The sequence below is a fragment of the Neopsephotus bourkii genome, unplaced genomic scaffold, assembly GCF_033783945.1.
Source record: "Neopsephotus bourkii isolate Nb327-2 ecotype Australia unplaced genomic scaffold, CSIRO-AGI_Nbou_v1 NB_780, whole genome shotgun sequence".
In the NCBI taxonomy this organism is placed as follows: domain Eukaryota; kingdom Metazoa; phylum Chordata; class Aves; order Psittaciformes; family Psittacidae; genus Neopsephotus; species Neopsephotus bourkii.
In genome coordinates, this window is record NW_026901276.1 from 57,556 (window position 1) to 201,734 (window position 144,179).

General features: G+C 39.2%; 2 protein-coding genes across 11 annotated transcripts; one reads left to right on the forward strand and one right to left on the reverse strand.

Moving 5' to 3' along the window:
* The first annotated feature begins 2,532 nt into the window (after positions 1-2,532).
* TAB3 (TGF-beta activated kinase 1 (MAP3K7) binding protein 3) lies at positions 2,533-53,140 on the forward strand. Of its 6 annotated transcripts, none has more exons than XM_061355107.1 (8): positions 2,555-2,592; positions 4,625-4,762; positions 33,183-33,371; positions 38,651-40,103; positions 43,174-43,334; positions 46,460-46,553; positions 47,734-47,817; positions 50,446-53,140. In XM_061355107.1, exons 3-8 carry the CDS (start codon positions 33,270-33,272, stop codon positions 50,592-50,594), a joined length of 2,043 nt encoding a protein of 680 aa, XP_061211091.1. In that variant the 5' UTR covers positions 2,555-2,592; positions 4,625-4,762; positions 33,183-33,269; the 3' UTR covers positions 50,595-53,140. The 6 variants fall into 6 exon arrangements, 5 of the variants coding, with proteins under 5 accessions (XP_061211090.1, XP_061211091.1, XP_061211092.1 ...); XM_061355108.1 differs by lacking the exon at positions 2,555-2,592 and having other exon boundaries at positions 4,046-4,762; positions 38,651-39,785; positions 39,930-40,103; XM_061355109.1 differs by lacking the exon at positions 2,555-2,592 and having other exon boundaries at positions 4,046-4,762; positions 38,651-39,785; positions 39,966-40,103.
* A 23,713-nt stretch (positions 53,141-76,853) lies between these two features.
* On the reverse strand, positions 76,854-118,408 carry GK (glycerol kinase). 5 transcript variants are annotated; one of them, XM_061355114.1, is made up of 21 exons: positions 118,214-118,408; positions 110,595-110,668; positions 109,876-109,982; positions 109,115-109,192; positions 108,060-108,139; positions 106,955-107,092; positions 105,212-105,321; positions 104,179-104,245; positions 103,079-103,096; positions 102,054-102,089; positions 100,513-100,580; positions 99,125-99,167; positions 98,365-98,445; positions 96,404-96,482; positions 94,864-94,960; positions 93,155-93,239; positions 89,735-89,855; positions 88,643-88,786; positions 87,604-87,684; positions 84,231-84,301; positions 81,819-83,077 (listed from the first exon to the last, which is right to left on the reverse strand). In XM_061355114.1, exons 1-20 carry the CDS (start codon positions 118,289-118,291, stop codon positions 84,258-84,260), a joined length of 1,629 nt encoding a protein of 542 aa, XP_061211098.1. In that variant the 5' UTR covers positions 118,292-118,408; the 3' UTR covers positions 81,819-83,077; positions 84,231-84,257. The 5 variants fall into 5 exon arrangements, with proteins under 5 accessions (XP_061211099.1, XP_061211098.1, XP_061211096.1 ...); XM_061355112.1 differs by lacking the exon at positions 84,231-84,301 and adding an exon at positions 86,260-86,346; XM_061355115.1 differs by lacking the exons at positions 81,819-83,077; positions 84,231-84,301 and adding an exon at positions 76,854-77,823.
* Positions 118,409-144,179: the final 25,771 nt, after the last annotated feature.

Below are 144,179 nucleotides of genomic sequence, written 5' to 3' on the forward strand. Positions count from 1 at the left end.
ATACATTGCATTTTTTAAAATACAGAAAAAAAAGGTATTTTAGAGCACTGTCTGATACGCTGGCTCCCACACAGCTGTCCAAGAACTGCCCTGATTACTCAGTGCCAGCTCTCCTTGTTTCCAGCCGCTAAGTCCCATTAGAATCAGCTAAAAATACATCAAATACTTTCCTAATACTATTTTTCCATAAAATCAATTGTTGTAGCTGTCATATGGATGAGACAGAAGAACTGGATCAGCAATAAAATGAACTCCTTTCAGAGATGTGTTCAGCAAACTTAAAACACATGCAGTCTTTGATTTCTGGGGTTATCAGGCACCTAATACCCGTAGGATTTTCTTCCTAAATTCTTTTGCAGAGCACTGTCTCTGCTGTGATTAACTGTGAAGTTTCAAGACTGCTTAATTTGTCAGAAGCACAGTCCTGCTCTCAAATCTGTGACTAGGTAATGGCAGACAAAAAATACAAAGTCCCTGCAATTTCTGTTGCAATGCTCTGCTTTGAAAGTGCAATGAGTGCAGATGAATGAAGCAATTGGTAGATGATAGTCTTCCATTACAGTCTATTGCAGAGGATTACAGAGGAAAAGCATCCTTTTCAAACAAAAGAAACAAAAAAACAAAAAACAAAACAAACAAAAAAAAAAGGTCTGGCTGCTGACGAACTGAAATGGACCCATGGAGCTCACTGACATGATTCTGAACTGGTTAGCCAATACAATCTGGAGCTGCTGTACAGAGGGTTTACAGGGAGGCAGTGAAAAACAGTAGAGGAAAACCTTGACTCAGATGTTGATTTGAAAGATTTGGAACCAACAAATGCTAGGATAAATTAAGACAGTAACTGGGTAACATGAAACACGCTGAACAAGCCAGGGTCAGTATGTGTAATCCAGGGCAAAGAATGTCTTATGTGCATAAGGCTCAAGAGCCATACAAAGGGCTGTTTCTCATATTTTAAGAGAGACTAGAGCTATTGGAACTATTCATTGGGTCTAAAAGCATGCATTTATATTTGGAAATTATGGGGCTTTGCTGGGGAATGTGCACTTCGGCATCTTGATATTAATTGCAATCACAGGATAAGAATCAGTCTCTGTTGGATAACAGTATTGTCAAGCTGATATCCTGTTTACTTCTGGTTTTGCCATCTTGCCTCTCCAGAAATGCTGGTCAGGCTTGGCTTGTTTCTGATATAAGGATTAGGGTACAGGAATTCCTCAGTTAATTTCACGCAATCTCTGACACAGGAGCCAAGGCCTCTGCATACAGAGGATGACATGGAGAGTCTGTAATGGCAATACAAGATTCACTTCCCTGTTCTCTACCAGAGAGGCAGAAGGTGGTTACAGGGTCTCTGCAACTGCTGATTAATTTCAGTGCAATGGAGTTCCTATGGTTCTGAAGAAAAGCAGTTAAGTAAGAAAATAATCCATGTAAGGCAGATGCCAGCTAAATATTTGAACGCAAAAAAAGTAGGTAACCTGTGACAGTATTTTGCCACCTTCATTATAACAATTTCTCCCTCATGTCCAGCCTGAATCTCCCCTCCTTTAGTTTAAAACCATCACCCCTCGTCCTATCGCAACAGGCCATAATAAAGTCTGCTCCCATCTTCCACATGGCCGTTTTTTCAGTATTGGAAGGCGGCAAATAAAGTGTGTCCGCACAACATACTGCAGATGATACTACTCGGAAGTTTCCATAACCGCCCAACCATGCTCAGGAGATGGCTTCTGCCAAGCGGGCAGCCCTCACAGGGGTGCTCACTCCCGTTCGCTGCCTCTCGCTCCCGGATGCCGGGTGCTCCCTCGGCCTCCGAACCTTACTTCCCCACTCACCAGCACCTCTGTGTAGCACCAGGGCGGCCACCCCCCACCTCTCTGAAACCAACTACGGGGAGCCTTTATTAAGCGCGCTGAGAAAAAGCTCCCGGTGTAGCATCAGACAGAAGAAGGAATACCACGGAATCCTACGGCTCAGCACCGCCTCCTCCCCATACACACCCCCTCATCACAACGCTGCCTCCCCTCAAAGCCCCACACCCCTCCCGCCCCCAAGTCTCGCGAGGACGTAACAAGGCGTCGCGCGCGGGCCGCGCCATGTCTGAGCCTGGTCGGCGCAGGCCGGGCTCCTCCCCCCGGCGCGCGCCTGGCGGCCTCAGCGCCCCGCACTGAGCGTGCGGCGCAGCCGGGCGATCCCGGAAGCGCTTTCCGGCCGCGCGGCGCGCTCCAGGACCCCTTTCCCCCTGTTCCCTCCCCCCATCCCCTCTCAGAGATCAGGTGCCACACGGAGATCCCCATCCCCACTTCCCTTTCCCCTTCCCCCAGCCCCGCTCCAGGCGCCCTCACCGGGGGGCCCCTGTTCCCCTCTCCCGTTCCTCTCTCCCGTTCCTTCTCTCCCCCCCCTCCCCGCCGGCTTATCGCTCAGGAGGAGCGGGGGGGGGCCCGCGCAGGGCACCTCCTCGCGTGCCGTCCACCACCCCCCACCCGGCCCCCGCAGCCTTCGCCTACGTTCGCCGTCCCGGCGAGAGGCCGGGCGGGCCGAGCGGGCATGCAGCCGCCGCCGGAGCCGAGCCCCCAGCGCAGCACGGTGAGGGGGCAGGCCCCAGGACCGGGGGTGGGAAAGCAGCGGGAGAGGTGCGGTGGGGGTGAACCTGGGGAGGGGGCTGGGCTGCCCCCCTGCCGGGGGTGTCCCGTCAGGGACAGAGTGTGTGTTGGTGGGGGTGATATCTCCGCGCTGTCTCCCCGGCTCCAACCGGCTGTGGGGTGAGCCGCACCCCCCTCGGACAGATGGGCTAGGGGGGAGACGGGCTGCCGCGGGGAGAGTGAGCTGGCGTGGGCCGGGGGTGCCCGCGGAGTCGGCGGGGCAGGGGTGTGGTGATGGGAGGGTGCTGGTGTTGATCCTGGCGCTTGTTTTGCTGCCTCGCTCCCACGCAGCGAGCAGGGAAAACTTTGTGTTTTGAAGCCCTTCGGAAAGGGTGTCTGCCCGGGGTTCCTGTGCGGGTGTCTGCTTAGCACGGGCTGTGGTGTGTACTGGGCCGCAGATGCTGCTCTTGCTGTGTAGCAAAGACATAAAAACCAAGTAAACTCACAGGTGAAAGAGCTGCCACTGCCTCTTCGGCGTGTTGACTGCGGTATGATGATGCTGCTGATGTGGCTTGGCTTCTGCCTTGGAGTTGGAAGGCCCTCAAAGGTAGCAAGGCCTTAGTTATGCTCTGTCCAGAGTCTTGTCTTTAGGTCAGATTTGAGATCTAATCCGTTGTTTGTGTTGACTGTTGGGAAGAATAGCTTGGCTCTTATTTTGGTTTGTTTTTTAAATATAGGTGGATATGGTGAAAGGAGGCTACTTTTATGGCTTGATATTGTTCCAGTACTAGTATTTGACTGTGTGGTTGGTGTGTTTTTCCCTTGTTCAAACACGACTTGTAATGTGATATTGGCTGTTCATTCCCATGCTTTAGCAAGGAGAAAACAAGAGGAAAGGCAATTACTTAGGTGGCTTGAGAATAACTGTACTTGGGAGTTTGGTAGAGAATCCCTATCACCAAAAATAGGGAATGGCCTGAGGATGTCACACTGGAAGGTAATGGAAAAACTTGAAAGGAAGGCACTATGTGCAGGAAAATACATGTAAAACTGTCTTTGAAGATTTCAGTGATAACTAATTTAAAGATGCTGTTAGTAGTCTATTGATGTCTTTATAGCTGATGAATACAGTAAACATTAGATAAATAAATTAGCTTAAAAGATAGCTATTTATAGTGCTTTTATGATAGCTTTTATAAGTACATTTTAGGATTCTTTTCAGCTTGATATTGTGCAGTAGGCTTCCTTTCCCCTCTTCCATGCCAACCCATCCTGCTGATGTATTGATAGGCGCCTGTTATTTTTAGTGCTGGTGTTGATGTTACAAAATTGAGTAGTAATTGTATATAGGCTCATGTTCTGTAACAGGTCCACAGCAGACAAGCTCTGTTTTCAGAGCTTTGCATAAAAGAACTCTTAAAATTTACAGGTAGAGCCCTCATGGTCAAAGGTCAGTGTCTGTTCTATTAGCTTTTCTTTTCCAGATCTGGGAGAAGAGCAATACTTTCTTTTGCCCTTTTTCCAGTATATCTTCAGTTAACATATTTCATGTAAAAAGAAGAAATGTTACATTCATTTCCTCTTAGTAGTGAGAGACAAACAGGATTCTTAAAAATAAAGTATTTCACAACATTTGTTAACGCCTGCCCTTTGTCCTGTCTTGTGAATGGTGTTGGTTGATAGCAGAAATCTGAAGAATGCTGTAACAGCCTGTATTAATGTATGTATCGAGTGTCTCAGTTCATCCATGAAGTTACTGATGTGTCAGATTTTACACACAGTAGTAAAGAATAACAAAATCAGCACTTAAGCCTCTCTTTAATCATAAAACTGTTGGTTTAGGTACAGTGAGTTGGATAAGTGTGATGGATGCTTAGTATGAAACTATACTTTTATACTGCATTTTTGTCTGGCTTGGGTCATAACCTTTACTATAAATGATTTCAGATAAATGTAAACAGGGTATGGTGAGATCTGTGTCTATTCTTTCTTCTTGTTTCCTGGATCTTATCGAAGCTTCTTTTTCCTTTCATTAGCTGTCATCTCAAGGAAGGCAGGACAAGTTGAATAGGTTTGAAAATGTGTCTTCTCTTCCACCCAGCTCTGGTGGTATGCCTGTGCTGGTGTCTGTCTGCTGAGTTGCAAAGGAGTAATGGTAAACAGTAATCCTAATGGTAAAGGATTTCTTTGAAGTCATCCAAGACAATACATTAATGTGATTCTTAAGGTTAGTCAGTAATAGCTTGTCTCTTTCTGTACCCTGTCAGAAATTATGTAGTGCTTAAATGAAGTTAAGTTTTGGTTGCACTGGACTGTATATGCTTCCTCCTGATTTCTGTTATGATTCATTTTGTATGTATTTTTAAGTGGCATAACTAGCCTCAAAGTAAGACCTGCAAAAGTATTCTTGGTTAGGGTCAGATTTACCTGTTTCTTTATGTACTGAACTACATAATAAATATGAAAATTAAGAAGATGTTTTTTTATTTTTCAAATGGCAGATTTTTTAGTGGGATGATAGTTCAGATCTTTACTTGTAGAGCTGCAGTGTCTCAGTAAAATCACCAGTACTACAAGTAGAAGCCTTCAGTATTTTAGTGCTGATACAAATGTTGAGTAAATGACCAAATCCAGTAATTTTTGGGTAATATCAACTCTATCGTGTCCGCTTAGTCATCCAACTCAACTCTGGTATGACACATTTTGCTCTAGGAGTGTCTGTATGATGCTGGTCTTTCTACTGCTGTAAGCTGAAGCAGGTTTAGCACCTGGTAAGTATGTACCTGTGTACACACAGAAATACATGTGCAGTGAGTTATTTTTGTTCCATGGTACCTTTATAAAGCAAGTGACAAATGGAGAGTGAAACTAACAGTTTATACAAAGCCTCACACTTTTTCATAGGCACATTTTGGACTAAGTGTTTTAATTTACAAGGTAGAAGAAATAACTGTGACTTGTGGTTTTGCAATATTTTTTCCTGTTCCTGTTACTGTCTTTTCTCAAACAGAAAAGTAAAGCTAAGATGGAAATTGTTGCTGCCTAGTGCCTAAAATGATATTAGGGTATTACTTTCAAATCCCTGCCAAACTTTTATGGTGGTATTTGTCTCTTTTTTTGTTCTTGTTTTTGTTTTCCAAGTCGGGGCTATCCTTCAGTTACTTGTATAGTGTAAACTATCTGTAGAGTATTATTTCTGTATGGGCATAGTAAACTAAAATACTGTGTGAAGGGTGGTATTAGCTGTCTTGCTCTTGTGAAAGACCAAGAATCATTTTGTTGAGGTTGAATGTGTGGTGATGTCATGGTGCAAATTTGCATGTGTGAAACATTGCTTCCAAATGGAAGGATGAGAGTTTTGAAATACTTGTTTAGGCTTATGTATGCAAATATTGAAGGTGTTGGTTGAAAATGTTTCTAGAATAGGTTCTTAACTGATACTTGAAGTATCAAAGTTATCCCTTGAAAGGCTTTCATATTGTGAATATGCTAGTAATACTCTAAATTTGTCTCTTCAGCTTGAGAAAAAGGTCAAAGTCCAATTTAGTAGTGTAGATGGTTTTGTAGTACTGAGTATGCATTTGAGTGTGTCTTATTCTGTGTGATGTGGATAGTTGGTCAGCGACTTCTGGCGTGTTGGTCAGCACTGGCACTGTGGTATTAGGGTCTACTAGACTCATGCACAACTATCAGAAGAAACATCACTGGAGCCTTTTTGTTGACCTGAGAAGCTGAAATGCATCTGACAAAATTCAGTGTGTAATAAGAAGACAAAGTTACAGTGTTGCTAATAAACCATACAGATCAAGATGGGCAGCGAATTATTGATGTTTCGGGTTTTTTTGTTTTGTACTTTTTCTTTTTGAAGTTTAATTATACTAGATAGGTCCCACCCTGTGTCTGTCTCGGTTTAATGTTGAGTGAAACTAGTGTTTCAATATGCTTACACCCCGCTGATTACTATGTTAAATGTTTCTCCCCCTTCAGGTGCTGTTTCATAATGGACAGCACAGCACCATAGTCTAAAAGTGAAAAATGTCATCTCTGTTAAGGTTATGTAAAGCTTTGTGTTCTTAAGAAGCATTAGCTCTTGAATTCCAGGTGAGCTTTATTTTATGTACGGCTTGAATTTGAATTGAGACATCTTCAATGCTTTTAAAATGCTTCAGGTTTTGTCCTAACCTAGCTCTATAGTAAGGAAAATGACTTATGCTTTTGCTCTTTTCAGTAGGTAGTAATAAGCAAGGTGGCTTCATAAGCAAACAGTAAAGCTAGAGAAAGATGTAAGGTTGTTCTGCTACAGTTTTTAGTAACCTGACTGTAACAGCTCAAGTATAGATGTTTTCCTACCTGCATGTGGGCTTGCTGTTGGAGAATTAAAAATGTTTTCTAAAAAACACCTTTCAACAAGTTCAGTCTGTCGTGTTCTACGTGCAGTATGCTTTAATGAAATACTTGCTTTCAGATGAAATTATGTATCCACTCAAGTGTGTTGATTTGGAAAGTGGATCAATTTCTGTGATATCATGGGTGATCTAGGGATACTTTTAGAAAAAAATATCATATTATGAGTATATGTCTTGGATGTTGTGGCAGAAAAAAAACTGGATACTTTTCTAAAACTTATTCACTGCTGACTACTTCTTATCGGACTTATCGGACTACTTCTTATCGGTAGTGAGATCCACAGCAGCACTAGTATCAGTTTTACTTTTCTTGGTTATGTTCTAGAGTTAACTTGTCCTGAAGTCTCACCTGTTTAAACGATTCATACTGGTTTAAAACATCGTAACTTCCTGAAGATAGCTGGCAATTGGCTTGCTGTGTTCTATGTATGCCATAGCATTTGTTGCATTGGTATAACTCTTTATTTCTATTTGTTCTGTAGTCGGTTTGTATACTTTGGCTTAACTCAACCTGTAGGCTTTTATTCCTAGCAGTTGAAAAAAATATGGATTTGTTTTCTTCTTTGTTTTTTTGGCATTGGGCATGGGATCAGTAATAATTCAGAGGAAGTAGAGGGGTGGATACTGTTTTGCTTGTGTTTGTTTGTTTGTTTGTTAGATGTTTTTTCTTTTTTACCTGGATATTGTGCAAGTTATAATAGCAATATAAAAATTGGCTTTCATGTTGATGTTTTTGAAGATCAGCTTGCAAACCTACTAAGCCGTGCATTAAGTCTTCTGGGGAGCATTGCTGTTGAAGTGTATTTGCCTTCTTTCTGGAAATTCTTAAGATTGTCTTGATGCAATAGTAATTCTCACTGTAATCCTGCTAATGGCAGATCAGAAATGACATGTCCAGATAAGGCGAAGTGTTAACTTTGTACTATTTCACTGTGTTGCTTCCTGTTTGCTCCAGAGATGTTAATAGCCTATGTTTCTATTAGCAAGCACTTCTACATGAAATGTTATCTTTCTTCCTGCTGCTGACTTGGAGGTGGCAGAAACTTCACCATTTTTGGGGTAGTTTTACTGAATGCCACTGTATGTTCTTTTCTGGTAAAAATCACTTTTTGGCTGCTGGATGATCTGGCACTGTGCAGATGTGTTTTTAGTTATCTTGAAATTGCCAAGCAACTGAACTCAGAACACTTAAATGAAATTATATGTAAAAATAGACATTTTTGTCAGTGCTTTTGTAGATTAGTGTGGGTTTTGCAACTCATTAGTAAGTCTTAAATGGACAGCATGGGGTAACAGTTATTTTAGTCTGGGTCTCTGCTTCATTTCCTGCTGTTAGGACAGCATTGTGAAAATGTGGTTATAAAAGCCTGCTTACTGTTCCTTCATGAGCATCAGTGTTTTATACAGGTATTTCAAAACATATCTCATTGCTGGTCTGGAAATGTTTCATCTGTTGTGAGCTTATGAGCTTTTTGAGTAATTGTTAAGGTTGATGTATGCAGTTTTCTACTCCTGCTTCTGTACTGAAGACATTAGCCTTTGTTGTGTACTGGTTTTAGTAGCAGGTAGTGACAGTGGGATAAGCTCACATCCTGCTTCCTTATGTGTTGGTTTGAGCTTATTAGTACTTTCTGTAACAAACATATTATCTTACTGTTGTTTTCTTACAATATCCAGCTTAAAGGAAGAGGGGACAGAAGGGGAAAGCACTTAGTACTGTATCTGTTGCAGTAGAGTTAAGTTTATAAATGACAGAATGTAGACCCTCTTAAATGAAATCTGCCTCTTTGCTTTTGAAGCCCTCTCTCTAGATACAGTAACTGCTGCTGTTGCTTTAAAAGTTCCAAGTCAAGCAAATGTTCTACCTGCCAGTCCTTTTCGGGATTTGGGAGTTGAGGTAAATGAGGCTGAAGGTAGCCTTAGGCCTAAGAGAGACCTAAGTAAGATCAGCTCTTTTGGTCTGTCTTTAGAAATTATCTTCTACTATGGTGAAAAAAGAGAGGGTGGAGGGAAAGGTGTGAAGAGAAGTCAAAAAGTCACTGAAGTGTTCTAATAGGATTCCTTCATATAGGAGGAAGGGGTCTGTGAGAGGGAAATGGATTAGTGGTTTGTCTAGAAAACAGCTTAAAGTTTTCCTGAGACAAGAAAGAAACTTGCTCTCAGCACCTTTATACCGCAGCTCCTGATGCTTTTAGTACTGTTAACCGGATGACATCTTTGTTTAGTAGTGTGGATACTGAGGGGTCTTCACTGATCTTTCTATTATTGCTCAGCAAGGCACTAGTATCAGCAGCACTGACATTGCTGGTTACTGTGACAAAACAGTACTTCTATTTCTGGAGGAACACGAAAACTGCTTTTCCCTAACTGAGACTACTTTCCGTAAAAGTTGTAACAAAAATGTATGACACGTCTCCTAAGAGCATATGTTACCCAATATGTGAGCAGGGCATGTTTGTGTTGTTTGTTTCTTATCTGTACAGTTCAGTCTAGGCTTTTCATTTCCAGAAGTCCTCGTGCACTTTGTTCTCACGTATGTCTGTTAGTGAGAGGTCAGAATACAGCGTTAGTGGACAGATGTCTTCAGCGTGATGGAGAATTCCCCTCCTAGAAACAACAGAAAAAACGAGGGAAGAGCTCATGAGAGCTCTTCTGTCATGAGACCTCACTTGGAGTATTGTGTACAGTTTGGCGTTCTCAACGTAAAAAGGACATAAAACTGTTGGAACAAGTGCAGAGGAGGGCCACAAGGATATTCAGGGAACTGGAGCTTTTCCTATATGAAGACAGACTGAGAAAGTTGGGGCTGTTTAACCTGGAGAAGAGAAGGCTGTGTGGAGACCTTGTAGCAGCCTTCCAGTGTCTGAAGAGGGCCTATAGGGATGCTGTGAAGGGACTCTTCATTAGGGACTGTAGTGACAGGACAAGGGGTAACAGGTTAAAACTTGCACAGGGGAAGTTTAGGTTGGATATAAGGAAGAAATTATTTCCTGTTAGGGTGGTGAGGCACTGGAATGGGTTGCTCAGGGAAGTTGTGAATGCTGCATCCCTGGCGGTGTTCAAGGCCAGCTTGGGCAGAGCCTTGGGTGACCTGGTTTAGTGTGAGGTGTCCCTGCCTATGGCAAGGGGGTTGGAACTGAATGATGTTAAGGTCCTTTCCAACCCTAACTATTCTATGATTCTACTCCTCTCATCTTTTAAGGAATCCATATCTTCTCAAAGAGAAAATTCGGCTTTCTGTTCTGGTGGTTAGGTTTGTATTGCCAGACTCATTGAAGCAGTCCCTTTGTGATTGGTGCTCACACACTTGGTTTCTCCAAGAAGTGTATGAAGGGGAAGTGGTGTTAGGGAACTGGCAGAGAAGGAACAAGACAAGTTTGTCTCTATTATTCTGTGAATTCAGTTTTAAAATAACCATGAAACCAATCAACAAGCCCCCAATTCTTTTCTGTCCTGTCCTGTGCCTGTCTCCCTCCTGCATTGATTCCTGTTAAAATCTACATCATATATCATTATTTAGTCCATCTTTCTGTCAAAAGAATTCTCTTAATGTTTCTTGGTTTTTTGGAAAGATCCGAAAGGTCAGGGTTTAGTAAGTCCCTAAAATGCTAGAAGAAGAGCGGGTTGTGGTGGGACTGTCTAAATATTTTTCCCTGATTTATAGTCTTTGATTCAGGAGGGAAAAAAAGTAGCTATGACATTAATGTTTTATTATCTCTTGTTCTAATGTTTTTATTATGTGACATGACATAGATTCCAGAAAATACATATGTGCCTGGACTTATGTACAGTGTAAAAGTTACGCTGTTGTGACGGTGGCAAATTCCTGCTTTGGGGCTATTCTGAATAAATTTTCTTGAGCATAATCATTCGTGTACTGTATCCACTTATTCATTATAGAATCATAGAATAGTTAGGGTTGGAAAGGACCTCAAGACCATCTAGTTCCAACCGCTGTGCTATGGTCAGGGACACATCACACTAAAGCATGCCAAGCAAGGCTTTGTCCAACCTGGCCTTGAGCACTGACAGGGATGGAGCATTCACACAACCTCTCTGAGCAGCCCATTCCAGTGCCTCACCACCCTAACAGGAAAGAATTTCTTCCTTATATCCAATCTAAACTTCCCCTGTTCAAGTTTTAACCCGTTACCCCTTGTCCTGTCACTACAGTCCCTAATGAAGAGTCCCTTCACAGCATCCCTATAGGCCCCCTTCAGATACTGGAAGGCTGCTATGAGGTCTCCATGCAGCCTTCTTTTCTCCAGGCTGAACAGCCCCAACTTTCTCAGTCTGTCTTCATATGGGAGGTGCTCCAGTCCCCTGATCATCCTTGTGGCCCTCCTCTGGACTTGTTCCAACAGTTACATGTCCTTTTGATGTTGAGGAAACCAGAACTGCACACAGTACTCCAAATGAGGTCTCATGAGAGCAGAGTAGAAGGGTAGGATCATCTCCTTCGACCTGCTGGTCATGCTTCTTTTGATGCAGCCCAGGATATGGTTGGCTTTCTGGGCTGCACGTGCACACTGCTGGCTCATGTTCATTTTCTCATCAACCAGCACCCCCAAGTCCTTCTCCACAGGGCTGCTCTGAATCTCTTCTCTGCCCAGCCTGTAGCTGTGCCTGGGATTGCGCCGACCCAGGTTTAGGACCTTGCACTTGTCATGGTTAAACTTCATAAGGTTGGCTGAGGCACACTCAATCCCACTGTCCATGTCACTGACAAAGATGTTAAACAAGACTGTTCCCAACACCAATCCCCGAGGGACACCACTTGTTACTGCTCTCCAGCCGGACATAGAGCCATTGACCACAACTCTTTGCATGTGGCAGTCCAGCCAGTTCTTTATCCACCAAGTGGTCCACCTATCAAACGGGTGTCTCTCTAATTTAGAGAGAAGGATGTCGTGTGGGACAGTGTCGAACGCTTTGCACAAGCCCAGCTAGATGACATCAACTGCTCTACCCCTGTCCATCAGTTCTGTAGCCCCATCATAGAAGGCCACCAAATTGGTCAGGCAGGATTTCCCCTTAGTGAAGCCATGCTGACTGTCACCAAACACCTTGTTGATTTTCATGTGCCTTAGCATGCCTTCCAGAAGTGTCGGCTCCAAGATTTTGCCAGGCACAGAGAATTCACAGAATGTTTGAGTTTAAGCCTTGTCAGCAGTAGTTTGTAGTAAAGTCTACTGATATTTTGAATTAGTTCCTAAATGCTGCATTCTGAACTGACCATGTTTATATACTTTTTTTGCCACTGTTAGTTGTATTGCCAACAGTAAAATGGTTAAGATGACTGCCACATGCTTATGTAAGCTGCATTCATTTTTAAATCAAACTATTTATGGTACAGGCTATTTAGTCTGTTCAGAAAATCAAAACTCTTAAATGCATTCCCCCTGAGCATGTAGATTTCCTTAGACATTTCTTATGTCTGACTCCACGAGTATTTTTTTTTTTTCTTACTGTAGTGGGCTTTTTGTGTGGGATTTTCTGAAGGTTTTTTTGTTTTGTTTTGTTTTCCCAGCAAGTGTATGGTACACTTAAAATTGTAGGGCAAGGTATCTGTGTATAGTAGAATTTGAGAATTATGTAAACATGTTATGTAATTGTAAATAATCTCAGTTTTCATTAAACTGCAGTAAATGTCAAGCAACCAGAAAAACATAATGGTTCGGATTATTTTTTTCATGAGTAGTGATGATCCCATGTGATTTAGCATGAGCATCCTAGGTCCTTAGTTACCTGATATTATGTAGAGCATGACAGAATGCTACTGGAAGATTATATTGCAGACAGATACTCTACAAAAACATTGATGGATTTTCTTTTTATTTTTTTCCCAGTATTCAGGAAGTATTATGGTGGCTATTTCAGGAGTACATTCTTAAAAAGCTGTGAAATATTTGTATTGCAGTTGAATTAAACTGTGTTTAACTGGAGTTCTTTTAACACTTAATTACGTTGCTAGCTATGAAAAAAGTGCTTAAACAGTAAATGAGTTTATGATGGTGTAAACCCCCAGATTGATTTATAGTAGCTTGTTGTTATGGATATATTTGAGTACATGTAATTTGTGTTAGGTTTATGAATTAAGTTGGATAGTCAGAGATGAGTAACTTCTAAATGTATTAATATAATTATAAAACTTTCTGCTGAATAACTTCAGGAGGGATCTGTGAAGTTTTCAAAATTTTAGGTGTTTGTTTTAATTCTTTCATGACACTAGGTTAAACTCATATCACTTCTGTACATCTAATATTAAAATACTAAGATTTTTAAGCACACTGTGGGTATTTTTACATACTTTGCCCTGCTGTTTGGGTTATTTTCTCTGTTTTGTGATTCTTGCTTGCTAATCCCTGATATTCACAACTAATCCGGACTGACCTGTGGTCAAGGCTAAGAACTCTTCCTGGTTCTTCCAAATAAAAAGAAAATGAAGACTCAGAAAGACAACTGTTCACTAAGGTTTAGTGTCCTGGCTTGCTTGAACGTAGGTGATTTGGATTTCACAGGGGTGCTCATTGTTCTATCATTTAACCTTGAAAATAAGAGTTCTAGAAATTTTATCTGTTTTCCTTCACTGGCTAAAACACCAAGTAAACTATGACCAACCAGAGACATTGATTGCAACCAGAATTATTTATTCCTAGTTCATTGTAACTGTGAGGTGCCTGTGTGTCCCAGAAGGAAATCTGTAAATGGAATCAAAGATTTATGACTTGGACTGCTTTTGTAATGGACTAATTTATAGTAGTCTTTTCTGTCTTATCTAAGAGGGGAGTCTGATTCTGAAATCTGGTGAGATCTCATAATGCCATTTTGTGATTTAACTCTTCTGTCTCTCACCACTGGCTGCCCACTTCTCATTCAGTGTTTTGTATCTGATTACAGCAATTTTCATGGGATTTTGAGGTGAATCAGGGCGGTGATCTAGATTGAACTAGTATTTAGGGCTTCTAAATCAAAGTTGAGCTCTAATAATGTTCAGTTCACCATTTGGTCCCTAAACATTTCTGCTGGCACGTTGGGAGGGGCAAGCATTCAAAGGAAGGGAGAAGCAAATTTTTTTTTTTCAGAATCATTGTAATTTTGCTGGTTTAAAGTGATTATAAAACAGTCAGGTGAGACTCCCAATGTGATCATTTTCTCTTGTGAAAACACCTAGAGTTTGCATTATAGCTAAGCATTTTGTGTCAAGGAATTCCCTGGACAAAGAGATTATCTCCCCCAACCCTCCTTCAAAGCTTATTTCCTGAAGTTAAAAGGGTTTTGTGCCTAATGCTCGCTTGTTTCAATTTTTTTATGTTTTTCGGAGTTCAGCGACAGTACCAAACTCTGTCTGTCTTTTCTGGGATTGTTGCTGTTTGTTCGGTGTTTTCAGTTGTGACACTGTATGCTGGAGAAAAAAACAGATGCATTTGGATGTTAAGCATTTCTTTTCTTTATAAATGTGTATTTCTGTTTCTCTGCATAGAAGGGAAATAGATTGCAGCCTTATGCTCCCTGTTAAAAAAGTTTGTAAGAAGCTTAATATTTAGGTGTAATTATGTTTGTAATTTTCAGTTTTATGTGTTGTTTTTTTTTTTTTTTTTTTTTGTTTTTCCTTCTGTTAATTATTTCGAAATTCTAATGTTTAAGGATTCCCTTCCTTCTCCCTTTTTTCTGGAAATAGCATTCAATAGCACCTTAATCAGAAGTACTAATATTGCAGAATTTACTAGTAAGTTAAATAGCTCTGCTTATTCCCAGACTAGCCTAGGTTATGTCTATTCTATTATGTAGTCTTCTCTAAAGAGACAGAATTGTTTTACACTAGTAATTTAAAAAATGACCTAAAATGTGAAATACATTTGAAAGTCCAATTTTATTTAGATTAAAGCAGTTGTAGGAACAGTTCTGTGAATTGCAAAAATGTAATTTTGAATTCCAGTAATGAGATTTCCTTTAGTTCTTTGGCTCTTACTTGAAAGTAGTTTGAATTTTAGAAGTTGCTTTTTATAGTAAGTTACTAAAAATTCTCACCCTGCATACAACTTAAGCATGCTTTTTATGATTCTTTCATGTTGGTATTCAGTTACTGACAGGTTTGGTAAAAGTAATGAGTACTTTGACATAAATTAGTAGATAGTACTAGAGTGTTTGAATTTGAAACTTAAGTGTATATCTGTTTTTCTTTATGTGCAGTTTGTGTTTATTCTAGAATCTATTCAGTTGAATTGAGCACGTATAAATAAATGATATCTTTACACTCACATACTTGAAAATTTGTTGATTATAAAGGTAGTGTCTCATTAGAAGACTATTTTGTCTGTGATTAATTTTTCAAATACATAAAAAGTTGCTCTTCTAATCAAAGTGGTTGAGTGCACATGACAAATCAGCAAAATAATAGAACTCTAAGCAAGCATTCACAGAGAGTTGAACATAGGTTTTCTTTTACAAGTGTTCACATTTGTGTGAAACTTACATTTAGCTAATTTGAAAATTAGACAAAATGTGTAATAAGATAGTTGAATTAAGAGTAACTCCACAAGTAAACTGTTGGAGAATTGGTGGGCCTCGAGTATCCATGGTCTTGTGTATACCTGGGAGGGAGCCTAGTAATCCTTGGCAGAAAAGTTTGCTAAAATACCATACTATTACATAAATATGGAAACTGGGGATTCTTTTGATTATGGCTCTCAGGTAAACATTGTTTTAAAAAAGATTCCACTATTTTTTCATTTATTTTTTTTTTTTAGCCAAGTAAAACCCCAGACTCTAGACAGATTTACTAAAATGTTCATCTGGTGATGTGAAGTAGTCACTAGCACGAAGCGATGACTTGTGCATTATATGAGTTCTTGAAAAGAAAACTTTTTTTTTGTTTGTTTGTTTGTTTGTTTTTTTTTTTTGTTAAATCTGATGCTGAATCAAAGGAACAGGTATCTCTGGAAGATATCCAAATACTTAATGTACCTATTTCTCCAACAATAGGAAGGAACAGAGAACCTACGTATGATTATATAGTCTAACTTAACAGTTCTGATGCAGTATTCTTATCTCTTCTGGCCATTCAAGTATGGAAAACAAATTTTAAATACACAGCAGAATTATTCTGAAAATGTGCTTATTCATAGCATTTTAGAAGTATGTTTAGGTCTAATTTTCAGATAGGTTTGTATTCTATTTCAAAATACTGTTTAATTCTCCAGAAGTGTAACATTGCTTTCCATCCTATAGGGAAAGAATGACACAGAGAACAAAATAGACTTGTGCTTAAACAGCAGTATATATGCCAAAGATTTTCAGCTCCTTCCCTCTCCTCCCCCTCATCTAAAAGTAGAGAAAACTCAAATCATACACCTGAGTCCAGGTCATGGAACTGCTTGGAGTTCCAATTTGTTTGTTTAATGCTTCTGAGAACTGGGAATAAGTCATCGGGCTGTTCTGTTAAGCAGAGAGTGTGAGTACTTGTACTAGATTTCAGAATCAAAGCATCAGATTACAGTGTTATTTTAATGTATTTTTGCTTTCAAACTCTTTTTTGTTTCCTAAATGTACGAGTCTGTCACTTTGTGCTGTTTGTGTCTGGGTCAGACGCTATGTGTTGCTTATTTGCTTCAGGGGAATGCTCTGGTGGCAGTGTGTTTGGCTGACAGGGGCATGACTGCAAATTTTTAAGCTTCAGATTTTTCTGCTGCCTAAACCTCTTGTATACAAGACTGCATTTGATTTGTGGGAAGATACATGACCCTGATTTTTTTTTCCTCTGTGTCCGCAGCAAATGATGCTCTTCTAAGACGTCAGGGAGTTAGACCAAAATATGTGTTTCAGATTGAAATTCTTAGTGTCTACATGAAGAGCTGGGCTGTGATCAACCTGGTCTAGTGGGAAGTGTCCCTGCCGAGGCCAGGGAGCTTGGAACTAGATGACTGTAAGATCCTTTTCAACGCTAATTATTCTGGGATTCTGTGCTCCATACCGTCACTCTCTACAAAACATTTCTACAAAACATATGGCATTTCCTAACAATATAGAAATCAGCAGATTGGTTAAAGAATGAATATCACGTCTCCTTATTTGCTGCAGCATCTAAGCAAAGAAAACACTGTACCATGTGTACTACTACTACTAGTAATAATAATGATAAGGGAAATAACAGGAGGAAATAATATAAAAAGGGAGGGGGAAAAAAACAACACAAGTGATGCACAATACAATCGCTCACCACCCACCAACATATACACAGCCTGAACCAAACAGCAATCGGTCCCTTCCAGGTGACTCCCCCCAGTTTATATACTGGGCATGACTTGCTGTTGTATGGAATATCCCTTTGGTTAGTTTGGGTCAGGTGTCCTGTCTCTACTTCCTCCTGGCTTCTTGTGCCACCCATCACTGGCAGAGCATGAGAGACTGAAAAGTCCTTTATCGGGGTAAGCATTACTTAGCAACAACTAAAAAATTGGGGTATGATCAGCGCTGTTCTCAGGCTAGAGCTGAAACACAGCACTGCCCCAGCTACTAGGAAGGAGAAAAATAATTGTTACAGCTGAACCCAGGACACAAGTGAAAAGACATCTGTGTTCTTGTACCTTGCATCTGCACCACTCAAACTATTGGATGGATATTGGTTACACTCTTCAGTTCTTGTGAAGATGAATATCATTGAGCACGACACAAATAGTAGGGCAGTTTTAGCATAAAGAGCGTTTCAAGCAGTTCTTTTACTACAGCCTTACCAAGTTATCCGCAAGATCTTGTATATCCCGTAAGAACAGAGAGGTCTGTTAAAAAGGGACAGCGCTTTTGGACCATGCAGCTACCTTGAGCTGCTGGACAGCATCTTGTTTCAGGGAGGTGTAATAATCCAAACCTCTTTAAGAGCAAAATGAGTTAGCAACTATTTTAAGTTGGAGCTGTCTTTGAGCCCTTTTTATTTACTATTTTTTTCTTCTTTTAAAGCAGGATTATGAGGATAGCTTCCTAAAAGGGAAATGAAATCAGTGCAGTTTATCCTACCAACCTAATGGAGTACAGTAGGGCAGATCAGTGATAGCTTTAAGTGTTGTAACATGCATATTTATCTTACATTTGGAAGAATATTTGTCATGTAGAATAAAAATAAGGTATTTGGAAAAGTGAAATTGTGAATACAGACTTCTGGGTGATATCCTCTGGAAATCCAAATGTGTGCTTCATTCATTTTGTCTCATTCAGATTTAGACTTTTTTTCCTGTAGCTGTATCTGATCAAAGTGAAATTTGCTTCCAACTTCACCATTAGACAGTCCATGCAGTGTCAACTGTGGAAAGACTGGCTAGTAGTGAAGGACCTGTTTCACTTTGATATGTATACTGTAAGCCTGATTTTTATTTTTATTTTTTTAAAGCCGTGGAGTTGTTTAATATGTCCCAGCTGTAGCCTGTGATCACAGGCTCTGTGAAAGAGGGCTCTAGCTCCATCAAAACAAAATTGATCTTTTTATGCTCAGCTGTATGTGAAAAGTCATGTGTACTCCAGCCAGGAATTGCGTTAATCTCATCACTTGGATCTGAAACTTTCTGGCCTGGTACTAGACCAACAAAAATAAACAAATGTTATGACTAATGATGTGAATACCAACAACCTGCCTGCAGACAGTGTCAGTGAATAACCAAGGTGTTAAGACTGCAAAACACAGTTGTCCTTAACCTACCAAAGCCGTGACTGAAAGAGGGGTACAGTGTTCTTTGGAATCAGTTTGTGCTGTTATATAGCTATGAGTGCTCTCAGAGTGGCTGTAATTTATAAAGCTCCTAGTTTAACATTCAGTTGTTAGATAAATCAGTTTCCAATCCCATCCTCTGCTCACAGCACACAGAAGAGCGCAACAGTTATTTGGCAATATGAAGTAGAAGTGAATATACTTTGGTGCTGGTGGCTGCCCTTTTACAGCTGCTATCTGTAGTTTTTCAGCCTGCCTTTTCTGGTGTTAAAACACGCAATTTGGTGCCAGGCTCTCTGTAAGGATGAGGGCATGCTAAAGCTTTTATCAAGTCAAGCTACTGGATACTGTTCAAGTCCTTTGTAGCTGTACAACAATTTTGGCAGGAATGCATCAGTGCATCTTAGGATGAACAGTTGTATTCATATTCTGGTCTTTCCATTATCTGTTTTGGCTTGTCCTGTTTCTGGCCTAAGATCATGGAACAAGTGGATCTGAAATAATCTAGACTTCCTAATGGAGATAAGCCACTGAAGCAATTGAACGGAGGGCAGCTACAGCTTTATCTGAGCGGTGATGGTTTAAACATTACCTTATACTACCAAGGTTTCCTGCTGCAACAGTTACAAGGTAGACCTTGCTTATGGAAAGAGGGAAGCTCACAGCTTTCCTCCCACCAGACTGTTTTTTTTTTTAATCCTGTTAATGTTCGTCATAGTGAATGCTGAAGTGAGTGAAGAATGAAAACATTTCAAAATGTTTTCTGCATTGTATAGTATCTAAGGCACATCTTTCCCAGACAGTCAGTCTGGAGCTAAGCAGAGATAAAACTTTCTGTCTTAAAATAATGTTAACAGAAGATGAATGTGGCATTAAAGGAAAAAAAAAAAACAGCAAAACATTGCAGAAACAAATGTCTAATTTCAATGCACTCTTCCCTCCCTGTTCCCGAAAGCAAAAAGAAAAACGAGAAAAAGTTTAAGCTATGGCTCATTTGACATCTATATATGCACAAATATATAGCTACATATATTGTATATATGTATATATGTATATGTAGTTGGCAGATAATGTTTTAATTTAAGGTATCTTCTGTTTCGCTAGGAAATCGGGTAAAGCAAGTCCTCAACTATGGCCCACACTCAAGTGTCTTTAGGTGTACACATGATTATAGATAACATCAATGTGCTAGTATGTTCTACTGGAATAAGCATATGTAGATAAAATACAATCAATATAATGTTACGTGTAACTTCTTAGTAGCACCTCTTTTTGTGATACCTTCGTGGGTAGATATTCATGCAATGTCTTATCAGAAGATACCACAAAATAGGCAAGATTCATTTTATGGTTCCTTATCTTAACAAATTCTCATGGAATGATAGAGAAGACTTGTCCAGTGTATTTTATGGCAGTTAGTTGTGTCAAAGAAACTTATGCAGTCTGGCCACCAAAGCTTTATTCAAAGCTTCAAAAGTAGAAGCTGATGTTTTCTGGTGTGTAGGGAGTATGTGGTTTGTATTTTTCTGTACTGTCAATCTTTTGCATTGCTCTGTATTGACTCCTGTCTGTTCCTTGTCTTTTCTGTACCTACTCTCGTAATTTCTGCCTTATTTTTTGTTGCTGTTCATATGCCTCTGTCCACTTCCCTCCTCTGTTTTCTCTGTGTGGCGTCATATCCTCCGTCAGTATTTTTTGCTGGGGATCTTGAAATCGGTTGTCTTATCCCCTCACTGAACTCCACTTCTTTCTAATCTAGGGTTTTTCTTCTAGTTTAAAGTGGCCAAAGTGAGGAGAGGTTAGTGGTAGTCAGGTCACAAAGTGTTGCATAGGTGTTCATGCTTCCCAGTACATTTTCTTTTCTTTCTCAATTGTTCATCTTGGGTATAAGAGTTGTAGTGAATATAACTATATATATAGTTATATATAGTTATATGTAGTTATATAGTTATATATAATTTAATGCTAGTCAGTATCTCCTTTATCTCTGCAGGAAAGTGAGTACTTCTTTACAGGTGTAAGTATGTTTTAGAGTAATCTAATCATTGATGCAGAAAGATGAATGTTTAAGACAGGGTGTGTTACAGAAATTTTCTATGTCCTATCCACTCTTCCATATATGCGGTTATCAGCGAAACAGAAATCTTTGATTTAGTCAGTGTATTCAATTCAGGGTATTTTCAAGGGTTGTGATATAAAAACTCATCAGAGGCTTGACAGGGAAATCATACTGGTGTGGTTATTTTTAACTTGTTTACAGCACTGTTACTGTTAGCCATCACAGAAGTCTGTCAGGGATATTTCAGAAGCAGGAAACTTGATGTTTAACCAGCTGATTTAGAAATTTTCTCCTCTTTCTACCATAAGAATGGCTTAATTCAAACAGTTCAGATTTTCTTTGGTAGCGTAAACAGTTTAATTTTTTAAAGTTTATGTTGTCATAAATCATTGGCTCTATGGCTAATTCATAGCATGGTTGACTAAAAGGAATGAATTTACACTTTGTAGTTCTTGCACAGCTTCAGCTGATTCTGAGGCAATGGTCAAGCCTTTACTTAACTGTGAAATTGTTTGCTGAGCCACCCAAGTAAGTCAAATAAGTGGTTAAAAATTCAAATGGTATAGCCCTTAATGCATGAAGTGCAATACTGTGCCTTTTATGGAAGTACCAACAGGCTCTGATGACTAATGTGATTGTGTTGCTTTTATTCTGCAAATGGGCAATAGTCTCTTTTAGATTTATTGATAGCAATTCATTTACTTGGAACAAATGTTTTTAATAGGAGGAAGCCCAAATCAAAGTGAGAAGGTGAAGAGAAATGAGGGAGACATTTAGGCTAGCCATGTGAATAGCCGTTTGTATGTGTAGTGATTGATTTATGAGTGTAGTTAACTCTGAAATTTCAGAAGTTCTGTGTTGGTAAACAAAATGACAGTTTGGTTCATATTTTTTTTTTTTTTTAAATTGTGGTGGTTGTCTTCAGACTTCTTGAAACTTCTTTAGTGAATACTTACGGGTGTGAACTGCTGCAAAAGTAAGTACAGTGTTTCATTTTGTGGAAGTCTCCTTGAAAGGACTCAGTGTATTTTGACCAGTGTAAATATGTCTTGCAACAAAGCCTGTTCTGAATGTCTTAAAAGCAAATTTGAAGTGTAGCAATGAATTTGTGACGCAGAAGCAGGAGCTAATGCTGAGAATCACCTTGTGTACGAGCTATCAAACATCTCTTAGGCTGGAACAGTGTTAAATTCCTGTCGAGATGGTTGAGATTCAGACTAGTGACCTGCAGATAAATCTCTGTTCATAGCAATAGGTGGAGACATTTCTTCAAGAAGTGTTAATCTCACACTTCTGAGAGGGAAGCTCACTTTCTGTAACAACTTGTGTATTAATAGTATTTTTTTTGAGTTTGTTAGCTCAGTTTCCCTCTACTGTAAACCTCAGGTGCTAGTAATTGTTTAACTTGTAAATAAGAATAGCAGACTTGTACTTAAAAGCTGAAGTTTATGATCCACAGATTTGCAGTAGACTTTTTCCCATGGTTTATAGTATATACACAGTTTTATGTTTTCTTGAATCCTTTCTTGGGTCATTTTGATTCCAAAAGTAGGATATAATGGGAAAAAAAAAAAGAAAGAAAAAATTAAAAAGATTTAATCATTTTAAAACTGCTTTTAGCAGAGCCGACACTTAAAGTTTACAAGCTAAGAAATCTGACAGTGTGCTGGTTCACAGCCCCAACCCTTATTTCACAAATACTCAGTCATTAATCATGTGTTGTATGCCCTGGTAAGAAATCCAGTTCATTGTCCTCATAGCTTTTAGTACTAATGTGATACTTGCGATAATCTTGGGGTTATCTGTGAGATACAGAAACTCGCTTGTGTTTACAGTTTTTAGTTGCACCTAGTATTCTGCAGAACTATTTTGAAAATTAGTACTTGTTGCATAGTAGCATCATTCCTGAACTAGCTCACACTGCGTGGAAAGCCTACTTGTCTTATAACCTTTTTTATGTAGCAAGAGCTGCTTCTAGTTGCTCCGTGGAGTGAGAGAACCATAAAATCCTAATGAAGTATTTACTACTATCTGTGGTGGCATCTCAGTGTATAAAAGAGACTTATAAGAAAGATGGAGGGAGACTTTTTACCAAGGTCTGTGGAGACAGGAGGAGCGACAATGGTTTTAAACTGAAAGATGGCAGGCAGGTTTAGACTGAACATAAGGAAGACTTTTTTTTTTAAGGTGAGGGTGGGTGAAGCACTGGAGCAGGGTGCTCAGAGAAGTGAATGCCCTATTGGGAGAAATGCTCAAGGCATTTAGATGGGGATTTGAGCAACCTGATCTAAGCAAGAGTGTGCCTGCCCTAGTCAGGGGGGTTTGAACTAAATGATCTTTAAAGGTCCCTTTCAACCCAAACCATTATCTGATTGTGATCTACTTAGTAGAGGAATTACTGGCCAAGAACCTGTTAGCTGCTTGCTAAAATGAGTATCAGTGTTCCAGTTAAGTGGTGTTCTTATTATCGTTCAGGTTTTAGTATCTGCTGGTGTAGTGTACCATGTAGCTGTTAAAAATAAATTCTACTTTGTAGAGACTTGTATATAGGGTAGAGATGACTTTCACTCCTTTTGCTTCCAAAGCAGTGGGATAAATAAGGTCTCTTATTGTCTAATGCTAGTCTTACTTTAAAGGACAGAAATTTAATCATGACCACAGAACAATGTGTGACTTGTTTTGAAAATGTTAGATCTGTGCAAAGCAATACTTCTAGCTCCTTTTTCACCTGGCAAATTGGTCTCTCGGTGCCTGATTATTTATATATTTTTTGAATCTGTGTAAATACTAAACTGTCTGTATTGTTCCCATGACATTTTTTGGTGTCTTCTATCACAGATGGAAGAGGTAAAACAGTAAATAGATAACACTAGTCCCTTTAGATGTTGCTGGCTCACAAGGATGACAGACCGTAATGAACAGGATAAAAGCAAAGCGAATGCTAAAGTACTTGAGGCAACACAAAATATATGTCTAAGAGAGAATAACGATTGATCATGATTTTTTGAATTTTAGTAGGACCTGTGTCATTAACATGCTTGCCCACAGACCACAGGTGAAACCTCATGATGCTTGAGTCCTATTTCTAGACATGGTCACTGTTTCAGTTGTACCAAAAATGGATTTCCTCCACCCAGGTTTCTCTTACCTCAGTGTTTTTTTGTGATGAAGACACACCACATTATATCACAATATTCTTCATTTACAGAATATATGGAAATAATTTCAAACATGGATAAAACTGATTATTGCTGAAGTTTAAGCTAATAAAACCAAAACTAACCACCAACACCCCCACCAAAACCCCCATAAACATACAAATAAAGAAAACTCACACGAAACAAAACAACAAAAACCCCAAACAAACAGAAAAACCCAAAAGAAGGGATGTTTTCATTGCTTTATGCTCCCATATCATCAATAAGAGTATTCTCATCATGCTGGCTTTCATGAATTACATGCTATCTCAGCACTCTCAGCTGTTCTAGGCCATCAAACGATACATCTGTGTAACTACTGTATGGCTGTGTAACTCTTCTGTGGCTGAGTGGACAGGGATATCGAACCAAGAATTGTCAAATGACCTTGTATAACTTTATCATGAGTTTTATTTTGCTCGATACTTCTTTATTATGTACGGTTCTGGTGTTCTCAACATAAAAAGGACATGGAACTGTTGGAACAAGTCTAGAGGAGTGCCACGAGGATATCAGGGAGCTGGAGCACCTCCCATATGAAGATAGGCTGTGAAAGTTGGGGCTGTTCAGCCTGGAGAAGAGAAGGCTGTGTGGAGACCTCATAGCAGCCTTCCAGTATCTGAAGGGGACCTATAAGGATGCTGCGGAGGGACTTCATTAGGGACTGTAGTGATATGACAAGGGGTAATGTTTTGAAACCTAAACAGGGGAAGTTTAGATGGATATATGGAGGAAGTTCTTTACTGTAAGATTGGGGAGGCACTGGAATGGGTTGCTCAGGGCGGTGTTGGAACCCTGGCGGTGTTCAAGGCCAGATTGGACAGAGCCTTGGGTGACATGGTTTAGTGGAAGGTGTCCCTGCCCGTGGCAGGGGGGGTTGGAAGTCGATGATCTTAAGGTCCTTTCCAACCCTAACTATTCTGTGATTTTATATTGGCTTCCTGCCACCCAGGAGCTTTATGAATCTGTTGATCTTCTATACAAGTGAACAAATGTTCATCACGAGATGACTTGCCAAGCCATGAAGTGGTTTTAGTGATGCAGGCATTCATTCAGAGGAGTAAAAGCAGCGTGCTGAGCTCAGCTTTCAGTATTGACTGCTTTTCTTTTGTTGAATTTAATATGTCTGTTTGAAATGACAAAATGTCTTTGAATTCTTTTGTACGTATCTTTCTTACTCTGTGAAGGAATACAGCCCCAAAGCTGTGGGATGTATCACCCCGTAATAAAAAAGCATCCGTAACAAAAGGTCATTGTGATTTGTGAGGTGGGAGAGTTGTTCTTAGTTATATGTAATCCTAAAAATTACTCTAGCTGGACTGTTGCAGGGAAAAGTATTTCTTGGGTTTTTTTTGTCATACATCCTGTTTAAACAGGGAGTGTGTGACTGAAGGTAATTGTGAGGGAAAAGTTGCTCCCAAGGCACTGTTATAACAGTTTGTTTTCTTGTATTTCTGAGACTTTAAGATCATCCAGCTGGCAAATCTTTATAAAGGTCTCACATTACCATAAAAGTATTCACAGGCCGTTGCCGCAAATGCAATCCAAAGTCTTAGCTGGATTGGTGTGTTATTTGTGGAATGATTTAATTGGTTTCATTTGAATGGTTAAATAGAAACTTAGTGTACAAAATTGTTCTCTTTATTATTCCCGATACCAGTATAGCCTGATGACTTTAAGCCATTTACAGTCAGTTTTATATTTTACTGCAGGCCCCTTTGAATTTAGGCCAACAGTGGTTCCAGAGGCTGCTCAAGGATTAGAGGTGAGATTATGTGATTTCATCTGCAGCCAGGTCGTGGCAGGCATGTTTACAAGGCTATAATTGGGTTCAGATGCATTAAATAGTAGCTATGTGTGGGATGGGATATTAAACAAAACCGTGTTTTTCCTTAGTTAATGCTTTGTACGAAGGAACTCAGTTTGAATCGGCATCTTCAAAATTTATGATCTTATGCAGGCTTATTTACAAAACAATGTAACAATTTTTCTGCTGTGGGTTTGCAGTCATCATAGGAAGCATCACAGTAATTATATACCTTAGCATCTGCATATTGAAATACAGAAGTGGCATAGGGATGTAATCATGACTTTGGCTGAAGTCATGCTTACTTGTTAAAACTACTGTGTTAGGTAAAAATCAAAATATATTAATACTTTGTCTAATAAAGCACTTTCTAAATCTGTAAACTGAGCTAATTCCCTTCTTGTCTTCTTATATTTTACTATTGACACGCAGTGTATGGAGGATATTCTAGCCTTTGGAAGAATGTAACCAATGTGTCAACAGAGATGTAGAAGGTATCATCATATCGGTGATGAAGAGTTGGCTGCCTGTAATCAGTTGGTCCACCATGGTTTTCAGAAAGAATTTTTGTAGAGAACAGTATTGCATGGACTGTGGGGAAGTGATGTGGAGTTTGAAGTACAGGTTCAGTTCTGACCTCTTGCTGGTGTGCTATCTGGGCACAGCTGATAGTCACCTTTCTTGCAGTACCACAACCGTATTCTTTAACTCCAGTATTGATACTTTGCAAAAAACCCATTCCGATGTAATGCTGTTTATACAAGAACAGCTTCAGTCCTTTCATTCTAAGTCTGCTTCAGGTGAAGAAGGTGCATTTTTATTATGGCTTTTATTGATCAGTTGTGTTATCTTTGCTGAAAACAGGGAGGTGATATTCCTGGTCCTGTATCCCTCCCTTTTACTCTTTTCCTTTCCACAGTGGTGTGATATTCAGTGGGCATTTGTTGCGCAAGGTAAGCTTATTAAAATAGTAAAAAGGTTTTAATTGTTTTAGTAGGTTGAGTTCAGCTGAGATGGCTGGCATGGGAGGAAAGGTGGATAAAACTGTTGTGTGAGTTGTAACTCACTACAGCTGGCCTCACTGCATTTTCATGCTGCCTCATATACAGTAAATCTTTGCATCCTTGGGGACTGTAGCTGAATCTCTAGATGACCCTGGAGGCAGTGAAAGTTTGTCCACATCTATTCTAGAGACTAAATTGGTATCTACCCCCTAAGCAGCCCTTGCTTATAGCATGATTTCTTTCAAGAAAGTAACAAAAGCATAATTCACTGAAATAGTTTCAATTTATATACATGGATATGTAAATAAAAACTTTCAAATCCTTTCCCAGTAAGACAGTTTCTAGCGACTTAGCTTGTCCAAATAGGGGGGGGTTATTTGCAAAGAACTTAAATGCTGTGGACTAGTTGCTGAATGTGAGTGCTGAAGCTGGAATAGGTGATATTTTACTTTCGTGAGAGGTGGAATGTTTTCACCTAATTTCTTGGGCCGTAGGGTTTAATAAAGACACTTGTAGTAAGGAGGCTAATCTTTTAAAAGCAACTTAAATCTTTGTTTATGTTATAGTAATATAATTTTCACAGTTGGGAAAATAATAGACTATTTGGAGGATCTGTTATGCACTGTGGTTGGTAACGGAGTGCATTGTATTTCAGTACCTGGATGACATTTTGGTAGGATTATTTCAATGCAATACAACACCTTTAATTTAGAAATCTAAAAGTAAGTAGTCATGAAACATGAATGTCCTAATATATGTTATTAATAAGTAACTTTTTTCAATTATATAAAAAAGTTCTTATCTAGACAAAACTTCTTTACTTCCTAAACACTCTGTGTAGTTTAAATTTGCTGTATACTTTAGTAATACTACTTTGTAGAGATAGACTAGTAATGCTGGAGTTTTTGTGCTGCAAGCATGAATGGTCTGTTCTGTAAGGCTTTTCCACTGCCTGACCACCCTCACAATAAATCGCTTCTTCCTCATTCTAACCTAGATCACCCCTGTTTATTATTAAATAAATATTTTCTTATTAAATATGCGTATTAAATAAGCATTATTAAATTATGTTTATTATTAAATAAATAATTTTAGAACCAAAGATATAAAAAGTCACTCCAATTCAGAACCCGTGCCGTGGAGCAAGTTAGCATGGCTTTGAAAGCAAAATGCCATGTTTTAGTAAAATCATTACAGATGAGTGTTAGGCTTTTATTATTGTTCTTCCATTTAGGGAACATCACATTTTTCTTTTGGACATTCTCTCATTTTTTATTTACTCTGCTATTTTGGGTGAAAGTAAAATTGTGTATTAATCCAGGTTAATGAAACAGAATTTTAGAATTCTGTATCTTTTTCTGCTTCCTCAGATCCTGTATTCACAGTTCTTCCTCTGTTTACTACCATAGAAGAAAATAAAGTTCCTGTTCATGGAGGATATTCAGACTGTTCCTGCTCTTCGGGTTTGGCTCAGAACAGGACTAAAGTTCTGGTAGCACTGATACCAGTGTTACTCAGAAGTTTAATGCCTAGATGCCAGTAGCAAATACAAACAGGAGGTGCTGCTGTTGGGAAAGAGATAACAATTAGGAATTACTGTCATGAGCTTGGATTATGTAACTGTTTATTGGATTTGCTGCTTTATATTTACTGCAAATGAGTTTAAATGTCTCTTAAAGTCAAAGTCACTTTTGCTTGCTGAAGATGTTTATATATTTTAACTTTTCTCTTAGCTTACTGATTTGTGTTAATTTTGTTGTTTCTGTTCTGGACATTCCATTTTTAAGAAGTTGTTACGCTGTTTTGTCCACCTAAATTTCATGGTATGTTCATACTCCGGTTCCTGTAATGTTTATACAGAATAGAGCATCCACCTTTCCTAGCTTTCCCTGAAGCCTTTTCTACCTCTTGGGTAAAAGCCTGTCAGTCCAGTGCAAGTGTTTGAAGGAATTGCCCTATGATTGCTCAAGTAAAAAAATTCTACAGTATTTATGATCTGAAGGCCAAAATTCATCTCCAACACTTTGATTTGAGATAAATAAGGAGGAAGAAAGTAGATTAATTTACAAATATTGGGTTGAGTTCATTTGGATGTTGTTCGATAAGTCTACTTTTTGTCTGTAGGCATCAGCATGCATTTGACTAGAAGTCAGGACAGTGAAACTTAAGAATTACATTTGTGTAGTATTCAGAGGAAACAGGTTTTTTAATTGACTGTACTTAAATCCATCTGTGTTTTCTCATCCTTGTAATCTAAAGGAGATTTAAATATTTTAAGATGAAAGAATTTATGTAAAAAGCAGGATGCCTCTGAGGTGTTGCTTTTATAAACTGACTTTTTATTATTGTGTTTTGTCTCACTGGGTTTTTTTCTCCTTTTATCCTTCAAGGCCCAACTGCTACTATAAGACTCTTAACAATTAACTTTAAATTGATGAGGCCTGAGAAACTGTCTTGCAGGTATCCTCTTTTCTGGAAATTCACTCAGGAATTATTTTAGTTGCTCCAAATATTGTAATTGCGTAAGTGCATGCCAGTACATAATTTATAAATGACAGATACTATCTGTTGGCCTCGTTTATTTTTCACTTCGATCTCATTACTGATGATTCATGTATCTTCAATTTAGGTGAGTTAGTGCTTCAAAAATAACAGTAGTGAAATGTATTTCCTTTAGTGTATATTTGAACACATCTGTGGGAAATGTCAAGAAAGTAGTAACTCTACTTTTTTTTTTATGCAGTCTTTTAGAAATGAGGCATCAGTTGATGGATTAAACTGTTCACTACTTCCATAACTTGCAGCGTACACGAAGGGTTTAAGGAAAAAAGATAAATTTAAGATAATGTTTTGCTGTATGTATAATGTGGGCATCTAAAAGCTGTGGAAACCTGATTAGTGTACTTGTTTAGGGCTCGAGTAATGCTTTGCATAATCCTCAGATTCACTAGTGGCTCCCAAGGTCATCTGTGTGTGTTAACACAGCAGGACCAATTCTGCAATAATATCCTTTGGTTTTGTCATTAGATCTGCTGTGTGTGTAGCAGTGTTAATTTATTCCATCCTCATGAAATACTTTTTAACTGGAATTTGGTTATTCTCAGCTCTTTTTTGAAAGTTACAGATGAAGCGGCTTGCTTTTGTTAGGACTCTGGATTGTTTTTTGATGTGTTCTGCTCTGTGAACTTTCAGTAATTGTAAGGCTGGTAGTGTAGTGCACCTCAGCGTGTCCCTTAGCCTGTGCACGCTGTGAAAGAAAGAAGCTTTGAGGGATTGCTTTCTTAGCCTCTTGTGGCTCAGCAGGAGTTCTTCTCTAAGCATGTTAGCTGTGTAGTCTGTGCTGTAAGCTCTTGGCTCCGAACAACTTGCTTCTCCACCTGCTGGGTGCTGTGGAGCAACGTGGGAAGCAAGTATTGTATTCCAGCCAGTTTGTGCTTGCTTAGAGTGGTAAATGTGCAGTCAGCTGTAGGCAGGGCAAACAGAATAGGCAGGACAAAATGCTGGATAATGGGTACAACAAAGTGCTGGGCTCCTGCATAAGGCAGTAGTGAATTCTATGGTTCTGGCTAAAAAATAACAAATTTCCACCATACTGTAAGAATGGAATCCAAAGAGTTCTGAATAAATTTGTGTTCATGCGTCTCAAGATAACTGTTTCAGGTTTCTTACAGTCTTTTCAAGGCTATCTGTGTAACTAGAAGCTTCAGCTCTTCAAAGTAATTTGTGTGTGTGTGTGTGTGTGTGTGTGTGTGTGTGTGTTTAGAAGAGAACTCTGTGATAAAATTCATAGCCGGCCAGTAGCCCATATTACATTTGCATCTACATTTGAAGAGAGAAGTGATACAAAGGCTTTTTTTCGTGAAAATTAAATTATTAAAATTATTATCTTCTATTTCAGATTTTCAGATACTGGCATTTGTTATTCCACAGGAGTTTTTAACTGCAATTTATTCTGACAGGGTATTCTTCATTACTGCACTTCATTCCCTGCCTCCTGGGAAAAGGAGAGTTGTCTAGAAACACATATAGCTTGACAGCTGTAGGGTTTTCATTGAGAGTCCTTGTGCTGGTCTGCCTTTCAGAATATGATGTTTGTCATTTATGAAAAATAAGTTTTATAAAAGGTCCCCTACTGTGAGTGTAGGTACAAAGTTTCAGCTGGCTTTTGTAGTTAGTAGAAACTTGGTTCCTTTTAAAATAAAAAGGGTCTGCAGGTTTACTGCAGTGGACAGAGCTGCATTGTGATTATACTTTTTTACTGTAGCATTTCTTAAATCACAGCAGGGTAGTTCACATATCTCACTGTTCCTTAAATTTGTCTCATCTTGAGAAAGTGAGTGATACGACAGATATAACACTGTATACTAGAATTTATCATATGACAGAGAGAAAGCCATCCTGTAAGCCTATGTGTTACTTAATGAATGCTAAAAAGCCAGTAAAAAGGTGTCCACATACAAAGTAGCCACATAGTGGAGTGGACTTGGCTTCTGCTTTTGTTGTGGTGGTGGTGGTGGTTGTTTTGCCCCTTTTCAGAGAAAATAAGTACTATTTTGAAAGGGGTGAAAAAAAAAAGGCATGGTTATTAAATACTCAAAATAATTAAAAAAAAAAAAAAAAAAACAACAAAACAAGCACCAAAGCTTTTTTACACTAAACCTGACATTTTTTATTTCTTTGAAGATGTAGGAGAGATACAGGAAATTGTTGGTGTTTATTAGTGCGTAAAGTTATGTATATGATTGTACTGATCTGTTGCACTGTTCTAGACTGCTATTAGAAGTGGAATTTAACAGGTGAAAAACTGGCTGTACTACACTGAGGTTGAGATAGCATGATACAAACATAGGACTTCCAAGTAGCTAATACATTACTTAAACACCAAGTCTGCTGGTACCTGACTTTCATTTCTGTTTTTGAGCACAGGTACTACATTCTCTGCAGTTAAGAATTCAATTGAGTAATGTTGGAAAGTCTTTGGAGCTTATCAGTAATAGATGTGTTACATGGGGTATTGTGCACCACTTTCATGCAAAGCCTTTGTGAATTTTTACTTAGACTTCAGCTACCTTTTGATTACTACTGTGGTGATAAGCCACAAGTAAGAAAAACATTTGTTGACTCACACTTTATTTGCCTTCTAGCAGTCTTTGGATATTGAAGTTCAGATAGAATCTTTTTGCTGTTGAATACAGTAATCATGAAATGGAAGGAGGGGGTTTTGTCACTTATGTTAGTATGAATATAATAGGTGCTTTGCAAAAATCTGAAATAGATCCTCATCATAACCCTAAAAAAGACTCTTTAAAGTCTGTTTAACTCTTAGTGTGTTTTACAAAAATTGCTTGCAGCTTCTTGTATTTGTAGCGATATAACAAGGAAAGAGTTTAAGCCCTATTACTAGAGGAATATTTTTGGGTAATTGTGCTTCTTAGTTTTCCAGCATGTGTCGTGGTTTAAACCCAGCCAGCCATAGATCAGCCATGCAGTCTCTCTCTCACTTTCCCCCTTCCCCCCCCCCCCCACTCCCGGAGGGATGAGAAGGAGAATCAAAAGAATGTAACTCCCACAGGCTGAGATAAGAACAGTCCAGTAACTAAGGTATAACACAAACCACTGCTGCTATCACCAATAATAATCGTGATAAAGGAAATAACAAGGGAAGAGAATACAATACCACTCGCCAACTGATAATACGCAGCCCGACCGAGCAGTCCAACCCTGCAGTGCGCTAGCCCTTCCAGGTAACTCTCAGTTACATCCTGGGCATGACGCGCTGTGGTATGGAATACCTCTTTGCTAGTTTTGGTCAGATGTCCTGTCTCTGCTTCCTCCTGGCTTCCCCTCCTTCCTGGCAGAGCATGAGACTCAAATGTCCTTGGTCAGACTAAACATTTGAGCAGTAACTAAAAACACTGGTGTTGTCAGCGCTGTTCCCAGGCCAAAAGTCAGAAACACAGCACTGCACCAGCTACTAAGGAGAAAAAAATGACTGCTACTGCTGAACCCAGGACAGCATGTTATTCCTAGCATTTTGCAAATAATTGAGACATTTATGCTTTGTGATAACTTCAGGCTTTTCTGCAAACTGTTCAGAATTTCACTGGCAGTAAGTATATAGGAGTCCTATTTCATGTAGGTCAGATTAAGTTATGCCTACATGATGCCACAGGGGGACTGTGTAACAACCTGTACTAGCACAGTCCAGGGAAATGTTATATAGGTATACCTGTGATATATTAAGCATTTTAATATCAGATTTTGAGACATGATGATTCCCATTTTTGTGTTTAAGCCATTGTCTCTCTTGATACCTAGATCTAAAAATGTAATACAGTAATTCTTTCACAGATGCAGCTGAGGAAGGAAGAGCAGTTGTTGTGATGGCTTAGAAGATAATTGATTTTGTGTTCTTTCTTACAGAAAATGCCGGAAGCCTCAGAAGACCATAATCATTGGAAGGCCTGTTGAATTCCATTTTTTGGTAATCTGGGACATCATCAGTCTGGCATGGCGCAGAGCAGTCAGCAACTCGATGTTCAGGTACTCCATGATCTCCGACAACGTTTCCCTGAGATACCGGAAGGGGTGGTGTCTCAGTGCATGCTTCAGGTATGGTAAAGAGTTTTAAGAGCCTATGTGTTTTATTTTTGAGGTATAAAAATTTGTTTCAGTAGTGTACATGGAGCATAGATTTTCATTCTTCTGCTTTTATTTTTAAACAGCGAAAGACTGCACTACTTGAATTTGTGTCCTGTCTTCTATGTAAAAAGATTTTAGAATTCTTCACTTACGCTTGTGGGGGTTTTCCTGCTGACTGTTCTTCCTTGTCTGTGTGACCTGTGACCCTATTCATATAGGTAATAAGGGAAGTGGCTAATAGGATGGTTATTGATGATGGCTACATAAATAACATACTGGGAGAGATTTTAGCAAATTATGACTCGTTCTGCTGAGATAAGGAACTGCCCTTAGCTAGGAATCTAAAAGTTTTCTGTCTTCATAGTGTCTTCCTGCCATGGCTGTCCATCCAAAGGTTTATATTCACTTCTCTCTTTCCAAATCAGGTGGCAGTTCTTTTTTTTTGTTTGTTTTTTCTTCTCTTCCTTTTCCTTTCCATTTTTTCCTTCCACTTTCATCTAAAATCACAAATTGGAAGTGATGGGATGTGATAATAAGTGACCATACATAATCATTTTCACAGTGTTGGTCATCTGGAGATACCTTCCATTAATGGAAAGATTTAGGAGAAGAATAGAAACATACAAGATCTTTTGGCTTTGTATGTCTGTGGCTAATGTAGAATCTAATGTGATAAACTGCTGGAGATGAAAGTAGTGGCAGAGGAGTGGATTTGCTTACAACTATGGCTGTAATGTTTGCACTGTGTGTCTTCTAAACCATACAAATACAAATTAATTTATTTCAGACAACTGTAAAGCAGGGGAAGCCCCGCAATGTAAAGCTTTACTTATCCTGATGTTCATCTCTTCTGTACTGTTAAGTACATTATCCTTTTGATGAACTACGTTTGTCATTGACATCTTTAAACTGATAAAATTAAACTGCCCCTAATGCTGCAGAAGCATATCTGTATCTATAGTACAGTGATATTATATATATTGTGTATATTATATGTATAGCTGGATAATGTTGCAAATATCTGTCATTTTTTTTTTCAAACCCACTTTATATTCATTTTAAGATGCATGAGCTGGTTTCCATTAACATTTTGTAATACATGCTCTAGATGTAAACCAGTGTGTGTTTTGGACCTATCAAAAATTGAGGGTGCTTTGAAATGGCATTCTGTCTACCTCCAGCCTGATGAAGTGACTTTAGGAGGCTGAGGAGTCTGAAGTTCAGTTTAGAAATCAAGCGGCTTTTTGTAGTGGTTAACTTTTTTGAGATTGCTGTCCTGGAACTGTGGTGCTGGTTATTATTACAGGGTCTGATTCCCACATATTCTTGTTTTGTTTTTTTCTGTGATACGTCTGGATATTTTCATTGACCACTGGAATCTAGAAGGAAAGCTTGACATGGAGGGAAAGTAGTCAGGGAGAAGTATCTATAGGGTTCATCAAACATAATTGCTGATGTCTTCTGTCATGTTCAGTAGTAAGTCTTCATCTGCGATGCTTAATATGTATGTCTGCCTGATAGAGGAATCGTATGAAATTCTGGGAAAGTAATCTTTGCTTTAGCATTAAGACTGACCAGGTATCAGTAAAGGACTGGTACAACTTTTCAACTAGTGAGTAGGCTGTTGTGTTACAAGGTCATGTGAGTATTAATGTGTATACAAACTTTACATAGTGATAGTATTTGAAACAGAAATGAAACCATTAGTGCCATATATTCCTTAGGATGGTAGTCTTAGCACACTAAGGAATGCGGGGGTGTATGCATCTGTATGTAAATATGTACACACTCATTCTGGTAGGAAGTGCTGTATGTCACAAAAGATACCGGTCTTGGACCACATAACAAAGTTAGGGTCCTGAGGGCCAGGTGTAGTGGAACTTAGAGTGTGGTGTGTTTTTGTTTTGTTTTGTTTTTTTTAATTTGACTACTATTTAAATTAAAAACTGAACCACAGCTGATCAGCTCCTAGACTGATAAAACGGGGTTGGAAATGACCTTAAGGTCATCGACTTCCAACCCCCCTGCCATGGGCAGGGACACCTTACACTAAACCATGTCACCCAAGGCTCTGTTCAACTCAGCCTTGAACACCAGCATGGATGGAGCATTCACAACTTCCTTGGGCAACCCATTCCAGTGCCTTACCACTCTCACAGTAAATGACTTCCTCTTTATAGCCAATGTAAACTTCTCTTGTTTTCGTTACCCCTTGTCCTATCACTACAGTCCTTAAACTGCTGCCCTGCAGAGCAAACTTGTGACAGGCAAGAATTTCACCTGTTGTGTAGGCCTCACAAGGTGGCAAAATAAAGCCCCTGAACTATGACCTCATTTCTACAAACTACTATTTTCTCTAAAATAACACATTTGTTTCTTTAAACAGCTGGTCCTCTCACAACATAAAGCTTTTATTCTGAGTTTATCCAGTATTTTCTGGCATATAAAGATTTGCATTTTAAACAAGGTTATCAAACTGCTCGATAAAGGAAGATTTTGACCTACCCATTAAGCTGCCTTTCTGCAACTTTTAATCTTGAAACAGACACTACTTTGCACTTCTGCATATAACTCCTGTTTGTTGCTCTTGATAGATAGACAGTAGCATTATGCTCCAGCAATCTCCCTTTACATCTAAGAGAGGGTCTGTAGACTGAAGCACTAATTCCAAAAGTAGGAACTCCGAATAGCATAACTTGCTAATCCCAATACTGACATTACCCAGCCTCAACCAGTGATAAACTCTAGCTATTGGTAATTCATCCTGTGCACAGTATTAGGTCAGTCTGTGATAGTGCTGGCACTGGAATTGCAGTTTCAGAATACAGCCATCAGATTCCATTTTTAAATTCTTGTATGAAACAAGACAGGGCTAGCAAAAAACTTTTGACATCAAAAGATCACTGACAGCAACCTTCAAACTTTTCATAAAGAAACAAACAATACTTTTTTTTTTGTTTGAAAAAACTTGCCTGCATTATGACTAGTTGTTTCTGGAGAACCTATAAACAAAAATGTTTGCTTACCAATATGTCTCCTTTTCTCACCCCTGAAAATTAGGGAAAAAAATCTATTGAAAGAGTGTCTTCCAATACAATGAATTTTGTCAACTAAGCTGTTAATACACTTGCAGGTCTACTTCATTAGCGTTCCACAGACTTATCATGGCAGTGAGTTGGTAAAGATACATTTTCCAGGATTTCTGTTTGTCACTTAATTTCTGGTGACTTAATCTGAAGCTTTAAAATAAAAAAAAAAGTTGCTGGAAACCAGATTAGCAAAATCCTGTACTACCTAACAAACCAGACTAACTTCTGAGTGTTAAAATCCACACATCAACAATGCTGCAGATGTACAGTAAAGTACAGGCACATTAAACATAAGATTGTAACAAAGGAATTTTGTAGCTTGGAATCCAGTAGATGGAAATGTGCTGTGCCTGAGTCAGGGAGGGAGGAATACTGGTACTTCGGTGGTGTTGCAGCTGTTGTGTTTTACTTTTTGGAGGCTATTTGTTAGTGGAGCTCTTCAACACTAGCCAAAGTCAAGAGTGGAGTAATTTAGCATCTAACTGAAGTGAAAATTACATTGTTGCCATGAGGAAGAGTTTTAGAGAAAATATTGCCCAAGAGATGCAATACTATACACACAAGGAAGAACTTCCATGTCTTTACATGTGGCTGAGAAACTTAGTGAGGCAATACCTTGCAGGGTAGGACAACTTATTTATCTTAGTTTCCCCGCTTCAACTATTGCAAGTAGAACAGAAGACAATATTTCAGACCCTTTGTGGAACTTCAGTGTGCTTTATCAAACAAATCCAAGCTTAAAAATCACACCTTTTAAAAAATTTAACAGACCCTTTGTACAAGCTTTTCTTTTAGTTTACATTTCCCCACCTTTGAGGTGCTGGCAGGAGGAAAGGCAATTTATTTCCAGTTGAACAAAGGAAGCTATTGCAAATAGGGTGCATCTCCTGTAATAGTGTGGGTATTCTCTCGTAAGAAGTTTTAGCATTTGGATTTACCCTCTCACACCTAGATGTCAAATCCACCTAGCTGTGGTTCTGCATCAATACCAGATGATAGCTTCATCACATGATTCTTTTGCTACCAGCAGTTGGAGTAATGAAAAAACCTAGAACAAGCCTAGCTACTACAACCTGTCCAAATTCTCATTCCTGCCTTGGAACAGAAGTGTGGCAGTACTTTGAGAGAAATCTTTGGCTGGGGTTCTGGCTGAATATTTGTTTTGTTCAATACCAAACTACCTGATACAGACTGTTGCATGAGAAACTGGGGAGAAAAGAAATACACAATCTGGATGGCTTTCTAGTGGTCCTACTCTTAAAGAAAAGCTATCACTTATGTCATTCTTTGAACAAGACTAGATTAAGCTAGGGAAAGATTAAGGAAAAGGGAATTCCCCATTATACTTTTGATTTGCTTCATAATATGTCTGTATAGTTTCAGCTGCTGGCACTGAAGAAGATATGAACCATTTTCAGGGGTTATTTGGTTACCTCACTGATGTATCGATAAACATTTTTATTTATTTATTTTGATTTTTTTTTTAACCTTGATTCTGAAAGGCAGCTGAAATTATGTCAGAATTGTAAGGTACTTTATGGAATTGCCATACATTTTGAAGCAATACTGATACTGACTTTATTTTTAAGACACTACATGCTGCTTTACCAAGCAAAACTGTGGTTTGTTTTGGGGTTTTTTTTTCTTTTTTTTTTTGTACCACAAAAATTCTGGGCTTTTAAACTTTCATGTAAAGAGAAATATTCAGGTAAACAGTAAAAAAAGGTGAGAGGAGTAAATGCTCAGGTAAACATTAAAATGTCATCAGCATTTTGGGTTCAACTTTACAGTTTGCAATTTTCATCTAGTTCAATTTGATCTGTTTTGCTGCTATTAGAAGTATAGATACCTGTTCCTTGCAGAAGATGCTGAGACTTCTAACCATTGCTGTCCACAAACATGGACCTGATTTTTTTAATATGTCATACGGTAGCTAGCGTAACCATAACATTTTGCTAGATGCCATATGAGCTATGTACTACTTACATACTGTGACTTGGTAGGTATTACTTTTATTTCAAAATTTGTGTTTCTGAGATGTTATCTGTAGTTGTGTTCAAGCTGGGCTTGACTGCATCTTCAGTTGAATCTTGTTGAATGCTAAGCAGTGGCATTTTCTTTTGCCATTTGACAATAATATGTGTCCATTCTTGCTCCTAGAACAACAACAACCTAGATGCCTGTTGTCGAGCCCTCGCACAGGAGAGCAACAAATACTTATATATGGAGTACCATAGCCCTGATGATACCAGAATGAATAGAAATAGCCTTTTGCACATTAATCTGGGTATTCATCCTCATACCAGCTATCATGCAGGGGATGGAGCTCAACTTAATGGTGGTCGTACACTGGTACATAGTTCAAGTGATGGACATATTGATCCACAACGCACAGCAGGTAAACAGCTGATATGCTTAGTCCAAGAACCACATTCTGCTCCCGCTGTTGTGGCAGCTTCTCCTAGTTACAATCCATTTTTCATGAATGACCAGAATAGAAATGCAGCTACTCCTCCTCCACAGCCACCTCCACAGCCATCTTCCATACAACCAGGAATGAACACGTCTGCTATGCAAGGCCCTCCTCCCACGTATATGCACATACCTCGGTACAGTACAAATCCCATTACTGTTACAGTATCACAAAACCTCCCCTCTGGACAGAGTGTACCCAGAGCTCTACAAATTCTTCCACAGATTCCAAGCAATCTCTATGGGACTCCTGGCTCTATTTATATAAGACAAACATCTCAGAGTTCTTCAGGACGACAGACTCCTCAGAATACACAGTGGCATTCATCACCGCAGGGCCCAGTTCCACATTATTCTCCCCGTCCTCTACCTGTGTATACCCATCAACAGAACTACCAACCTTCTCAGTATTCTCCTAAACAACCCCAGGTCCCTCAGTCAGCTTTTCGATCACCACCGGCATCTCAGTGTCCCTCTCCCTTTGGCTCTCCTCAACACCAAGTTCAACCTCCTCAGTTGAGTCATCAGAGTTCACATGTTTTCATGCCTCCTAGTCCTTCAACTGTCCCACCCCATCCATATCAACAAGCATCCCAGACTTTTCAAAAACAAGGTGGTCACTCTGTATCATATCTTCCTACTTTTGCTGGACCGAGTTTATCCAAAGGTTCCATGAATAAAATAGAAATTACAGTTGAACCACCACAAAGACCTGGGACTGCAATGAACAGAAGTCCTTCACCAATAAGTAATCAACCATCTCAACGAAACCAGCATCCGCTGTATACAGCCACTACTCCTCCTTCAAGCTCTCCATCAAGAGGTATGTCGGGTCAACCTAAACCTCCATTTAGTGTTAATCCAGTATATATTACCTACACTCAACCAACTGGACCTACAGGTGCACCAACACAGTCTCCTCGGGTAATGGTATCTCAGCCAAACCCAACCATTTTTAAAATCACAGTAGGTCGAGCACCGACTGAGAATCTTTTAAATTTAGTGGACCAAGAAGAGCGTTCTGCAGCACCAGAACCTATTCAGCCTATTTCTGTAATCCCAGGATCTGGAGGAGAAAAAGGAAGCCATAAGTATCAGAGGAGTTCTAGTTCTGGATCAGACGACTATGCTTACACTCAAGGTAAATGTTTCACCCTACAAATTGTATTAATGTAAAATGCATTTTCAGCTTGATTTTTGCTACTTTCTAAGTAAGAATTTTTGAACCTGTTCAGAGAAAAATAGGAATTGCACCAAAAATCTGTTACGGAGTTTGGTTTGATTTTTTTTTTTTTTATTATTTTTTTTTTTTTTTTTTTAGAAAATTTGCCGATTTTCAGTCTAATACATAAGTAATTTCTGAGTTTCTTAAAATTGTTATGCTTTTGATACTGGGTGACTCCTTAAAAGAAAATATTACCGCTAACAGGAGTAACTAGTTTGCTCAAATACTGTGTCTGGTTTGTAAATTCTGAGCTGTCATTAATTTATTTGTTCTGTGTTCGGGTGCTTTATAAAACCTGAAGCACCAACTTCTGCAGGGAATTTGAGTTCAATTTATTTGCCTTAGATTGAAGAGTACTAAGTGAAAGTGGAGCGTGAGGTAGGATTGCAGCTACAGTTACATCTGGTGTCAATAAAAGTATTTTTGTTTTGAAAGGTATTAAAAAAATATTTTTAAGAACTAAATCAAAAGTTCACTTCTTCCACATAAAATTTTCAGGAGGAAGGGATTGGCAGACAAATTTTAGGACGTGTGTTCTGCTGCATAGGGATAGAATGTGGTTAGATTTGATGCCATGTATAAATGAAGAATTAAGTAATTTAGGAAAAAAAAAATTAAAAAAAAAAATATCTGACCTTTAGATGAAAACTTTTGTTTTCTAAGAATAATCTGCTTTATGGATTTGAACATTTAAAATTGAGCAAAGGAATCAGTCTGCAAGCAAACCAATCATTTGGGTTAATGACAGAATGATAATCAGTAACAATTACTGAAAGAATGTGCTTTGTTTCGTGATTTGTGTTTGGAAAAGACAGTCTATTCCTTCATTGTTCCTTCTAGCCTTCCTTTCACTTTAGAGTGCTGATATAGTGGTTATAATGTTGCCCTGTAGTTCTTGATTTCTTATTTTGCTTTGTGTCTTTTGAGCTGCTCTAACTCATCAACAAGGAACTGTTCTGTACCTGGTAGACCCAATTAGAAGTGTTATTTAGAGAAAAAGAATGCTAGCAGGTGTGTAACTCATAGACCTTATGTTTTGTTTGATGATGTTCCTATTACAGCTTCATTAAACATTGTAGTTTACATGAGAAAACCAAGTAGCTTCACATAACTGAAAAAAAATTATGAAATGTAGGAATCTGTTTTTACCTTTGCATCTTTGACGGGATTTGTGTATTTGGAAAATAAAACCAATAAAACCAGTTAATATGTGCTTTCTGGGGAGCATCTGCTTTTGTGGCAATACCTAACACAGCTGGGACTTTATAGAGCCTTTGGTGTTGTTGCACTCTGAACTCTTGATGGAAGTAAATTGTAGAAGAATAAATGTTGCATTCTTTACTACAACAAAGGGCTTCTAAGGAGGAATATATTTAACAGCATAATATAGGGAACAAGTTTGTTTAGTTTCCTCTTGAACATGAACCATTGTGAAATGTATTGCCAAAATCCATTCTGATGTCAGCACTTGCACTGTTTCTTTGTAACGTTAGTCATGTTTGATGACTTGGTCTATAGTATAATGCAAAGCTATGCAATGTAGTCATACTGGGTGTTAAGTCGGAAGAGTCACACAAAACCAAGGTTTGATAGCAATAGTGCAAAATCATGCAGCCTGGCATCTGTACTTTTAATTTTGTCATTTCTTAGACTATGACTTACACTACTTCAGCAAGTAGGGAACAATTTTGTTCAGTAATAGTGGGGTCTATACTATGAAAATATCTGATGTTATTCTTTGATAGGATTTTCAGTGAACAGAATACCGACAAACCCCACTCATTTTTATGCTGCTGACTGTTTGGGTTTAGGGGTGTTTTGGTGAGATTTTGTTTGGGTTTTTTGTTGTTCTGTTCGATTTGTTTTGGTTGGTTGGGGGTGGTTTTCTGCTCCTCAGTAAACTGTGTCATATTGTTGGTAATTTTTCTAACTTTTTTTTTTTTTTACTGAAAATATCTGTGAGGTATGATGTTGTATTCCTCTCCCTGTGTTGGATAGGGGTGAAGAAAAGAGCAGGTACTGGCCAGTGCTCGTCTGAATGCCCACAGTAAATTTCTTTTGCTTTTCTCTGTCCTGCTAGACTTTAATCAGGTAAAACCAGCCAGATCAGAAAGAGCACTTTCTGTCTTGGCCCGTTTTTGCATCATGATGGAATACTGATAAATGCTCTTCCTGCAGAAACTGAGTATTATTTTCTAGCTAGTCAGAGTTTGTTCTTTGGCTTCTCTGGGAGCTCGACATCAGTTTGTGACCAAGAGTTATGAATTTCAGTACCAAACCAAAAATATCAGAGAATGATTACCAGCAGAGAGAGGTTAAAGGACAGTGAATCAGCTATAATGAAGAATTGAAGACCCTAAAAACCCGAGCTGCCTCTGCTTTTTATTTTTTGGATTCTCTGTCTGTTTTATTGAAGTTGTATAGATTTGCCTTTGGGCACTGGGAAGCAGAGAGTATTGAGACTACTTTAAAGTTGTTATAGCATAATCTGTAATAGCAGTGAAAAACTCTGTTCAGGACTGATATTTGGCTAACTTCTCAAGGCTAGTGTGTCAGCTGCTGTTGAGCAGCAGATACAAAGTGTGTTACCTCTTACCTCTGTTGTCTATTTTTTTTCTTTGCCAGTACAGTATTAATATAATTAGGTTGCTGTTGCATCCCGAGAAGCTGTCTCCTTGTACAGGTGCCTTTGTGTTTTTGAGATGAGAAAGACCAAATGCAAAATAAGAAGCGTTGACCAAAATGGTAATATCAACTTCACCTTACTGTCTAAAGCGTGTTTTTATTCTGGAAGAACTTTGTTCTGAACTGTAGTTCATTTGGCATGAAAGCATCTTCACACTGATACTTGGCTGCATGTTTATGATCACTTTTTTTTTTTTTTTTCTCCCAGAAGGGTCACTCATGAATATATGCGTAAGTTGACAATTCAGTTTTCTGGGTTTTTGTGTGTTAGTAACTATTTCTTTTCCATGTACAACATTAGCCTTGCTGTTACATCAGCGAGCAAGGATGGAGAGATTAGCAAAGGAACTGAAGCTTGAGAAAGAAGAGCTAGAACGCCTGAAAGCTGAAGTGAATGGTATGGAGCATGATCTAATGCAGAGGCGACTTCGAAGAGTTAGCTGTACAACTGCAATTCCAACAGTAAGCAATTTGTTAGTATTTTAATTCAAGATACAAATTTATTTTTTTATATTTTCATGAACTGAAGTATTACAAAAAAGAAAAAGAAACTTTTTGGGGTATAAAATCTTCGATCATTGAAGATGATTTTTTTTTTTGGTAACTTCTTGGCTTGTTGTAACCCAGTTCTAGTAATTTAGAAGCAGATATGTGTCCAGCTTTCTCAGTGTTCACCACAATTTCTGAAACTTGTATACATGTGCTTTTCTGGGCCACAGAGCTGAATAGATAGTTACTTTCCTAACAACCTATACAAGTATGTGTTCAAGTCTGTTTAAAGAGCCCATGCCATATACAGCTTGGTGTTCATGAAGCAAGGTTTCACTTTTTTGAAGTTATTTTGTTGTATTTGAAACATTTTGTTGCTTGAGGAGTTGCATCTCGTATACAGTCTATTTCCATTTGGTATATGCAGATTATGCCAAGTGACTTCCTGCAAGTGACAAGTGGCAGTGTTGGTTCAAGTAGTTGGCACCTCTCTCTCACCTTTTTTTTGATATTTTCTATCTGTATGACTTCACACCTGCAAGTGACTTTAGCCCAAACACCTGTATGGCTCTGATAAGATAATTCATTTGACTGAAAAATACCTTGCAGTTTGAGCAGTTAGCCAAATCAGTTCAGACTTACTCTGTGTGTTGATGTGAACTATGCACACAGTTGTAAGCTGGAAGGCATAGTAGGGGCTTTTAGCTGCTTAACTAGTACAGCTGATGTATATCTCCCCTGTTTCAGGGCAGCTTTTTGCAGATAGGTTCCAGGGAGGAGTATAGAGGTATTGTCTTGAGTGTGCAGGGAGGAGGTTAGGAAAGTCAAATCCCAACTGGAGTTGAATCTGGTAGAGGGTGTCAAAGACAAAAGGAGACTAGCAAAAATGTGGGCCCATTGCTTAACAACACAGGAAGCCTGGTTACATAGGACATGGAAGAGGCTGAGATTGAATGCCTTCTTTACTTCAGTCTTTACAGGCTTTCAAGAATCCTTACTCCAAGGGAACCCCAGGAAAAGTCCAGAGCAAGGAAGGTATACCTTTGGTGGAAGAGGATTAGGTCAGGGAATACTTAAGCAAAGCAGATACACCCTGAGTTCACTGTCCTGGATCGGATGCTGAGGGAGCCGGAATATGTCATTGCAAGGCCACTCTATGTAATCTTTGATTGATAGTGGTGTTTGGGAGAAGGGCCCAAAGACTAGAGGAGAGAAAATGTCACTTCTGTTTTCAAGAATGAATACCCATGGAACTATAGGCTGGTCAGCCTCACCTTGATCACTGGGAAAGTGATGGAGCAGCTAATCCTGGAGACCCTTTCCAGGCACATTAAAAGCAATCAGTAGTCAGCATGGATTCACAGAGGGAAAGTCAAGTTTCAGAGTTGAATAAACTTCTAGGATGACAGTACATTCCTGGTAGATACAGGGAGAGCAGTGGTTGTTGTTTACCTAGACTTCCTGTAAGGCTTTCAACATCATCTTATTTAAGATCTTCATAGAAAAGCTGATGAAGTGGGGGCTGGATGAAGAGCAACTTGGATTGAAAATGGGCTGAATAGCCCAGCCAAGAGTGTGGTAATCAGTGGCACAAAGTCTGGTTGGAGGCCAGTGCTAGCAGTATACTGCATGGGTCAGTGCAGGGTCTGACCCTGGTTAACATCTTCCTTAATGAGCTGGGTGATGGGGCAGGGTGTACCCTCAGCAAGTCTGCTGATGACACAAAACTGGGAGTGTTTTGCTGCCATTCAGAGCGACCTCAACAAACTGAAGAAATGGAGTGGCAGGAACCTAACGCCATTCAGCAAGGGGAAGTAGTAAGTCCTGACTTGATGACAACCCCATGCACCAGTATGAATTGGAGGCTGGCCAGCTGGAAACATTTTTTTAGATAACGCCCTGGTGAGACCAAGCTGAAAATGGGCCAGCAATGTGACAAAGGCTAATGATACCCTGGGCTGCATTAGGAGTGTTGCCAGCAGCAGGGGGGAAGTTACTCTTCCCTTTTACTCAGCGGTGTTGAGGCCACACTTGGAGGATGCTGTCCAAGAGTGGGCTCCCCAGTACAAGAGAGAGGTCATACTGGAGAGTCCAGTGAAGTGCTGCAAAAATGATTTACCATCTCTCCTGTGAGGGGATGCTGAGAGAGCTAGGACTGTTCAGCCTGGGGAAAGAAGACTTAAGGGGGTTCTTGGCAATGTATAGAAATACCTGAAGGGAGGGTGCAAAGAGAGCAGAGACAGGCTTTTTCGACTGATGCCCACTGGAAATGGACACAACTGGAACACAGGAGACAGTGGGCACAAACTGAAATACAAGAGGGCCCCTCTGAACCTAAGGAGCCACTTCTTTATTATGTGGTTGACTGAATACTGCCACAGGTTCCCCCAGGAGGTGTGGAGTCTTCGTCTCTGGAGATACTCAAAAGCCGTTTGTCATCTGGGTGGAGGGGCTGGTCCAGGTGACCTCTAGAGGTCCCTTCCAACCTTGAACTCTCTGTGCTCTTGTTGACTCTGTGATGCTAGAATATATCCTAGGATAAGATGGTTATTCTTACATATGTGTTAATAATCACTGCTGCTAGCTTTAGGAACACTTTGTATTGCAGTAACTTTGGGTTTCTTAATGGTATGCAAATATATGGATTTAAGTAACTGATTATTCTGTTAAGAATAATTACTGCCTTGCAGCACTGAACTATTTAAATATACTGAGTTAGAAGGTTTGTCGTGTTGGAGCTCCTTGGGGTGATGCATATAAATAAACCTCTGACCTTACTCAGTTATAATCAAATAATAATTAATGTGAGCTGTAGCTCGTATGCTGTTTCCTAATCATCTCAATTTAAGCTCACATAGCAAGTCATCTGTTTATGCAGAATTTTGTAAGGTGCATGGTGTTACAAACTTGAACTTTTTTTTTTTTTTGAGAGAATAAATTGGGTTGGGGGAACGAGACAGTGGGCTCTTGGCTTTCTTTTCAGTGTCTTATCCATATTCAGTTTTTAATAAAGCTGTTACAGATATAGCAAAGTTATTTCTATGTCAGATAAGATATTAACTTTCCCACAACTACTATTTTGGGTTGTTTCTTTCTAGCCTGAGGAAATGACCAGATTGAGAAGCCTCAACAGGCAGCTCCAAATAAATGTTGACTGCACACTGAAAGAAGTTGATCTCCTTCAATCTAGAGGTATACAATTGATACTTAAGAAAAAAAAACAAACCAACACTGTAATTTGTGGGTTTAATAATAATGACTGGGAGTGTTGATCTCCTTGAGGCTATGAAGGCTCTACAGAGGGATCTGAACAGGCTGGATCAATGGGCCAAGGCCAGTTGTATGAGATTCAGCAATGCATAGCGCTGGGTCCTGCACCTGGGTGATAATAGCCCCATGCCAACAGGCTTGGGGAAGAGGTTGTAGTGAGGTAGGTACGGATCTGTTCTCCCAGGCTGCAAGTGATAGGACAATAGAAAACTTACAGTCCATATACCTCAGGCTTAGAAACAGGCTGCCCAGGGAAGTGTTTGAGTCGCCATGCCTGGAGGTATTTAAAAGATGTGTGTGGGACTTACAGACACTGTTTAGTGGTGGGCTTGGCAATGCTAGGTTAAGGGTTGGACTTGATCATCCTGAAGGTCTTTTCCAACCTAAACTATTCTGTGATTTTAATATAGTATGTGCTGAAATTTGGATACTTGGACTCTTTAAAGTTCACTTTTGTTTATCAATATCAACTTCTTTTTCAGTTGCAACCTGATAAACTTGACTTTCCAGTATTTCTGTTGGCCAAGTTAAATTATGTTACCAAGAAAGTGGTGACTTAAAGTGACTTTGTCAAGAACAAATGGAAAAAAAAAACAAAAAACAAAAACAAACTGAACACAAACCAACCAAAAAATGACCATTAAGTAAAGGTTCTTTGCTTAAATTTTTGCCTCTTTGCTGACGAAAGCTCTGTCCATATAATCTAAAACAGAGGTACAGGTTGCAACCAAGAAGCTGGCAAGCAGAAATCTACTTAGGTCTTTTAAAATCCTTTTTCTATGACAGAAACTTTGACATAAATACAGTCAAATAGATTGGCATATGCATACCAGGAATGCCTCCTGCAGAAAAATTTAAGTTTTCACATATTTTTAAAGCAACACAGAATGTTGAGCTGGAGTTGATTCTTCAATATGGGATTGTCCTGTAAAAAAAAATATACTAGAATCAACACAAAATTGAAAATATGTGACAAAAGACTACTCGGGAAAAAACTAATGTATAGCGTCATAATAAAAAGACATTTAAAATCTGAATCTCTAGATGCTCATATTGCTGGCATATGTATGTAAATAACCTTCTCACTTGTCTTCTCTGACAGGGAACTTTGATCCAAAAGCTACGTGTAACTTCTATGATAACATAGAGCCTGGTCCTGTTGTGCCACCAAAGCCATATAAAAAGGGTAGGTCAACAAACAAGCATCAAGTTACCTAATCTGCATTGAGAGAGGATTTTTTGTTTTTTGTCCTTTTTTAAAGTAAACCCTGTGATGACAGGAAGCAATTCTAATGTTTATAATTTTTCTCTATGTATGAACCAAACCAGAATGGTTTTGTGCAAGTACGCTAATCACGGCTACAGCTTGTTTTCCTCAGGCAGCTTGTTGCAATGAATACTCTGTTAATGTTGTTTCTAAATACTGTTATTCACTACTGGAAAAAGCGTGGGAAGTATATAAACTTTTACATGTTAACGTGAGCTTCCTAATTAAGTTTTTTTTTAATACTTTGAGTTTGAAAGTTCTCTGTCAGGTTTGTTTTGCTGTCCTCTAATATGCATTAAGTTCTTATAGTTCGGTTGGTTTATTTTATGCAAGTCACAGCAGCTTTTAAAATTTGCATTGTATTTTAACTTACCTGGTCACACTTCCAATATTTTTTGTGCAGAGTATGGATTTCACAGTAGCCTTGAATTTTTAGGACAGCAAGAGAATGAGATGTCTTTAAGGACCAAGACAGAACACATTTCCTCACATGGCTCTAAGGAGATAACAGTGTCCCACTTGTACAAATTCATTACTGGTTTCTAAAATTTTCTGGGCTACTTGTATAGTATCTAGGACTCATATGCATATTGGGGCACTTCAGTTTTATGTATGCACAGGAGTTAAGTGTTTAGTCTCACTTCTTGTACAGTGGAAATTCAGTTAGTATATCCCAAAGTGACTCAACACCTAGTCACTGTTCAGTAGCTTTCTGAACTCCACTATATTTAGTGGCAGTTTTTGTGCAGAATCCTACCTTTTGTCTGAGGTGTTGTGGTGGATTTTTTTGTTGGGTTTTTTTTTTTTTTTTGGACCTTTTGGTTTGATTTTGTTCTTTTGGTTTTGGTTTTTATTTTTCTTGCTGGAATCTATGAAAAGGATGGTTTCAAATGTTAGTGGAAGTTTTTAAACACTTTCTGTCTTTTTGCTGGAATAGCCAGTCTGGGATCCTGTGCTCTGATAACGAGAAAACAGTGGTCTCATCACATACAATATTTTCAGATAAAAGATATATAATATTTGTTTAGTTATGTAGTTGATTTAAGGCCTTGCTACTTCATGATATGTAAAGAGTTGATGTTTATTGCACTAGCCTATTTGATATATTATTGCAAAGCAAAATAATGTACATGAAATAAGTGATTCTATTTGGCAGTCGGAAAGATAATGTACAGATTTGTACATTTTTAGCTTTCTGGTTGTCAGCTTATTAGAGATCAATTTTAGGGCTAGTATACTGTCTTCTGAGTTTGGCTTTTAACATGGAGTCATCAAAATTGTTTGGTTTGGTTTGGTTTATCCCCCCCTTAAAATGACAGTCCCCTAATACTCAGTTGTTGAAGCTGTGGGCAGGCAGACAGATCTGAGCAGACAATGGTCTGCTCTGTGCTGCTCTCTGGCCAGTCAGCATGATGCAGTCTAGTGCCCAGCTACTTGCTTGCTTAGAAGGAATTTGTTGAGGCCAAGCACTGTTAATGTAACTATACCACTTCTGGACTGGAAGAAGGTTTACATCTAAGCAGGGAGGTTCCTTTTGTTTTCTTTAAGTATGCCTCTCAAGGCAAATCTAAATACTGTTTGCATTAATGTTGCCATCAGCCACCTGCTAGACTTCTTAGCAGATGACAGCAGTGTGTGCGCTTTGAATTAAAAATTGCAGTCCTTTTTTTCAACATGAGTTTTCTTTTAATTAGGCTGTTCTACAGATGTTTGTTGAGCAGATGCATATCTTAACTTTACCCTCTGGGCATGCTTGCAAATGTTGTTTTAAACGTTAACATTTTATAAAATGTTGTTTCCACATCCTAGGAGTATTTGTCACTTTTAGTGGATTACCTGCGGTCTTGAAGTGGTGGTAGGAGAAATCGGGTAACCAAGTTTGTGGGTTAATACCTATGTATGATTTTCATATATGTTGACTTTGAGTGAAAACACTTAAGTGCTGCTTCACATACATACATCCCTGCTGCAAAACCATGAGGAATTAGAATGATCATCTTGTTTTGGAACAGGCCTTTCATTTTATTTTTATACTGTGGTTTCGTCAGCCTTGATGAATGCTAGGTAAAGATGCAGAAAATAACTCACCTCTCAGACTGTTTGAAGGAATTAAGTTAGAAACAGTCTTTTACTTCAGGTAAAGTAGGGTTATTGAAATTCAGAATTTGGTAAGAGACTGATGTATGTAAATCTGTGAAGTCATTCCTTAACAGGATGGCGTTGCAGTGCCAGTTACAAACTTTTCAGTACATTTTAAGCTATTAAACCTTTGGCAGTATCAGTGGCCTAACAGTGGTTACTGCTGTTTTTGTTTTAATTGTAATATGGTGACTACTTTCTAGAAGTGAAATACTTCAGTATTTCACAAACTGAAACAGAAGTGCTTTAGCAAAAGACCTGTAATGTTACCTAAGTGGACAGGTTTCCACCTTCACTTTAAGATAGAATGTTTAATGAGGTGACAAACCATGGTAGTGTGATCTTGCCTATCATCCTTCTCTTCTGGAAAAAGAAAAAAAATGTATGTTTTCCTTTGGCTTTTTTTAGAGCACCAAAGCAGCTCCAAACAGACTCCACGGACTCATCCAAGAGATGAAGATTTTGAAGGGGCTCCATGGAATTGTGATAGCTGCACCTTTCTAAATCACCCAGCACTAAATCGCTGTGAGCAGTGTGAAATGCCGAGATACACCTGAAAATCAGGAAGGGGCTGCATTGGGTTGAAAACAGGCTGTCAAGCCAACAGCTGTAGGAGAAGGAAACACGGGGAACCTTTCAGTCCATCTGCCCGGCCTTTGCTAGTCAACAGTCTTCATGCTGCAAGGGGTGGGAATAATGTGGTAGGATGTTTCTGCTGGTGCTACACTGAAAATGGAACTAATTAAAGGTGAAATTCTTTCTTATCCCATTGCAGTGAGCAAAGCAGGAAATGAAACCTGAAAATGTAAAAGGATTAATTTTGGGAAGAATGTATACAGGAAAGCAAATAACTACTGGAGTTTAGTCCTGTAGTTATAGTTACTGCTTAGTGGCTCAAGGAAAAAAAACGCACCACCTTTTTTTTTTTTTAATAAAAAATTATAGGATTCTTAGTAATGGTGTGAAATACTACACTTAACCAGAAACTGAAGAGCCAGAGCTGACTTAACCTGGCCACAGCTAGCTGGAAAACAAAGGCTCCCTGTGCTTCTAGATTGTAAGCTACTGAAAAAAGGAGACAGGTAAATGCAATGATAAATTTTACAATGTATGAAAAAACAAGGAGAAGGTATTTGTAATGCTGCTTTTTTTCAGGGTAACTTATGTCTACAAAAAAAATTGCTGTTTGAAATAGTAACCTAAGGTGACTAAATGAGATACCGTATGAGTGTTACAGAGAGTTTAATCAGAGGTAATTTTTTACAATCCCTTTTGCTTGTACAGTGCTCACCTGGCTGTGTCAACACTGGTAATAAACTAAGAATGAATTCTGCCATATTACAGACAAAACTACTGCTGCATGCTTTCATTAGGCCGTTGTGTTTCAAAGCTAAAAGTATGCTTTTATATACAACAATCTTCTAAGCCTGTGCTGTGTAGCAGCACAGCTACATATGCCAAACACAGACTACTCCAAATTCAGTTTGGAAGACTTGAGCTCAGCCATGGTTGTGTATGAGAAGAATTTTACCCAGCTCCTTAGGCCTTTTCAGCTTCCAATTTGTGAAGAATTCTTGATGTTTACAGCACAGAAGGTACTTTGTGCCCCAGTTCAAAGTTAGCTGAAAAATAATTAATCGATTAGCTCTTCAGTAAAGGTTTATTTGCACATTGTTAATAAACCAGCCTGTATAAAATAGCAGATGCCAGATCTTGAAAAATTACACACCGCATTCTTTTTATTTTGTTCAGGAAATACTTGCCGCAGGTTGAAGAACACAAGACTTGCAACTGAAAATCACACTGGTACTTTCATGCATACAATATACTGTATTATAAAAGTGATGTTCAATTTGTTTGAATGCTTCAGGTTGCTGTAATAAAGCACTCAATACTTGTGAAATCGATCTTGGGTTTGGGCAGCTGAATGATTATGTTACACACTGTGTGACTGAGTAGAATGTTCTTGTGTACTGGTGAGAAGCTGGTACAGTGCATTTGAGTTTTTTGCATCTGGTTCTTTGTCAAGAGATGCAACCAAGCACGTCAGCTGAATCGTGGTAATTGACTTTGCAACTGTGAGGCAAAATCTGCTAGCTAAAATTTAGCAGAAGACTACTTCATTTTAAATAGTTTTTAGCTTACGGCAGCCACATCCATATGGTCAGTTATCACAATTTTCTTGATGTGTGATAAGATGTTAAGCTGTGGTAGAACAATCATGTGTCTGAATCCTTTTTTAAAATAAAGCAGTGTTATAAGGGGTGGGTGGAAGAAAACTCACCTTGACTTCACTGCTCAATCTGGTGTCTTCTCTCCGTGCAATTTATAAAGTAACAGTAAAAACCAAATTGTGATCTTAGATAAGGAACCAATATTTTTATCTAGAATTTTTTTCAACATGTTCTTGCACTAATTAAATCTTCACCATAATCTTAAATAAGCTGAGAGAACTCCAGCAATCAGTGTGCACCACTGATGAGCAAAACAAAGTCAAAGGCATCAGAGCTAGTTTTCCTTCCTCCCTAATGATTTGTATTACTATGTGGGGAGCTCATCACGTGTGGAAAGGAGTAAAAAAATTCAGTGTCAGTTGAAGTTAGAAAGCAAATATTAATTTTGGTCATGTAGGTGGACAGTTTGACAAAACTGAGATAAATAGTAAACAGATGAGCAGAAGCATTACACCTAGGATGAGCAGTGCCATTGCTGTTATCAGCTGTATAGTGAATTACTCCAAACAATACCAGTAACTTCATGACTTTTCTATTGTGATGCCTTTGCCTTTGTATTATTTCAATTTTCTGTTCATTTGTACTCATGCTGAAGTTCTAGAAGTGTTTGTTTTTGCTGGAAATACAAAATGATAACAACTGAAATGAGAGTTAGCAAATGAGAATAGGTGTGTCATGCATCAATACAGTAGTGCTGTTTTCAGACAGAATAAATGCTACTTTTGAAGGGGGGCAGGGGAGAAATATATGCAGTCCAATAATTCCCTGAACTGTAATAACCATAAATGGAGACTTGGAGTATCTTAGTTGTAGTTTCACCAGAGGATGAGAGGGAAGGCTGCCATGACAGCAAAATGCTTTTTGGAAGACTGAGTGAGTGCAGTTAAATTTCAAATTAATTCCTTCATACCAATAATACTCCAGTTTTTCAATTACTCTCATTTTTTTCTTGTACAAACCCCCCCCAATGAATGCTTCTGTTATGTTCTTTTCTTGTAAATGCCCACCCTTAAATATTAATAGTAAAGACTTTACATGGTGCTTGAATATTTCTAGTTTGTTGGAATGTAAATTGTATTTTGAATATCAGAAGATCCATTTTCCTTCTGAAAGCAGGTGGCGCCGTACACACCCCAACTGAATTGTAGATTATACCAAAAAGATTGGTTTATGTAATATTTATTGAATGCACATAAAACCCTAATGTCAGCTGGCATATGAAATGCACTGTATTGTATAAAATGTGTGTGTGTGTGTGTGTGTGTGTGTGTGTGTGTGTGTGAATGGTGGGATGCTGATGCCATTGTGTTCAGTTAATGCACTACTTGTGTTTTGGGGTTTTTTTTCTTAATGACTGAGCTTTCCCTCAACCATGCTACTAGATTGATAGAGTTTGTAACTGACTTGGACATTCAGATATTCAAAAATTACTTCACTTTTCATGGAAATTTTATAAAGCTTATTTTGTATTTACTATGCTATTAAGAATAATTCCCTTTTAATTATAGAATACTACTGTAGTTCTTTAAAAGTTTATTTAGAGTGGGGCTTGTGGAAAATTATTCAAAATATAGTAAACCAAAAGAAATCCTGAACTTTGGATCTGTTTTTAATTTTATGTAATTATTAGTCTTTTTATGGGTGAAGAGGAGGAAAGGGGTGGGAAGTCAAGCAAAAGGAAGTCCTTTGTAAAATGTAGTCTTAGATCAGATCGAATTGTGTATCTGTGTGTCTGTGGTATGTGTGTGTTTCCCTTGAAAAATGGGAGGTGTGGTGAAAAGGTGTAATAATTCTTAAAAGAGCTGGTCTCAGTACTTTCTGATTATGATATGCTACTAAATCACATTTAAAGAAAATCCAACAACTTTTCATGCAGTTACTTTATCCCAGTTACACATCTCTCATTTCAATTTCTAAGTACTTTTACATTTAATGTTGATTGTAAAACCCCTTGAAACTGAAATAAAAAAATACTTGAGTTGAAGTGGGGACAAAACCAAAACAATAAAGAATGTTTTAAAAAAGAATGTGAGAATATTAAATATGTTGAAAACAAGCTTGTCATCAGGATTGATAGTTTTTGTTTTAAAATTCAGTGGTATACCCTAGAATGTGAAAATGACTATCCTGATGAGAAGTGGACAGTTGGACATAAACAATTCATCAGCTTGTTTGGTACCACAGAATTTACATGCTCTGTACTACAGTGACTCTAAATCCCGTAAAGAAAGACAACGTGTACAGGTATCACATCTCATAGTCAGTACTGTTTCTATGTGCTGCTGCATTTGTTTCGTTTCAAAATGTCAATATTATACAAACCTAGACATGACTGAATTCTGCCAGACTCCTTCAGTTTGGGGCTTTCACTGCTGTTTATGTCCATAAATATTAATGCAAATATTTTTCTTGGGTTTGAATAATCAGAAATCAGTGGAGTTAATGCAATATTATAATCCTGGATTTTCACCTTTGAAACCGATTTTAAAAGAAACCTGTGTTCTTGAAACTTATTTATTTATGGTGACACCAGTGTATCTAATCCATATTTCCTGCTGTGTGAAACCCTGTTAATTTTTTTCATTAAAAAAGAAGACACAGTCTCGTTTAATCCTGTATATATGGTGTCTACATTCTAGATTTGTGTATGCTGTGAATGAACTTATTACTAAGAGATGAAATTGTATAAAAGCATTCAGAGGCTATGCATGCATGGTACCTCCAGAAAGTGCATACTCCGAGTTGCAGATTCCTGCAAAAATAAATTAATAAAACTAAGCAAACATCACATCCTGCATTTGTTCTTCTATATAGTAGGAAACATTTAAAAAGTACATCCTTTTTGCTTTCATAGCCCAATTATTTCTGGTCTCTCACTAGAGCCCTTAGTGATAGCAAATTTGTTTCAGGGCTCCTTGGGGGTTTCTTTTGGTGATTCATATAATTCACATTAGGCAATTGCTGAACGTAGAACTGGGGTGTAAATCCTGTTGCTGTGAACGTAGACAGCTTTTATAAGCGGGAGTCCCATTTAGATCACTATATTCTGTGAAGCCCCTGGTGTAGAAACAGGATGTAGGATGTTTAGAGTGTGATAAGTGGGCTCATCACTTTTACTTTGGAATGGAAAGCTCTAATTAAAGGAAGAGCTTTCCCTGCTCCAGCAGATTGTCACTTTTGGTTTGGAGCCTTCACTGCAGGCATTTCTGCTTATGCTTGCTTGTAGTATCTGGATTACAAAAATTCCATCTTCTGCTGTAACCTCTTGCAGAAAGGCACTGCTCTAGGTGAGGAAGGAGAATTTGAAATGCATAAATCAGTTTGCACGCAATTTCATTAGTGTGTCTTCTCAATTGATTGCATCAGCTCATCATAATCTAAAACTTGGAAGCTGTGCCTCACCTGCGTTTTGTTCACGTGCAGTTTCAGTCATTAAACACGTTCTGATTTAACAAAACCCCTGCAACTTTGTGTTTGGGCTTTTCTCAGCAAACATATGTAAGGATTTAGTTTTTCATTCCTTTTGCAAAATTGAATTTATAAAAAGATTTAGGATAGCTTTGTTTTTAATCAAGCATTTCATTAACTTTAGAAGTTATTGCAGTTGAAACTCAATGTTTTAACAAAAGTTTCAAAGCTTTAAAAGTTAGAAAATGTTAAGGTGTACCTGTAAAATATATGCTGATGGAGAACACACAAAGGCAAAAATCACTAGGTCTGACAACTGAGTGTCTTCTGTTTTGGTTTCCCTGATCTCATGAGGAGTATCTGCCTGCAATAACTGCATAAACCTAGTTGATTTATTCATAAGAACTGCTTGGTTTTGACAGTACTGCACCTTGTCTTAAACCTGTGGTGGTTAGATATTTGTCTTATGATCTGGTGAGTACTCAGCAATGAAGTGCTGCTGCTTCTGATCAGTCACAGTGATCTATAGTGCTGGGTAAGTACTGTGTATTCTTTTTAACTGCACCCTTTGTGACTGTAAATACGCTTTTAGGAAGGAGGTGACTGAGGTAACTGATTTCACCTAACAGCTGGATGCAGATGTTTGTATACAAAGTGCCTTATGTGATGTTCAGTGGAAACCTTGTAAAGTTGTTACAGAAGGGGCTATGTTGTTGGATAGGCGGTCTGATTGTGACATGTTCTAGTTTGACATAAAAGTCAGGCCAGGCCCATAGAAACATCTTGGAGGAGTGCCACTATTTTACAAAGTATTTTCTCTCTAGGAACAGTGATGTTTTGATTTAAAGAAAAAAAAATCATAAAGCCTTCACTCTGCAGATTATTTTTTTTCTAGTTAGGCAAGACTTAAACCCTTGAATGCAACTATTTGCTGATTTTGCAGGTTCCATTTTGAATATTCTTACAAATTAAGTGCTCTTTACTCCAAAGCTATAGTGATCTTGCTGAAGTTAGTGAGGGCTCCCTTGCTAGTTTTGCTTTTTTAAAAACAAAAAGAGAGATACAGTTCTGTTACTACTTTGGAAACAGGAAGCCTCTGAATGAAAGACATGAAACACAGGTGCTACTTGATTTTAGACTACAAATTTTATCTTTTTGGAAGTGCTTTAGGAAAAAAGTTTAAGCATGTGGAGGTGTTTTTTCTTGTTAGGAAAAATACAGAATATTTCAGGAAAAAATTGAAGGTAAGGGAGGTTGTCATAGGTTTGAAAGTGATATTCTGGTTCCAGGCTGGTGCAGCTTGGCGGTATGTTGTAGAAGTGGTACTGAATTCTGGCACTGGTTACAAAGTCCAGGAGTAGTAGCAGTGTGGCCAGAACTGCTGGTGTACAGCTGCTTGGCTGAAACAGGACGCATGGCATCTTTGGGAAGCATTTAATAGCCATATACTATGTCCCTGTGTCTCGTGCTTGGACGTGCAGCCGGTAGGTGACACTGGGCCTCCCTACCCTAAATCAAAGTCACAAGTCACAGCTCAATGAATAGTTAGCACTTAGTGCTCAAGGGTTCCCTGCTGGTTTGTTCTCATGCGTCCTGAACCGGCCTTCCATATCCCTGGCATTGGGGATTATTTCTCACTTGGAATTTTTTTTCTTTAAATTTGAGGCTATTCAGTTAATTCCAATGACTTGGCAAAGCTGGAGTTGCTTTTGGCAGAGTAAATTGGTCTTTTTGCAGGTTATCCCATGCACTGGAGAGCGCTTAGTGTCACTCTGCCCAGGGTCTCCATCCACGTGTGGTACTCTGTGGACCTAGCCATCAAGGGGCAGAAAAATAGTTAAATACACTTTCCAGGCAGATACAAGTAGGGTCTGAGAAAGCTTTAGAGGGAACATCTTATATCCTTATGATAATTTGTGAATTCTTTCCCCTGATTGGATCTCTGTACATGCTTTGCTTTCTTCATGCTGAACAGCTGTGGTGATGAAAAGCTTTGGACATTGCATCATTGCAGATACTGAAGCCTGATGGACTGGCTTAGCTGCTGCTCCAGGTAGCTGATTTTAACTTGTTTCCCCCCCCCCCCCCCATCTCAAATGATTGTTCATAAGCCAAACAGACATTCTTTTTTCTTTTTTTTCCCACTGGTCATTATGTATGATATGGATCTGTCACTTGTCATTGTCTTTCAAACTGAATTTTCCAAAGCTCCAGTGAGTAGGTAATGCGCTGTGTGTATGTTCACACTCTTCTTTACAGCGCAGATACCTCAGGTCAGTGTTGTACCACACAGAAAGAGCTTGATAAATACTTTATATATCTATAAAGCAAATCTTAAAAAATACATAGCATTTTGAAACTTACCTCAGGCTCTACTACTTTTTAATGAGTCTGAGAAGCAGGAAGTCTGACTTGATCCTGTAGCCCTTTCAAGAAGCTCAAGCCAGCGCTGCTTGATGTAAGCATTGTTATCTCTGGTAAAACAGCAACTGCCAGACAAAATGTGCATACCTTGTTTTGTACAAGTGAAATACTTGAAGCGAGTTTATTCTTTAAATATGTATGTTGGCCTTAGTTATCAGATGGTTGATTAAATAAAAAGCCACGTGATTTGCATGCAGAACATTCTCATCTTGTAGTCCCTGTATTACGGTATTAAAGCCAAGAGCCAACAATCAGATTTTTTAAAGACAGCGGTAACAAGATCCATTTTATTTGCAACTGCAGTAATATTAAACTTAACCGAACATAATATAATGTGCCCTTTAAACGTTCTATCATGTTCTGCTAGTTGATTGCCTTTCAGCTGTAGTCCAAGTTGAAAGACATCTTGCTTTGGCCAACGAGGTTCCCCAGGTATTTGATGGTTCCCTCTCTGAGGTTATTTGGTAGTATTTTTTTACCAATTATAACTTTCAGGTTTGTAGCAGTTCTTGGTGCAAATGTTCACCTTGTGAGCATTGCCTTCTCTCCAGCAACACGCTTGTAAATGAAGCAGACTTTGACGTTAAAAAAAATCAAAGCCGATTAACAATGAACTGTTAAAGATGGCTCTGTGAGTGTCAAACAGCTGTGTGCATGCAGGATCTGTCATGAAAAATGACCTTTATTGCTGAAACATTATTCTGAGATGTTATTCCATCTGGAATAGCAGTTTATGCAATTTGTATCCCAGTGCAAGTAATGTAGAACTTCAAGTGATTTCCCCCGCTAAATTTAATCTTTCAGAAAAGCAGAAAATTGGTTAATTGTATCAATATGCTGTTTTGACTGCCACTTTCCTAGGTTGCTAGTTAGCCCCTAAGTTTGGGTTTCCTCCCCCCTCCTCAGTGGGACTGAGGTGCAAAGAACTACCGTCTGTGATTCTTCACAGTGTCTGTTTTTTCCAGTAAATCCTTAGTAGGAATTCTGTTCTTGTTGGAAGTTGACTATTTCAAATCCAGGTTATGTGTTCTTGATAGCTAGAACTGGGAAGCAAAAGTCATTTTTCCTTCTCCTTGTCTTTCTGATCTTTCTGATCTGCCGAGATACCCCAGGAAAGAAACATAACAATGATGACAGAGTAATAGCAGGATGCTATGCTAAATACGGCTAAGCTATTTAAGTGTATTCTGATTGTGACACGAATCATCTATCCACCAAGGAGGGAAATACGATTGTTTTCATGAGCTATGAAAGACACCGACTGTGTGAAATTTCCATCTCGTGATACCTGGCTTTAAAAATGAAAGCAAGTTTATTACAGCAATAAATGCAGAGTGTGTAAATCTTTCCCAGTAGCTTTCAAAACTGTTCCTTAAAACTGGAAGGGAAAGATAACCACTTTGCTCTTTTTCCAGCTCACTGACATAAATTTTTTTCTATGTTAGAAACAGCTTTGAAAGAAATTCTCTGCCCTGACAAATGAGGGATGTGTTTCTTATCCAGAGAATTAACCTTCTGTCTCCCAAAGAAGAATTTTGTCTTGTCTGGGTTTTTCTAACTCCTGTAGATATGCAGATCCTTATAAAATTGTGCTGTTCTTCAGCTGCCACATTTTTTTACCTGTCTTTACCAGCTGCAGGCAAAGTCCTCACTAGCCACCTGCAGGTCACTGGTCTGACACTGAAGACCTGCTGTGTGACAGAGATACACATGTTTAATCTAGGTATGTTTAATAAACTGTCATGCCAGTGTCTTATGGGAAGAGATGATCCTACTGCTGATCCATTAGGAGTCAGAAATCCCAGCACCATCTTGGACACAGGTTCCTCTCTCTTGGGGATACAAGATCCTCTGATCTTGGTCATCTCCCAGAGCTGCTGCTTTCTTTGAATTTTGGGGCAACCAACCTGAAGTACCCATTTTGAAGCTGTGCTGGCCCAAGTGCAGCATATTATCAGTAGAGATATCTGGACATCTCATGGTGCCCATGTAATGCCTGGTAGCTGACTCTTGCCTTTTTTCCATGCCCAGCCAGAAGGGAATATTTTGGAGCTCAGTTCTAACTCTGTGCATGGGTCCTACTGAAATGAGGATCCTTTATGTGCATCTGGTTTAGTAAGCGTGTTTTAGCAGATTAAGATTTTAGTGACAGAACATTTGAGAAACTGCAGTCAGTTGCTATTTTAATTCATAATATTCAGTCTTCAGGGGTGAGAACAGTCAGATGAAAGTGAGGAATGTCAAGAGAAAAACGGTAGTTTACGTGAAATTCTGTATTCAGGGCATTGTGATTAACCTTTTAGTGGCTGTGGTTCACTAACTTAACTGTTAAAAAAACTCAAAAATGTGAGGGGGGGAAATTTGAAATATGGGCATCTTCCCCTCACCCTGAAAACATCAGAGAGATGCAATATCGATCATGCGCAACAGCTGTATGAGCCCACAGAGTTTCTTACTGCCCTTTGATTAGGAAGGCCTAACCAAGTGTTACCAGTCTGGGGTTCGCTCTGGGTTTAGCTCTGTAGTTTTTTCCACTTACATTCGTTTGGTTTCTTCTTACATTGACAAATTCTTGAATTACTGAACACTCACTGAGCCATCACCTGCCAGCAGGAAAAATGCTTTTGGACCATAAGCATTACATGATCTTGTGGATAAGACTGGATATGGGAGACAAGCTCCACTCATAGTGGAAAGAGAGTGGCTGTGCTGTCTTGGTGTAATTTGTTGTACTACATTATGTTTGGTTTACCAGCATTTGAAAAATCAGAAATGAAAAGTATACAGCACATTAAGACACCTCATACACTGTAGGAAGAGACACAACCTCGACTGAAGTTCTAAATGTCACACCATCACTGCAAACCTCATTGCTTGCTTTTTTCCCTTCTTTTTTGAGTCGTTGTTTAAAAACAGGTAAAGTGGCCCCATGTGCTGCACTACTCCTAAACATTGCAGAAAGATGCACTAGCAGCACTAAATCTACATGACTGACTTAGTTTTACCTGCCAGCTTGGATGGGCTAAGTTGTTGGTAAACCCCAGATGTTCTGTCACAATGTACCTCTTGGTGGTCAGGTTACGTTTATTCCCACATTGCAGTAGGACAGAATTTCTGACAAGTTGATCCCAAAGCCCTTTTGAAAGATTTTAGCCTTTCCCTTCAAAGAAGTGTATTGTCTGAGCACTGAATCAGTGGCCCAGTCTTCCAGGAGGAGGAGGAGGAGGAGAAAGGGAAAGAGAAGGAGCCAGGAGCATGACTTCTGTGGATAGGGCAGCAGTTACACCCTGCTGTGCGTCTGTTGGTTTTATCACCCTGGCAGACTGTGAAAGCAACAACAATACAAATTAATCTCAAAATGTGTTGTTGTGATGCACGAACTTCTCAAACACAACATTTAGCTATCGTTTGTCACCTTCCAATTCGTGGAGTTTTGGGGTTCCCTGGGGTGTTGTTCCACTGCAGTTAAATCACTGAATTCAGCAAAGGAAAGCTACCTACAAAGGGAGTACCCATGATACGAGCCACAAGATGGGTACTCTTATCTGATTTGGCTTTACTTTCATCTGGTACACAAATATTGGTAATTTCACTTGATGTTTACCTTCCGTGTAGGCAGGTTATTTGGTAAGGTAGGTGTATATGTGTGTGTGTACATGCGCAACTATGACAGGTAACCCAGTTTACTGATAGCTTGTAGCTGGTCCCAGTGGAGCTGTGCCCTTGCGTGCATTTAATTCATGTGTTAAAACAAGAAGAAATGCATTATGGTGTTGAAAAGATAGGATATCTACCAAAAGATGTAGTAAAAATTGGAATTATAGCCAGATAATTGTTATTGTAGCTTAGGAAGTCTGGCTAAATCTACTAAGTTGTGTAGGTTTATTTTTGAATAAGGCAAATAAGCAAATGCTCAATAATTATTCATAGTTGATTTTTCTTTTAAGGGTAATGGTATAGTAAATTTTAAAGCTCCATAACTTGCTGTACTGTAATTAATCTCTTAAACCCCTCCATACTAAATCTAAATAAGCGAGACAACAGTTGGAGGAAAACTGTTTAACCAATGGGGTAGAAATAAAAAGAATAAAAACACATCAAATGCAATTTCTGAAGAAGCTTAATTTTATTGAACACAAAATGTCCTGAAGGTAGTGCCTGCCAAATAAATCAAATTTAAAAACCTTTATTTCAGGAAGATAATGAGGGTGGATGACACTGAGATGTTGGCTGTAAAATTTCCAGGCATCGACATATAATCACAGAAGTTCCAACCCCTCTGTCATGGGCAGGGACACCTTCCACTAGACCAGATTGCTCAAAGCCCTGTCCAGCCTGGCCTTGAACACTGACAGGGATGGGGCATCCACAGCTTCTCTGGGCAGCCTGTGTCAGTGCCTCAGCACTTCCGTAGTGAAGAATTTCTTCCATATATCTAGTGTAAATCCCTCTTTCAGTTCGAAGCTATTCCCCCTTGTCCTGTCCCTACATGCCCTTGTAAAAAGTCTCCCTCTCCCACCTCAACAGCTCTCCCTTGCATTTTCCCCTCACTGCTCCAGTCATTCAGCTGCTGAAGGGCACCCAAACCCAGCACCCCAGCACCAGCATTGCCCTCTGTGTAGCCCCGGGTGTTCTTCCAAAGGGCAGGAGCAGGGCTGTGGGCAGCATCCGCAGCAGTGGCCCCTTGTCCAAAGCACAGGTCAGAGGGGCTGAGCTGTTGCTGTCTGGCAGCTCCTGCTCAGCTCATCCCTTCACAGCTCGAGGGAGGAAGTAGAAGGCAGCCGCCACTTCGTCAGGAGCCGGTGCAGACAGTGGGCAGCTCCAGCCCACGTCCCCAGCTGTGCCAGCCAGCCTGCACAAAAAGGGCTTTTGGGAGGCAGAGCTCTGACCCTGAAACGAAGGCCAAATCTGGTGTAAGAGGCTGTTGAAAACAGCAGATGGGAAGTTGGGAATTGTGCTGTTCCATGCCACAGTGCCTTTGATGCATGGCTGGGTCTGAAAATTCACACAGTGCGTTTGATATTGCTGGCAAAATACGCATTAAAGATCAACATTAAGGCTCTACCCCACTGCCTGAATGGTGGAAAGGATTCTCACACAAAATTAGAATCCAGTCCTGTGTCTCCGCTGTAAAGGTCTTTTCTGCTCCTCAGTAAAAAAATATTTTTCCTGACCCTCTGGATCTGGAGGTTGATATCCTTTGTCCTCTCCCTCTTGTATCCTAGATCATCCATAAAGTGGGACGTCAGCCTAGGCTTGACCACAGCATTTCTAACGCTGTAGTTATCACTAGTTTGTGACTCACAGATTGGTCAAACCCCAGAATACTTTGCTTTTGTCCTAAGGTGGTGCCATCACTTCCATGCAGGGATGTGCTACTGTCACCCCATCCCAGCATGTTTTCTCTCCCTGCCCACCCCACCTGGCTGTCAGTAGGGGCGTCCTGTTAAGGCTTCTCTTGCCATTCAGCCCTCCTGCTGCTCACTTCAAATAAATAGGAATCAGAGCTGTTTCCATTGGAAAGGACCTCCAGAGATCATCTACTCCAACTGCTGGGACACCTGAAAGCTGACCAAAAGTTAAAGTATGTTGTTAAGGGCATTGTCCAAATGCCTCTTAAATAGCGACAGGCTTGGGGCATTGATCACCTCTCCAGGAATCCTGTTCCAGTGTTTGACCACTTTCCTGAAGAGCAATGCTTCCTAGTGCTGGTCTTTACCAGTTTTAATGAAACTAAAGTAGGCAAATGGAAAGTCTTAAAAAAAATACATAAGAGCAATGGAAAGATGTTTGCCTTCAGTCCATTCAGATCAATTTATCCCCCACACTGGGATTGAAACAACTGTGAGATTGCTGGGACTGAGCCTGTGTAAAGCAGGCTCAACTGAACTATTATTTTGTTACAATGGTGCATAAGTTTATGCCCACAGAAAGTCATGACCTCAGTATCAACCCTGCAATGGCAGTTTTCACACCAAAGGAAAGCTTCTTGCACAAAACTGATTTCAGTAAAAAATCTCAGGATGAGGTGTAAGGAGAATGTTTCAAAACCCAGCTGAAAAGGAAGAAAAGAGCTCGCTTTCTCCAAAACTTCTACCACAATCCAGTTTGTCACAGGGATGCGCTCTGTGTTACTGCACCAAATGAGAACATCCTGGAAAATAAAGAGCAATCTCACTCTAATTCCTTATGAAGCGATGAAGTCTGGATCACGACTTCAAAATGAAAATGAGCCTCAAATGTTATAGCCTGTATATCTATATCCCTACACCCATTTATAGAGAAACAATAGCTGCGACAGGATCTGTATCAAAAAAATACCAAACAGACCTAAAAATGAAGACCAGTGCACAAGGTGCCACCCAACAAACAGCTCCAGAGCATATCCTTGAACCTGGGCTGTCTGATATGTTTGAGAAGCTGCCCCTGGATTAGTATGGAGGAAAGCTGGCACCTGGCTGGGTTTTAACTGAAACTTTATAGTTCACAGAACACAACCATTCTATCAGGCCCCAGAGAAAACAGTGCTCTACCTTTTTATGGTAGGGTTTGATCCTGTGAGGTGCAGACATCTTGCATCTTCCGAGTGACTGTGGTGGCAACTGAGAAACTCCGCACCTTGTGGAGCTGGGATGATCCACTATCAGAAGCCTTGCTGGGAAGCAGCACTTAACAGAGTGACCAGGATAGCTTAGACGGCCTTCTTTTTAAATTGCTCTTTTTTCACTGTTTTCATAAGTCATCTGAAGATACCTGGATTTATCATTCAGGTATCATTTATCATTAACTGCCCAAACCAGGGTAGATCCACGTAACACGAGTAAAACATTTAATGAGAACTGGCTCATACTGATTTGGATGGATGATAATTCTTAACTTTACAGGAATATTCATGGGAATGCAACACCTGTGATGTCCAGCATTCGTTAAATGTACGTTCTTACAGTATCTGAACTAGAGTACTAGAGGAGATTACAACATAGAATACAAAGATATTAGACCAGTACATACAGTTTTATTTATTTATAGAAGCCAATTTAATCTTACAGGAAAGTACCAAATAAATCAGCACTAACAGTGGAGCAATTTCTTCTTTTTTGCACCTTAAAACACCTTTGCAATAATGGAAACTCAGTGAAGAGTTAACAAAAAAAGTCTCTTTGGTGTTCATGTTCCCAGTTCCCTTTTTAGTAAGAAAAAGCATTGTTTTGTCTGCATCTTCTACAGATTTCAATGCATCCTTTTCAATCTATTTGACAGTCAATCTTGTTTTGATAGTTGAGGCTGGTTGGGAAAGGTATTTTAGACACAAGACACAACAGAGAATAAATAGCAAAATTTGGTGCCAAAGCATGATGGTCACTTTATCTGGTAAACAGGGCATTTAGAACAAGGCTGAATATCATCAAAGTAGATAGCAAATACCCAGCAGTCCATTTATTTTCCCTTTCTCTCTATCAGAAAAAATAACCATTTGAAGATCCCTACCTGAAGACCCATTATCTCCAGAAGAGAACAAAAGAAATAATCACTTCCTTCAAAATTAATACAAAATGAAACTGTACAAATTGGATTTCCCCACACAGAATTAATGTAGCCTGTTTAGCCTTGCTTTATTCACAGGATCCAGGAGGAGCTATTTGCTGGTGCCTTATCAGGTATCCCCAAGCCATGTTAGGGGTTTAGCCCACTGCAATGCTGCACAGCCCTTCCTAGCACATTCCTCTTAATCTTGTTCATACAGTCAGCATTTCTAGTAAATTTGATGTGAAATGTCAACCTTTATATCTACATTCCTGAAACAATTATTTATTTCTTTGGTCTCCCAACACAAGCATTTAATCTCTATTGAGGAAAAAGGGTTATCTGGCGCAGTTTATCCTGAACTTGGTAGGCAATTAAAGGAAAAGCTGAAACGAAGTTGTAAAGCAGAACTAGATAGAAGGTTTAATTTGGGAATTTCGTTGATCCTGCTGTGTGTTTAATACTCAAAGAAGATTCCTTTTTCCCCATGAAGCAATAAAAGAAAGAAAGGAAAAAAAAGAGCATAACTAAGAAAAAGTGCAGTCATGAAGTAGAGAGAGAAATGAAAACCTGGCGCTGAAGAGAACATGACCTACTGAAAGAGAAGAAGGCATAGAGATGGGTTGTTTTTTCCTCTGAATAAAACCCCATGCATTTAGATTTGTAGTGTAATTGAACAAAAGGCTGGCTGGCAACCTAATATAGAAAACTTGTCAAATAAGCATTGTACAACAGTCAAGTCCTTTGGTTTGGATAAAATAAGGACAGTATGTCCCAACTCAACATCACCAGAAATTGTTATATCTGAATTCATAATACTATTAGGAATAAAGTTACTTAAACTCCTGTCCTTCCCAAGGCTAGCCTAGTCATCTATCACACTTATTTCCTAGTTGAAGTTTTGATATTATATTACAGTACTACCTGTGTTGTCCAGAACACCTAAATGAATGATGTTAAATATTTTTGTGCCTTGAAGCAAGAAAGAAACTTAAGTAAATGGATTTTACAAGGTAAAAAGTAAAATAAAAAAGGTTTTTAAAATAGGGGAAAAAAAAAAGAAGAAAACTTCAACCATATGCATATGAACTCCACCTCTTTTAGACACACTGTTGCCCAGCTAAGTAAGCAGCCTCATGGTCCATCACCCTCTGCTAAGCCACATTGCCCCTCTGAAGGGGAATGTAGGCCAAGTCCAGATGCTAGCTCAGACTGCCCAAGATCCTGACTGCGCTCCAGCAGTGACTGGGCCATGTAGGGCAACATGGTCAGAGCTGTGAAACTTCAGAGTACCTAAACTGGGGCCGTGACATAGCTGCAAAAGAAAATACTTTCCATGCTGTAGCTTGAAGACCTTTTAGTATGTATTAGTTAGCGAACATGAAACACACATCCGAGAACGTCCTCATTTGGAGGAGGAAACCAGCAGGATTCAATACCTTGTGCAGAACCACCAGTTTCATGAGGGGTAGCCATGGAAATAACTGCTACAACAGGGTTTTGCCTGGCAGGTCTGCATGGGAAACCAGTGGGTGAATGGCGCAAGCCCTGAAAGCTCACACACAAGCGCAGAGGTTAAGTTTCCTCAGGGGAAGTGTAGATTTTAGCCATTGGGCTGGTATGTGATCAGCATGTTTTCTTTTACAGCATTTCTGGTTAGTCCGGTGTTTATTTATACAGGAGTCCAAGATCTAAATCATAGAATCATAGAATCACAGAATGGTTTGGGTTGGAAGGGATCTTAAACCTCACCCAGTTCTAATCTCGTGCCATGGGCAGGGACACCTTCCACTAGACCAGGTTGCTCAAAGCGCCGTCCAACCTGGCCATGGTTTTAACATAAAATTGCAATGAAAATCAGGTAATCGTGCAGTGCTGGGTAATGGTTAACTGAAAAGGCAAAATAACAGAACTTAATAAATGAAAGGTGGATGAACAAATGAGAGGCATAAAAAAACCACACCCTTATTTTCAAACATAAGGGATGGTGTGTGCACCCTCACAGACAGTAACAGAAACTTCACATTTGTCATTTGACAGCTGGAGCTCTTCTTCATTACGTACTGTGTGGAACTAATGGTTCTCCAAAAATAGTTGCTGTGACCTTGAGTAACAAATATGTAGCTTTTGAGAGTGGTAAAATCCTTAACTTTTCAGGGTTCTTCTATCTAATTCACTAATGACCTGGTAGTGCCTTTCAAAGGATAAATATAACATAAAATCAATACTGAGTTATAGAATTTTTTGGTACCTTTCCCATTATTGATAAAACTCTTTTTAGAATTTAAGGCAATAAAACATTTATTACTTTTTCAAACTTTCTTTTTGCTTTCCTGAAAAATTTTCACTCTGGTTTTGCTATCCTGTCCTTACATTCACTGATTTCACTTTGCTTCTTGCACTCTATTTCAAAGGGTCTGTGATGTGAGATACACACCAAGATTTTCCCTCCTTAAATTTGTTCTATCTATTTTACTTACTCTCCTAAAATGACTGCTGGACTGCATCTGCATATTTGTCACTCTCATTCATCAAGGAGCCCAGGCCTCCTGCGCCAGCTGGGAAGCAGGATCAAGCATGTAAATTGTTCAAAGTTGACTTCTTATTCCTTAAACACACATCTAATACTTTCTTGCTAAAGCTGGTGATAATATCAAAATACAGTTAAACACCTTTTCTGAAAGGAGACATTTCTCTGGATCTATGACAGAGCTATGACAACCAGCACTTTGTTCTGGGTATTGCGTTTTCTTTTTTGCATTTGCCTGTCCTGAAAATACAAAGAAGAAATGCACCATCAGTGGAAAGCAAAATCCCTTCCTGTCCTCCAACTGAAAGATGGAAAAAGCACAGGAAGAAATACAACAAAAGTAATGACTAGACATCTTTTGATTTACAGATATTTATTCATCTTGTCGTGTTCTAATTATAAATAAAATAGTGATATATTATTCCTTCATGGTTTTTTTATGAGGCTTTTAAGCTATCAAATGGCAACATGCATTCATAGTTCCGTTTAGTTGCAAAATCAAGGTGCCATGTATTCACAACTCATAAAGACTTATTATGATATATGTTTTTTGTACTTTACCCTTTAAATACTTATAAAGAAATTGGCTTAGGCAGAAAAAAAAAACCCCAACACTCAAAACACAGGCTATGTCTTGCATTTCGCATGTTCATTTGGGGGTTTATATGAAAGAGTATCAAAGATCTGTGCCAGTTTCAAATGAGAGGTACCGTATTTGCCAATACACCATCACACCAAACTATATGCTCAATTCAATTTTAAATTGAGATGCAATAGCAGGTACCAGCAGATTGGTGCATTTGCTCTAAACTCCAGCTTCATTCCACAGAAAAGATGCAGCATTTTAGTGTGGGTTGAAGGGCTTACAAATTGTCTGGAAAGTGTTGTTGTACAAAGGCAAACAGATTTTCTTAAAAATCAAAGCACAAATCTTTCCTTGTTGCATTTACTAAGTACATGGAAAGCATTGAAATAAATGCTGCTCTAAGAGGGGTCAAAAATTTTCCCTGTTCAAGTTAATACAAGAACAAAATATTGTCTGATATGAGCAGAATTTGTAGCAATTGTTTGAGGCTTGTGCTTGGGGAGGAAGAGAGTGAATCCTACAGGCACTGCTATTGTGAGAGTTTTGTCAGGCAGAAAGGGCAACTGGAGCAAGGGACTGATGGCTTTTTCTTCATTTTATAGCCATCAACTCATCATCATCCTCCCACCAGCAGTCCTCAGCTCCACTCCACCAGCACTTGTGAAGCAAATGGTGAAAGAGGGCACATACCTACTAGTGACAGCCCCACAACCTGCTCCCTCCTCAGCCTGAGGAAGTCTGTAGGATGACTGGGAGAATGATGCCAGGCAGTGGGAAGTGCTGCCAGTCAGCTGTGGTTAGCAGACCAGGTGTGACCACTGCACCAGGCAAGCCACACTGCAAGTCTTCCACACAGCTTCCCTTCAGGTACTGACCCATCATGGGCAGTCACGTCACTTTTATTCCCACTATTTGCACTGAATTGTCTATTATTTAATTACGGGAAGGACAAAAAAAGATGTCCTTGGGCACTGCCAACCTGCTTTTTACTGATGAAAATAAGGAGAAAGCACCCTGTCTTCTCTGGATCCCAGTTCATAGTCTTGGCAACTGTTGGAGTAAACCATTTCTTTACACGTAGTCATGGTCCAGTCAACATGCAGGCATGTGCCCACATCCCTGAACATCATTTAGTTATTCCTGCTCACTCTGATGAAGTTTAAGTATTTGAAAATGTTATTAATGTGCAAACAAGACCCGATCAGACCCCCAAAGACATTTAGACACCCAATCAACAGCCCCCTATGTAATATTTATCCTGGAGGCGCTACTAAAACATCACTTGGCGGATTTGAAGGGACTACTCACAGCTCAAAACAGCAATGATCTCATCAAAAATTACGTCTTACCTGCAATGAAGTTCTGGGGCTTTAACTGCCCCTGGGGTACTTTACACAAGCACTGCTTATGAGCTCCATCAGGAACAGAATGAAGGTTATTTTAAAACCAAAATGATCATGCAAGGAAATAAGCACTTTGGTTCAGAATTTAATCTGGACCTGATGGGTCGACATAGTTAACGTGTAATTGATCTGTGATACAGTATAAATAATGCAAGTCCCACCATGCAGTCCGGAGAGTACAATTATTACAAGGATTTTACATATTCATCCACCTACACATGTTTTGATTTTACTCACATTTTGTGAACTTCTTGCATTCTAATAATGAACCACCTTATTCACTGTTCTGCCCCATCAGAAAAAAAATCAGACTACAATTAAGATAATTATTCATCATGTTACAGATTAAATCCCAAAGAGCATAAAATACCATTTAATTAAAAATAGACATCCAGGAAAATAAAAACCAGCTATGTGACATATTATGACTGTATGAATTACTACAGTATAAGTTTCTCTTTTAACACTTTACAGTAGCAGGTAATAGAAAAATAATTAACTTCAAGCAGAATAATCCTGACATACACACACTACTCTGAATCACAGAGAAAAATAGAAGGTACATAGAAACAAGGAGAAGATAAGGCCTAGTAGACCCAGCAGACCTATCTAACAGCTGTCTTCCGAAGGCCAGTTATAGGACAGAAATATGCTGCCAAGTGGAACAACTCCAACACTGCATAATTTGCAAAATAGAATTATTGTTATCTTCTTCTTGAGCTTCAGAAGATGTGAAAACTAGAAGCTTTCAAGGTGTATTTTTATGTATATATAATATATAATTAATATAGAAGGTATAGTATGTAATTAATATGTAATATGTAATATATAATGAGACCTGCAAGTAATTATTTTAATCCAGAAATCTAGGTACTGTGAAATTTGTATTAAAATAATTAAAGTTAACAATGGCAATCTCATTAGGTGCAAAAGTGATCCCTAGGGAGGAAAGAAGTGGAAAACCAAGGAACCAATGGCCAGAAAACTAGCTGTAGTCCCCTGGAGGAAAGGAATAAATCCTGTATATCATCCGTGCCCCCCAGTGTATACACCTACCTCCTTTTGATACATATACCATCCCTGGGACAGCAAAGAGCCTTCGTGACTTTTCTTACCCATTAAAAGGCTAACAGCAACAGAGAGACTGATGGCAGTGAAAAGCACCCACCCCCACCCTGCTGGGATGGGTAATTTCCTAAGGAAGAGCTTTATCTCCCATTCAGAATCATGGATGTATTGTTGAAACCTGCTTTGTGTGTAGCTGTAAATAATTAAAGGCTACTGGTGGTAACTCATTTATTGGCCATGTAGGAGTGCCACCAGGGCTTTTCTTAACTCATGAATAAAGACCAGTGGAGTCTCATATTGCCGAATGGACGAGCAGTAATCAGGAGAAAAGCACATGCATTGGGTGAGGGAGTATGGCATAACAACAAAGTTAGTCTTTAATGTGACACTGAATACAGTCATATCCAGATAATACTGGATCCTGGCTGACAATTCTTCTGTTTGGGTTTTGTGACCTTGTCCAGACATATCCGCTGTAATGACACTTCGGCTCTAACTAGAGCTAATCCTGCAAGAGCTGATCTTCATATACTGGACTGCTGAAAACAAATCTGTCTTTACTGTACATCTCTTTCCTGGGAAAAGCAGCAAACAGCTGCTACTGCAAGATGCAAATGCTTTTTTTCCTTTATTTCTCAGAAATCATTTATCTGCAAAGACAAACACAGAAAAACAGTAGAAAGAAAAGCTAAAACACATTAAAACCCTTTCTACCTTTCTTACTCCTGGCAACAAAGCACAGGAGGGAAGATGAAGATTAGGGATAACAGGTGCAAATATCCCCTTGGATTGCCTGGATGCTTTTTGACCGTTCTTGAGTCTGGATGAAAAAGCTGCCTGCAAGGAAGAATGGGGTTTATGGCTGTGGAGCCAAGTACTGTGTATGGAAAAGGGAGGGAATGAAATAAAAGACGTAACTCTTGCTGATATAGAAGTTACAGCTCCACATGTGGAGGAGCCAGGAGAAAGAAGGTTTGAGCACACACTATGCAGGAGGGCTTCTCTCACTCTCCTGCTTTTGCACAGGTGGCTCAGACAATGGAAGGAAACAACCCAAAGAAAAAGAAAATGTGTTGAACTTTACCCACCAGTGGCTTGCTTGACAAAATACAGAAAGAAACCTTAGGAAATCCACCTTCATTTTGCCAGAAAGCTGTAATTTTGAGTCACTTGTGTGAGAATAGGGAAAATGAAACTATGCCTCTGAAAAGAATGCAGAAGGGAGGAGGAAGGGAAGGGAGAATGGAAGTGATGAAAGCACCACCTCCACTTTCAAGCTGTTAATGATATCCAGCTGTTTTTCACCACTGAGATTATTACTTTCCTCCCCTTGAAAGTTAAAGTAATGCATTCTATTAAACAGGAAAGAGTTTGAAGTGACTAATACCCACTCTTGTCCAATGAGGTTTCAGCATGGTGTTTTTATTCTCCTTCCTACTCCATCAGAAAAACAGCAGAAGGATCCATCTTGGGTAGTGTTACAGAATTAATGCAATTTATGCACCGGTATTTTCCATTTAAATCCTTTTGCCAAATTTAATTACAAACCTTGGTGGTTTCCCTTTACATACTGAAATAAATTTTAATTAAAACTTTTGTAGTGTTTTAGGACAACTTCATTTACATGATTTACTTGATAATTTTGATAAACACTTGCAATCACAGTACTCTGGATTTTTAAATTGGTTTTATTGGTGTTCAGTTGGTTTCTAACTGGTTTTACCTTAGCAGGTTTCTAAATATCACCTGTACAAAGCTGACACCAGGTGAATGGCTGAGTGGGAGCTGCTTTAGGCTGCCATTCCAGATGAGGACTCTGTCTTTGGTCTGAAAGGTTTTAGGGGGAGCAAGGAGAGCACAGCTCTCTTAAGAGGTAATAAATAGCCAAGGTGAGAACCTTCTTATTGCCTCACAGCTGGAGGGAGTTAGTGGGGCTGGCATGTGTGGCTTGCAATGCTACTACATAGGGGGAAACATGATTTTGCCTCCCAGGGCTGGCTCTGTGCTCCCACGGGACTTCCAGGTACACTCATGGGGTGATGGGATTAAGCACCGGAGACTTACTGATCTTGATGGGTTAAGAGCTAGGCTTAAATTTACATACAACTGTAGATACAGCAAACAGGATGATTACACATATAACTAACCAGGGTTGAGAAACCCTGCCTTTTTTTCATCTCTACTAGGATTAAAAAAAAAAAAAAGGAAATACAGAAGAGTAACTAATAACTGGGAGACATTTCCCACACTGCAATGGTCTATCACAAGTTTTGAGTCACTTAAACATATGGAGTGTGCCCACAACAAAACAGCTGCTGAATAAAGAGAAGGAAAATAAAGGAGATGACTGAATGGGATCCAGAATGCCAGCTTTTTACCTGACTGATTCAGTCACAGGTTACTGACAGAACACAAGTGTCCTTTGTGGTTGGTTGCCCACCTACAGATGGTAAGATTAGAAACTCCTTTGGTATCTATCAGAAAGGAAGCTACACAAGGACATATATAATCCTAATACCCAAAGAGATGGTCTGCGTTTAATTTCTGACAAGAATCTGCTTGCGTATGGGATGCACAAGGGTAAGAGAGTAAGACTTAACCTGCTGCCCATACACGGCTTTGTTTGGAATAAACAAAGGGCTTCTGTTTGTCATGCTGCCAGGTGGGCAGCTTTGGCTATAAATTAATTTAGATCTCTGGAGAAATTAATGCAGTCAATAAGTGTATCTTTTTTTAATTATAAACAGATGGTGCTTTTTAGAAAGGCAAAATGCGATTAAGAAAGCTCCCTTGTTCAGAAAATACAATTTATGCTTTAAATTCTTAATGAGTCAAAAGCTTCAGACCTAAAGCAGAACTTACCATAATCATCTAGAACCTTTTTCATGTTGCAGGTTTTTATAAACTACATAATCATTTAAAATTCTTTTCTCAAGCCCCTAACCCAGGTGGCACCAGCAATGATGAAAATGTCAAAGAAGCAAAACAAATTCATCATGTTGAAAATGAACATCATAAATAACATAATAAATATCTGTGCGAACGGCTTTTGAGTACAAAGTATGCCTTGGTTAAATAATAAGTCTCACACGTAGGGCCAGCAATGCCTAGTTACTCAGCTGATCAAATAGGAGTTTTGTGTTTACAGTTAGGACCATGTTTCCTTAGCATCTGCTCTGGTAGAAAAATGACAGTGGTGACAAAGCTGGTTTTTTGTTCTTCAGAAAATTTTTGCCATATGGGATGTTAGCAAGGATCAGTCTGAGGAACAAAGGGGGCTGGAGGACTCAGTCGATCTTTCCCAATGTGTAGACTTCTGATTAACTCTTACTTAACTTATTTCTTTGGCTGTCTGTCGAAAGGAAGGATTAGCTCTATAAAATTAAATAAGGAGTATGCGGTCTGAAGAATGTAACTCTGAAGTGTGATGCTATCTGGCATCTAGATGCACGACTACAGGTGCTCTAAGACAGACATCAACCCACTACAGAGAGAAGGGACAGATGGAGAAACCCCAGCTTGTCCCTCTTCTGAAACAGGAATGATTTTACTCATACCAAGCCCAGACTCAAAGTGATGGAGTACGTAAGGAAACCCAAAATGATAAACCAACAACTGTTAGCAGCCTTCTGAATGAATATAAAATGTTTGTGTTATTTTCAGGGCCAGAGAGGAGAGTAGGAGAGAGGTACCTTGGAGGTGCCTGTACAAAGGTTGTAGCTCAGTGTAATTTCTAGCACCACAATAAAAAGAACCCATGTCTGACATACTACAAAACCTCTAAATTCTAAATAAAAGAAAATCGAAAGAGGCACAGATCTTACATCTGTTCTCTTCACTGTGGAATGTCAGTTCAGGTCAAAGTCTAGGCAGTGTCCGAGATTAAATATCTGTAGAGAGAAAAAAATCACCTAATTGTACTTCCATGGCTACTTTGTGGATATGGACTATTAGGTCTGCGTGTAACCTTGGTACTAGAACTTCATGGCTTTTAGGTGAAAACTCGTAAAATTAACCATCTTAGGGGGATTTCTGTAAACAAGAATTACCACACACCCTGTCTTTTATGTTATTATGAAAGAGCCCACTGTCTTTCCTCACATGCATGTAGTACTACACTTTGCTGCAAACTAGTTTAGCAGTACAGCTGTACTAGGTAGGGCTGGGCTAAAACTGTGACAACAGCATGTAAATGAACTGCTCATGTGCTGATGTTATCTTTGCTTCTATTGATTGTAAGGTAGTACAGCTGTGACTGTGGTTTTGCATCAGTATTTAAATTATGGTTTCAACATTTTCATTTGGAGAATACTGTGCCAGATGTTGCTGTGATAGCTTCAATGGATGCTACTTTGAGAAGCAAGTGGGAACAACTGATTTATTTTTCTTTTAATGAAGCTATTACAAAATCTTCCAACAGTTTCAGGTATTCAAGGATATTCTGTAAAATAGTATCATCCTACTGTTATGACCTTCAAACATCCTATTAATTCCTCAGTCCAGGAAATATAGGGACCTGTTGGATTAGATCCAGAGGCTGGCCACAACAATGATCAGAGAAATAGAGCACCTCTCCTGTAAGGAAAGGCTGAGAGAGCTGGGGTTGTTAAGCCTGGAGAAGACTCCAGGGAGACCTTCTTGCAGGATTTTAAGTACTTAAAAGGGGCCCATAAGAAAGATGGAAACAGGCATTTTAGCAGGGCCTGTTGCAATAGGATGAGGGGTAATGTTTTTAAACTAAAACAGTAGATTCAAGCTGAATGTGAAAAAGAAATTCTTTACTATGAGTGTGGTAAAATCCTGGCACAGGCTACTCAGAGAGGTGGTGGATGCCCCATCCCTGGAGGCATTCAAGGCCAGGCTGGATGTGGTTCTGGGCAACCTAGCTCATTGCAGGCTGATTGGACCAGATGAACTTTGAAGGTCTCTTCCAGCCCAAACTATTCTATGATTTTATGATTCTATGATTTTGATCTACTAGTGCATTACACTGGGCTCTTAACTGCTAAAGTTCTGGTATGTCTTTTTCTGCATTTCATAAGGGGTATTGGGGATGGACTCTACATAAGGGGCTGTAGTGACAGGACAAGAGGTAATGGGTTAAAACTTAAACAGGGGAAGTTTAGATTGGATATAAGGAAGAAATTTTTTCCTGTTAGGGTGGTGAGCCACTGGAATGGGTTGCCCAGGGAAGTTGTGAATGATCCATCCCTGGTGGTGTTCAAGGCCAGGTTGAACAAATCCTTGGGTAGCATGGTTTAGTGTGCGGTGTCCCTCACACTAAAGGGTGAGGGTTGGAACTGGATGATCTTAAGGTCATTTCCAACCCTAACTATTCTATAAGCACTTACTTCACATACCAAATAATAACATCATACCTGCATATTCCAACATATAGTCTACCACATCTGCACATCAACTGGGACTCGGTATTTCACATAGTCATGAATAAACAACCTATTTCAAGATTAGCAAACAAAATCTTGGAGCAGTATTCAAATGTTAAATTAAATTAATATGAATTTTACTTAGGTGTATACAATACAAGCTTTGCCAAACTTTTAAAAGTTAAGTAAACGCTGTTTGTTGGTGTAATACCAGCAGACAAACAAGAGCACTGGTAACAGCCAAAGAAATGATTGCACGATCTGAAATCCCTTGCTGGGTATGACAGCCCTTGACAACTCCTGAGTCATTCAGCAGTGAGATGAAATGCAAACCCAGGTAAGGTAAAACTCATTTACTTTAAGGCTTATGTATTAGAGGGTCATGGAATAGAGGTATCATGTTGCACATGAAGTGTTTTGCACCTTGTTGAAGACTGAATAGGAGAACCTAAATAAGAATAGCTTGTGTGGGTAATACAAAACTATTTCCTGGGTGGGGGATGGGAAATGCCTTAAAGAGACTTAGTAATACATGTTTTGAAGTTTAACTGAGACACAAAAATCATTATTTAGAGAACAATATTAAAGTTATCATCTCATATTTGCTTCACGATGAAGACGGGCTTCTTGCACATTCCAGATAGGTCGCTCTCCCCCCTTTTCCACATTGTCCTTAAGCAAAGCCAAACGACTTGGAGAATATCTGATGCCTCCAGTATCTGTCCTGTGAGAGTTCTAGAAGCTTCTCTTCTTGTTAAAGCGATTTCTTCTGCTGAAGAGTCAGTTCTTCAGAATTGTACATCTGAAGAATCAATTCTTCCTGAAAAATCAATCAAGGTTGGCAAGCAGCTCTGGCACATTCATTTCCAGAAAATGTTGCCCACAGAAGGCTTCTTGGATTCCAGTTATAAGCAGATAAACACTGAAGCCATTTACAGTTTTTCAAATAACCTTCCTTCATAATGGGGGAGCACTTGGCTTTAGTATTTGCAGTATTTGCAGAATAAAGTGATGTTGATGCTGAAACATCATGCAGGGGAGGGCATTAATATCTGTGTTATGTACCCTCTCAACTGTAAGCTGACTCCTGTTGTTAGACATAGAATAGTAATACAGAAAGGATTTCTGTGCTCAAAAATTGCAATGACAAACAGTTCACGGATCCTGAGTTCCTCTGTATCAAACAGTAAGGTCTATGGCAGGTTTTCAGTAATGTGTTCACCTGCCAGACAACACACAGGACTGGTGTCAGAAAACTTAGCAAAAAATAAGTAGCTGAAGTGATACACTCAAACCTCCTGAAGCTGTTCATGAAGTAGGATAGGAAATGTGGGTGCTGTTGAGCATGCTGACTAACCCATGCCGTTGCCAAAACAAATGGAAGACAACTGTAATGGCTTTAGAGGTGGGAGGGAAAATGCTTGTTTAGACAGTGACAACCAGACATCAATGCTGTCCTGTCCGCAAGCTCTTCTCTAGTTGCACAAGACCCAGGAGTATATCTGAGGATCAGGAAGCTAGAGCTGCTGGATCTTCAGTTCTCGGAGTGCTTCATCCCTGCAGAACTGAAGAGCAATGATGTGGGAGATCCCTCCAACAGAAGTGAATGTCAGAGGAGGAAACACCCAGAATAGCAGCCCATGGATTTAAAGAAAAAGCACCAAAAGACAGAAAGAACTTTCTTCCAAGCCAATGTTTTCCATTCACAAAAATTCAACGAACCCATTTTTCAGGTTTTGCTAACTACTGTTTAACTGTGGTCTCTTTGGAAGCATGTTGTCTTGTCTTCTAGGTTGTTTTGAAGCACCTTGTGTCATAATTCCCTCTGAAAAAAAAAGGGTATTAGACTAAAGCAATTAGCAATCTGAAAAATAGTCACTGTACTTAAAACTCCCACTGCAACTGCTTAAAAGATAATCTCTTAAAACTATAACAAGTCAGATAATAAGCCTGCACAACAGGGCTGAGTTCTAAAGCAAATACACACATAGGGTAACGTTGTAATAATGTCAGGTGAATAGTGCTGAAATACAACACTGGGTGAAAACTGGTTCATACAAATCAGACTGGTTTTGTCTAAATAAACAAGTGTTGCCTTTTCCCTGCCCTTCATTATTAGGTAGCTCAAGCCTTCAGCCTGTGCTGGATACACTTTGTGGCTGACCTAGTTGCAGACCAGCTAAGTCAGGAGGGTACCTCTGATTCAACCCCCTGCTTGGAGCAGGGTCAGTGACACCAGGGCCATGAGTATCTTGAGAAATCACAACCTTTCTGAGTAACCTGCTCCTGTTTGTGACCACCCTGAGTGTAAAACAATGCCTTGCTTGAATGGGATTTCCTGTGTGTCAATTTGGATCAGTTGCCTCTTGTCCTGCCACTGGGCACCACTGAGAAGGGTCTGGCTTCATGGCTGCCTTACTGCCTGCATCAGGTATTGATACCTGAGCTCTCTCCAAGCTGACCAGTCCCAGATCAATCAGCTTCTTCCATATGACAGGTCTCCAGTCTTTTAACTCTCTGTGGCCTACTGTAGGTCTATGTCTCTCTCATGCTGGACCCAGCACCCCAGATGTACCTCACCAGGGCTGGTTTTAAAGAGGGTCACCTGCCTTGACCTGCTGGCAATGCTCTGCCTGATGCAGCCTAAGGTGCTGTTGGCCACCTTTGTAGCAATTGCTGCCTCATGTTTAACTTGGTGTCCACCAGGACTCCCAGGATTTTGTCTGCAAAGCTGATTCCCAGCGGGTTGGCCCCCACCATGTCCCAGTGCCTGGGGTTGTTCCTCCCCAGGGGCAGGGGTTGCCACTGCCCCTTGTTGAACTTCATGTTGTTCCCGCCATCCCATTTCTCCAGTCTGTCAAGATCCCTCTGAGTGGCATACAAAAATCATTTTGGCAGTGTGCCTGTTCCATTTCTGAGATTTTAAGGGTTGCTATTCATTTGCCTACCCTTATCTTTAGGACTAACAGCTACTGCTTCCATGAATGCCAGTTAATTCTCATAATTTAAAAAATTCAAAAAAAGTACTGGCCCTGTGCTGCAGCTCATAATGGGGCAGCATTCCAATTGCTCCAGACATAGGATTCTTTAGATGGAAAGAGTACGGCTTGGATGCTAACACAGACATGCAGACAAGAAACTTTCTTGTATAGAGTTCCAGCAACAGACTAGACACTATATTAGCTTTCATTGAACAAAACTTTTCACATAGAAATTTTCGATACTGATTACATTAATAAAGTTCTAATCTCATTATATTCCATCCTGATGAATCCTGAAATTTGAGCATGCCCTTGTGCAGCATGGCTAAGGGCCAGGCTGTAATTTTGCCATGTGAAAGGAAGACACAGGAGTTTCAGGAGCAGTGGGAGAAGTCTGATATTAAGTAATAGCGTATTAGCAAAGGCTGCTGTGCTGATATGATATTTAATTGCCTCCTTTTCTGGGGGTGGAGTCGGGTGTGTTTCTGACTGACACAACTGATTTTGATACAGGGGACTAAAGACTATGGATAAAGGCCATATCCTTGGTATAATTAGGCCGCACTAGATGTGCAGAATTGGGAGCTACAAAGAGATGAACAAACAAGAACCAGGCATGCACATATGTGCCCTTCACATATATACCTACCGCCATGTTTCTTTATTAAAATAACAGGAATACCTTATGCTGCTGTCTACTGCAGTGGGATTCAAGGCTTTTGGGTAAAACCTGTGTTACAACGGTGTCTTTCTTGTCGTTTTACTTGTATTTTCCTGCTTTTTCCTGAATATGGAGGCACTTGAGGAAATGTAACTTTTAATTGCATCCTTGAAACAGAATATATCATTGAAAAACAGAGGGCAGTACTGCACATAGGCAATGTGTGTATCTGAGCAAGTTGTGGCCTGTGTCTATAACACTGAAAGAGGGAGCTCTCTTGTTTAACATGTGTCAAAGTACACTGATACCTCAGGTAGAAAACACTGATGAAAATGCATCTGAGAGAGAACATGCAAGAATAAAACAACATCTTACATCAATTTATTTGTGGTATTTTAATACCAAGTTAATGCATTTCTCAAGTAAAAATTTAGAAATCGGTAATTTATAGAAAAAAAAATAAATCACAGCTTCACAAAAAGCTAATTTTCAACAGTTTGTCCCCTTCCTGCCAACATGCAGTTTACAATATAGTTCAACTATGTTGGTAGAAAGTTAACAGTGGTGTGAAATACTTAAAAATATTTGCAACAGCAATTGAAAATAAAATTATGATTTTTACTCAGTGAAAAACGGACAGGAATTGTGTTTCCCAGTAAAAGATAAGTCAGGAAAGCAGCAAACCCCCCTTCTCCTGCTTACTATGTGCTACCTTTCCCCCTGCCACATACACCATCAGCAAAGGCAAAACTTCAACATCAATCATTCTCAGATTCAATACTTCATTGCTTTTGGCAAGAGGTCATACTCGGAAGTCCACTGGTTGAGATGTGTGCTGCTCTCTTCCTATGTGCTCCAAAAGCTGCTGTTACTCCTGCCCCTTAGGGTGAGGTGGGATCAGCAACAGCTCAGAGTAAAGGTAAGGAGTATAAAGATTTTCATGTTTATTTTTCACTCTTTCTCTCTAGCAAAAACTGGGAAACCCAGAAATTGTAGTTGTCACACCTCACATTTGAGTATTTACAGGAGATGCAGGGTTTCAATGAAGTTGTTACATTTTCACCTGTGCACAAAAATTCCCTCTGTTGAATTTATACAAGCAACCACAGGATGAAAAATGTTCCTTCTCTACCTTTTGAATTAAAAGTCACATTTTCAAAGGTCATTGCACTTGGTAATAGAAAGGCAATTATGCATTTTACATTAAATATATTATACAGACCTGAACTTCTGTGCAATCCATTGCTTCAGACATATGTATATTTAACAACTTTTTAAAAACTAAGCCTCTAAGCATAGTTTAACAACAAAAAAAAAACAAAACAAAACAAAATGAACTTTGCTAAAGACTATTTCTTTTTAAAGACAAAACTCTTTAAGAACAAACACACATAGAGAAACGCTCCCTTTGACTCCTAGTGCATTTAAACACACCTTTGAAATTCTTTGTGTTGTTCCCACATTTAACCTCGCTATCATTCTATACAGATCTGATGATACTATACAAGGACACATTTTCTCTGACCTAACCAGTAAGGCTGGCATTTGTCATGCTGTTGATACAAAGAGGAAAGCTGAAGATAAAATGATTTATTGCCTCACTCTCTTACCTGTGGAGGGCAAAAAGTTTCAAAGGGGATGCAACTCAATTGTGATGCACATTGCCCGTGAATTCCAGTGGCCCATTTCAGGTGTCAAGTGCACTTTAGGTTGCCCCAGCAAATTTCGCAACAACTTGCTATTAAAACTATGGATGTGAAAACTAAAAGGGAGATTTTGGTCCCTGAGATACTACTAAATGAGACCAAGAACTAAAGCACTAATATTTAATTTGAAGTGGACCCTCTTTAAGGAAAACTAAGTTAGCTTCAACTTTCAAAAGTTTAGTGAATAGTCACTAAAATATCCTTAAGCAGGATGACAGAATGTATGCAGTATTGATCAAGAGAAGTGCATTGTACACAGTAGAAGTTACCAGTTGCTGAGGGCCAAGAAGCTGTCCTATCAAGACGTATCAAATTTGTCTTTCCAACTAACAGAAAAGCGCAAGAATGTAAAACATGGCCTTAACAAAAACACCTACTTACTCCTACCTCTTTTAAAGGAACAGCTACAGGAACTACTGTCTTAAATACTCATAAGGGGTAAACTGACTACCTACAGAAGCCAAAACAAACTTTAAACTTTGTAACTGATCATTTCAACAGTACTCTGCGGACCACATCAGCAACCTCTTCATCGCCAAACTGGTGGTGGTGTGCAACAGGCAACATATTTTGAGCTAGTGTTTAAAAGGTTTGTACCACTGAAGGTGTTTCAGACCAGTGGTCACTACAATGAAAAATCTTTGGCAACCATAGACATATAAAAGGTAATTCATATCAGGTGGAAGAATTGCTGTGATGTTTACAAAGTTCTTTAGTGCATCATTAACCTTCTGCAGTGTGCTGTATAAAGAATCAAAACCCTGAAAGGACAGCTAAACATCTGACATTACTCACAATTTGCAGTGTTTTTTGTACCCACTTTCTCAAAGCTAGGCCTTGTGAAATTTTAGAGGACGATGTGAGATAGTCGATGCAAAGGCCTCCAGTGCAGTTGGAGTTGATGGGGAAGGGAGCAGAGCAATGAAGGGCTGAAGACTTATGTTTCAGTGTATCATTGGGATATCACTCAGAGAATGGCAACAGATGGATTCATGAGTGGATTTAGTCATACAAAAAGTATAATCACACCGGTGGTGGAATCTCTTCAGACAACAAAACAGAAACAAACAAAAAAAAAAAAATCAGCTGCATCCAGAGAGTCCGCTAAGTGGTCTCAATTACCATTACCTTAAACAAGAAAGAACATGCATTAGTAACATAGATTTTATTCTAAAACATTAAGAACACTCTAACACAGCTGAGCTATAAGAAGAATTCAGTATAATAACCTTTTTCTTTTTCCAGTTAATGCAATTAAAAATTAGATGTATCTTGTGACATCAGATAAGCCAGCACTTACATGTGTGGTATGTGAATATAGTAGAAGTGACCACACACGGTGGGTAAATTTTTAACAAGTACAAGAATTGATGGAAGGTACTCTAAGCTTATATTTTTCCTGAATATGAGCTCAGCTTTCCAAAATTTGTAAACTATTATTGCAGCTAAGGCTTCCTTAAGGACCCTTCCAACCCGAAGCATTCTATGATTCTATGAATGCAGTAAGTTCAGTTCTAGGAACCTGTACAACTGCATAGTGATCCCTATGTGTAAACTAGCATGCAATTTGGCAGTAACTATCACAGCACAAGAAACTAAAAAGGAAGAACAGAATCTTTAAAAATAATCCTAAAGGGTATTTAAGCAGGAATAATGTAGTAGTATTATCAGCACTGACATCTTGTTCTGTGACAATGAAGTCAAAGAACTTTCTACCCCAGATGTCACGTAAGGTCTTGTACATAGCAAATCCCCACTTACACCTCACTTGAAAGATGTCAATTTAAGCATGCAAAGGCATTTCTTTTTAGTGTAATAAAATATAGCATCACTTTCAGATAATTCCCACCCCCAAAAGGTACAGCTACAGCTCTCATGTCCACTTCCAAAACTACTATGAAAAAACCTAACAATCTTAGCATAAGGACTCCAGTTGCTATACACAACTTGCTTTAATAGCGAAATAAAACAAAATATTGGCCATTTCTCCCCTGGGAGAGAAGAAGAAAGAAGATTATAAAATAAGGTACAAGTAAATGAGCCAATTTTAATGAAGTCATGAAATGTTAACATGAAATGCAGTATTCTTCATTTTCAGTCATCAGGTGCTGCATGAAAAGACAGTTAGTTTAGTAATTCTGTAAATGGTTTTTTGCCATGTTAGTGTTCTCTGTTCTGCCACAGCAGATTCTTCCTTCACATTTCAGTAACTGTTAAATCATGTCCCTACCCTACAGAGACACGCTCAACAACAACAGCACTGTTGCCATGCAAGACTTACTGCTGTTTCAGCACATGAAGGATGAATTCAATCCTCCGTAGATTCAATCCTCAAACTTACTAAACTGATGACTGGGTTGGAGATCCAGTGTTTCATTAAAAGATAAAAAATAACAAATTAATTAATGGTGCTCCTGTACTGAATTAGAAGGCAAGCCTGGTCAGCTAGATCCAGCTTTTAAAAGCAAAAGGATATTTACCAGAGCAAACAACTAAGTGGGAAGCAGCCCTGCTCCAACCAGCAACACAAATTCTGTTTATCATGATCTACCCTAACACACAGCTGAGCAAAACTACAACTTCTACATAGCATCACCGGTGGTATTCCTTTTTCAGACATAATTTTTAAAACAATTCAGAGCTGGAAATTTCTGCCAACTTCTCCTGTCCCCAAGCTTACCATGTAAATAATATACCAACATACTGGTATATAAAGTAACTCTAGTGGTGTATATAATAATTATATATATACATCTTTTATCAATGTACTGTTATTAAGTTACTGTTATCTGAACACAGCTGCAAAAATGGGTTCTGAAGGCTAGAGTGACTTGATATGAGTATGGCTTCCACTTGTGAGCCAGAAAGGCGTTCATCAGCTTAGGGAAGGGAGGAAAAAAAAAAAAGTTTATGGGTTCCAGCAGCGCAAGTTTAGATATTTATATGCAGGTTACTGATTAGTTGTTTTAAAAAAGCAATAAACCCAGAATTTAAGTTGCTTGTCTGCCCACTTAACACTGAACTTATTATTTTAGGTATCCTCCATGTGGTGAAGACCCTGACCTGGAATTAATATTCAAATTGCTGAGTTCAGCTTGTTAAAAATTTACCCACTATTCACAGCTGGTTTTATTTTATTTTTCATAATCAAGACTGTTCTCATTCACAGACACATTCCAGAGTTAGTAAATCAATGTCAATCCATTTGTTCAGGTTGATTTTTGCCTAGCATTTGTTTAATTTGTTTTTAGTTCTCCTACAAGCTCAGACAGTGTCTTCCCATGCAAGAAAAATTACAACTGAACAGTTAATTCAGGCTGAATGAGTAGAAACAAAATACAAACACATCATCACAGGAGCATGCTAGAGTCCTCAATTGTCTGCTTAATTAACAGTCCCCCCACCCCCTCCCGCCAAAACCAAAACAAAGAAAACTAAACCACCCCCCCAAAAGCTTACTAAGCAGCAACAATGACTATACTGTAAAATATTTTATTTGTAATGAAATTATGAAACACAACAATAAAGAACAAATGACACCACCATATAAACTTCCTTTTCTTTACCATAAGAATTTCTTAATGAAATATCTTACTTCTGGCATAAGTAACTAACACTGTCATCCATATTAAGAACTTTTAACATAAAAGACATGAATAGGTTGAAGATGCATCTTCACTGCATATGCACACAGTTCCTTTCCCCAGTTTTGCAGATAGGCCTTTTAGGGTCTCTTCTGTTTACACAAAATGAATTCATTTATCCATCAAGAGCAAAGTACAAAAAGTATATTGTATAGATTTAGCAGATGAAGATTTCTAGCCATACAATATTTTCAAGGGGATGAGAAAAATGAAAGAGGTACTTGAAGCCTTTCAAGGACAGAGGAGAAGTTTTCATTTTATTAGAACAAGAGCCTCAAAATGATTTTAAATGTTATGAGAAGAAGTACAGGATAAAGGATGGAACCTTATTCTAACTGCAGTGCACGCTGTAATTCAGGCAGTGCAAAATTCTGCTCCAACCTATATGCCTTTTATAAACTGTGTACGGTCCACATAGCTAGACAAACGAAGGGAGAGTTCAAGGTTTCGTGTGCATCAACAACTAAGAATTTCATGGCACATGAGGATGAATTCGGCATTCACTTGGTTCCCGTAGGCATCTAATTCACACCATCAAACACTCGTGTGCATGAACAACAAAAAGCATCATTTTTGCTAAAAATAAATAGATGGAATACAAAACCCCCCAACACTTGATCTAGTGTAGATAGCTTTTAAAAGGTTCTAGTTCAAATAATAACTAACCTGAGATGTACTTTGCTCCGATTAACATTATCATGCTACTCATAATATAAAGACCCAAAGGCAGACTAGAGAAGATACTACTGTCACCTGATGTCATCCAGGGTAGGGTGTATCCAGTCAAGCAAATCAAAAGAGAAATATATATACATAAATTGCAATGTATGAGTTAGAAATCATATGAACAGCAAAACGTAATAAATGTAGTGACATTTTCAGAAAAACTAAAAAGGATTATTTATACTCCCCACAATAACTCAAAACAGTCTCTCAGTATAAAAGTTGAAATCCAAATTCCATTGTTAGCACTACCTACATTGAGCCCATTTTAGTAGTCTTCAATGTTCAATACTCTCAGCAAGCAGAACACAGTTTCAAAGCAAGAACTAAGGAAAATAACATTTCCCATAGTGTTAAATAAAATGCTTAAACCAACATACAGGATGGTGAAAGGAAAATTTTAGCTTTAGCTTTCAAGAATAAAAGAAAGAGAGTTCATGCAGCATGAGAGCTTTATCTGTGGATTGTGGGGGGAGTTTACATTCTGAGGATTCTTAACACTTTTCATTCTAACAGGTTTTCCAACAGAAGGGAAATTTAATTAAGATAAAGCCATAAATGATGTGTTGTAGGATGATTCAGGACAAAAATCTTATCCTGAAATAGTGCTGAAATATAAGTTCAAATTATAGATAATAGAAGACTGCAGGTTTTATTTAATTCAAACCTGACAGATGAAAACCCTGTCTACTTCCAAAGAAAGAACTTGTTCAGTCCCTCAAAAGTGTTTGGTATATTCTCTGTGTGTATAATAGGACTATGCAATTCTTCACTTTATGACAACTTCTTGCTCTTAGCCCTTGTGGGGCAAACAGATTTTGATGTGGCTATCAATCCCTCCTTCCCATACAGCAAATAATAAAGGCAGGATATATCAAGAAAAATCACAGGATGAACCTTTTCTCCTCTGCAGCATGATGTTTTAGTGTAAGAAAGTTTACAGAATACCTGCACTGTCTTAGAATTGTGCTGAATCTCTTCCAGGTCACTTTTTTTTTGTTTTTTTTTGTAAATCAATGTCATTCTGCAAAACCTGTAGTTAGCCTTGATTTCATGTCCTCTGTTTTCAGAGCCCTACAAGATATTGCTTGTGCCCTCCTTTCAAGAAGAAGACCTACCTATCAATATTCCTGCTTTGTTTGTACAGTGGTTTTAAGTAGTAACTTTTAAATCACTGGAATAAGGTCAAAAGTACCATAGAGATGGTATGAACAGAAAGAGTAGATTAACTACCAAGGTTAACGGGCTAATTAAATAATACTTGACTAGCATTAATTTGTGGTTTACCATTTGAAGAAATGTCAGATGTCACCCAGTCCATAGATTTCATTACAGCTTTCTTCCATCTGGCAAAGCGAAACTCACTTTCTGAAATTAAGAAATCAAAAAACAGAATAGCCTCTCAATGCATATAAATACAACTAGAAGTATTTAAGAATCAAAGACTACAATATTAGTTTTCCACTCTTTTGCACAGTATAGTTTGTCTGCAGAGAACAATAAGGAATAAAAAAACAAAACCAAAACAACCCAAAGCCCCCCAGTTATGCACAGTAAGGAAAAATAAACCTTAAAACCAATTCTCTGCATTTCCACAATAAGAAGATTTACAAGTAGGACAAAATGAAGCAATTGCTATTCAAGTAGAAGCCCTTCAGTTTTGAAAAAACTGTCTTGAAGTAGGGATTATAGCAGTAATTATAATCAATGATAAGGCAAAATTCTGCACTAGAAGTTAAGAAATAATTTTAAAAGACAAAAACGCATTTGTCTTGCACACGGATTAATTATGTCAAGTACATGCTTTCCATCTCTAAAGCACTTACGAACTGATGAAGAAGATAGTTAGCTAAAAAATAGTGATTAATGTAGGCCTTTTAAAGTCAAAAGAAAAGTGTCCCAAAACCAGTAAAAACTCACAGATGCACAGGAGCTTTAGGAGACATCTTTCTCCATAAAAATTTTTCAAACCTGCAAAACCTTTGATTCTACTTGCTAGAAATCAAAAGCTACTAACTCCAATGCCCAGTGCCAAGCTTCTTTCAAAATAAAGAAAGAAGAAAACCCCAACATATTCCCCTGTGGAGTTATGGCATTTTAATCATTTGCAATCTTACTAGTGAATAAAGGGACATAACAGCAACTGAAACACACTTTTCTCTAAACTGAACACTACAAAAAAGCTCATCTTTAACATTTGTGAGGATATTCATATATAGCTGGTTTTATATCAGTATGTTAGACTGCAACAAAGCAAAAAAACCACTAACTGCTGGACATAGAGCATTAAGTTTGTGATTTCTTAGGTAATATGAAAGGATTTTACCCTCTGGGTTGATCTGTGGCTCAAATCGTTCACATGTCACTGCTGTCAAATCTCCAGGATTCAGACTCCAAATTCCAACTCCTTCTGCAGCTCCTGCTGCCATAGCAGCTCCTAGAGCTGTTGTTTCAGGCATTGATGGCTTTACTGAAGTAAATCACAGAGAAAGCCATGAAGATTTTTAATGAAAATCACTTTGATGACATTGGAACTAAAGATTTACATATATATCTAGAACGATATAACAGCTATATGCTTACTTTAAGTTTAGCAACTGCAAGCCTCATTTTATTACAGTTCACACAGTTATGAGGCTAATTTCAACCAAAGTCATCGGAGTCTTTGAAATATCTCAGATCACTACTTCGTTTAAGACTGCTTCATGCAATTGCCCATTTTCACACCACATGCAGGGCTGCTGACCTCAACCATCAGTTTCCCTAGAGTGCTCCTGTTAATAATACACTATCTTTTTATCTTCTCCCTCCCTTCTAAAAGCCGTGGTTGCTGGCTAAGTTACCAGTCTTGTTCCCATGTTCTAGATATTGTGTTATTAAAAGCATTTATATTAAGAAAAGGCATCTTAAAAGAGGCTACAAATTGCTGTATTACTAGCTTGTTTGCCTTCCACAGATATGACCATCCCACCCCCAAGATGTTGATGTTAACTCTGCTCCATTAACTCCAGAACTGCCTGCTTCTCTGCTTAAGGCAGAGGATCCTTTAAAATCTGATTCTATTAACTGTATCATTTCATCTGCTACGAACTTTGGCTCTGTACTGAGAGCATGAGCCTTGTGTACTACGTATTATTAAAGGCAAGCTATAAAACTTCTAGAGTTAAAAACTTTCCAGTGAAATGTCTCATATTTATGCATAAGAGACAACACGTTTTTTTTAATTATTTTCTAGAAGCTGCATATGAGGCAGATTATTACATTTATCCAGCAAATTATCAGTCTTCAGTACAGACAAAGATGTATAATATCCTGATGTTACTGTGCAATGTCCTGATGTGTAGTGACACATTAGCCATGACAAATCAATGTTTTTTTCAGCTTTAAAAAGTGAATAGGAGTTGTAATTTCATCTTACCTACTGGAATACAGAGAATGTCTGACTGGAGTTGCATGAGGACTTTATTATTGGTCATTCCTCCGTCTACTTGTAACTGATTTAGTGGTACCCCACAGTCCTTGTTTATGGCATCTAAAAGCTTAAGTAAAAGTAATATACGTTATTATTTAATTGCAGAGAAATCTATGATACCCTCTGAGTGTAAATTACTGATAATTCAGTATTTGCTGAAGGGTGTTAAGTAGATAATTCCTCTCCCCTATAGATCAAAATGGCAAAAAGCAGTAGTGACGATACAGTTTTGCTTAATGTACAGCAAATGCATTCTGTGTATTACAGAAGTCCTAATGTATGAGATGTTTCTCCTCTGATCCTCTATATCTGCCCAATGTGTTGTTTATATTGTCTGAGAAGAAAAACTTTGAAGAAAAGCTGATGACAACTACATTTATCAAAGCTAACAAAGGAAGAAGTAATACTAAATGCAGTCCTTTAGCTGACTGCAGTTTGTCTAAATACTTTCTCTAATTTGGTGCATTAAAGAGTTGAAAAATTAAAATGTTTGAACTGTCAATCTGGAAGACATTCAGTAGGAACCGCTGAATGTTGAACTGTTTTGACAGAGCAGCCTCTTGAAATATTTTCAGTTAGTTGTTGAAAATTGAGAATCTTACATTACACAAGATAGATTGCAACTGTTGCTGTAATTTTTTTGGTAAAATAATGTTTCTTTCTTTTGGGCACAGTGGATAGCTGAAAATACATGAAAATTGTTAAAGTCTTTGCAAGGGAAAAGTAACTAAGAGTGGAGTATTTAATTCACTGATACCTATCAATATTTAGAGGGTTTCCTAAAAATGTAAGGTTTGCCTCAAAACTTAGCTACTGATAACACCAAAGCATTATCCTACAAGAACCTATTAAATGTGGAATAGTGGATTTTCTAGGGTTTTGTAAAAAAGTCAATTAAATGTCTCATTTACATTTTTTTAGGTTAGTACATAACTTCCATTGCCAAAGTTAAGCATTAACTAGTGCATTTTCTCCTTGTAATTATCAATTTATTAGAATAAAAAAAGAGGTGCGCTTTTCTCAGCTTTAAATGACAAAGCAACAGACACAAACCCCACCAAAAGTACAATGCGCTCTTGTGCTGTTCTGTAGCTCACAAAGTACCCATTTAAACAATCCTTACTGGGAGAAGTCAGCATGGTTCTTTTTAAAAAAGAATCAAAAAATTGTTAGGTAGTAAAAACTATATAGAGATGAGTTGTCCAGTAGACTCCATCTATTCCAGAAAGTTAGAAAGGTCGCTTAACAGAAAATCTTTAAAGGAACTAAAAGAACTGCCTTAAGATAAATAATGGTTAAAAATCCAAAGACTAGGGCCAGTGTTCATGGAGGCATCTGTCCGTGGGCCTGCACTGTTCAATACATAAGAAATAAACTGGAAAAGACAATTCACAGCACAGCAGCAAAGTCTGCTGGCAGTACTAAGCTAGTGCTGCTCCCTGTCACCGATTTCCTTCACATGTATCATTTCGTATTTGTCTAGCCTGATTTTGCCTGGCTTTTTTAACATTCAAAACATCATTAGCCCCTCATAATCTCAGCTTTACATACCTATAGCACTGGAGGCCCTGGCTTTGGTTACCGCTGTGCAAAAGCATGTTGAATCATACTATGTGCTCAATATAGATTAAAAAAAAAAAGAATGCTAGAAATCAGGAAGGGATGAAGCAACAGAACAAATCACGATCATGCTGCTGCTATTTCTATTGTAATGAAGCAGGATGAAGACTATGCTATCCACTTATGTAATTTTTTTAAATGACAGCATTGTACAGCTCTTAGAACTGAAAAATTGCTTGTTTTTCCATAATGCATTCTGTAATTAAAAAATGTAACAAGTGTCATCTGTCTGCACATGGAAGAAGCTTTCTGGATAACAAGAAAAAGAGACTTGGAGGAATTGCATGGCACAATAAAACAATCAAGAACTGCAATGAACATGAAATTTGAGGGTTTTCCTCAAGGATACAAAGGATTTTCATTTTAACTGGAATTAAAACCCTTTGTCTCTGACAAGACAGAACTAACAATATATTTCTGGAAAATGTTTGTGTCACTAGGACTTCATTTGTTAACTTAAGTGTGTCCAGAGACCCACTCAGGCACTCCTGTCATTGTGATAAAAGTACATTGACTAAAGTATGAGGAAGTATTAGGTCTGTTCAGACAGTTAATGTCACCTTCAGTCAGTCAGCTTTATTCCCCTCCCTCCTACTCCCAGTGACATGCCTGGTGTCTTGTTCTGACATTTGCTGCTCTCCTCTGCGAGGCAGCTGAGATCAGTAATCCAGCAGAAAAACAGCCCAGCAGAAAGAGGGATAATTTTCTGCTGGAAAGTTCATTGAGCTGTCACATGAGAGGGAATGAATGAGAGGAGGGACAAGGAAAGATTGGAGCAGACAACAGACCAGGCTATCAGTTCAGTTTCCTGTAACTTTACCCTGACTTCTATCACCAAACTCCTTCACAACTTTCTGAGTACTCAGAGGCTGTTAGCACAGCTTCAAAAGCAGACATTTGGGTGAAACTTATGGCTTTTTCCACATGAGTACTTTTTACTCTATGTCACTACAGAAACAGCAAGCTGCTTTCCTCCTCTCACACAGTGTTAGCCGAGTGTTACTTTAAAAACTTGGTATGTTTAAGTAACTGCAGGTTAAAAACATGCAATGAAATTCAGGTTTGACTGTTAACCCTTGGGTTCAAGGGATTTCTCCTATATTTGACTGGAATACAGGGAGTGTAAATTGATAGTAGATGGTGATATAAAGATTCTAATACTCAGAACATATTGATGTCAACCCCTTTGATTCAGTTGGGAGATTTATTTCTTCTGTGACAATTTAGGTTTGCTGTTGCAGAATGCCAGCTAAGGCAATGCAAGATGTAACAGGCATGAAGTGAATCAAGATTTCATTGGTATGTTTGCTGCTGTCTTGCTTTAACTTATTTTTGTTATTGTATCCCAGAAGCAACATAAGCCATCTCAGTCACAGCAAACAATATAAAATGCAGTCTTTTACATTAATGTGGCTTCTTAGTTATGGCACTGGCCTTGTAATTTTAACGTTTCTATGTTCTGATTCTCAAAATATTTGCAAAGTAGAATCACCTTATTTTAAGTGCTGAAAAATAGCAGCTTTGCCACCCCAAAATAATGTACCACCCAACCACACCACTGTAGATAAGACCACAGAACAATTTTTCAACATCAGAACCATGTAAAGAGAAGAACAGCATCCAAGTACAATATAAAGCATATGATTAATCTTCATTAAATGTTTTCAATCCTCTCTCTTCCTGAAGAGCTATAGTTGCTGTTAGCACACTAATTTACAATGCATTTAGGACCCAATTTGCCTTTACCTCTCGTGTTTGAAAGCAAACCGCTTCTAGTGCAGCGAAGGCAATGTGGTTTTTATTTGTAAACTGAGTAAGGCCACAGATAATACTGTTGAGAAAAAAAACAACCACCAGTTAGGACATACTTCTTCACCAGACATACATCATTACTTCAGATCTAGGTCTTCTAATTCAAAGCTCATTCAGTTCTACTGTATGAGTACTACTTTTTAATATTAGTATGCTTGTTTATCTTTAATCAAAAATCTCATCACTATTTTCCTGACTAATGTGTTCAGTGTCCAATCAATACAAATGCAACGAATTTTTTTTGCCAATCTACACGCAGATGGGTGCATATTCACCTATAAGCAAACAAATTCTAGTCTTGAATGATCACTGCTGATTTTTCTTTAAAAAATGATACCACCTATGACTAAAATCTTCATAAATTAATGTTTTCAGTTTTTAAGGAAAAGCCCAGTTGCATCACTGCTGTGCTCTAAATGCTTAAAATTGTTTTCAGATCTGATCAGTAGTTGCCTTTGCACCTTCAAAGAGATTTTTGGATATGAAAATAATCTAACCGTAAGTATGCTGAATTCTGTCAATGTACTCTGAACCACAGAGCAAATAATTATCCTTTTACTCTGTTTCAACATCTGAGCAATAGTAGTGTACTACACAGAAATGCTGCTACATTTGGTGTGGGATATATACAAGCTCAAATACATTAAAGGACATTTTTAGTTGTTGTCATTTCAAAGATCAGGTTTTAACAGTTGAACAGTTAAGCACTTGATCTAAAAATCTGTAAAAAATCTAACTCAAAGATTTTTTTATTTCTTACGTACAAAAAGCATCTAAATTAGAAAGATACAACTACTCTAAACCCTCAGAATTTGATATTCTTTAAGATTTCTTTTCTCATTTTAGGAAAGTTATCTTCTATTTATATTTGTTATACTGGGACTTCCATGGCATGTGATTCCAGCAACAGTATGCAAGCTCACAATAGCAGAAAAAAAAAATAGAATTGCTTGAACTAGTAGTTCTAACTAGTACTGGGTAGTTAAATCTTAACTACAGGAAAGGGACTAGAAGGAAAGGAGAAAAGAGTGTTCAACAGACTGGAAAGAAAGCTGGACAAAAGGAGAAGGAGGAGGGGGAGAAGTGGGGAGGAGTTAAGTAGCCAGTATCATTTGTGATAGTGAATGCAGCAGCCACGGGAAACTGAGCTCAAAAAAATTCATCAGAACTAAATTCTTCACTTTCTGCTTTTTTTTTTTGCCTGAGAGCTCACACGTATGCAGACCTCCTCTTGCTCTTTACTGAGATAAATATCCTTTCAGAAACAAAAATGCATGAGGAAAAAAAAGCTGGCCTCATTAGTGGCAAGAATGATCAAACTATCTTGTACTTGTGCTGTAAAACACACAACCCAGCCCAAATGTTTTCCCTGCCCACTTCCCCAGTTTTTTTTTTGGATGTGGGGAGAGGAGAGCGAGTAGCTGAACTAGCTGATCCTTTTTCTTCTAGTAGCAGCTGCTATTTTGAACTGGTTAAATACAAAAGAGAAACACGGTAGTTCCTTGAAGATACCACAGAGAATGATGTATCATGACATATCACAGGAACAAAAATAACAATTTCATATACCTGGAAGGACTAGTGAAAGTATTTGTAAAATCATTAAATCTCCCTGCAAACACAGTGCTTAGTCAGATTCTTACCCCCTTGCACTGGGTTCCCAATATGGTGCATACAGTCCTGAAAATGCTGGCACAAAGTAGCAGCCGTAAGAAGTCCCCACTTCTGCAGCCAGTTTTTCTAATGCACACACACAAACAGTCTTCATTTAGCTTTTCGCAACTGTACCAACACTTAAATACGACACTTAAAAGTGTTATTAGTTACATAGGGAAAATACTCAGAATATGACAGGCAGCTACAAAAATAATAAAGCCACATACAATTAGAAAATACTAACTCTGGCACTCTGCTTTTTATTGACAAGTTGTCCATTTGTAACAATGTGAATGGAAGATGGGGCATAGGAAGTTGTGGGAAATGTAAAATGAAAAATCAAAACTGAAAATCAAAATCATGTACTCAATATTCTGACATAGATTCTGTGCGGTTTTCAAAGGGCATCATGCGGGTAACAAATGCAACCTTCAGAGCAGTGCTAAAGGTCACACTTTACTTGCATCTAAGTCAAGGCAAGCAGCTGAAACTGGATCAAGACCAAAGGGAGTTAAGAACTAAATTCTCATTAATTTCAAATGGATTTAGAGTTCTAAATTCTCAGCTTACGTCTATAATCACAAGGCTAGCTACAAGGAAATTTGAAGCTTCTTAATATCTGAGTAATAACTCTGGATATCTGAACTCCCCAATATTAAAATATTTTTAATTTAAAAAATTACATTAAAACATCTAGATCTGAAGAGGATGCAATGCTAATGTGCAGCTCCTTCCTATAAGAAGAAAGGAAAATGTTTTTTTCTGCTTTTTAAAATTTATTCTGTTTGCAATGATCAGAGAAACATAGCAATAAAGAAAAGAAGTAGGAAAATTTATTCAAAACCTCTTTCAAAATGCTACATTCATACAAATCCTACTTAAAAAAGCAGTGGAGGTAGAAGGAAGGACATGTCCAGGGAAACAGGAAGAGATGATGACGTCCCACATGACTTTAAGAACACTGACAAGATTGAAATTCTTGAAACTCAAACCTTTCAAAGGTATAGTCAAACTTCTGAAGCCAAGAGGTACTGCAGTGTTTCAACAGCTGGATAATTCACATAACAGTAGTTTATATTCTTCTGTATGGTATGCAAAGCTTTCTTACAGAAAAATAGACTGCTGTTTTAAGGTTTTGCTTAATCTTTGCAGTCTTATGTAAAATTTGAATTCTAAATTTTACACCTTTGAGTAAGACATAAAATTATTAAAAATATGTAATTAATTGCTTTTTAATCCTAAATCTCATAAATCGGTCACTTCCAAACTGCTACACTTGCATACTTTCCTTTTTCAAAGTCTAATATATTCCTAGTTTCTATAATGTCATGCTCCAGGATGTTTCAGTTGAACTCAAGCAGAAAACATTAGCTACCCAAATGTTAAAGGATTAATGTATTCTTAGCCAAAATGGATTATCATCCTCCACAAGTCCTTTAAGTGGCAGCTTTGCAAACATTCCAGACATCAAGAAATTGGAAAACTTTAAGAACTTAAAACTTTAAGCTCCAAATTGTGAATACTTACCAACTTCCTGTGAAGTTTTAAGGATACCTAGATTGTCCCTCAACCAACGAACAACAGCACCAGCTATCGCAACAGATCCCTGAAAGAAACAAGATCACTACATTAGCAGATGACAACTGATAACTTCCTTTCTACAAGACTGGAGAGGAAAGGTAGCTGTGGTCTCCAACTGCAGGTTTAGAGTGCCCCAAGAATGCTCATAACCAAACCACAAGTTTCTTGACAGCTGGAGACTGCCACGTAAAAGTGGCAGCCTGTTACACAGGCTTCATGTAGTAAATGGTATGTATTGCATGATTTTTGTTATGGGGGCAGTTACCATGACCTTTCCTAAGCAGACTTCTTGTCTGTCTAATTTAGGTCTTATCCTGAACATACAATTATGAGATCCAGTAGCTTCATCCTTTTTTTCCTGACAAATTAAGATTTTTATGCTCTGATTTGAAAATACAAGACAGATTATGTCTAGAACTTAAATACAAATGATGAGACAGAAATGTAAGTGCTTGTATGTGCCAGCAAAATTGTTCTGTTGCCTCAGCGAACAGCCCTGAATGGCTCCATCGTCTTATAGATAAACTGCATGGCTCCCATCTCATTCCAAAGTCCAAATGGTTTTCTCTACAAGACAGTCTCAAGTCTACTAGACTAACCTTCAAGTAAAATGGAGTGGCATCACATTTTCATCTAAAGCCACTGTTAGAGCAAAAGTGTTTTCTAACCAGCTAGCTATTAAAATTACAAGATACAGATTTGATGAAAAAGCTGAATCCACATTTTTTGCCTAGGTGTAGTACCTAAACCAGCAGATTGTAGATGATTCTAGTATGGATACAGGATAAAAGATGATTAATATCTTCTGCTGAAGCCATTTCTTCAGGCAGTAACATTAAAGACTTGGAGACAAGGAAGAAGTAAAGTACACGTGCTCATGTTTCAGACCAAGAAATACAAATCACTCTTGGGACGGTTTCAGTTATTGCTTTAAGAACATGTGTTAAAAATAAAACAAACCTCTCATAAACCCACACAAAATGAAAACGCCAAAGTCTGACAGAATATGGCAAATGCAAGATCAAGTTTCCTTAGGAAAGGAAAAGGAAAGGTACACAGACTCCTACATCTTAGAAAAGTACTGTAAGCCACAAACTGTTCTTCCGACGAAGAAAATCTTGTGTGTCTGTCTGTTTCATACGGAAAATGTAGGCTTTGTACAAAAGCTTAATGTCAGCAGAGAATACAGTATGCATGTTTTAAGAATAACTATTAGATCAAGCCCACTAAGCAACACAGACAGAAGAGTTCTGTTATTCCCAATGAAGGTTTGGTGGCAAATAGGTACTCAGCTGATCTGTGCTTCAGAAGCAGAGCTTTAGAGCAATGAACCCTGAAATTAAAGTAAAAATCCAATTTTCTACAGGATTTGGATGCCCTCACGGTTGTGTGGAGAACTGAAGAACTAAATTCTGGAAGTAGGTACTTAAGTCTCAGTAGGTAAAAAAAAGCTCAATTTTTAGAGGCTTCTTGCCCCAGAAATTTGATTTAGACTTTTAAAAGTTAGAAGTAAAATCCATTAGAATGAGATAAAAACCAAAGATACTTAGTTATGACTTTTATTATGGAACACTAATACTTTTCCCTCTCTTTTTTAAGCCCACTTCTAGTATAAGAATATTTCTATTTCATTTATTTACACTAATTACATATTTAAAAGACCATGTAACATGAAAAAGTTTTAGCAGTCATGCCCTGCAAATATAAGTGACGCAATGTAGAAATATTTTTATTAGATTATATGATACAGATTGGAGAAAAGGCTACCCAAAACCACACACAAGCCTTGAGGCACACAAGCTAAAACAAAATTATTTTTGTTTCCGTGCAACTGAAGATAACCTAAGATACTAGAGAAGTAAACAAGAACATGTGTCACTACAAAAAGGAATAATTACTGGACTTACCTCTAGTGCATAACAAACAGGTTTGTCTCTGCCCAGTTTGTAAGCTATTGTGGTTAGAAGCCCATGCTCAGAAAACACAGACTAAACGGGGAAGGGGGAAAGAAAAGGAAAAGCATGAACAGAGGCAGAAAATAGTTAAATAAAAATATCCAAATTATAATAAACAAGAGACAAAACCTTCAAAGGAAACAAAATAAATAGGGAAGGTTTAAATGAGGTAAATTATCAGCCACTCTAAATGAACACCTAAGATAGATCCCTCAGATTATTGGTGTTAACTCTCATTTCTATAAGCTGCCTTAGATCTTTCTAGCCTCCTCATAATAAAGAACTGGGGTCTTCAGAAGGAGACGTGAATGAGAAGTAAGCCAAAGCTTTGCATTATTTATTCAACCACAAAGAAACAATGGGACAAAATGAATGGAATAAATAAAAAAGCCAACACAAGGAGAAAAGCATGTGGTTAAGTAACAAAACACTCAGCACTTCTGGGTGATATTAAGAAACACATTCAAGGAAAGAGCAAGAAACTTGCTATGAAAAGTTGGCTTTTTTTGGGAAACTTAAAGAGCTAGGAAACAGAGTCTTACTGAAACACCTGAATAAATTATTCCTTTCTATTCTTTCAGATTTCAGCATACGCTTTTCCTTATCTCTGGCAATATAACTTTTTAGTAAGAAAGGCTAACATACAGTTGCACTCCAGAGCTTCAAATAAAGATTGTAAAATAAAAAGTGAACTAAAAAAAAGTCAACTGACCTTCTGACCTGTATTGCACAACAAGAAGCATCCTGTTCCATACCTAGCATGAAAGCAAAGACAAGTTAAAACCAGGATGTTTAAAGGATAACCTGTTACTGTAATTCATGAATCTGCGACTGCCCTTTGTAGAGTCAAGACACCACTTTTTGCTTCTTGACAGTAACTGATGATAAAATCATCTTCAAAAAGTTGATTTAATGCAGTCTGCAGCTGAAAAATCCAGTCCCAAGTCTCTCTGTGACTATTTCTTGAATAATACTTGATCAAGGATTAGTACAGCTGAAAATGTAAGTGCGAATTCCTCTTTGGTGGCAGTGTTTACTGACTTCAGTTTAAGATGATTATGAAAGCTACTTCATAAAATAAATATTTCACAATACTAAATTCAAGCTTTTAAAGGGAAAAATTAAAGAAATTTAGAAATTTTGTTCCCGTCATTCAAAGACTACATCCTTATACGTGTATATACACATACATATAAGGACGCAAATTAATAAAATTTAATTACTTATAATCCACTGTAACTTATTCTAAGAAATTACTAGTTCCCTACCTTCTTAATACCCTGAAAATTAATAGCTTAAAATAGTATTGAGATAGTCTTCAGTTATATTTGGAGAGAAAAATGGTAAAGCAATAACATAAACAGGTTAACACCCCCCCCCCCCCCAATCTTGCTTTTACCATTTTGTTTAGCAGTATGGGTGGGGTTTTGTTTTTTTGTTTTGTTGCTGTTGGTTTGGGTTTTTTTTCCTCAAAAGGTCTCTTGCATTATAAAAGTGTTTCTTATAAAAATACTTTGTGACAGCATTATTTAGAACCATGTTTGTTTTACTAAATACAAGGCCACTAACCATTACATTGGTGCATGAATATAAAAGATAAAGTGAAGGTTAATTAGCAACAAGTATAGATTAATGTGCAATTAAATCTGTGAAAGTGCCATACTGTGTATGTACCTACATGCTCAGTTAAGCACATGGCTGTAAATGGAACAGTAAGTCGTTTGATCAGAGCTTCTACTCAAATGAATGTTTGATTACACCAGTTGCCTGATTTAACTGACCATTTGTTTTAACTGAGGGACACTAGGAGGCTCTGAGCTAGACACAGAAGCAAAACCAAGGAATGAAACTGCAATGAATCTTTCCTATCTAGCAAAGATGAGGGGTATGTGTCATTCAAGTCTATGCAATCTAACTCACACAGCCACTATTTTATACAAAAGTCAGGACACTCTTTACTTTGTAGGTCAATAGAGTCAAAAGGTAGAGCTTTAGTTATGGGGTAAACATGAAAGCATTTGGCAGTTAGCTTGAGAGAGAACATAATATTAAACTCAAAACAAAACAGCGTGTTTATCTTCTACTTTCATAATAACTTACGTATTTTTTGCCTGCCCATCTTGAAAACACATTTGCCCAACAAGAGCAGCAGACTGGTCACCCAAGCACTGAAAAGAGAGGTTTGTGGGTTTTTTAGCAAATGTCTGCAACATTGATCACATGCATGAAAAAGAACACGAACAGATGAACTTTAATCTACTAGGAGCACACAGGTAATTGCAAGCGAGGAGAAATCTTCAAAGACAACCTCTGCTTTTTACTATTCTTCCCTTTACAAGAACTGCAAATGAAATGTGTCATGCTACTTATCATAGAATAGTTAGGGTTGGAAAGGACCTTAAGATCACCTAGTTCCAACCCCCCTGCCATGGGCAGGGACACCTCACACTACACCAGGTCACTCAAGGCTCTGTCCAACCTGGCCTTGAATACCTCCAGGGATAGAGCATTCACAACTTCCCTGGGCAACCTATTCCAGTGCCTCGCCACCCTCACAGGAAAGAATTTCCTCCTTATATCCAATCTAAACTTCCCCTGTTTAAGTTTTAACCCACTACCCCTTGTCCTGTCACTACAGTCCCTAATGAAGAGTCCCTACCCAGCATCCCTATAGCCCCCTTTCAGATACTGGAAGGCTGCTAGGAGGTCTCCATACAGCCTTCTCTTCTCCAGGCTGAACAGCTCCAACTTTCTCAGCCTATCTTTATACAGGAGGTGCTCCAGTCCCCTGATCATCCTCATGGCCCTCCTCCGGACTTCTTCCTACAGTTCCATGTCCTTTTGATATTGAGGACAGCAGAACTGCACAAAGTACTCCAGGTGAGGTCTCATGAGAGCAGAGGAGCAGGATCAGCTCCTTCGACCTGCTGGTCATGCTCCTTTTGATGCAGCCCAGGATACGGTTGGCTTTCTGGGCTGTGAGCGCACACTGAAGCTGGCTCATGTTCAGTTTCTCATCGACCAACACTCCCAACTCCTTCTCTGCAGGGCTGCTCTGAATCTCTTCTCTGCCCAACCTGTAGCTGTGCCTTGGATTGCTCCAACCCAGCTGTAGGACCTTGCACTTGGCATGGTTAAACTTCATAAGTCTGGCATCAGCCCACCTTACAAGCATGTCAAGGTCCCTCAGAATGGTATTCCTTCCCTCCAGCATAAAGCTTATGGTGAACAATTTAAAGAAATAAAAATAAAAATCTACTATATTTGTGCATATTGTACGGAAAAAAGCTGAGAATCTGCTCGGCATTTCTGGATTATGTATATACTGAACTCTTTCTATATATAAAGCCGGGCTTCTCTTCATTTTGTAATGTTACTCAGAGATCCTAAGTTTGCAACAGCACTAAACATATGCATTAAAGCCATCAGCTGTATTTCCACAGCCAGACCATAACTTAATAATGAAGAATCTAGTAAATTAATTATTCAACTTCAAAAGTTTAGTTCATGATTAACATGAAGTAAAAAAAATTAACTTAATTTGTAGCAGGATTCCCCCATGTTAAAAGCTTTTCCCAGTGATGATATGTTCATGCAGAAACAGGTTCTTATCCCAGAGTCTGAACTGAAGCAGGACTTACCCCCGAAATTGGTACACCTGTCAAAGCTCCAGATTTCTGATTCACAAAGAGAGAAAGAAAAGCTCCAAATTAGCTTTCCACGATTACAGTTGAAGACAATGAAAAAGAAGCTAAACTTTTAATGCTCAAAGGAAAACAAAGAAGGGTCATGAAAGCAACGTGGTCTATTTCAGCTATGCAACGGACTTCAGCTTAGTGCGGGTCATCACTGAAAACCAGCAGGAAATTCACAGGTCTATCTAATGCCACCTCAACAGTTCTTAACACAAATTTTGTTGAAATCAAAGTGGACAGAAAATTAGGTTCAGTGTCATATGTGCAATCAGTGTCAAGGGTAAAATGCAAAAGTGCAAATTGGTAAAGTGGACAGAAAAAAGTGGCTGTGATGACACGCTAAGCAAAAACAGATGCCTCATTTAACACAGCATTTTAAGTCTCATATAGAATTTTTCCAAACATTACCACATAGTTTTTTAGTTATATTTTTGCAACAGATATCATATTTATATCCTGACAATTTTTATTTTTTCTTTAACCTGTTTCTTTGTGCAATTGTGAAAATCTATTTGCAGTGAAGCCATGCAAGTGCATTTCCAATATGAATCTTTTTCTTTAATTCTCATTTTTAATTAACTGGATTTAGGTAACTGAGTTTATAAATGCATTAAAAACCCCTGCCTGAATCTGATATTTCACTATAACAGAATGAATGTTTGTAGACAGAATGGCCCGCTTTTCTTATTTATAAAACAAGACATTTGATAGCCAGTAGCTGTATTTTTTACTTCAACATAAAAAGATATATTTAACAGCCTCCAAATTAAGACAAATGCATACATCAAGATTACATTTTAGAAACAACTTTGGCATGAGCTCTAATTGTAGTATCTCAAATTTGGAAATACCTGCCAAATTTATTGGTTTGGGAAGGGTGTTTTTACTAATCCTTAAACCAGTGGACATGCACAGCATCTGAACAGAATGGATAAATGTAGGTGGTCAGCCTAATGGAAACCTATACTCACCAGGCTAGGACAGATTTTCTACAGTCAGCAAAAGGAAGAAAAAAATAAAAAAGATGGAAGGAAAGGGAAAGAGAAACAAAAGTTCACATTTAAAGTGACCAGCAATAGTGTTTCAGTTGCCAGGTTTCCATGCTGTTTCCATTTACCTCTCTCATTCAGCTTAATACAACTAACTCTCATCCTACCTTCACATTAACAGTCAACAATGACTTCTAGTGGCATCTCCATTAACAGATTAGTAAACATACTTACATGCCAGGCAAGTTAGAATTATATTTTAAATAAAATTCTCATAACTTGTCTTAATTATAAAATGCTCTTCTATGTTCTTAGTAAACAACAGAGCAAACTACCAAGAATGCAAAATCACAACATCCAGTTTATCTGATTCTGAAACAAATAAATTAGATGCTAATGTATCAGACCAGCTGGTGCTGCATTAAAGTAAACTTGAAACCTCAGTCACTTGATAACAATGAATGATTTACTCCTGATAGTCACAGCTGCACTGGAAAGCTGTGTGATTAAAAAAAAAAAGGATTAAAAAGACGTAATTCCAAAACATGTTTAGATTGAGTGCTATGTAAAGATACACATGAAAAGAAGTTTATTTTTAAAAAAGAAAGCAATCTAAGGTGTTACTTGTGATTTTCCAGTTCACAAAAACTGACTAATCTTGCCCTTGGTTATATGGAAATAAGACATTATACATCTTGTCCAGCCTTCTTAGATCATGAAGACTTCCATGGTGTCTTTCATCATTTCTTTTCAGAAGTAAAAATACTTTGTTCTAACAACAACAATCTAATTCTTTCAATGTACTGATTAAACAGCATTCTGAAAGGTACTTTTTAAATCAGTAAGTAACTGTAATAAAAAAATAAAAAAATTTATCCTTATCAAAAACCTCTCCCATCTTGTTTTGTCTATTTGATACTTAGAAAACAAGAAATACTCAATTTAATATTATACAATAGATAACACACTAATCATAAATCAAAATATTACTCTAGAAAAAGCTGTTAATCTATGTGAACTCTGGCAAATCGATACTGATATATTTTTACAAGATTAACTTCACACAATACAAGAAAACATACCATCAGGCCATAAATCTCAGAGGAGCTTCGCACTTTTGGGAGTATTTCCATAGGAATATCAAAGAACCTGAACACAGTAGAAATTTATATATATGAGGTCAGTGCTAAAGTAGAAAGCATTTTGCATTTATTTTCTTAAATATGTTAAAACTTTAAAGAAAAAAACCCTACAATTGTAAAAGGAACTTTGACTTCTAGGATTTAATCTGTGTTTTTCCACTTGTTACAGTACATGACATTGAATTATGGCATAATTACGGAGTAAACCAGTGGAGACCTCATAGCAGCCTTCCAGTATCTGAAGGGGGGCTATAGGGATGCTGGGGAGGGACTCATCCTTAGGGACTGTAGTGACAGGACAAGGGGGAATGGGCTAAAACTTAAACAGGGGAAATTCAGTTGACATATAAGGATATAGTTCTTTACTGTGAAGGTGGTAAGGCACTGGAATGGGTTGCCCAGGGAATCTGTGAATGTTCCATCCCTTGCGGTGCTCAAGGCCAGGTTGGACAGAGCCTTGGGTGACCTGATTTTGTGTGAGGTGTCCCTGCCCATGGCAGAGGGGTTGAAGCTAGATGATCTTAAGGTCCTTTCCAACCCTAACTATTCTATGATTCTATATATTTGAATATTTTGAATACATATGCAACTCTTTCATGTGGGAAGTCATTCCTCTTCCAGCAGTATCTTTATAATATTGTTAATAAATTTAAATTTAAAATAGAGACGCTATCATTGTAAGCAACTTACAAATCAAATTAAGGTATAAAGAAACTATTAAATGTCATCGTTTCCATGAACCAGTCTTCCACCTACAGAAAAAATCTGCTACTTTTAATTAATCTAGGCTATTGCAACTTGGACATCTGGAGAACAATGAATCTTAACCACTAATGTAATTTACTAACAGTAAATGCAAGAGTAATTACCAATCTTAGTCTAGATAAAGAGGTTCTTACTCTTAAATTAATCTCTTCACACAACAGTTATAGAATCTATTTAAATAACAGTATTACTGAAAACCTGAGCTTACTGGCAGAGCTCAGGATCCCATTCCAAGGAATGAATGTTGAACAACATTGTTCTGCTGGCGTTGGTTACATCTGTACAGTGAACACCTCCATTCTTTCCACCTGTCAAACTCTGAACAAAAAATATATTAACAGTATTTACCAAGCAAAGATAGAAATTTACTTAAAGAAATTAAAAAAAAATATTTCTGAATTCACAATGCTTTCCGCTTGGAACTGGGAATTCTGTATTTCTCCAACAACTAAAGAGGCAGACCTGTTACAGTGGAACAAAGGCACAAGAGAGGTAATAGGGTTACAACAGTACCTCCTGGATTCTTATATTGCAAAGGTGGCTGATGCAGCTTTCTGAAGTCTGAGGCTTTTCCAAAAACATGAGCAAAATCTAACAGCAACCTATGAATGGTAAACTACACATAAGCATCTACCAAAAAAAAAAAAAAAAAGTAATAAAGACACAACAAAAACTTCATCTAGTATAATTTACCACATGACATCCTTGTCTCTAAACTGGAGAGACATCAATCTGGTGAATGGACCACTTGGTGGATAAAGAATGGGCTGGATGGCCACACGCAGAGAGTTGTGGTCAACAACTCAATGTACAGTTGGAGACCAGTAATGAGTGGTGCCCCTGAGGGTTTGGTGTCAGGACCAGTCTTGTTCAACATCTTTGTCAGTGACATGGACAGTGGGATTGAGTGCGCCCTCAGCAAGTTTGCCAATGACACCAAGCTGTGTGGTTTGGCTGATACGCTGGTGGGAAGGAATGCCATCCAGAGGGACCTTGACACACTTGTGAGGTGGGCTAATGCCAGACTTACGAAGTCTAAACAAGCCAAGTACAAGGTCCTACACCTGGGTTGGAGGAATCCAAGGCACAGCTACAGGTTGAGCTGAGAAGACATTCAAAACAGCCCTGCAGGGAAGGACTTGGAGGTGTTGGTCGATGAGAAATTGAACATGAGCCAGTTTCAGTGTGCGCTCACAGCCAAGAAAGCCAACTGTATCCTGGGCTGCATCAAAAGAGCGTGACCAGCAGGTCGAAGGAGGTGATCCTGCCCCTCTACTCTGCATTCATGAGACCCCACTTGGAGTACTGTGTGCAGTTCTGGTGTCCTTAACATCAAAAGAACATGGAGCTGTAGGAAGAAGTCCGGAGGAGGGCCATGAGGACTGGAGCACCTCCCGTATGAAGACAGAGTGAGAAAGCTGGGGCTGCTCAGCCTGGAAAAGAGAAGGCTGCGTGGAGACCTCCTAGCAGCCTTCCAGTATCTGAAGGGGGGCTATAGGGATGCTGGGGAGGGACTCATCCTTAGGGACTGTAGTGATAGGACAAGGGGGAATGGGTTAAAACTTAAACAGGGGAAATTCAGATGACATATAAGGATACAGCTCTTTCCTGTGAGGGTGGTGAGGCACTGGAATGGCTTGCCCAGGGAAGCTGTGAATGCTCCATCCCTTGCGGTGTTCAAGGCCAGGTTGGACAGAGCCTTGAGTGACCTGGTTTAGTGTGAGGTGTCCTTGTCCATGGCAGGGGGTTGGAACCAGATGATCTTATTAAGGTCCTTTCCAACCCTAACTGTTCTATGATTCTATGGAACTTTAATGGCATTTCTGTAGTGGCCTGTATCCACATCACTGCGTGATCACTGGGCATCATATGTCACAGTACATTGTACAGGAATTTTTATGATATAGAAATTAATTTTAAAAAGAATGATAAAAAACTCACAAATACATACCCATATAAGCCACGAGTCAATAGTCCCAAACATAGCTCTTCCATCACCAACTGCTTGCTTAATTTCTTCCACATTATCCAAAAGCCATCGAAGTTTCACTGCACTAAAATAAGTGCTAAGTGGAAGACCAGTCCTAAACTTTAAAATAAAATTTAAAAATCACCTAAACATCATACAAGTATCTTTTACATTAATATTGTAGTTATATGTAAGAATGGTGATTGTAAGTGAAAAACCAAAGACACAAAACTCGGAGAAATTGCACAAACTTGTTACTTAGATGAGTGCTAACCATACAACACACGTCTGAAAATATAAACAAATGATCAGTGCATTAATGGACAAAGATGAAAGCTGTTCTAAAGGCAAGTCAAAGATCATTTATGTGGAAACAGTTGTTTGCAGAAGTCCTGTCTTGTCTAGGATATCCCCATATGACTAGACAGCAAGCAATGATAAGAAAAATGAGTAGCACAACACAGAAAAGGTAGAATTTGTACTCAATTGAAAATCAGATACACCTTTATGCTTTTTGACATCCATTTCCTGCCTATTGGAAAACATATATACAGAAAATATATACAATTTATATATTCAATCAACGAAAACATAAATCACAGATTTATGACACCTTTTTTATATATATCCACATATAAAAAAGAATGAATTTGCTTTCTATGAACTATCTTCCCAGTTCTCAGATTGGTTGCAATTGATTTCATTAAGTCATGAGAAAGGATAACTATTTTTCATCAATAAATTACTTTCAAAACTTTTTTTTTTCAACTTGCTGTTAGTTTTTGTGTGTGATGTTTACTTACCATTGGATAGCACGACTAAGTCTCACAAAGATTACTCATTTAACCTCTGTACTGAGATATGTAAGGAGTGTTAATCACTTCTTTTGAGGAAAATAAACATTTTCCAGTCTCAGATTGGTGTATAGCATTATGTACATCTTTTATTATTCGACAAGCTGAAAAGGGACTAGAAGCTACAATTGACTTACTTTGTTTTGGGGAATTTTAAACACTCATCTCAAAACGTTATATACTGCAGCAGTAAGAGTTGAGCTACAATTTAACTGTTCTGGAATATGTCTTACCTTAAAAAAGGATTTGTTTTTTCCTGGAATTTTTTTGAGAAGACGGTCAACTGTTGCCTGGGTTCTCAGGTCAAGCCACACTGAAACCATTAATGTATTAACTGATCAACTGGTTTAATACAGGAGAAGTGACATGTACAAGCTTATTCTACAAAACCAGAGTTCTTGAAAGTAAACTGCTGACTTTTTTTTTTTTTTTTTTCAGCTTTTCTTGTAATTGGAACAATACTATATTGCTATTGTATTTTAAATGCACTGCTGTAAAAACTGAAAATGGTTAGATAAACTCATTGATTTGGAAGAACAAACAATTTGAGAAATCAAATATGATTTTCCACATAATAGGATATATACTTTTCGCTTTTGGAGCACAATAAAATTATTAATACAACCTTGTTTACAGCAGATGATTATCATTAAATTAAGAGGTTAAAACAAATAGTAGGCTGATTATTTACTACACCTATGAAAACTTTGAACTTAAGTGTAACATCAGAGTTATCTAGGTACAGCTGGGCTTAAGATAAAGCTGTATAAGATAAAGCTGCTTAAGATAAAGCAGCACAGATTTGAATATAAAATATTCCTGGTTTTTCAATGATGCTATGCTACTGCTGACAATCTGAAAAGCTAAGGTAAGTTAAAAGTAAAACTCGAAAGCAATAAGATTTCATTAAACCTACTTAACATGTTTTTCATTGGAAGCTAAATCAAAAGTATCCTGAAAATGTAGTAAGCTCCTTCATTTAAAAGGAAGTGATCCAGCATAACTCAGAGCTTCATTACCTGCCAGGGATGTACAAAACCCCTCAGGAATACTGGTTTTTTTTTTAATCACATAAAGTGATTTATTAAGTAATAATTCTAACAGAATAGTCTGGGTTTTTTTTAATTGCACTGGTATATACAAACACATAGCTTATGCCACAGACGTCAAAAAGTAAAAGAAGTTAGTAAGCTTGGCCGCAGTGAGATCTGCACAGGAAGTAAGGAAAGCATTTTTTCACAACATGCTCATTTTATGGTATTACATAATTCAAAAGTAGAGTAGTTACCGATAGCATTATAAAGAGGTTCTCCAGTTGTCTTGTCCCAAACCACTGTTGTTTCTCTCTGATTGCTGACTCCAATGGCTTCAGGACAAAATGGAAAGAAGTATCCTTTTCAGAAGGTTTGTTTACCCCTTTTAGGGGGTGAGTGAGGAACAGGATATGTGGAGAGGATGGTGGTATTGGTAAGGAGAAGAGGAAGGTAAATGGGAAATAAAAAGCTTTCAACTTTTTCATGTTACAATCTAGAAATATTACTTTGAAAACCTCATCATTCAACTTTTGCTGCTTAACCTATGTGCTCCAAATATTTCATTTTTTTTTTTTGTTTTACACTAACTGAGACAGCAACAACACTGACAGGGAAACTTGTTTTTCCCAATGAGTCCTAATTTAAATTTCAGAATTTCTTCATTCATTACTTGTCTCTGTTAAGTCTACTTTGTAGACTCTGCACTGCTAAACTAAACAAAGGACTTACTTATTTTCTCATTATTCCTGCCAAACAAACTGCTCTCAATTCCAATTTAACATTTTCTTCGAAGCCAGCACATTCTGCCACCCTTGTTATTTATTGACTTAAAAAAACTAGAGGGTCTTAGTTGCTCAACTGTAGGTATGTTAAAGCCCTCAGTTAACCTTAAGTAGTAGATGAGGCCCTTAGTGACATGGTTTGGTGGTGGACTTGGCAGTCTTAGGGTAATGGTAGGACTTGATGACCTGAAAGGTCTTTTCCAACCTAAATGATTCTATGATTTTATGAATACCTTTTATATTAGTGATGTCTATGTTCAGTTGTTGCAGTTTCTCACAGGTCTTTTCCACACATTCATGGACAGAACTTAATATTTCCTTTGGATCTTGTTCCACCCATCTTTAACAGAGAGTAAACACCAGTTAATAAAAATGCAAAAAAAAATTACATTTTTACATTACAAAGCATGTTTTACATATCTAGAAAAAGTGCAATGAATTTCAAACCCTTTTTAAACAGTAAACTGTATTTTCACGGGAAAAAACTGCAAAAAACAAAGATTTTATCTTTTGCTTTATTCTATACAGAAGGCTTTGGCAGCAAATGTTAGGTCAGCTGAGAACAATCAATCAAATAAAAAATTTCATATACTAAGCAATATATATGGACTAAGATGAAAACTATGACTGAAGTGTGAAAATGACCAGCTTTACCACTTTAAATGAGACTTTAAGTCTTGTTTAAGCTTTGGTTGTAAACTTTAAAGTTTAAACTTCAAATATGTTAGTGAGCGTTAGCAGTAAAACCCTAATTATTTTTAGTTTATGTAACTCTGAGCACCTACCAGACACCCCATGAGGTTTTTTATACCATTTTTTCTATCACAGTCTTATGTAGCAGATACTGTGTTCTTAGTTATTATTAATCAACTTCAGTTTTGATCATTCATAGATAAAAATATATAAGCTGTACAAAAGTGTACACAAATGAAAAACCATAGAAAATTCATACCCTTCTTTAGGGAATTTCTGCACTATCTCAACTTGATGGTGACTCAAGAGCTCTGATGTTTTTGCATTAAAAACCTGAAAGTAAATTACAACAACAAAATTTTCTGTGAACACAGAAGTTTAAACAACAGTAAATTAGCTTTTACTCTTTTGAACAAATACAGTGCCCTTATAATTAATAGTAATTTTCTATCATCAACCCACATATCCATGTAACCTCGGTTCCGATACATGAATTGTAGTAACTAAAGTATTTTGGTAAGCTATGCTGTCAATTAGAACTGCTTTTAGGAATAATGATTTTAAGAGAAAGACAATTGTGTAGTTTAGAAATCACAAAAGGAACTAAATGGTGAAGAAAGAAAAAGCACGTAGAACCCATTTTGTTTCAAAACTACAAATACAGAGCTCATGAACTGTCCAACAAGAAAAGAACGTCACTGCAGCAGCATAATACACTTAAAAAAAAAACAACCCTGAAGTGACTTAGATTTGGATTTATTACCATAAAAAAACCCAGCAGAGTATAGAATCCTGACGACAATACTAATGGCTATTCTTAAGGAATCACAAGTTAGAAGCTCTGCTTTGAAGTAGAAGCTCAGCTAGAATATACAATGCTCTTCATTAACCATCAGTGAACTGTTTCCAAAAGTAACTGACTGTGGCCAATCTGTCACCCAGTAAAGCATCCAACTCAAGTGTACAATGGGTAAGGAAACATAACTGACTGGGCTATGAAGATGTTCTTGTGAAAATGGCTTTTTCTCATTAGCACCATGCATAATCTTTTGCTTGAAGAACGTTCATGGACCTAGAAAGTAAAATTTAACAGCAGATACAGGTGAACTGCAGAACATGCCAGTAGGACACTATCCTATCTTTTTATGGCAAGCAGAGGAGGATCAGATTTAAAAACCACTCTCATGCTAAGGGTACAAAATTCCATTATAGCCATCGATTCTCTAAGATACAACTGCATCTTTTCTAGACTTCCTTGTCAACTTTCTTTTCTTATTCCACAAATGTTAGGAATTGATATTAAAGCTTGTAATCCATGAACTCTTGATTTCATTTAGATAGTACAGTTTACTCCGAAACTATCAGAACAATCCTGACAAAAACCAGATGAAGTTCTAATTCTCCAGTTTTTTGGAAACCTTACAGTGTATTTTTAAAGTGAAATTTTGAAGTTCAGAAACATTCTAGTTATAATAATATAATAATTCAGGCTGAAGGGGACCTTGTGAGATCTCTCAAGGAAGTGCAACTTCCTCCTCAAAGCAGGGTCAGCTATGAGATTAGACCAGATTGCTCAAGGACTTTTTTGACACAGGTCTTGAAAACCTCAAAGGATAGCAACAGCATGACCTCTGGAAAATATTAAAAGTTAAATTTTCTGCTCCTCTACCCAGAAAAGAATTTTTAAAAAGATACAAGTTCATTTTTCTCTGTTATCACTTGGAAAGTCTACATAGAAAAAGCACCACTGTATTCTTCCTACTGTATTTACTTATCTGTGTTTCATCTACCAGCTGAGGCTTGATATTAAGCTACCCTAATGAAAGGGTAAGCTCTGTCAGGAAACCGTGTTTGGAAGGAACTCATATAATGGGATAGGGGTCTTAAAACACTATCAAACATAGTTAATAGGAGACATTAAGTCTTATATGTATGCACCAAGACTTTACTTAAAATTGCCTTTCTGCCAAAAGCCCAGTACCATTTACTAAGTTTTTTATAATAAAGATAGAAAGACAGAAGACTTTATTGAACTGGTATGTATCTGACCTACTAACAGTGTAAAATATAATTTGACTGATCATTCACCATTAATCATTCACTAGTTCTTGAAACAGAAGGCAGTGCATAAGGATTCCTACTGTTAGCAGGAAACAAATACAATTGGACAGGTCATTCATTGAACCTGGAGTGTGGGACCCACATGAGCTACAGCATGAAGCTCTAGCACACCAAAGGTTTATAACTCCTTCTAAGCAAGCTGCTCTAACAGCAATAAGTTCTCAACAGAAGCAGTAACGCTACAAATGCCTAGATCTCTTCATGCCCATAGAGAACTAGGTAAACACAGTCTCCTAATCCATCACAAACAAAACTACAAACTGACATCCTCAACAAAACCAACAGACACTCCCTGCACCCCAGGGCAAGGGATTAAAAAGTTTCACTGGGAACAATACCATATTCCACAGCAATAAATAGAATCCTGATACACAAAAGGATGACAAACATAAATGGGTTGTCATATTTGAACCTAGAAGATTATAAAATAGGGAATATACATAGAACAAAAGTGACCTCCCCTCTTTCTCTGCCCACCCCCTAAAAAAAAAAAATATTGCCAAAACTCAAAAAATCTGTCTTTGTTTCTCTCTGACAGTAGTGAGAGAGAGATAGGTGGCAATAAGTATGAGTAATTCAGAGGTTAGTACATTCTTGTTGGAAAAGGTTTGAAGCATATTTCCGTTACTACTTTTGTTCCTTTCATATTCATTAAGAACTGGTTCCAATTTATGATATTGATCTCTCTCTTCTGGAGGCAGGGGAAGACAAAGTGGGTTTTGCCTTAATTTTATCAGCAGTAGTCACAGAAGAATTCTCTAGGCTACTGGACATGTAGAGGTATATTGAACAGAGATGACTTCATGAAAGGCAGTGAAAACTACCTGATACGTACCGCATTATCTGGTGAGAGACTGAGGAAAAGAATAAATAACACAGTCTTCCACTCACAACAAAATATCATACAAAGAATTAAAGCTTGAGCCTTAAATCTCAAGAGCAGACACGTACTTAGCTGTGCTGTAGGTAAGCAAGCGCAAGGTCTGATCTTTACAACGTCTGTAATATAACACATGGCATCATATGTAGGGGTGCAAAGAGCTGTATGGTATTACGTTGAGTCTTTATTAGCTTAGTGGAAGAGAATTCAGATCAATCAGTTGTAATAATTTCCAAAGATGAAAATAAATATGAGACAAACAGAAACATGAGGCTTATGGAAGTCAAGCAGGAAGCTGCACAGCTGAAAAGACGATAGTGAAAACAGATTTTAGAAGTAACTTTTCATTACTCTCAAACTTTGCCACGTAACTCTGCCTGGAGAAAAGCTACTCCTGTTGGCCTATGCTGTATCTTCATGACTTTTTGTTAAGCTGAAACAGCTATAGCAAACAAGCTCCTAGCACGAGTTCTGAAACTGCACTGAAATAAACCCAACTGGGGGAAGGATGACAAACAATAATCCTACCTTTAGCACTTTACTTAGCAGGCAGGCAGAAAGTATGAATAAGTTTAACAAGATTCCCAGAATTATCTCCCTCCTCCCCCCCCCCCCCTTCAAGCAGGTGTCTCTTCCCTCCTGTGGGAATAAAAAGCAAACCTGCAGTGTACTTGAAGTGATAAAAGCTAAGAGCTAGGAAAAAACTGAAACATTTGCAACATTTTTAACTCTTCTTGGTAGCTATACAATCAAGCTTTGCTTCCCCCCCTAAAAATGTCACATTATTTCAGTAGAGGGGTGAAGCAGGTTTCCCTCTGAAGGGTAAGCTTAATGGGTACTAAGTTTTTCCTTATCTAAAACCAGGTTTTGTTTACTGAAAAGAATGCTGACAGTGTGATACAGCTTTATTTGAATGTTTCTTTTGAAATGAGGTGGAAAAAAAAATTGGGGTTGACTGACAAAGCTAGAACTTGAAGTATTGTACATGTACTTGACTGTATGTGTACTTCACTGAATACTTCTATTCTTTTTGCTCCTGGATAAAATGCCAGATGTTATCCAGCGAACACCTTTCAAGAGATCAGCCAGTGGTTAGACTAACCATTAGCTCATGATCCAAAGGCTTTTGGCAAAAGAAGTTACAATGGATTTTTATTATACAATTCTTGAATAAAATGGAAAATGAGAGATGCAAATATTTGATGAAAATATTTGGCAAAACATCTAGACCAGACTTTAGTCATCTGGGTACACTCGTTTAGCCTACTCAATTTATTTTCCTGCTTGGTATCTTAAAGAAAATGAGCCTTAAGCAATTGCACTGCTTTAAGCACGGTGCTCTCCCTGGCATGCATGCTCAACACAACAGAAAAGTTGAGACCTCAAATCTCAAAAATAATCACAGTTCATTTTGCAAAAGCAAGTAACTTAGCAAACAAAAACAAAAAACAAAACAAAACAAAACAAAACAAAACCAAAAAAAAAAAAAAAACAAACCCCCAAAACATCCAAATTAGGGTTCCCAGGGGGTAAAACTACAGCATAAGCTAAAACTGTATGAATGTTGTGTGTGAGAGGCAAGGATAAATAAGTGGCAGTAGCAGAAATGCAGCTTCATTCTGGTGCTTCTTTATCATCTGTGCTCATACAGCCTCAATCACATAAGCAGGAGAACATCTCAAAACTTGCGTCCATACACAGAATAATTAACTCTGGAAGGAATCTCTGGGGGTTGTCTAGCCTGACCTACTGCTCAGGTAAGTTTAAATTTAAAGTTAGACCAGGTTGTTCAGGGCTTTTGCTAGTCAGATGTTGAGTATCTGCAAGGATGGAAATTCCACAGGCTCTCTGGGGCCCTGATCCAGAGCCCCTCATAGTGAAATATTTCTTCCTTACATCTATCTGAAACTTCACTTGCTGCAACATGTGTTCATTGCCTGTTGTATTTTCTGTGCACCTCTGACAAAAGGCTTGTTCTGTGTTCTCTACAAGATGTGATTTGATAGCTGAAGACACTCTCTTACACTTCCCTGTGAAGAAACAGCCCCTTATCTCCCAACCTCTCCATGCATGCTTTGTGCTGCAGCTCAGTGATCATGTTAGTGACCCCCTGCTGGACGAAATCCAGTTTTTCAGACTCTCTCTGCCTCTAGGGGACTCAAAACCAGACACAGTGTTCTAGATTCTGCCTCCCAAGGGCCACACAGATGGCAATAATTACTTCTTTGATCCACAATCTGCACTCTTCCTAATGTGGTTAATCTTCACCAGCACAAGAACACACTGCTCGCTTCTATTGAACTTGCTTGTAAAGCAGGAACCCAGGTCCTTTTGCATCAAGCTGTTCCTTAGCCTTCTGTCCCAAGCGCTGAACTTTGTTGCACTTAGGCTTCTGCCAGGCCACTTCTCCAACTGGAATGCCAATGAACTGTTCCTCCTGTCTATGGTGATCTGCAAACTTGAGAGGGCATTCCACCCCATCCCACAGGCCGTTGATGAAAATACTGTGAGCTATCCCAGTATTTTCTTTGCTGTGGAACACCGCTTGTAAACTGGCACCTGTAATTGTAAATTTAGACTCTGAACTGTTGACACTATCCTTCAGCCCCAAAGGACCTGCCAGTTTCTCACCCAGTCATCTTTAACCTGGTCAAAATTGTATGTCTTCCATCTTAAAAAAACAAGGTAGCAGTTGTACTAGATAGACGTGTGCAAAGTAACCAGCAATTTCATTTTGACTGATGACTTGGTGAAGATGAAAATTGTTGGAAGCATTAGAGAAAAAAAAATTATGTAGAGAGATTAAGAGAAAAATGTATGGAAAACAACTAACACAGTAGAAGATAGAGAGGCAACAACAGAGCCAAGAAAATAACTTGGGCAAACCACATTACCTTTTGGTTTTAAACATTTCAAAGCCAAGTCTCTCTTCTAAGTGTGGCAATCTCTTCCCAGCACAGAATTGCCCAAATACATGTTATTATCTGAATGCCTGATGCAGCTTGTAGCAAATCCATGCACAGTTTGCCCTATCCTTCCTCTCTACCCCATGTTTTGATTTAATTCAGTGATGATATATCTTTTTTTGTTCAAATTCACATAACTTTATTATCATTATAGTTTGGTCACTGCCAAACTGAAGACAATATTGTATTTTGAAATGAACTGAGAAACTGGGATGAATAAAAGAAGAACTGAAGAGTGACAGACACAATACGCTTTAAAACAAAAACAAAAACAAAAAAGATGTCATTTGTGTAAGCACCTGAATCCTTGAACAGAGTCAAAATACCTAATGTAGACAGAAAAAGCTCCCAACTGTATACAATCCACTGATGTATGCATCTAGCGCAAGAAATTCCTTGTTAGAAGAACATGTCAAAATGCTGGTAAAAAGAGCTTGAGTATAAATTTAAAGCTTGCTGTGTCACTTTTGGTTCTGCTAATGTTAACCTTTTATGCCAAGAAAAAAGTTAACCTTGCATACACATAAAGCAGATAGAGTTTATCTTCAGGTGTTAATGGAAACTTCTCCAAATTCTTTCCAAAAAGGACTCCTGACTGGCATGCAAGATAGCCTGCTGGTGTCATTTGTCAGTTTGGATTTTCCCTCCACCCTCAGATCTGTGTTTTGTCATTTGACAATCCCATGAAGGTCGTGATATTGAGTAATAATGGTAACACAGGTCAAGAAGATATTCTAGTCTCCAGTTTCACAAAAGAACATACCACATAGGGAAAGCATTGAAAAAAACCCTAAAACCCCCACAAAACCAAACAAACCACACAAACGCACACACATACACACAAAAAAAAAGGCAAGGGCAAGATAAAGCATTCCCCTCCCCAGCTGATCACATTTGGCAGCATTTTGTATCTAGTCATTCTCTACTCCATTTCTACAGTGGAATTATCAGTGGGATCTAAATCAAATCACTATGACTTACTGACTCAGCAACAGGTTATTTATAGAGATTTGCATGCAGGAAGTTTATAAGTTTCATATATAATAGCAACATTAGTTACGTTCTATTGCATAATAGAGAAATAACTAGATCCTTAAACTAAAGGGCTTATATAGGCTATTATTATTATATTAATCACCCCATTCTTAAAGAAACTATCTTCCTCCAGAGTTTAAAAGACCATCTCTCATAAGCTGTACAAGTTCAGTCACCTGAATACCTACAGTGCTCAGGACACATTGACATTAAGGTTGTAGCCTCGGAACTGCAGCAGTCATTCCAACAGGCCCAAGTAGGTTTTAGAGGGGAACGCAGCAGTCATTGCACTGTCTGAACACTGCTAGCTAATCACAGTCACTCAACTCACGCGTATCTATTCCTCCAGCGTCTGTGCACCTTGATCATTTGACTTCAGAGCGACAGACCTTTCAGATTTAAAATACAGCCTGCTCGAAGCAGCAGGATTGTGCAGCCCCCTCCAGCAGCACCCAGAAACGCTGCCCTCCGCTTTGCCCTGCGGCCGGGAGGGCACCGCCGCACGGCCCGCCCCCCTCGGTACGGGCAGCGCTGCTCGCCCCTCAGGGCAGCGGGAAGGCGACGGGGGTCCTATCGCCGGGGGACACTGCCGGTCGGCAGCTTCCCACCCCCCGCGTCTACCGGCGCTCTCTTCCTCTCGCGGCGCGGTGGCCCCGGCCCGCCAGGGGACAGAGGGAGCCGGTGCAGGGCTGGAGACAGGAGCCGTGGCACGGCCCCGAGCCGCCCACTCCCCCTGCCCTTCTCCAAGGGCACAGAAGAGGCCGGAGGGGCCCCGCAAGGATGCAGGAGCGGGATCGGCAGATCCCCCGGGCCGCCGCCTGCACCCCCTGCGTCTCTGCGCCCCGGGGGCCGCCGCAAGTCCCGCGATGTGCTCACCAGGAAGCGAGTGGAGCTGGTGCCCTGATCGATGGAGCCCACCAGTGGCCCCAGCATCATCCGGTTGGACGCGGCCATGAGTCCCACTCCGCCACCCGTTGGGTCCCCTCAGCAGATGGTTACCGGCCGTGCTAACGCCGCCTGCCAGCTCGCGGCTAGCGGCGCGTGGCTGAAGGGGTGAAGCCGGCGGGGGGGGCGGGCCGGGGGGCGCTGCCGCGCGTATTGCCAGCCCGTAGCCAATCAGCGCTTGGGGCGCGGCGGGGGCGGAGGGGCGAGGGCGGGGCCGGGAGCGCAGGAAGTCGGCCAACGATTTCAGGGCGGGGGAGTGGGCGGGGTTATGTGGCAGAGCGTTGGCGTAAGGGGAGCGCTGGGCCGGGCGCGGGAAGCGTTGCCCCAGGGAGGGCAGTTGTTGTTGCCGGGGGTCTTCCGCGGGCTGGACATAGCTCCCTGGGGAGCCCGCAGGGCGAGATGCGGTGCCACGGGTCCGCGGTCATTCCAGTGCTGCGGCGATGAAACCCGTTTTGCTCGCAATAGGCGAGAGAGGAAAGAAACCCCTCCCGGACCAGGTTGGCTTTCACGGTGTGGCCGGCGGCATTACCTCTCTGAGTCGGGGTCCAGCCGCGGAGGGTGAGAACCCGGGAGGTGCCATACCGGGATGTCTGCTGGAAGTTTTCGGAGTGAATATCGCCGAGGAGTCTGTCCTCGTAGCCGTGGCACTGGCACGTTAGCCAGCCCCTAAGGGGGTTATTTCAATCTTTACAGCTTGACCCTTCGTCAAGCTGAAATGCCAACTTCAAAAAATACAATCTTGATCTTCCTTACTGTGCGTTGGTAACTAGTGCTTCAAGAAAAACTGCTGGTGTTGCAAGACCCGTGATCGAATTGCAAAAGCTAATAACGCTGACTAAAGCACATGAGAAGTTACCCAGTGGCACATGTTGCCAGCAAATCGGCCCCCACAGGCGCCATTAAACAGATTTGTCTTTGTTGCAGATCTCTCCCCATGAGTAGCTGTTGTCCAGACTCAGTGTTCTGTAGGCATTGCTCCCTGATAAGCAGAATGTGACTGCTGCCACTTGGTAACGTTTTGCGTGACATCATTACTCAGCGCTTCTGGCATACCCTTCTTTTATTCCTCAGTACTTCAGCTGGCGTCCAGGAGTCATAGAGTCGGTTAGGATCTGAACAGTACTATCTGCCCATTGTAACAGATATCAAGGGATTCAGTTGCAGCCCATAATTACAAAATCTGAAATGAGACAGAGTTTAGTAGTAAGATCCAGAGTGAGAGTAATGAAGCACTGCAACCACTTACCAACCATTATGAAGGATTCTCCGTTATTCTAAAATTTATAACCAAGAATGCTGTTTTTTTTTCTTAGAATTTAAGCTGTAGTTCAGAGATTAGTTTGCTCAGAGATGTGCTGCACCCCACAGAGAAGGATCCACAGTGGGTGATAGTCATAACGATGCCTCCCAGCTTTGCCTCTAACCCCCCCAGTTATCATAGCATATGCTGCAGGCAACTTCCACTCTTAAACCACTGGCAACAACCACTTGAAAATCTTGTGTAAGACTACAGCATCTCCATGTAGATTAACAATTCAAGGAATTAATCTAATGGGATCTTAGTTAAGTCTGAATTCATTAATATAATTGCTAGGAAATCTGTGTGGTTTGTGTTACTCTTTTTGTTTCTTTTAAAACTGCCCTATGGTGTTTTTAACTTATTTAAACTCAAGATATGACTATTTTCAGCAAGAGTTGAGGTCTCCCAGGATCCAAAAAGGGAGGAATCCATATCCTGACTGGTATTTATGCAAAGCATTAAATACTACTCACCTACGTAATGTTTATAAAGATCACTGTGTTACAGAATTTTTCTTGGAGGTGCAGATGTACCATTTTCTTGGCCATTCTTTGGCAGTGCCTCTGTTTTCCATAGACCAGAAACAGGAGGAGTGGCAATGATAACCTCTGACATTTCCTTGACCTGCAGCAGACACGCAAGCATGACTGACAGAAGGGGAAAGAATTTTTTCCAAAACTAGAAATTACATGGTCAGGGAGAATAGCTCTCTTTTTCATTTCTGTTCAGTGTTTGAAGAGAACAATTTTTTTCCCCATGTGGTATTTATTATACAATACATGATCATTACTATTTGAAAAGTTATTAGTAGAGATAGTGGGCACTGCCCCAACAAAGCTGCCTGCAGGGGAAGGAAGGGTGGAGCTGTGGCCATACCTTTCAGGTAAGATGGTGTGGGGCCACTCTCTGCTGAGCTAGTTTCAAAGGAATTAGCTTCCTTTATATCTGTGTGGACTAATTTCTTCTGCTTCTGGCTCAGGTCTCCCAGAGACAAGTGTACACAATGTAGCTTAAGTTGTTAGCTATTCTGTTCCCCTACTGAAGAACATATAAAATGGGAAGAAAAGTAAATAAATCAAGGTCATACTTAGCAAGTGCTAGTTGGGAGACTTGTATATATTATTCATGATTGAAGGAAAGATACTGGAAGTTAGATATGCATAGTGTAACAATCTTGAGCCTGGCAGAAATAATGGAGACTCCCACTGATTTTGGAGAACTTAATTACATAGAATCACAGAATAGTTGGGATTGGAAAGGACCTTAAGATCACCTAGTTCCAACCCCCCCTGCCTTGGGCAGGGACACCTCACACTAAACCATGCCACCCAAGGCTCTGTCCAACCTGGCCTTGATGGGATGGAGCGTTTACCACTCCTTTGTGCAAACTGTTCCAATGCCTCACCACCTGCACAGTAAAGAACTTCTTCCTTACATCTGCTGTGAACTTCCTTTGTTTAAGTTTGAACCCATTACCCAACAAAGTTGAATTTGGTTCCCCGAAATACTACTTTTATGAAAATGGTGCTTGTTTTCAACAGATTCCTGTAAAATGACCCATGTGCAGCTTTTTGACCTCTTGTTCTGCAGACTGAACTCGAATGGAAGGTCTTTCCTTCTCTGAATACGGCCCCACTTTTTTTTTTTTTTTTTTTTTTTTTTTTTTAAATCTGTAAGGGTAGTGAACACATTTGAAACACATTCACTAAACACATAAACTTTTATGATGCATTTTTCCAGATAAAACATAATTTGTTTCCTAAAGAACTATTTTCAGTATCCAGTAAACCCAACTGTTTGGTTTATGTTTGGGTTTTTTGGTTTTGTTTTGTTATGGGCTTTTTTCCATCTCCGCAGAATGGAGGGACATTGGTAATTGCATTCTGCTTTCTGACTGGTTCTTTTTTTTTGACCTCAAGTTAAGGACAGAATGCAACTGTGTCAGCCCAGTCCAAGCATGTGATACAGTGTGAATTAAAGACTGGATGCCAGCAGTCCACATGTCTTTCCCTTCTGCCTCTTAGTGGCAGAGAGGCTTGGGAGTTGAATCCTCTCTTCCTTACTGATGTCTGAACTTGTGTTCCTGTTCCCCCAGGAAGAGCTGAAGGCACATATTTTAAACCAGCCTGCAACAGGTGTAGGTATAAAGTGTACAGTGCAGCAGGATAATGAGTCACGCTGTCACATACACCCTTTTGCCTACTGGGAAGATGAGTGGTATGCGTGAGAGTGCATATGCCTGCACACGTGGAAAATTCAGCGTCTCTCACTGGCTCAGGGAACAAACACAAAACAGATCATGACCTTGGCTGCCAGTGCCCTTACATTTATGTAGATCATCTGCAGTACCCGTATGCAGGCAACCTTTTCATATGTCCAGACGGAGGAGATTAGAAATGGGCAACTCTACTTTCTGTCTCCTGGATTTATTTTGGAAGTTGTCCACCTGCAGTACTCTGTCACCATCTGGCAAGTTCAGTTTTATTGTGAAGCCATGACTGTGGTAGTGCAATGAATGTCTCGCGGGATGTGTTTTACTTCTGGCCTGATATTAGACAATAGTTTCCCCTGAATGACATGTTATATTTAGAATCACTCTCTCACTGTTCAAACCCTGAGCAATCATTGTTGCAGTTGCTGTCTTTCTGGTGGACAAAAATAAAACTCAGGTGAAATAAATTAACATTTTAAAGACAACTAAAGCTAAGTTCTTCAAAAAGTAGTTATTAAGCCAGTAATCCTTACATGCATAGTATTATTCAAATCAACATGGTGAAATCAGAAGAAAAAATGCAAAAATTTCATAAATAGATAAAAGTAAGCATTCTTGGGAATTAAAATGCATAATTAAGAGATTTATAAATATTCATTAGTGGTACAGTTGATATTCCTTGCTTCAAAATCCTTAACTTGGTGGCACTTGGTCTTCTAGCTTCCATACTAAAATATGGCAACTTACTACAACACTTAGTTGTGAAGGGAAGTATACACTGCATTAAAGGGAAGCATTAAAACCGAGTTAGCCTTCTACTGGTTTTGTAGCAGCTGTATTTTGCTAGCTATTTTTTTTAAACTTATTTTTATCAAATGAGTTAATCTAGTTCGTGCTCCATAAACAGATAACAGTTGCAGTTCTCATGGGATCATCCTGTTCTTTAGTTTTCAAGTTAGCAGAGACAAGGCAACTGCTGCTCATCCACTGTATCTTTTCACATGTTTGGTTTTTGTTTTATTTTTTAAGTGGATAGTGGATGTTTCAAAAAATAAGCTATTTGAAAAATAAGCTAAAGTGAAATTGATAGGTATGATAGTATGTGAATTGCTCTAAATGCTGGTATTTGACATTTCTGTCTCTAAATCCTAGTTAAGGATTGAAAATTTAGTGATACACACTCAAGGCTCTGGTTTTCATATGTAGTGAAGATACCCAAAAGAAGCAGCAGCAGTGGAATTGTATGAGAATCCTGAAACTGTCACTACGCTGGATTTAAAAAAATTCTGTTAATCCTGCACTAACCTCAGCTCTCACAACATGCAAAAGAACTAAATCAAAGCAGAAAAAATAGTTTCAAGTAAGAGGTACCCTATGTCCAAGATAATACAGGGTAGTGTTTGCTAAAACATATTTCAAAATATGTTTGGTTTTTAGAAATATATTTAATTACACTAAGAAAAATACATACTTAGCATACTTAAGAAAATACGTCCCATCCTTTCAGTTTTCTGTTTCATTTTGGTTATTCCATGCTGAATTGCTGTGCAATGTCTTCAGAAAGGGCATTGACAGTTTAGTACTGATTATTATATAGTGGTCTAGTAATTTACTGTAGGTAATCAGATGGCCCCAGGATGCGTACGTCTCTTTGTCTGTGGGCCTCGAAAGTTTTTGATATATTACTGTTACAAAACCTCTTGTGGAACTGTGATACTTCTAGCATTTTTTTTACAGATCTGGAGATACACTCAGAGCAGCTAAATTACTGGCCAGTGTCCCTGTAGAAAGTCTTTAGCAGAGCAGAGGTAAAGGGCAGCTTTCTGTCAGGTCCAAAGGTACTGCATTCCTTAGCCACTGCCTTTCTCATGGATCAGTATTTGCATTCCTGTTGACCTCAGGGAAGACAGGACTGAAAAATCTAATAATAACCAGCAGAGGCAGGATTCCACAGGGTAAGCTGATCTAGCCACACATAGGTCCTAAAAGAGGACTTTTTTTACCACTTTTATCCTGATCCCGGTTGTGCACAGTTTCTGCTTATTGTGCAATGGGTCTGGGGTTTTTTGGAACCTTTCTTGAGTTGTCTGAGCTCATTAATGTGGCAGAAAACATACCCAGACAAAATAAAAGCAGATTGTTTTCTGCCAAGAAGCTGAATTGACTCACTTACCGTAATGAGTGCCAGAGCTGGTGCAAAAGCAGAGCTTTCCACAGCAAGGAGCATGGGAAAGGTTAAGAATAAGTAGGAAATGATGTGGAGGAGACTAGGGACAGCATGAAATATTCAGCAACTGCAGCCTCTTAGATTGCCCCAGCTGCTCACGGACCTTCAGCCTCCGTATCATCAAATCAAATTATAGCCCTCTGTTGGGTAATTCTGGAGATATTAATGGCTACACTATTGTCATGAAGAGTGAACTATACTGCTTGTTTTTGAGAATAATACATGGCCCTTTTCAATTCTGTGTCACAAAACTAATGTATCTGCCATAAAGCTGATGAGAAACTTCAGCTACACAGAGGTCTTCTGGAGATTCTTTATACTCTGATTATATCCTAACACAAAATGATGTTAGTTTTCAGGAGCTGGAGGTCTTGGGGAACTGGTAGACAATGTCCGAAGAACATCAGAGAGTGCCATGTTTGCTCAGCCATAGGGAAAAGACTATGGGACATGTTACTGCTGCCTGTAGCTACCTAGTGGGAGGGTGTAGAGGAGATGGATCCAGTCTGTTCTCAGAGGTGCATGGTGACAGAAAAAGGAGGGAAGAGACACCAGTCAGAACACATGCAATTCTATTTAGATGTAAGAGGTGAAGGGATGGCTAGAAACAAGCTTTTTTTTTTTTTTTACTTTTTTTTCACCCCCCCAGTAAGAGTTGTCAAACAGTGGAGCAGATGTTCAGAGAGTCTGTAAAATCTCCATCCTTCAGTATACTCAGAATGTAGCTGGGCAAGGCCTGACCAACTTGCTGTAACTGAGCTTGCTTTGAACAGGATGTGGAACCAGCTGGCCTCCAGAGGTTTCTTCCAGCATACCTGATTCTGTGGTTCTGTGACATTTTTTGAGAGTAAGTGTAACAAGCACCCAAGTACTGAATATCTGTAAGCATGCCCTAGCTCTACTCCCTTTAACTCCATGAGAAGTCTACCTAATGCTAGGTAGACATTAGCCACATGCTTTCAGTTGTCCTCCATTTGAAAACTAAACAGAGACAAGTTGGAATATGAAATAGAGAGAGCATGAAGCTAATGTACCAGTGGATTAGAGTTCTCAAGAATCTCCAGCTGTGGCTAAATAGCCTCTTTTCTGTGGAAGTACTGCATCCCGTTTCCATGTGACATGTCTCCAAGCAGAATCTAAAACAATAGGAGGACTTCAAGCAGGACTGCTCCCACTACCTGCACCATTTCCAAATGCTGTAGCAGTTCTGTATTGCTTCATAGTCTATAGTGGTTTAATAATAAAGTTCTAGGGGGCCATCCTATAGATTTTTAAGACAGCCGTGAGATCATGAAAGTCATTCACTGGTATCACCTTTGCCCCAAATGCCCAAGTCAAAGATACCTCTGTGGGTCTTGGTATTAGCAGTAGGGATGAATGGTATTGTAGAACACCTGAAAATTTTGAAAATACAAAAAAGGCAGAGCTGTATGGGCATCCAAGGATACAGTGATTCTTCCATTTTAGAGACTGGAGGGCTAAGAAAGCAGAGAATTTCACCTAATCTGCTAGCAAATTTGGCTACATTCTTATGCAGTGGCATGATATGTGTGTGAAGGGATACCCCGTCAGAGTATGTTAGAATGGCCTTCTGTAAATGCCTAAGTCACCTGCATTGCAAGTGGAACTGCTGATAACTGTGATGGTTACTTCCATACTTAGGTCATAAAGGACTCAGAAATAATGCAAATGCCAACCTTAGATTTTAATGTATCAAGGATTTTGTTGCCAGAAGAGAACCATGGGACATGCCTTTGCTTCAGCTTTTAACTTTTGTGTTAGTTTTTAACACTGAGGAATGAGTAGAATTTCCTACTAGATTAATAGTTAAACAAATATAACCTACACAGGTGGTTCCAAATAAAGGAATAAGACCTAGGAGCAAAGCTTGATACAGTAATTGGATACCCTAGACTTAAGAGTTGCTGCCAGATTAGAACTTTCCTCCTGTTTTTATGGCTCTTATATTTTTATGTATTTTTTAGTTTTCTAGCTAATTCTCTAAATGAAACAAGAGGATAGGTGTTTAAACAAAAACTCTGTAGTGTAGACTTGATATTTACAGTCCACTGCTTCTGGAGAAGATCACTGAGTAGGTAAGAAGAGTCCCGCAAAGCCTGATTTATAGGTAAAGACCTTCTGGAGAGATTGGGTATTGGATGTTGTCCTATAAACCTTGTTCTGTATTGATGACTTCTCCAGCAGTACCATAATGTTTGGGAATATCTTCCACAAGAGATTATGAAAATACCCTGAATTTATTCTATAAATCTAGGGGTTCTGTATGTAGGGGGAGAAATTCTTTCTGACTGATACTGGGGATAAATGGGCCGTTCTAATGAAAAGAAAAAAAATAAAATAGCAGCATCTAGAAGTGCAGAAAAAGACCGGTCTTTGCAGAATCCAGGATTGATCAGCACAACTATCAGGACAGAAGAAGCTGAGCATCTTGTGTGAGAAGCATTCCTGCTGTGATGGAGTTCGGGTTCTAGGAAGAGGAGAATCCTGGACAGGCCTACCCTTTATGCGAGAAGTAGCCCTGTCCTGTAGCCTTTGCTTTCTGAAGAGAGCAGTGTATTCTAAAAGGCTGGAACGATAGATGTAAAGTTTCAGTTGTGATTCTAAAGGATTCCTTGATACTGAGTCCTGCAGAAAACCTGATTTTCTTCTTAGTAACTTTTTTTTTTTTTCTTTCTTTCATCAGTACTAGCTGATGTGGCAGGAGCAGCAAGCAGTTATGGGACCAAGCCAAGCCCTTGGACGTTCTTTTCTTCCCTTCAAGGCCTTGCTGTTATTGGTGAAAGGCTTTGAAGCTTGGCCCAGAACCTCCTGAAATGGCAACTGGATATTAAGAAATCAAAGTTCCTTAGACATCTTGTGTAAATGGTCAAGAACTGGGAGAAGTTGTGGAAATTGCTGAAGTGTGTCAATTGCTGAGGTGAGTAGCACGAGTGAGGACGCCATCAACACCTGAGTGGGGGGGAGATCAGCATCCAGGAGCCTCAACTCAGAGGGGCCAGAGCCACTGAGGGAGCCTCAAGTCCTTGACATGCCTTGCCCAGGAGCCGGTAACTCAGCTGGCACGAGCAGGGACTCACAGGGGGCAGAGCCAAGAGGGACAGCACCAGCCCTGACTGGGTAAAAACCCGCTTCAGGGAACACGGCGGACAAGTGTGTCGTGGCAGCTGGCGCGGCAGCTTGGGCAGACAGAGCGAGTGGGATGGTGAGCACCCGATTCATGACCAGGGCCCGGTCTGGGAGCTCTGCTCTGGCTGCCCTGGTGGTGGCCAGCATAGGCACCCAGACAGAGCCGATGAGAGAGGAGGCTGCAGCGCAGAGCTCGGAGTATAGAGAGTGCCTGCACTGGTCTGGTGAGGGGAAGGTACACAATGGGCAGTGTTGCAGTCGGTGTTCCTGGTGGAGGTCCTTCGGCAGCAGGGGCTGAGCTGTGGGACACTGTTAATAGGCTGAAAGATGTCAGGGAAGCTGAGAGGAAGCAGGACCGCTTGTTTCAGGCCCAAAGTGTGCTGGGGCCCTCAAGTGTCCATTGTAGCTCATGGAGGAAAGAAGGAGGCCGTTAACCCAGGAAGCTGGGAATTAGTGACAAAAAAAAACCAACCCAAAACAACAACAGAAAAAAAAAAAAAAGAGGAAGAGGACAAAAGCAAGGGGCTGCCTCATAAACCTGATGTCCCCACCCAGAACCACCTGCCAGTTCTGCAGGGGGCTAATGAGGAAACATGCATCTTGCCACATGAACAGCCAGCTGATGCACTAGTGAAGAAGATCTCTACTGGTACTGCCAAAGAAAAGTGGTGGGTTGTAGTATTAGGAGACTCTACTTTGAAAGGCAGAGAGGCACCCATCTGTCAGCCTGACCCAGTCTCAAGGACAGGGGTAGAGAAGTTATTGTCCTCTACCTGGACTTGTGCAAAGCGTTCGCCACTGTCATAGAATAACAGAATAGTTAGAGTTGGACCTTAAGATCATCATTTTCCAACCCCCCTGCCGTGGGTAAGGGCACCTCACACTAAACCAGGTCACCCAAGGCTCTGTCCAACCTGGCCCTGAACAACGCCAGGGATGGAGCATTCACAACTTGGACAACCCATTCCAGGGCCTCACTACCCTTAGAGTAAAGAACTTCCTCCTTATATCCAATCTAAACCTCCCCTATTTCAGTTTTAACCTGTTACCCCTTGTCTTATCACTACAGTGTCTAATGAGGAGTTCCTCCCTGTCGTGTTGACGTCCCGCATGATGTCCTGCCTCTAAATTAGAGAGACATCAGTTTGATAGATGGACCACTTGGTGGATAAAGTGGATGGTCGCATGCAAAGAGTTGTGGTCAATGGCTCAACATCCAGCTGGAGACCAGTAACAAGTGGTGTCTGTCAGGGATCGGTGTTGGGATCGATCTTGTTCAACATCTTTGTTGGTGACATGGACAGTGGGATTGAGTGTGCCCTCAGCAAGTTTGCCAATGACACCAAGCTGTGTGGTTCAGTTGATACACTGGAGGAAAGGAATGCCATCCAGAGGGACCTTGACACGCTTGTAAGGTGGGATGATGTTTATGAAGTTTAACCATGCCAAGTGCAAGGTCCTACACCTGTGTTGGAGCAATCCCAGGCACAGCTACAGGCTGGGCAGAGAAGAGATTCAGAGCAGCTCTGCGGAGAAGGACTTGGGGATGTTGGTTGATGAGAAACTTAACATGAGCCGACCTCAGTGTGTACTTGCAGCCCACAAAGTCAACCATATCCTGGGCTGCATCAAAAGTAGCGTGACCAGCAGGTTGAAGGAGGTGATCCTGCCCCTCTACTCTGCTCTTGTGAGACCTCACTTGGAGTATTGTATACAGTTCTGGTGTCCTCACCATAAAAAGAACATGGAACTGTTGGAACAAGTCCAGAGGAGGCCAAGAGGATGATCAGGGGACTGGAGCACCTCCCATATGAAGGCAGAATGAGAAAGTTGGGGCTGTTCAGCCTGGAGAAGAGAAGGCTGCATAGAGACCTCATAGCAGCCTTCCAGTATCTGAAGGGGACCTATAGGGAGGCACTGGAATGGGTTGCCCAAGGAAGTTGTGAATGCTCCATCCCTGGCGGTGTTCAAGGCCACTTGGGTGGCATGGTTTAGTGTGAGATGTCCCTGCCCATGGCAGGGGTGTTGGAATGTAATGATTTTAAGGTCTTTTCCAACCCTGACTGTTCTGTAATTCTAAGAGATGTCAAATGAAGAAGTCTCAGTTTGACTAATGTTCCCAGGGACCAGTGTACGAAAGAACTGATCCATAGTAACAGATGCTTTTTGATGCCAAGGACTGACACTGATGTGCAGGCATGCATCAGTAGCAGCTGTTCGTTAGGCTTGTACTCTCTATTTTGAAGTGTTCCACGTTCAAAGGAATAGAGACAGACACATACTGCACAAGTTCCTGAGTCAGAAAACTCATTTGCTGTGTAATCTGGCAAATATAGTTTGCTGGGGACACTGAAGTGAGCAGCAGCCTTTTTGAACTTCATAAAAAATGTCTTGCTGTGTTTGATTTGGGAATTGAATTACATTTGAAGTTAATTTGGAAGATATTGCATATATTTATTTCAGGTATTGCCAAATTGGAAGCCCAGAGCAATGTTTATGGGGGAAAACCCCAACAACCCAGGTCTAAAAGGGAAAGAAAATCTCAGATGGAATCAACTAAAGTAAAGGACAAGAAAAAGGCACAGAGGAAACTAAGCTATCTATAAAGCTATCAATGAAGCTGTCTAAGAGAAAAGTGCTTTTCAGCAGCAGGGAATAACTGAGGTTGTGAAGTTAAAAAGCCTGTAGAATATCCCAAGCAGAGGGCGAGAAAATTGAAACATGTCTAGTAGATATGATGAGAGCAAAAAGCCTGATCACCCAAAGAGAAGGTGTGTACGTGAACTCATCTTCAAAGACTGAATTTGACATTTTTATAATTTGTTGTGTGCTTTCTGAGCATCTGCTGAGACTACACATCTCAAACATTACTGGTGGCACCTAGTCTAAAGAATGTACTTTCCTGTTGCAACGGTGGAGGACCATGTCATGCAGAAAAAGAAGAAAATCTCTTGTCTGAAACAGTGACCAGTTCTTGTTATTCTTGTTCTTCTCCTGAAAGGCGAGGATGAGCTGCTCACCTCACAGTCCTGAGCCAGTACAGGAAACAGCCTGCTGCAGTCCAGGAAACCCAGGGTAATGCCAGTGTTAATATATGCTTCTGTCAGAGCCAGCCAGATTACAGCCAAGCCTAAAGGGCAGGATGCTAGACCAGAGGCAAATGTAAAGTGTGTCTTTCTCTGGAGCGACCATAATGTAACATACACAGCATTGCGGACAACCAGAGTGTCAGATTTGCATACTGGATTCTGAAGCACAAATACTTGTACGATAGATGTTTCTTACAAGCTTATATTACAGTGTAAAGGTGCATTCACAGTTATGACTGTTTCAGCAGGTTATCATACAGTTCTGAACATGGTCAAATTATGTGAGTCTTGCATATTGTCTGAATGGTTTTCCAGCAGCAGGTTCCATTTTTCTTTAATGTACCTCAAAACATAGTTTCCTGCTCATGTTTCATGAAGTAAACTCCTGATAAATGCAGCCTATTATAGTCGTTATTCCCTCCTCATATTTCAGGGCCTTTGACATTTCAGTATACCCAGCAATGGTACGTTAACAGGATGTTATATATTTTTTATATATATATATATGTAAAATATATATATTATATATTCATATAATATAAACATTCATATTTCTATCATTTCTATACATATATTCATATTATATATTATATATTATATATTCATATTTCAGCTACTTGTTGTTAACTTCTGTCTAATTCCAGTAACGCTCTGATCCATCATCAGAACAGCTTACTCATAAGCATTTGGTTCTGTCCAGGTTACAACACTCTTCTGCAGGAGAAGAAGCTCCTTAGGGGCAGAGCTGAGAGCTAGGGTGGAAACTGCTCCAGCTGCCTTGTTTGTGAGTCATCCCTGTAAGTACATTAACTTCTAGAAGCTGTGTTGGTTCTTCCATGCAATTGAATAACATGATGATGACTGTAGAGAGTAATTTCTCTGCATATACTCCTTGTTGAGGCTATTAGGACAAAGTAAAATAGGGGCACAAATAAAATCATAAGTCTAGACATTCAGATGATGAACATCAGTGTGGCAGTGGTAAAGTTCATCTACTTATTGCAGTAGAAAAATTACCTTTCTAATGACATTATAAGGTTCCTATTATTCTAAGATAAATTCATAGCTGACTTCATTCTGTGTGAGATGATATTTTTGTATAATGATAAAAAGAAATTTAATTGCTAATTTTAGCCTCTTTTATGCATTTATTTCTACCATATTTTTTGAGACAGGGAGTCAGCCTGAGTAAACATACTGCTCAGTTTGATTTCAGATACTATAGATGTAGTTTGTTCTTTCTGTTCTATGCAGAAATAGTTATCTGGCTAATGACCAAGATACTGCACAGTGAGTGCACCACAAATGAGTATTTCAAAATACTTCAGGAAAATTCTTGCTCCCCCTGCAGTCAAAGGAAGCTTTTGCAGTGAATTTAAAAAGGAGGAGATGTGCATTTCTGCTGTGGATGCCATAAAAATGTGCTTGATGTTTGGGTCTGTGTTTGCTTTCCTTTGGCTTGCCACTGCTTACTTAAGAAAGAAACTAGATTAACATTTTAACATCAAATTATTTCTCAGATATCTCTGCTTACTATCTTTGTTTGCTGTACTTTTGTAAACAAGATAAACAGTGAGTAAACAGAAAAAACGACTTCCATGGTGCATTTTGTACAAAGTTCTCAGATGATTAATGGTGGAGCATGTGAGTCTGCTAAGACAAACGAGGACAGATGGTATTAAAAAAATCTCAGATGCTTTTTAAATGTAGGGAAGTACAGTTCTAATTAATATTTTAAAGTACGATGTGAACTTTGAAAATAAATGGTATTAACACTAAATAATTGTAATTGTTACATTTGTAACATTTATGTACATAAAAACAAATAAATACCTTTTTCATATAATAATAAAATAATAACACAATACTCATCAGAATAGCATACCGTAATAAGTGGTTGAATGCCGTAATTTTCATAGAATAGCTTAGGTTATGAGGGAACTCAGGTCATCCTATTATGGTCTTCTAAGATTAAAACCCCCACTTTTTTCCACCTAGTGAAATGTTATGCTATTCCTTAAGTTCCCAGGGGACGCAGCATCCAAATAAAAGGATTTTTTTCCATACCTTCTCCTGGAAGGACTGATTAATATTTTCTTTTTGCATCTTGCTCTTTAAAATCTTGTAATAATTAGAAGCCTGGTCTAAAATAAAGCACTTTTCTGTGGCTGAAATGCTATGTTTTCCTTATGCATGTCAGCAGAATGTTTTGCTGTTTATCATTTTGACAGCTGAGGCAGTGTATGTGAAACAGGTGATACCAGATAACAAAGCATATTTCTCATGACATCTTACTGGGCAGGAAAGGAGGGATTTAGGATTTACATAACAGAACTAAGCACTGAACATTTCAGATGCTTCAAAGTTCAGAGCCATGTATTTTGGCAAATAAAGGAGAGATTTTTCCGTCAAAATGGATTAACTCAGAGACTTTTTTCTAACGTGGAATATTAGCTTTTCTCCAGGCCAGTTCCAGAAAGTTTGAAGGTCATATTTATACTGTTATACAGCAAATACCTCCTGAAAGAAACACCCTGCACACTACCTTTTGGCTTTGCAGAAAGCCCTCATCCGTTAAACTTTAAACAGCCAGCTTCCCAAAGAAACCTTTTCTGCAGTCACTCATTGAAGAAGGGGCTGTTGTGGAAGAAAGGTGAGAAACTTTTTTCCCTGGATGTGTTGTGTACTTCTGCACGTGGAGCGGCTGGTGGGTTGATATTGTATTTGTTATGTGATCACTCTATCTCCTTTGATGACTTGAATTCAGAGACTAGTTTGTTTATAACAAATTTCAGTGAGCATAGGAAAATGCATTCTACAATTTTATGAGCAATGATCAGTTCATTCACCTCAGGAAGCAAAGAATAAGGAACTGCAATGTACTCTTCTGAAGAAGCAGTTCAAGGGTGGAGTGTCCATTTCTTAGCAGATCTTATAAAGTATTTCTTATCTCACTAATACAAATCTCAGAAGGCCCAAACTCTCATCTTTGTGCTTTTAAACATGAGCTATGTCACCTGCAACAGGCAAATCAAATAAGCTGTGGTTGTGGGCCTGAGGGCTGAAGATGTGAAAAAATCCAAACAAACCAACCCTAAAAGGATCATTTTTCCAGCCTGCAGATAAAGGAGCTTATCAATTCCCAAATTGTTTCACAACAATAATTTTTCCTAGAAGACAGGACAAAGTTCCCTCTCCCCTGAATTACATAGACACCCAGTGATCCTTATTTTAGGCTGGTTTTCATTGCATTAGCAAACATTTCTGCATTTAAGAGGAAAATCCAACCTCTTAATCATAAGAAATTCAGTTTACCAGTGAAATCAGCAAAGGGCATAACAGACACTTTGAGGTAGATTGTCTCCCTCTCCCTTTCCCTTTCTCTCTCTCTCCCTCTCCCTCTCTCTGTCTCTCTCCCTCTCCCTCTTCCTCTCCTCCCTCTCCACTTCTCCCATTTCATGAGACTGTATCCTACCAGTACAGATTGGATGAATGTGTCGCTGCCAGCGTTGTGAATCAGAGTGCTGGTAGGTTTTCCTCTTTTCTGGGCTTTTCTAAGAGGTGTGTATTTGATGGGAAGTGCCCTTCAATTGCTATGCAGAGCTGGTCAGACCTGCTCAGTTCATCCCAGAGGTCACATTGCTTGGCGGGAAAGCAAGCAACAGAATGGCTGCAGGTGTATCTCTCCTCTATTCTTTGCTTAGCCACATCTGGAAGGCAGCAAGGCTGTGGCCAAGCACCTTCTGCTCTTTGGAAGACCTTATGCTTCATGCTGGAGATGCAACTGGGCCTCTGGAGAAGTTGTGGGAGGTAGCTGAGGAGATACGTAGATATGATCCCTCCCAGTTTTTTTTTTTTTTAAGAAGGATGTAGCTGATTCAAACTCAGTTAAACTTCAGTTAAAAAAAAAAGTCCAACCCTTCAGGGTGGTCATCAGAGACCAGGTCTTCTGTTTAGACATCTGACCTTAGCAGTCATACTCTAGAGCTCCCCAGGGCTACCAGAGAATATTATGTACAATAAAACCACTTTCCTCTGCAGTCTGGACTCTGTGAGTGATAAGCAAAGCAAGCAGCCTTAATCCTGAGTTTTGCCTTGGTATAATAATACGGGGTTCAAAGTACTGTGTTATGGTACATGGCTAGATGCAAATTTCTGTGACCATTGACTGCATTATTTGTCACATATGGGTGAGTCAAGTGTGTTGTGAAATATTTCCTGGTTACTTGTAACAGTAAGTTCATAGCAGAATATGAATTATGCTGTGATGCCAAGTGCTCTTTATCTTATCACAGAATCTGGGTGTGTGCAATTGTTTTACAAACTTCTATGATTTCATTTTCCCTTGGCTGACTTAATATGAATGTCTCCTCAGCTTGATGGTGATACAGATGCCATAGGGCACTGTAACTTTTAAGTTACAATTTCTGTGTTGTAAGTAATGATGTAAGTAAAACTGAGCAGTTTGGTGTGATATGCAACAAAAAAAAAATAATAATCAGAAATGGCACAAATACTAAACAGCTCTCATTTCTGATGATTTATTGAGTTATTTCCTAATAATAGCCTTGTCAAGTCACTAAAGATGCCAACTAACACAAAAAAAAAACTTAAAAAAATTAAAGGATAAAACCCCAAATAACCAACTTTGCCTGACAGCACAGACAAAGCATTTTTCAGCATTTCTAGAATGCCCAGAAAGATACAAACACTCCTTAATACTGACTTAGGAGTTAAACTTCTCAGTTTAGAGAGGCTATTCCTACACTCCCTGGTTTCATAGCTGGTTTTTAAAAACAAGCAAGCAAACAAACAAAACCTTGTGTCATTCACATTGTCCTAGACTCTAAGTTTCCTGCCTCTTTCTGGTTTTCAGAAATCTCTCTGATGTTTTGGGATTCTCAATACCAGCATTCAACCTTCTTCCAGTAATCTCTTCTATTATGGAAATGTAATTACTTGGCCTGTGGCTGCCTTCTTTGGTTAGCTTTCTCTTAGTTTCCATTTTACTTAGTGGTTACTGAAATCAATTGAATTTGTTTGTCTTTTGTGTAACCAAATCCATGACATTGTCTTGTTTTCCTGAAAGTGTTACATAAACTAGTACTCACTATTAAGTGATTTTACTAGTTGAGAAAAGTAGTAATGTAATATTTACAGATCTCATTCAGAAACAGCAGCTGTTGGCAGTGTTGGCAATATAACCCAAATTATCAAGTATCAAAAGCTACCTTGAGCAAAAAAGTCTTCATTTAGCTTTTGTCTCCATGCTTCCCCATTGTGGTTATTCTATTACGTCTTTGTCAAGGTTCGTAGTCAGCTTTTATCTATTGTGTTGTGCTTACAGCCACATATTTGTGTATTGTATTGATATATTTTCACACATCACTGTTATTCTATGTTGCAATAGCAACAAACATTCACAGAAAAATACTTGTTTTCTTTTGTATCAATTACTCTATTTTCTATTTATTTTTCTCTTCCTATTTAGAATCACAGACCAGCTGAGGCAGGAAGGCACCTGCAAAAACCATTTGGTCCAAACATCTGCTCAGAACAGAGTCAGTACGAGCAGGTTGCTCAGAGCTGTGTCTAGTTGTGGTTTGAGTATCTTCAAGGATGGAGACTCCACTGCCTCTCTGAGCCAGCTGTTCCTGTGATGGATCACCTTCATGGTAAAAAAGTGTCTTGTATGTCATGAAATTTCTCATATTTTAGTTTGTGCCCATTACCTCACATCCTGTCACTGGGCAACACAGAGGAGGGCCTGGCTCTATCGTCTGTACTGTCCCCATCAGGTATTTATGCACATCAATAAATCCCACTGAGCCTTCTCTTTTCCCTGCTGTCTCTGCTTTTCCTCCAGTTGTGTATCACCAGGGATGAGCAGAGGAGAAGCATCAGCTTTCTCAATCTGCTGGCAATGCTTTGCCTAATGCAGCACAAGATGATATTGGTCTTCCTTCTGCAGGGACACACTGGAGTCTCGTAATTCCATTTTTTTAAATATAAACTGGTGTACCTTATTCCTAAATCTTTTTATTTTTTCTGTCCCAGTCCTCTTTAATATGTATATGTATCTTTAGTAAATCCTCCAAGGGCTACATCAAAAATACACTTTTACTTAACCCACTGAGTCCCATCTTTAAGCAGATGTATTTAATTTCAGAAATCACTCTAGATCCATTTTTCTGAAATTGTTTTCCTATTAATGTAGCTAAATAACCTTTTGCCACCAGTTTTCCTTGCAAAATCTCAGTTTCAGCCTCCATCTGAAAAATCTTCCTTGGTTCTCTGTAACTGTGTGATTAACTGATTTAATGTTTTCCAGCCTCTTACCAGCAATCCTCTTTTTCAAAAATTCAACTTGGCGACCCTTAATTTGCAATCTGCTTTTCAGAAACTTGTCCATGGTACCATTTCTCCCTCTACCTCCTCTGCTAGGTCTCACACCCCTGGATATTGCTTCAGCAGCAAACTGCAATGAGCATTGTTCCTTTGTTAGTTAACCGACGATATGTCTGCAGTCGTTCCAGGCTGTCATATTTGCTGCTTTTCCTTTTTTTGTTTGTTCATGGCACGGTTGCCCAGGAATACCTAACTCAAACAAAAGCACAGGCAGTGGTTTGTTGGCACCTAGTTTTTATGTAAGTGCAGGAGGGTTTTCTATTATTATCTTGTTAAAAGTACTCAGCAGACCCACTGCTTTTTCTGTTGCTGATTCCAGGTTTCCGCAGTCATCTTCATTGTAAACCTCCTGAAGGCAGTGCCGTAATTCAGAGATAATTTTGAATTGAATTTGATGATTGCTGGAAAGGTGAAAGAATAGGAAGTGAGGGATGTGGAAATCAGAGTCAAACTAAGAGCCAGTACTTGAGAAAAAGATACATGAAATTCAGCCAGTCACCACTGGATGGCTCTAAGTAGAAATTACATTCTGTCAATGCACCTGTAGTAACCCGAAACTCAAGTGCCTCTTGCGTTTCTGCAATTGCTGTAGTATTTTGATACACTATCAACACAAATTCCTTCTTAGAAGTCTGACTTCCTTTGGTTTTATTACTGAGGTATAGTAAAAAAAACTAAAAGAGAAGAAAAATCTCATCTATTGCCCAATCTTGTTTTTCGGTTAAAAGCTTTTTGCCTGATCTCAAAGTGTCATCACTAGTGACTAGTTATCACTGAACCGAAAAGTACAGTAGCAGTGTGACACATGATTTATTTTTAACAAAGACTCAATGCAAGCATTGCAATTAGGGAATGTATCATATGGCAGGATTTTATGCAGGTAGGCAGCATTCCAGCCAATCTGTGTTGCCTTTTGAAATAGCATTTGAAACTTTCATAATATAATTAACTATTTCCTCCTTTGGAATTACACATAAAATCTGTGTTTATCCCAGAGAGTCTGTCTAGCCAGAGTGGGAATGTGACAGAAAGCCAGGGAGAAAACTGCCAATATTGTACTGAGCTAGTCCTGCAGAGATGAGGACTCTAACCTTCCTTGTCCTCATGATGCACACAGGTGGAACAACAAGCTTCACCTCTCATCAGCTGGGATTTTCTGAGGCTTAGAGCTTATTAAATCTGGAGACCTGCTGAGAAAGGAATCCAGAGCTCACCCTAGGGCAAAAAAGCAGAAAAGGGCTCCTGAGGGAAAGAAAGCCAAGCTCTGGCAACCCTGGTAATGCAAATTCACACTCTGCTGCACTCTTTCAGGGACAGTGCTGTGGACTGCAGGAATACCTGCTGTAGATGATACTCCTTCAATAAAAGGGGAGCTATGTTCCAAGCAGCAAAAATATTTCCTCCCAGATCTACTGGTTAGTCTTATTAATCCAATGCTATGAATTTCTATCTGATGCATAGGATGTAATTAACTGCTGCTTAATTAAGTGAGCATATGTGAGTAATCGTTTCATACCTGTGAAGCAAAGAATGGATTACAACATCCCTGTGGGATTCCTGTGTAGGAATTGATATGATATAGAGGCTCACACATGTTTTTGTTCTGCAGGAAGTGCTTTGAAATACAGGGATATGGAGTGGCTGATTTATTTGCCACCTGAAATACTGATATTGATCACACCTATTTGCTACACATGCTCAGGTTTACAGGTGAAAAACAATAACTAAGATATTTTTTCACATTGCTGAAATGATTTACATGAATTTCAATCATTTAAAGAAGTTTTCAATGTTTGAAAAATGATCTTGTTCAGCATCTTAGTTAATAACATGGACAGTGGGATTGAGAGTGCCCTCAGCAAGTATGCCAATGACACTAAGTTATGTGATTCAGTTGATAGGCTGGAGAGAAGGAATGCCATCCACAGGGACCTTGACACACTTGTGAGGTGGGCTGATGCCCACCTTATGAAGTTTAACCATGCCAAATGCAAGGTCTTACACCTGTGTCAGAGCAATCCCAGGCACAGCTACAGGGTGGGCAGAGAAGAGATTCAGAGCAGCCCTGTGGAGAAGGACTTGGGGGTGTTGGTGGATGAGCATGAGCCAGCTTCAGTGTGCTCTCACAGCCCCAAAAGCCAACGGTATCCTGGGCTGCATCAAAAGGAACGTGACCAGCAGGTGGAAGGAGGTGATCCTGCCCCTCTACTCTGCTCTTGTGAGACCTCACTTGGAGTACTGTATACAGTTCTAGTGTCCTCAACATAAGAAGGACATGGAGCTGTTGGAACAAGTCCAGAGGAGGCCATGAGGATAATCAGGGGACTGGAGCACCTTCTGTATGAAGATAGGCTGAGAAAGTTGGGGCTCTTCAGCTTGGAGAAGGCTGCATGGAGACCTCCTAGCAGCCTTCCAGTATCTGAAGGGGCCCTACAAGGATGCTGGGGAGGGACTCTTCATTAGGGACTGTAGTGGTAGGACAAGGGGTAATGGGTTCAAACAGGGGAAGTTTAGATTGGATATAATGAAGAAGTTCTTGATTGTAAGGGTGGTGAGGCACTGGAATAGGTTGCCCAAAGAAACTGAATGCTCCATCCCTGGTGGTGTTCAAGGCCAGGTTGGACAGAGCCTTGGGTGACCTGGTTTAGTGTGAGGTGTCCCTGCCCATGGCAGGGGGGTTGGAACTAGATGATCTTAAGGTCCTTTCCAACCCTAACTATTCTATGATTCTATGTATTATTCTGGACCACCTTTTTTCTCTTTATTGTTTAAGTATCCAGGGTGTTAAAAAGTAGGTGGCATTTAGATTTATTGTTTAAAGCCAACCATTTCTAAGTTATCATGCTACTAGTTGAAAAACAAAATTAAAAAAACCCAAAAATTTAAAAAAATCAGGAAAAAAGAAAAAAATCCCCATTTTTTTGACATTTGGACAGACACTGACAATGGAAAGAGGGTAGCCTGTCCATCACACTAACTTCTAATGCTTTACAGGCCACTTGTGATTCATGCACTGCAGACTAAATAGTAATGTTTGTGTGCTTGTGTGCTCATATGTGCTTATGCATGGAAACCACAATACACTCTGCCATCAATGGGTTTGCTTTACAGTAAGGTACTTTTAATAAAGTATGTTGGTGCAGCATTATTTATGGCCTTCATTAAAAAATTTTGGGCAGAACAGTTTGTCCAGTAAAGGTAAATAAAGGATTATGAATGAAGAGAGGCTCAGATTGCAGGGAAGGATTTCAGAACTGTGTCAAGACCAGCCTCATAGCTCATGTAAATTAGTAAGAGGAGAAAAGAACATGAACTGAAAAGACTTCACTAACTGGTTATTCTTTACTAGAAAAGACTGATGCTGGGAACATAATGTAGAACAGCTTCAGTATACTATGTCCAATACTGATGTCTTTTCTCACAGAAAGCTCCCTTTGGCCGTAGAAATTTTATCAGAGGGTGCAGTGGTCTAGCTTATAATTTTCTTATATCAAAGGCCTTGTTTTTTTTTCCTTCATTTTTACATAGATTGAACCTATAGACATGATTGGACATAACTGACATATTTATGTGAGCAACAAAAGAGGAACAAAATATTCTTGTGAATAAATTACATGTTTTCTGTCCATCATATTTGAAAAATCATGGCAGTTAGGTGAAGTTCCCACCGACTGGAAAAGGATAATATAACCCCCATTTTCAAGAAGGGGAAAATGGATGACCAGGGAGATACAGACCAGTCAGTCTCACCTCTGTGCCTGGCAAAATCTTGGAGCAGATTCTCCTGGAAGGCATGCTAAGGCACATGAAAGGCACCTGCTGGTGACAGCCAGCATAGCTTCACTAAGGGGAAATCCTGTCTGACCAATTTGTTGGCCTTCTATGATGGGGCTATGGAATAGATGGACAGGGGTAGAGCAGTTAACATCATCTACCTGGACTTGTGCAAAGCATTCAAAACTGTCCCGTGCGACATCCTTGTCTCTAAATTGGAGAGACATCAATTTAATGGATGGGCCACTCGGTGGATAAAGAACTGGCTGGATGGCTGCATGCAAGGAGTTGTGGTCAATGGCTCAACGTCCAGCTGGAGACCAGTAACGAGTGGTGTCCATCAGGGATCGGTGTTGGAACCAGTCTTGTTCAACAACTTTGTTGCTGACATGGACAGTGGGATTGAGTGTGCCCTCAGCAAGTTTGTCGATGACACCAAGCTGTGTGGTTCAGTTGATACGCTGGAGGGAAGGAATGCCATCCAGAGGGACCTTGACACACTTGTGAGGTGGGCTCATGCCCACCTTATGAAGTTTAACCATGCCAAGTGCAAGGTCCTACACCTGGGTCGGAACAATCCCAGGCAGAGCTACAGGCTGGGCAGAGAAGAGATTCAGATCAGCCCTGTGGAGAAGGACTTGGGGGTGCTGGTGGATGAGCATGAGCCAGCTTCCGTGTTCTCTCACAGCCTCAAAGGCCAACGGTATCCTGGGCTGCATCAAAAGGAGTGTGACCAGCAGGTTGAAGGAGGTGATCCTGCCCCTCAACTCTGCTCTTGTGAGACCTCACCTGGAGTATTGTGTGCAGTTCTGGTGTCCTCAACATAAAAAGAACATGGAACAAATCCAGAGGAGGACCACGAGGATGATCAGGGGACGGGAGTACCTCCCGTATGAAGATGGGCTGAGAAAGTTGGGGCTCTTCAGCTTGGAGAAGGCTGCGTGGAGACCTCATAGCAACCTTCCAGCATCTGAAGGGGGGGCTATAGGGATGCTGGGGAGGGACTCTTCATTAGGGACTGTAGTGACAGGTCAAGGGGTAATGTGTTAAAACTTCAACAGGGGAAGTTTTGAATGGATACAAGGAGGAAGTTCTTTACTGTGAGGGTAGTGAGGCACTGGAGTGGGTTGCACAAGGAAGTTGTGAATGCTCTATCCCTGGTGGTGTTCAGGGCCAGGTTGGATAGAGCCTTGAGTAACCTGGTTTCGTGTGAGGTGTCCCTGCCCATGGCAGGGGGGGTTGGATCTAGATGATCTTAAGGTCTTTTCCAACCCTAACTATTCTATGATTCCATGATTTTATTGACTTGAAGGAGCATGTAAGGCAGCAAATGTTCCCTATTCCATTGTCACTTGAAGTACAAAAATCATATTAGAATGCAACAAGAAATCAGGAAATTCATGGTTCTTGCCTCTGTAGGTAACTAAAAGATTTAGTGGTCATTTGTATGATGAAACGACTGTTTCATTTCAAAGTATCAGGCTCCAGGTGCAAAATTTGATCAGTTTAGTGATGTGAAAGGTGCTGTGCTCCCCGACTCAGTTCCTAAAGGCAAGGCTCTGGGACCCAAGCATAGCTAGACTTCCCAGAGCTGTGGGGGCTGTTGCTGGCTATGGGCACCTGGAAGTAATAAATACAGGTGGGCACCAAAAGTCCCCAACATTTTCCAGAGCTTCAAAGGTTGTCTGTGCATCTAAGCCCTTTTCCTCCTATTTAGACACATGTGGCCAAAAGGATGATGATGTCACAGCCACCTTTCTTCCACCTTACAAGTGGAGCGCTGGAGTAGTTTATCCATGAGGCTCCATTCAGACAGATATCTGAAAAGCAGTCTTTCCTGCATGCCTATGGATGATGGGAATCTTCACATTTTACCTAGAAAATTATATTGATCTTTTTTTCTACTTCAAGTAATTAAGAGAGAGGAAAGAAAACTGCACAATGGAGGCTTCTTTCCTGTTTAAAGACTGATGTTTTACTCAAGTAATTTATTATATTGGTGTAATTGATGCATTGGAAACTCAGCTTCAGATTCTAATCAAATGTGGCATACTGGGAAGCTTGAAATATAAGTGATTTTGCTGCTGTAAGTAACACAAATCATTCATGATTGTTCTTTATGATGAAGCACTGGATAATGTGCTTATTTCCTTCAGTAACCTCTTCCCTTCCAATGACCAAAAGGATTCAAAATATTCCCTTTGTCATCATATTGCACAAAGTAATTAAACTAGGTGGTAATCTTATGGTGTTATCTTCAACCTTTTGAATTTCAAAATTCCTAATTAATAGCATAGACATACCAAAAGGGGATAGAGCTATAATTGTTTGATAACCTCATTGAGCTTACTTTGTACATGCCTGCTTGAATATATACATGAAAATTGATTTATTTTCTGCACTTATGCCTACTATTACTTTTCACAAAAAGCTATGGAATATTGATCCTCTCAAAGGCTCCCAACTTACTATTTCTAGAATGCAAACATTTCACCCAAAAGTGACAGGCAGCTGCTTTGCACTTCTTGACAAAACAGGCCCAGGCTAAGCAGATTTATTTATACTGAACCTCTGTGGTGGAGTGTGTAGGTGTACAAAAGGAACGTCAACCTTGTGTTTATGACAGTATAGCATTATCTGTTACAACATACTGAGACATGATAGGTGAATGGTGTCATTGGGCAAGGGTTACTCGGTGAAGAAATGATAAACTGTCCAGTAGAATCCTACAGATGAGTCCCTTGACAACATTTTTCTGTTCTGCTTACGTCAGCCAATAGCGCACCACATTTGGAGCTGATGTGAACAGTGAAACAGCTGGTGCTGAAACCCTACCTCCATGGTGTACATATTCTGGGGTGGTCAGATTTGACTAGCTCTGCTGTGTCCTGTGAAAGCCCATGAGGAAACTTGCCCATGGCATATTTGAAGTATGGTTCTGGTGAGTGTCCCCTTGCTGAACTTCACCCAAAAGGAATCTGCTTCACATGGTTAAAAGAGGCAAAGCATAGTGAGGGCATACAACTGGCAAATGTTTTGGAAAGAAACTCCTAAACTGAAATAAAAATCTAAGGTGTACATAGGGTCAAAATTAAAGCAGTTCCCTGGAGAAAACTCTCTGTCAGTAGAAAGAATGTGGTAGAGAAGGAAACAGGGAACTATGCAACTTACTTCAAATGTTTTCCTTCTCACTTGTGGGACTGGAGATAATGTATTCTTGATGCCCTGGGCTTGCCATAGTGGAGTAAACTGATAAAAATAAATTTTCTTTGCCTCAGATAATCTGAGCTACATTTACAGATGAGGAGACTGACTGAGACTCCCTAAGGTGCTAAAGCTTTCTCTCTGCTGTCATACAGTTCTACATCTCCCTTCCACAGGCACATACAGCTACTGTATACAAATACAGATAATGTTTGACTTCCTCTAGAGCACTAAAAACATTACATGTGCATGCCTAGGGAAGAAAAAATAAAGCCATTTATTTTTTCCAAATCTAAGTGCCTGAAGGCAAGTCTTGACTCCATACTGAAGTATTTCTATAAAGCAGATTTAGTTTTCAGTGGTGCTGGGTAGCTGTGCTTTTCTGGCTGTGGAAGCACTTTTTATGTTCAAAAAATCTGACATTTGTATCTGGCTGTTTTTACATGGACTTAGATGATTTCTAATATATTTTGAAAACTTTCTGAGGACCTCTACAGAAATGCTTTCTTATACTACCAAAGTTATTTCCCAACAGT

Coding starts and splice junctions, on each gene's coding strand:
- TAB3 (XM_061355106.1), top strand. CDS start 33,270: ATGGCGCAGAGCAGTCAGCAACTCGATGTTCAGGTACTCCATGATCTC. Junction 46,554..47,733: donor TGATCTCCTTCAATCTAGAG/GTATACAATTGA, acceptor CTTCTCTGACAG/GGAACTTTGATCCAAAAGCT. Junction 47,818..50,445: donor ACCAAAGCCATATAAAAAGG/GTAGGTCAACAA, acceptor GGCTTTTTTTAG/AGCACCAAAGCAGCTCCAAA.
- GK (XM_061355112.1), bottom strand. CDS start 118,291: ATGGCCGCGTCCAACCGGATGATGCTGGGGCCACTGGTGGGCTCCATC. Junction 107,093..108,059: donor AAAACAAATCCTTTTTTAAG/GTAAGACATATT, acceptor TTTATTTTAAAG/TTTAGGACTGGTCTTCCACT. Junction 105,322..106,954: donor TTGACTCGTGGCTTATATGG/GTATGTATTTGT, acceptor TTTTTTGTTCAG/AGTTTGACAGGTGGAAAGAA.